This window comes from Mytilus galloprovincialis, chromosome 4 (assembly GCF_965363235.1).
Source record: "Mytilus galloprovincialis chromosome 4, xbMytGall1.hap1.1, whole genome shotgun sequence".
NCBI classification, from domain to species: domain Eukaryota; kingdom Metazoa; phylum Mollusca; class Bivalvia; order Mytilida; family Mytilidae; genus Mytilus; species Mytilus galloprovincialis.
Genome location: NC_134841.1, coordinates 86,120,349 through 86,264,527, shown reverse-complemented (window position 1 = coordinate 86,264,527; position 144,179 = coordinate 86,120,349). Strand labels below are relative to the sequence as shown.

The 144,179-nt window shown below is 31.9% G+C and overlaps 4 protein-coding genes across 8 annotated transcripts; 2 read left to right on the top strand and 2 right to left on the bottom strand.

Moving 5' to 3' along the window:
- The first annotated feature begins 37,190 nt into the window (after positions 1-37,190).
- LOC143073248 (uncharacterized) lies at positions 37,191-62,426 on the top strand. 3 transcript variants are annotated; one of them, XM_076248655.1, is made up of 5 exons: positions 37,191-37,519; positions 49,287-49,447; positions 54,452-54,684; positions 60,271-60,847; positions 62,139-62,426. In XM_076248655.1, exons 2-5 carry the CDS (start codon positions 49,291-49,293, stop codon positions 62,345-62,347), a joined length of 1,176 nt encoding a protein of 391 aa, XP_076104770.1. In that variant the 5' UTR covers positions 37,191-37,519; positions 49,287-49,290; the 3' UTR covers positions 62,348-62,426. The 3 variants fall into 3 exon arrangements, with proteins under 3 accessions (XP_076104770.1, XP_076104769.1, XP_076104768.1); XM_076248654.1 differs by lacking the exon at positions 37,191-37,519 and adding an exon at positions 42,136-42,274; XM_076248653.1 differs by lacking the exon at positions 37,191-37,519 and adding an exon at positions 43,394-43,530.
- Positions 62,427-70,517: 8,091 nt separating this feature from the next.
- Positions 70,518-86,828, bottom strand: LOC143073250 (SKA complex subunit 1-like). Its single transcript, XM_076248658.1, has 6 exons — positions 86,711-86,828; positions 83,962-84,246; positions 83,023-83,126; positions 81,253-81,426; positions 78,533-78,702; positions 70,518-72,805 (listed from the first exon to the last, which is right to left on the bottom strand). Exons 2-6 carry the CDS (start codon positions 84,166-84,168, stop codon positions 72,648-72,650), a joined length of 813 nt encoding a protein of 270 aa, XP_076104773.1. The 5' UTR covers positions 84,169-84,246; positions 86,711-86,828; the 3' UTR covers positions 70,518-72,647.
- Positions 86,829-87,038: 210 nt separating this feature from the next.
- On the top strand, positions 87,039-96,791 carry LOC143073249 (cilia- and flagella-associated protein 53-like). Its single transcript, XM_076248656.1, has 7 exons — positions 87,039-87,209; positions 88,499-88,728; positions 89,721-89,894; positions 90,394-90,616; positions 93,191-93,490; positions 94,795-95,011; positions 95,512-96,791. The coding sequence occupies exons 1-7, from the start codon at positions 87,141-87,143 to the stop codon at positions 95,838-95,840; spliced, it is 1,542 nt and encodes a 513-aa protein (XP_076104771.1). The 5' UTR covers positions 87,039-87,140; the 3' UTR covers positions 95,841-96,791.
- A 5,981-nt stretch (positions 96,792-102,772) lies between these two features.
- LOC143073247 (von Willebrand factor A domain-containing protein 5A-like) lies at positions 102,773-143,867 on the bottom strand. Of its 3 annotated transcripts, none has more exons than XM_076248652.1 (19): positions 143,753-143,867; positions 138,481-138,599; positions 137,730-137,932; positions 135,752-135,971; positions 135,132-135,307; positions 133,902-134,010; positions 133,279-133,389; positions 132,429-132,555; positions 128,795-128,936; positions 126,527-126,606; positions 125,252-125,366; positions 124,596-124,763; positions 121,007-121,163; positions 114,498-114,682; positions 112,815-112,890; positions 111,052-111,131; positions 110,305-110,347; positions 109,065-109,291; positions 102,773-102,986 (listed from the first exon to the last, which is right to left on the bottom strand). In XM_076248652.1, exons 2-19 carry the CDS (start codon positions 138,533-138,535, stop codon positions 102,801-102,803), a joined length of 2,460 nt encoding a protein of 819 aa, XP_076104767.1. In that variant the 5' UTR covers positions 138,536-138,599; positions 143,753-143,867; the 3' UTR covers positions 102,773-102,800. The 3 variants fall into 3 exon arrangements, with proteins under 3 accessions (XP_076104767.1, XP_076104765.1, XP_076104766.1); XM_076248650.1 differs by having other exon boundaries at positions 143,712-143,851; XM_076248651.1 differs by having other exon boundaries at positions 143,716-143,842.
- Between the last annotated feature and the right edge of the window lie 312 nt (positions 143,868-144,179).

The following is a 144,179-nucleotide window of genomic DNA, read 5'->3' as shown; positions in this document are numbered from 1 at the left end:
GGAGCTACATTTGTAACTAAAGGAAAACTCTCAAATTAGAATCTAAAGAAATTTGACATGATATACTAAAACTTTCTTATAATCAATTAAACGACTGCTTTTCTTAGATATGTGATTTTTCATGGTCAAACTTTTTCATTGTTAACGGACATTTTGAGATTTTTTATTGTAAAAAAAATGTTGTTTTTTTTTTAAAGAAATCAACATTCAAAATTTAGAACTTCATGAACATGTACAGGAAGCTGAATTATTGCACATCTATATACTACTTAAAATTGTACTTCGATCTGTTGCGTCCTTAAAATGTTCTGACCGTCCTAAGATTTAATGTTCGGAAATGTTTCGGTAAATTAAATTCAAATCCGAATTGAATGTTTATGACATACAAAAAGAGAATATGAAATCCTCGAAATCCATGATACTTTTTCTGTGCGGTAGTTATATCTACAAAATCCAATCATGTACACGACATATAATACATGTATATTAATACATGTATATTCATACATGTATATTTATATATTGGGAATTTATTTTTGTTTCCAAACAGAATTATAAGGTTATGTATAAGTGCCTCCGTCCACTGCACAATTGTAAAAAAATTAATTGTCTTCCTAAAGACCAGAAAAAATAAATGGCACAAGTTCACGTAGTCATAAAAAAAGTCGTATGATTTACGTTATCGAACAAAAAATCAGAAATACGGAATATTATATGTGAATGGTTAGGAAATCCGTTTCTCCTACATATTTTAAAAGTCAAAGAAAAATGTTTTCCCTGATACAAACGTTTTAAGAACCAGCTTTGTGTAACCTATAGACAAATTCGACTGGATATAAGGAAGTTAATAGAATGAAATTCAAAACAGTGTAGCTGTGGCCATTGATTGACACATTAAAATCATCCATTGACTGGGACAATTTAGGTGAACGTTTGTATGTAACGACCAATGCTCACTATGTACTTTTTAAAGACACTTAAACTATGGGGTCACCAAAGGTTCTCAACACCTAAATAAAGTAATTCGAAAAATTAATCAGAAATAACACGATATTTTGATTTATATCAATTATATAAATCAAAATACAAAGGTTATTCCTGATTAATTTTTCGAATTATTTTATAATTAAAGGCGTTAAGAAACCTTTGGTGACCCCACAGTTTAAATGTCTATCGTAGGTACGCCGTGAACAGTGGTCGTTACAGACAAACGTTCACGTAAATTGTGCCAGTCAATGGATGATTTTAATGTGTCAATCAATGGCCACAGCTACACTGTTTTGAATTTCATTCTATGTTTACTCTGATTTGAAATTATCTTTTAGAACTTTTTTTTAGTAATTGAGAACCTATGTTGTTTATGGGTAATAGGTGAAATGTTTCATGATCCCTCAAAATGACAGCAAGCGCAGTTTTCCGGACGATTTTCATTTGTACACTGCTAAAAACTGTCAGGTCCTGGCCATGGTATATTTTGGAGAAATTTTTTTTTACTGATTTTTACTAAAAAAAATATTCTCTGTGTGTGCCATTGCAAGAAAAAGTTTTGCTCGTTATTTTGTCATATTAAACAAAAATCTCAACAAAATTTTCCCGTTTAAACTGTACTAGAAAAAAGTTTGGCATGTGAAACGGACGAAGACATATTCTAACAGAAGTACAAATACCAGTCCTCCCTTTTGTGTATACATATGAGAAAACATTTCAAAGTTATTGATTGAATTCAAATCCATCACACATATGGTACACATTGTAGTCCGAAAAAATAAAGGACTTCATTTCTATCAAACACCTTTTTAATCGTTTACTAGTATATTTCTTTTAGTTTTGGGTAAAATTGTAAAGGAAACAATACTATCAAGACGTCGTTCCATAAATCTTTTTTTTCTGTTCTGACTTTGAAGAAAAGACAACTTTTCGCCCAATCGAAATGGTACATGGACATATTTTGTTTCATATTATTAGAATTATTTTCAATATTATCGGTATTAAACTTGATTATCGACACATGAAAGTTTGTCAGCATTGTCAATCTTTTTAACGTTAAAGTACCATCAATTCGATCACTTCTCTGTTACGGGCTGTATTTCTGAAGATTATGAGACCCTCATATTCATATCTGTTTATTTACTTTCAAACAAATACATCTATGGCACTTCTCCCATATCTTTGAAACTTCTGAGATAGATTATCATTTGATAAGTACTTTACCATCAACTGGTGGATTTACAATTATCCACAATTTTCTACATAAGGTAATGTCGGTATCAAGTCGGGAATATGACAATTGTTTTCCACTCGTTAGATATGCTTGAGCTGTTGGTTTGAAATTTTTAAAAGGAAGTTGAAATTGTCCTTAGAGTTCCTTATTTTTGTTATTTTACTTTCATCAATCTTGTTTTCAAAATAAAGTCGAAGGTATGGGTCACATGGCTTTTTTCTAGCTGTAAGATATGGAAAACTGTTAGATGTTGCATAGATAATGTGTGTAACCCCTGTTTTGAGTGATAAAAAAAGAAAAAAACATTGAATTTTACGCTAATACCAATAAAAGAAATTCCGTTTTTGGACAATCATTTGGTTGTATATACAGACTGTTCTTTTTCGGTAGTGAAAGTTATTTTTGGAAAATTGAAATGTTTGTCTTGTACTGCAAAGAATGACTGCAAGCACTTGAAATTTGTAGATAAACTCCTCAACAAATATGAACATTGCGATTTGCCTGAAAATTTGGACAAAATATATTAGAGTAATACAATAAAAAAAAGTAAATATGAACTTAAATGTAGTTCATACAACAGAATACCTTATCATTTAATTGGTGAAATGAAACATCAAATTGTATTTATTGAATAATATTTTTGTTAAGACCAACGACTGTGAAAGCCATTCCAAGTGACAAAGACTACCCTTATTGACTACAGTCTTCCATCCGGTTGTTTAGATGAGAAAACAGTTTCTGTCCTAGTTTCAAAGTACAGATGCATTGAGGTTTATGTAAGACATTCATTACATTTTCTTGTATTAAGATCATTAAAACAATACAACAGATCTTTACCATATACTAGTTGTCCTTGGCACATATGGGATTCCAGCTCACACCCTCAGTAATTACAGCCTAGTGATATATCCGTTCTACTCCTTTGACCACTAGACATACAAGGTCAGCTAGGATAAAAGAATCCTGCCTCTTCATGTGTTTCAAAATAAACCTTAAAACCGAGACGAAAATAAAAACCTACTAAAACAAATGAAATGTCAGTCCTGTAGCACAGTCGAGAACGATCTTATGATTTTACCTACCCAGGACTTTTTGAAAATTGAAACCAAGCCTGTTGCAGCTCGTAGATTTTCAGCTCCAATGTCGGATTTGAATTTACAAGAAACAAGTCTTAAAAGTAAAACTTTCCCGAAGAAAACTAAAAATAGCAACAAACGATATTTTGGAGTCCGGGTTGCTTGGACTTCAGAAAGGAATTTGTGTAAAGAGACATTTGCTGACGGTGGTGCTCCAATACCTAGTGATACGAACTGCCTTCAAATTAACTTTAAAATTGGATGGCACACTTTATAAAAGAATGTCGACGCATGGATAGCAGCCCATATTCTCCAAATTAATTGGTTTAGATTGCAGACAATTAAAGGAATAATAGCATTTTATACTTTCAATATTGTTTTTAATATAGATAATGTCCTGCTTGTTATGTTTTTTTTTATGTAATAAATTTACTGTTTTTCAATTAATAAATGAGATACTAGTACGATGTATTTGTAAGTGTGACAGTAACACAAGAAACAAAACACAGGACAATTTTACAGCATAAAGTATCGTCAATGAGTCTAATAAATAAAGTCAACATTAGTATACCGCTGTTCAAAACTCATAATCTATGGACAAAAAACAAAATCGGGGTAACAAACTAAAACTGAGGGAAACGCATTAGATATAAGAGGAGAACAACGACACAACATTAAAATGTAACACACACAGCAACGGACTAAGCATTAGACAAAATCCGATGAGAATAACCAATATAACATCAAAACCAAATACATGAATTTGGGATAGAAAAGTACCGTGACACGTCTTACAGTAATGTGAATTCACACTCAAATATAGGAGAAAACAAACGACACAACGGAAACACAACGTAAAAATGTTACACACACAGAAACGAACTATGATATAACAATGGCCATTTTCCCGACTTGGTACAGGACATTTATTTTTAAAGAAAAAAATGGTGGGTTGAACCTGGTTTTGTGGCATGCCAAACCTCGCACTTTGATGGCATTGTTAAATATAACATTAAAATGACAACATAATAATACAGGACTACAATACAAATAAATAGGAGAACGTATTAGGCAAAGAAACACATGAATAATAGATAACAAAAGGCATCAGGTTTAAAATTCATTACGTCAAAAACGCGCCTCGTCCAAACAAGAATTACCAGTGACGCCCAGATATAAAAGTTGGAAAGTCAAAAAAAGGTGGGGTACAAAGTTGTAAAGCTCTGAGGATCAAAAGTTGAAAAAGGTTGTGCCAAATACGGCTAGGGTTTTCTGCTTGTGATAAGAACATCCTTATTATATAGAACAATTTATGCTATTGCAAACAGTAAATTTTATCAAATGAATATAAAAGATTTACATGATAAAACTGACGTCTTAACTAATTACAGAAAACAAAACCCGAATACATAATACATTGAAGACCAACACAGAAAATAGACACGCCCGACTCCGTGACAAACCAGGCCTGAACGCAAAGTAAACAATGTGACGTCACATACGAACGAAATGGTGAAAAGGCACAATATTACGTCATGCAGACATTTGAATTTCTGAAACAGCACAAATATGACGTCATATTTGAAAAATTATGTCTAAAAAATAAGATAGAAATAGGATTGATATAAGATTATAATAGAACTAAATATTGATATTACATTTAAACACAATGCACATTGCAATACTAATCAATAGCAATTAACTATATTATATATATGTCCGGTTAATTTTATAATCTAACATGTACTCTTCCTGTATACTCTATATACCACTTTGCATCATATTCTTATTAAGAAAAATCCACATCCCTAAAAAAATTGGGCATTTAAAAAGTCAGAATGCCAATACATATGTTCAAACTCTTTTAAGTAATTTTTTAGTAGCTACTCAAAAGAAATTATTTCAATTGGACATGCTTTGATACTATATATGCGCTTGAATTTTTACTTGATAACATTTTTGTTCGCTTTGGAGATACCGTATCCAGGTGTAATGATAAGTCGTTATCCTAAGGCTATTTTTTTCTTATTTTTTCTGTACACTTAGCTTTCATTTTTTATTACCATGCATTGTCAAGCTTGGTAACTCATAATTATTTGTCAGTAACTAAATGTACGATGCTGTCCCATACTGAACCTTCTGACCTTGTTTGTTTACATTTAAATTTCAATGGCGTCAAAATCACGTGATGTCAATTCGTTCTACCCAATCAAATTGCTCTACTTTCAATTAGGGGATTTTCCAGTCTACGGCAATTACGTTATTTCTTTGTGGGATATTGCTTCAAAATAGTTTGCAATAATTTTGGGTTTTATTCAACAGGAAAACTCTTTTTTTGCCATCCCTTTTGACATCAATGGAATTCTGTATGAATATTTATCTACAGTCATGATGGTCAGAATATCGATCTTTTTATAATGAATAAAAAGAAAATTCTATGAAAAATAAATGTAAATTATTTTTCATTAACCTACTCTATATTCCTGTACAAAATTATGGCATGGGCATCATTTTTTCAATTAGTTTTCCTTTCATTTTGGTTGGGCTTTTTTCGCGGGAAAATCGCGAAAGACGTAAGGAGCATGTCATTTTAAAATTCCTAAAAATACGATTTGCTTGACCTGTATTGCCTGCCACAAGATTGATGACGCTGAATGGAATGTACACAAAGCAATGGAGGCCGGAAGTGGGATTTTGTGAAGTTCTAGAATGATTTTAGATATTCGGAAGTCGGGATTGAAACGGGCATTAGAAATTCGGCATTTTTTAGCAATAATTGAGAACAACAATGAAAACTTACCTTCAGAAATGTTTTTTTTTTATTCAAAAGTGCAGAAAAAACGTATTCTACATTGTTTTTCTACGCCGGAAGTAGCGTAGTGATGTCAATGTGGAGTTTCCCTGTGTGTTAAGTTCAAACACAAATACCTAACGAACTGACAAAATGAACGATTTTAGACTACGGTAGGATATATCGTTAAGTTATTGGAATTCCAATGGGGACTAACTGTGCACCACTTATTGCGGACCTGTTTTTTTTTGTATTTTTATGAGTTACAATTTATGACTAAAATCAGCAAAGACCCATCGAAACAACATTTGATACAAAAATTTAACAATACTTTTAGATATTTGGATGATATATTGGCTCTCAATAATGACGACTTCAGTAGGTATACTAAAGAAATTTATCCCGTTGAACTTATTTAAAACAAAGCTTATACTAACAATGACCACGGCCCTTTCCTCGATATTGATATCTATATCATGAACGGGAAGCTTAATACAAAAAATTATGATAAAAGAGATGACTTTTCATTTCCTATCGTTAATTAGCCATTTCTAGATGGTGAAGTTCTCTTGACATCATCTTATGGTGTTTATAGTCTATTCGCTCGTGTATGTAACAACGTATCAGATTTTAGCGAGAGAAATTTATGTATTACTGAAAAGTTATTACACCAGGGTTTTCGATGTCACAAACTAGTCAAAACATTTACTAAATTTTATCATCGGTATAAGGAAATAATTCGTAAATATAACTCAACTAGCAGACATCTTATACGTTCATGAATTTCACATCCAATCGTTTATGGTAATATTCTTTACAAAGCACAAACATGTCAGTATTCACCTGAAAAACTAACAAAACCTTTAAATAGACTTATTAAGAAGGGATATAGTTACGATACTGTTGTCAGGTCATTAAAGATTGCATATTTTGGATTTAATATTGGTTCACTTATATGGTCTTTGCCCCAGAATTAAACACATTTATTCTAAAAACCAGTTGTTGACATGACACGGGTTATGTTCTTCTCATATATTTCATGATCGTATAATACTAAACCCCTAACAGGAGGGATTATGCCTGATATTCATATGATGAAGACATAATCTTTGAATTAGTTTAATTGAGGTCTGGAGCTGGCATGTCGGTTAACTGCTAGTAATCTGTTGTTATTTATGTATGATTGTCATTTTGTTTAATTTCTTTTGTTTCATATTTTGACATCGGACTCGGACTTCTCTTAAACGGTGTTTACTGGGCGTATTGTTGTGCGTCGTTTGTTTTACTACATTGGCTAGAGGTATATGGGGAGGGTTGAGATATCAAAAAACATGTTTAATAAAGGCAACAGTAGTATACCGCTGTTCAAAGCTCATAAATCCATGGACAAAAAACAAAATCGGGGTAACAAACTAAAACTGAGGGAAACGCATTAAATATAAGAGGTGAACAACGACACAACATTAAAATGTAACACACACACACACACACAGAAACGGACTAAGCATTAGACAAAATCCTATGAGAATCAAATATAACATCAAAACCAAATACATGAACTTGGGATAGATAAGTACCGTGACACGTCTTATGGTAGTGTGAATTAACAACGCCGTAGTTTTGCGCCTGTCAGGAGCCTCTGGCTTTGTTAGTCTGATATGATTTTGAATTCTAGTTTCTTTTATATAATTCGGAGTTTAGTATGACGTCCATTATCACTGAACTAGTATACTAATTTTACTGTTGTTTTTTTTTTTTAAATAAATGAGATATAATGTATTATTAAGTATGACAGTAACAAAACAACACAAGAAAAAGGTCGAACAATGCTTACGATGTATTATATAGCTACAACAAGTACAAATCCGCATTTTTTTGTAGGTATTTGAGAAGAGACTGTGACATGAATGACATAAGCCTTTTCAATTTTTTTTTTTTAGATAATGTCTAGATAGTCGAATGAAGGAACTTACAAATAATGGTATTGGCACAGACCCAATATTGATATCGGACGAGGAAACCATATCGGATAGTAGGGTTTCGATTGTGAAACGGCAACTGGCTTTACACACATTGTTTATTTAACTGCAAGCTCTTTGGATTTCGTGCACTCGACAAACACAAAGAACTTGACGCTAGTCTAAGTCAGTATCGTTTTTCCGTTGATATGAATGGTAGTAAGTTACTACATTATACCAAGAGGCTTTTTAATAATGTACTAGGTGGACTTAACAACAGAAATATTGATGAAAGACAAATTACTTAGAAAAGTGGTCCATCAAATCCTAGATGCTCAGTAAAAAAATTAAAAATATTTATCATTACTTTGACATGAGGGTAGGTTTTAACGCAAGCATCTACCCCATAAAGATTCAAAAGGTTCAATCCGATTCAGTGTACAGCCTTTATCTAGTAAAACGGAGGAATTATTCAAAGCTATCGGGATTTCCATTACCGATCGAAATAGTTTCAATCATTCTGGAAAAGTTACATGTTGCACTACTCTTTCATGCAGGTTACAGTGAAATGTAGGAGTGGTCACCGACCGTCGGCCCTTGCTACATACAAGTGCCCATTGGAGGCATTACAAATTTAACAACTACAACAAAGAAGCACTAAAAAGCATTTATCAAATTTAACAACCACAACAAAGAAGCACAAAAAAGCATTTATCAAATTTAACAACCACAACAAAGAAGCACAAAAAAGCATTTATCAAATTTAACAACCACAACAAAGAAGCACAAAAAGGCACAGTTTAAAGCACACTTAACCTCACCTAGTTTGCATGCTGCATCCACACCTATCACTCGGACAAGCTCCACACATAATATACGTGTTCATGCAGGTACACCTACAGTAAGTATTTGTTACAATTACAAAAATATATTCCATGTTTGTATGTTCTGCATCATTGCATACATACAAGTGCCCATAGGAAGCGTTACAATAGAATGTTAGCAAGGCATTACAGCCGACATCCGTCAATGCATATTTAAAGAAGGCAAATGATTTGTCTATTCCCAAGAATGATCAAAATGAAAGCGAAAACCATGACAATACAATGACGATAAATGTGTCGAATTCAATTAACAAAGTTATTATTATCTCAAATTGACAAAGAGATTGTTTTGAAATTTGAACTACATGTACTTGTGTTATGAAAATGTTTTCATCATTGTTACTATTTATACAAATAATTAATGTCTAATGACTATTAATATAGCCATTCAACACTATTTCCTGACCAAATGTCCCAAGGCAGTATTTTGCTGCAGTAAATGGTCCTTTGCATATATCACAGAATAATGAGGTTATTATCTACAAAAACATGTTGTGTGTCATTCTACTACTTTCAGAAGGCGAAAAGTATTGCATTTCATTGGTTGAAAGCATTTACTATTTATCGTCCTTGAATATAAATTCGCGGCATTAGAGCACTCAGGTTAATCTTCAATTGTCTGGACGCCTTACCCACCATAATAGCAATATACAAACTTCATCGCGATATATATTTCCCCTCGTATTCGGTTTTTATGAGCTTACAGCTGCTACTTAGATTTTGTGTTTGTCGTTGCTTGAATATGACCGCTGTTGTTCTGCTGATTTTATGATATGTCGACTATTATATTATTTGTTTGTGTGCATTTCTCTGTTATGAATGTGTGCTTGTGGTGTATTTCTGTCACATAGTATTGTCATTTTAGCAGTCATAAAGCGGGAGTTTTAAATGGCGATTAAACCTTTTTCAAACTACTATATTTTTTTTCTTAACAATATAAAAAAGAAGATGTGGTATGATTGCCAATAAGACAACTATCCACAAAAGACCTGTATGTCACCATACGGCCTTCAACAATGAGTAAAGCCCATACCGCATAGTCCGCTATAAGCCCGACAATGTAAAACAATTCAAAGTATGTCCAGTTCCAATTCCGGAATATGGCTGTTGTTATCAAATAGTTCGTTTCTCTGTGTGTTGGTGTTTGATCTGGTTGCATTTCGTTGTTCCTTTCGTTACCTTATTTTCCTCTAATAGTTGATGTGTTTCCCTCGGTTTTGGTTTCTCGCCCAGATTTGTTTACTTTCAAATATTTCATCACTTTTGAACAGGCTATACAACTATTGCCTTTATTTGTAAAACTTCACCAGTGTCTGAACACAATTCAGGGGTATGTCAAAGATCATCTCATTCTTTTTCTTAAACTAAACTTCATCGGAAGGTACCAAGACCCTGTTGGTAAATATTCCGAATAAACTTCACACATAATACACAAAGTTTTTGAAGTAGATTCTGGGTACTGACGTTGTTTATCATCTTACTAACATGTTATGGTTTCTTCTGAGTGTGTGTTTTAATATTTCCTTTACAGCTTAGTCTATTTCCTATTTTGGCGATATCCATTTGGCGTGGATCGGTACTTGTACATCCCGTCATTGTGTTATTGTACTATAGTTTATTTTTATATTCTTGTCTTTCATTTTATTTGATTAGTCTTGTCTATATCCCTTTTTGTATTTCTTTGTTACTTATTTTGGTTGTTTTATTATTACATCAAAATGTTGACTGATGTATCCCAATTTTGACATTTCGCCTATTCTTTCGGTTTGGGCTTTTTAGACTTCAATGTCAATATGAAGTAATTTTAATGTGAGTGTCATACAAGTGAGAGGAGTAGTTAGCTATAACACCAGGTTTAATCCATCATTTTTACATAAGAAAATCCCTGTACCAAGTCAGGAATGTGACAGTTATCCATTCGTTTTAAAGGATGGCATTGGGTTATAAAAAAAATAGCACAGGGTTAAAACAATATTTCTGAACATTATTTACGATTTAGCAATTATAGCTATTCATTATTTCCGTAAGCAAATTATACTGATTCATTCGAAATCGACATTGTCACACCACTGAGAAAGATTGATTGATTGTTGGTTGTTTAACGTCCAATGGCTAATATGTCATGCATGTTCAGGAAGAGAACAAGTTAACAATGAATATAGTAGGTCTTGTAATAGAGGCTATCTGGGATGATGGTCGGGGAAATTTGGACTGCCAATGGAAAATGAGGTATATTGGACAGGCACAGACATTTTGCCTTGCAACAGGCCACCTAGGACCCTCGAAAAGTTTTTGTAAGGGTACTTAACGTGCAAAGAGCGTGGCGCTCTCTTTACACGAGGCATTGGATTTAGCGTCCCCATACTGACCGGACGTGGTTGCAAACTTGGTACATCCCGCACAGCCAATTGACAATATTTCTTTTCCCCAGTCACCCTTTGGGGTGATGAGAACCATAACCAATTACAGGAGTGGGAAGAGTTGATGGCGACGTAGCACGCCACTTTAAAAAAAAAAATCATAATCTATGCTTATAAATCCTGTCACCTATATTGAACAGCCAGTGGATAACACTCACCTAACGAGTGTTCATAAATTTGATGAGCTGATCATAAGACGAATAAAACATTCAGATTAAATTCAGGAACCAGATAAACCAGAGGAACAATCAGGTGAGAATATATTATCAGAGAGGAGAGAAGACATGGTGGAAGTGACGGGAGAATGATTTGAAGTTATGAGCGAGGATATCAGGCTGGAGGATAAAGTAAAATCACATAAAAACTGAACTCGGAGGAAAATTCAAAACAGAAAAAGACCCTAATCAAATGGCAATGGAGATGGTGAGAATCCTATCCTCAATTATCGGCCATCCAGGATGTACTTTCTAATTAAAAATTCCGACACAATCTCGGATAACAAAAAAAAACATGGGCTAGGGAAAAGATTATCCTACGCATAACATTCTTTGCCCACCATCAACTTACCATTTTTTTAAGGAAGCAATTATTTTGAGAAAACTACAATAACAGGCCAGGAGAACCAAATTGAAACAATATCATTGCCAGATGGCTAGGTTCAGTACAGGACAAAACTCATGCAGACAAAGAAGTGAAATGTCACATTACTGCATTTTGTTTATATTGACCCTATGATGGAAAAAAAAACACAACAGAACTATCTCTTCAGTACTTTTTTAAAGTATTTCCGCAATTATATACCATAATCGGAAAGTCCCAAATCAATGGCAAAATCAAAAGCTCAAACACATCAAACGAATGGATAACAACTGTAATTCAGTGGTTGTCGTTTGTTTTTGTGTTACATATTTGTTTTACGTTCATTTTTATATATAAATAAGGCCTTTAGTTTTCTCGTTTGAATTGTTTTACATTGTCATATCGCCTTTTATAGCTGACTATGCGGTATGGGTTTTGCTCATGGTTGAAGTCCGTACGGTGACCTATAGTTCTTAATGTCTGTGTCATTTTGGTCTCTTGTGGACAGTTGTCTCATTAGCAATTATACCACATCTTTTTATAGTCATATTACTGACTTGGTATAGCCATTTCTTATGTATAAAATAGTGATGTCAACGGTTAACCGGTTATGAACGACCGAAAACCGAATTCCAAAAACGCTAACCGCTTGACCGGACTTTTTTTTCAATCTTAATAGATTTGATATAAATTTGTATTGAAATTATTAAATAGTTGTTTTCTTTAAAATTTGTCGTCTTGGTAATTAATTTGACGGAACAATTGTTTAGTATATTGATTGGTTTAATCAAAAAATATATAATCAATTAGAACTTGTCTCTCCGCTCGGGACAAGATCTTAAGGAAACATAATTAGTTTCCTGTCTTTTTAACGGTAATTTTTAATCAGCAATACGATTAAATTTTACAATTTACTTCATTATATCATTTTTGATCTTATATTGTGTAGACCTACATCTGAATGTGCAATCTCCGTCGTGCAAGTCTTTTTCATACTTTAAAACTAAATGCTTACTCAAAAACTAAAAAACAAACCAACGTGAATGTAAGCAATGCATACTTGTTGGTACGTATATTAGGATTAATCAATTTTAATTGAAACACCTCGCATTATTTTCGGAGACAAGACAAAATGGAAGAATCATCGGTTTCAGACATATTCAATTCTACGAGTTTTTTTTATTTTCCAATTTTAAGGTAGTACAAACGCCATATTTGATACCGTGTATAATAGTATTATTATTGAAAGTCAAACTTCGACAGGAATCTTCACAGACAAGCCTTATAAAACCAAAGGCCAAACTTCAATTTATTGTATGACTTGGATGGAATGTAGTCACATTGACACGCATACCACATCTTCTTATATCGATGTGTAGGGTACTATTGATAAGGCCTTCAAACATTAACTTAAACTATCGGTTAACCAGTAAATTGGTCGAACGATTGTACGAATAACCGGTTAGGCAAAAGTGTACGATTTGACAACACTAGTATAAAATGATGGATTTGATATAAAGCTAGCTAAATCTCTCACTTTTATGACAGTCGCATCCAATTCAATAAAGAACCTTGGAGAGCGCGCTCACATACCCTACGTCCGCACATTGTCATTGGAGAAATAAAAAAAAATGTAAGAAAAAAAAATTGAATCATAGTTTCCTGTCAATATGCATATCTACATAGTATGTCCTGATTATCTACAAAGTTTCATGAAATTCTGTTGCGTGGGGTATAATTATATTGACAACGATGCGTGAACAAAATAAACAGACATAATAGGCAAAAATTTCAATAATACATCACTCAACATTGTGCTATAATCCTAATCACTAAAAAATACCCCATATAAACATGTAACAAAGAAGCAAAAATTGGGATACAGGCCAAGCATATTAGTAAAAATTTAAGACAAGAATACACAAGTTAACCATAGTACAATAACACAATGCAAGATGTACAAGTACAGAGCCACGTCATATATGTAACGAAGAAAAGGCGTATAGACAAAGCATATTCGCAAAATGAAAGACACGAATACGAGAATATCATAAACAACAATGATAAAATGTACAAGTACCACAAATATCTTAATACCAATAAGCACAATAAATATCTAACAAAGATGCACTAAAAAGCTTATATCAAATCAAATGTAACCTCATGCATTGCTTTCTAAGTCTCTCATTATTGTTAGGTACGTTCAGTTTGAGGATAAATTAAATTTATTATGGGGCATTGAAACGGTTCTCCTACTCCGAAATCCATAAGGAGATAAAACTCCAACGATCATAGTTTTATTATCAAAAGAGGGACGAAAAATACCAAAGGGATAGTCAAACTAATAAATCTAAAACAAACTGACAACGCCATGGCTAAAAAGAAAAAGACAAACAAACAACAGCACACACGACACAGCACAGAAAACAAAGAATAAACAACACGAACCCAACCAAAAAACTAGGGGTGATCTCAGGTGCACATATGGTTATCAACTGTGGGGGGAAAAGGGGGGGATTCTCCTTAATAAAGCGCCCTAGGTCCGTCGTATGTAGGCTAATATTCAATAAAATAAAGTGTTGTCGTGGAGGAGACTTTCATTGATTACACAGGAGGTCGGACCCCCTTTAATATATAGGTTTTTTTTTATGCAGACAGAAACGTTGGTACATAGAACAGCCAAGCTTCTTCAAATGAGAAGAACTGTATAGAATAAGAAAATATTGCTGGTCAAGGTTGTCATCTGAATACCGACATTTTGTTTACATCCCCTAATCTATATTTAGATTTTTAGGTAAATTAGAAACAGCTGCATGTGACCCAAATTTGAACAGTAAAGGGAGGTGTCACGGCTCCACCATTTCTACATTTGAAAATGCTTGTACCAAGTTAGGAATTGAACCTGGTAGTATAGCGATATACCTCTCATTTGTATGACATTCGCATTAAATTCCAAATAATGACATCGATGTGTGAACAAAACAGACATAACAAGTAAAATTGTCCAAATATGGGTACAGCAGTCATCACTGTGTCACAATCTCTAAAACAACAATAATTGAACAAAAAAAAACACAAAAAGTATCTATCAAATTTAAAAAAACACGAGCATTGCTTCGCGTGTTTGACGTCATTAAATGTAAACGTCACAGAAATATAAAATAATTTATAAATTCAAAGTTTTGTCAAAAAAGTTATAATTTCACATGGCACCTGGTGGTATACAGGGTCAAAAAATCAAAAGTATGTTAGAACTAATTTCAGAAACAGACCGAGATTAAAATTGTCCAGAAGTTCTTTAAAATTTTTAAGATTTCACATATGGTTAACACCCCTACGCGAGTAAAATAATTTTGTCGTTCAAAGTATTTTCAATAATAAAAGAATAACCCATTGGCGGGATCTTTAAAAGTGCAGAGTTAAATGAACCAAAGAAACACAAACAGTCGCACATACGCGACATATTGACGGGATATATAAGTACCGAGCCACGTCAAATGGATATCACAGAAAACACCCCAAACAGTAAATGTATTATTAATATTAGAACAAAGTCAAATAAAAGAACAATATAACACGTTGTTGAGATGATGAACCACATCAGTACGCAGAATCTATACATCAAGACCATCATGTATTATTTGTGAAGGTGATACGGAGTATTTATCAACAAGGTCTTGGCACCTTCCAATGTAGACGAAACGCGCGTCTGGCGTACTAAATTATAATCCTGGTACCTATGATAACTATTCCAACGACCTTTATTTAAAAAATTGAACGTGGCTGCGTACTTGAACATCCCAAATTAATAGCACCTTTGGATTCAAACCGGTATACTAGATTTTTAGAAGGGATAGCAACAGATAATATAACTCAATTGCTAGGCACTGCGTGAATGAGAACTACTCCTTCTCATTAACCTCATTTGGTCAAAGTGTTTAATTTCCTTATCCCGATTCTCCCCCGAGTGAGTCTTTCGTAACTAAACCAAGCAGTGGTATAGTCTATGATTTAATGGTCAGACGATCGCGATCTGCCTGTTTGTGGCCAGGGGATCTCATATGTCGACTGAGAGGAAGGTTTTGCTTACAGTCATTGTCGCTACGATGGCCGTTCGTATACGTTTATGAAATGGCTTTTCAGACTCGCCAACACATTGTTTACCACTTTTACAATGTAGGCGATACACAGCATTAGTAGTCTTAATTGCAATTGACATTGCTAAATATGGTGTCTTCTTAACCAGTGGAATGACTTAAAACCCTTTGTATTCAGTATTTGATTGCAATTCAGACATCAATCGCTTCCGCATCACTTGCAAGAGCCAGTAGGTAAAAATCTACTCTTTCCAGCAAGTCTTTGAGGCTCTTGTGCCTATGGAAAGCACAAACAGGTTGCTCAGAAAAGATCTTGGATAGCTAAGGATGTTTTTCGATTTCTTTCCAATTTTCACGGATAATGTGTCGTGCCTTCAGAATTAAACTGTTATATATCCTTTTTATTACATTTCGGTAATTCAAGGAACAAGTTTAGAAGTTTCATTTTTCTCACATTTACCATTCAGGAAGATGATTGGAATGCAATGTAATGTGTAATAACTTGGTTAATCAAAAGCATAATGTCCTGTTAATGAATCACCAACAATTAACCCATAACTCCAAAATTTGTACTATGGAGATGGGACATTATAATTCTATAAGTGCCGTATGAAAAAAAATATACTGATACATATAAATTTCTAACTTTTATTAGTTCTTTTCAATATGAATATAGTCAATATACAAGCACAAAACAATTCAATTCAGTTCAGTTCTGTGTTAACCCTTTCCTCCATGAATTTTTTTTTTTTACGTACCTGTTTCGCATAGGATTTTTCAATAAAATGTTGAAAATAAGCTTACTTTAATGAAATATTGACTGTGCCTTTATTACACCAGCTATATATATATAATTTTGGTCAGATATATATCAAAATAAGCACTTTACTTTCTTAAATTTTTTTTTCATATATTTGGTTGCCATGGTAACAAGTATGAAAATATGCGAAAATTAGGAAAGCCACTTGTAACAGCAGTTAAATCTTCTGGAAACCATTAAATGTTTGACTGACTATGAATAATCTGAATGTTAACTTTTTAATGTGCTTTATGTCTCCATTTTTCTCCATAGCAACAGATTTCTTTCCCCAGCAACAACAAAAAATTGTGATGAAAAATAAATCTTATCTTTGTTGACTGTTATAATATATATATATATATAAGATATATTAAGAGATGTTTTATCATGATATGTTTCCCTAGCAACAAGCTTCATCCATAGCAACTAAGAGAAATTTGTTTAAAATATGAAAATTGAACAACAGTCCATAGAAAACAGCTAAAAAAAATCATTTCATTCATATGACTGCCGTGAAATAACACAAAAAAATCAATACAAATTTGTTTTGTTATCTAGTATTTTAATTAAATGGTAATCCATGTTCCTCGTGATACTGTCCAAAGCATGATTCTTTACATAAGTGAATGTTGCAATTAATGCAGCCAAAGACAGTTTCTTTTCGCTTTTTTTCACCCTGCTTGGTGCACCATTTACACCTTCTTTTATTTCTATTTAAACGCACACTGACATGCTCTTTATTCGGTTGCTTATTCACAGTTTTCCTTGTTCTTTTGGTAAAATTTCCAATAAGCTGCTTAGCAACTTCAATTCTAAAATCCAACAAAGAATATCTCTTCTTCCTTGGCTGATATTCATTCATTACAATATAACCATTTGTAATGCATAAATTAATCATATAAAAAAACAAATATTTCCACCATTTTTTAGCTGGTCTACCGACTGGTGTTTTGGCACGCAACTGGTTGTTCCTGTCCACACCTCCCATAACATTGTGGTAACCTTCCACTGGAGGTGGTCTGTCGATCTCGACTCTAGTACCATTCTTTTCTCTCCTGAAGGTGGAGCCCTCACCTGTCGGATTTGAATTTGTTGACAGGAAATGTACCTGAAAAGAAGTTTGTTAATTCAATGATTGTTCAGAATAGAAACAGTTAAGTACAACAACAGACCAAACAACTAGAAAAAATATCCATTGCTGTTTTTCATTCTAAGTGACAAGAAGTTATTGAACTTTGAGCAACAAATCTTGTAAATATATATATATGTCATGTTTAATAACCTTACGTTGCAAAAAAAATTTTTTTTTTAGGTATAGTTTTAGATTTAACAAATTTTTATGTTTGGTTTTTTAGTTAGATTGAAATGAATTCTTATCTTATTTTAAACATGTTAAATATTTACTGATAAATTTTCCTCATATGTCAATAAAACAAGTACATTTGTAAATACTATATTCTTCTAACTAACTTTTTTCTTATCTTGCCACACAGTTGCTACCAAATTTCCATTCTGGCGGGCAATGCTCTCCCCTCGCGCCATCCTCGGGGGGGTCTGTTATGTCATCTGGAAGACCTATTGATGTGCATTTTATTGTAACACATCCATAAATGCCATTTCTTTCCAAACATCTCAACAATGGTACTGATGTAAAGTATCTGAAAATGAACATTAAACCATATATTTTTTGTTTATATGATTTTTTCCCCGAAAAATCAGGTCAATCGTTAATAATTATTTTTTTTATGTTTATGGCTTTGTTTACTTTCAATCTATTTTTTTTCATATTTCATTAAATTGTTTTCAACATATGATGTATACAGCATTACATGGTCAATATTCTGTTGTTTTATTTTGGCATATTACATGTATTACAAGGTAATAATGTACACTTTAGATTTATTTTTGTTTTTCTTATTTTAATGTAATTATGTTATTACCTATCCATATATATATGGTGTCCTTTCCATTTAAGATCCTTGCATAGCAGTTTCACCACTTTTCCCCTAGTTTTGGCCCTTTGTTTGGATCGTCCTTGCCCATGTATACGTTGAATTGATGACAGTATCCAGATGTAGAGTCAGCCCGCATCCAGACTTTCATGCCTCTTTTGATTGGTTTTCCTAATAAGAAAAATCACCTATGTCATTTTACATTCTATTTCTATTTTTCACCCTGTCAAAAAGAAAATATGTTAAATCAAAATGTGGTATAATTACCAATGAGACAATTCTCCACCTTAGCTTGGACTAAGTGACAAAGGTGTTGACAACTATACGTCACCAAACTGCCTTCAACAATAAGGAAAGCTATACCGCATATGAAGTCAAAAGCACAAAAAGGAGATAAATTAATTGTGTGCAAATAATATATTACCTGGCATGTACTGTTTAATTGAGAATCTTCCCTTGTATTTAACCATTGCTTCATCCACTGTTTGGTTCTGTTTTGGTTTGTAATGGTCTTTGAAAGTATGCTCTACCATGTTGATCATTGGTCTTACTTTATGTAGTTTGTCGAAACCTTCACTGTCCCTTGATACTGCTGTTTGATTGTTATTGACATGTATATATTGATATAATTTTGAGAATCTGTTTACGGTCATAACACTTCTTATGCCAGTGTTTCCTAAGAAGGGATCTGAACTCCAGTACAGTCTGTATGATGACAGCTGCATCACTCCCATCAAAATGTTGATTCCAATGAATGCTTTAATTTCAGCAGAAGTAAACCTGTTAAATTAGAATTAATACTCAGATTTATTGTAATAAAGAGTTGTGGTATTTAGATAATGAATGGATTTAATATGTATGTTTTATTTGAAATAACCTTTGTTTGTCCTTGTATTCAGTATTTTAATTCGAAAACTGAAAGTCATGAACAAAAATTTATGAGAAGTATTATACATGTACATGGACTGGATTTAATTGATACAGAGAAGATAAGAACAAAGGAACATGTAGTGAATGTGTAATATGGTGTGCATTTAGAATATATTTGCCATATATAAGTATTTAATACGGAACTCATTCCTGGAAAAGCAGAACCCTTTAATTTTTGGTGTGATGATTAATACATAAGAATTTGTAGTTTGAACCCACCCTCCCCATTTTATAAATGGCTGGATCCACCCCAGGTCTTAGATACGAGTACATTATTTTACCCCTTATAATACCAGCAATTTTTACCCCTTATAATAACAGCAATTTTTACCCCTTATAATAACAGCACTTTCCTAAAAAATTATCAACATAACTCTACTTATAGAAAAGACATCTTCTTGATTCCTCACCATCCCTTTTCCCCCAGGTTCATAGAAGATTTTAAAGAAAAAGATGAGATTGGTGGGGGACAGTTTCATTTATAAGACATGAATTATACACCAATCTCAATATTTAAAATTTTGTTTACCTCTTCCCAATGCTGGTCATTTTCGGAAGTTTGTTGTGCATATAGGTTTGTTTGCTCTGTTAGATGTTGAAAGAATTGCTCTACAAAAAACAACTGGAAAAAGTCAACAGCTTGTGCGTTCAATGGCAACATGTGCACAGGACCTGTCATTTCACTAAAATCTGGTATATCTATATCCTCCAGCTGTTCTGACCAAAAGTCCTCATCAGATGTACTAGTGAGTTGGCTGCTAGGTATTTCACTTAGCTGTGAATCAAACTCGCCATCACTGTCCGGCAATTCATCATTGTCTTCCTCAATATCGGAATCAGGGTTTCTGTCAGAAAGATCTGAAGCTCCATCTGATTCTTCATCAAATGATAAGTCTGATGTTCTCACTGAACTAGGTGGGCTAACAGAACCCGTACTTTCACTTTCGTCCTCCAAATCTGATAATCCGAATCCCGAGAATTGCGAGGATTGGGAAGAAAGGAAAATTTCCATTTCTTTAGTCGGCCATGTTTTATTACCGAAAATGAATCTCCAAGTACACAAAAGTAAAAGCTGTGTATTTTTTTTTTTTTTGGCAAAATGATATATCATGAACATAGAAGTTCACGGAATACTGTATGAATATTTTTATTGAAATAAAGTACGGAAATAAAAGGATTTCGTCTTTTTTTATGCAAAAACAGCGGTGCAAGTGGGGTACTACTTTGTTGATTACGAGTTGTGGGCGGGGTTTTGAAGTCCGAGAAAAAAAAGTTGAAAAACTGGTTATTTACGTTAAATTTTTCAAAATTTTTTTTTTTTTTGACTTAAATAATTCAATTTTCATAAGATTTATCATAAAACTGCAATGAAAGGTTTATTTTTTCTGGTTGTTAGTTATATGTTCCCGCCCACTGTATGACTCGTTGATGCGTAATCGCCGGAAGTCTGAAAAGGGATTCCCCAAAGAATTCACATGTTTACATTTTACACGGTATCAACTTCTTGTTCAAAATGTGTCGGAAAACAGAACGGTATGACATCGACTGCATATGTTTCATTTCTTAAATGAATTCCTGATATTCCAAATGTTATTTTAAGCACAATTACGTTTTATAGAGCATTTGATTGCAATTTTCTTGTTGCTTTAAACTTCCAAGTTGGACTCACATCGACTTGATCTTCATCATTTTTGAAATTCAAAAAATCTTACCAACACTCATTTCACTTCAAACTATATCGTACAAAATGAAGATAGTGCATTTAATTGACAGTTTTATTAATAACTCATGACAGAAATCGTATTTAATTCGATTTCGGCTGCTTTGAAAAGTTGTCAACAAAAAGTGAGACAAAATGGCGACGGCGTTAAAAAAAAAAAGAAAACAACAAGTTTAAAATTATAATTCACGTTGATAAACAATTATTTCATTAACACAATTAACACCATTTATTAACGAATTTATACTACTTATTTTGGATACAACTTTGGTAAAATCTAACACGGATTACTCGAGAAAAATGCGTTTCATCTGAGATAGTAAATGAGGCGTCAAAAGGCGTCATTATGGAGTAAAGGGGGAGGCGTCATTATGGAGGAAAGGGTTAAGGACTGACAAATAGCATTGGAAAGGCTGATATTTTTTTTTTCTAATATTTTGACCTTGTGTTTTAAGAATCAAATTTATTTCAAAGAAAAAAGACAAGACAGTATTATCTTGTTATTTGTCATTAAAAATGTTTTCTATCTTTGGAAATATGGCAGATTTATTCTCAATGAAAATAAAGGATAAGAATACAAGTTAATTAAGAAATAACCTCCCAGAGTCAATTGGTCGTTCTTTATAGTTTAGCATGCATACAATCATCATGGTCAAATAATCATCAAATAAATTGAAAATAATGCATTCATCTCTGTCAATGCTCAAAGACAAAATAATATTAGAAAGAACAATATTAAAGTTTTCTGACAATATCTGAGCGCTCACTACTCACTAAAATAACTGACGACTTGACTCTAAAGTTTCAAACCAAAACTTATAAAAGTTTTGTTCCTCTAAAGGCATAGAGGTTATCATGCAGACAATTTTCACATCAAATGAAAATCAAATAAATTGAAAATATTGCATTTTACTCTGTCAATGTTCTTTATAATTAGCAAAATAATATTGGAATAACTACATAAGTTTTCTGTGCACTCACTACTGACAATTCAAGTCTTAATTTTCAGACGAGACTTATAATAGTCTTGATCCTCTAAAGGCATATATTTAAACATACTTTTAATGTCGGCTACTTTCTCTCTACTGGCTTTTTTGATAATCTTGTTACTTTCAGAAGCTTTTCAATTTTACCTATCTGACCTAATACAGAAATTTCTTGAAATTCCTTCTCGGAAAAAGAATATTAAACATACACATGTGAAGGTTTTTCACGAAGAAGTTTGATGTGCTTTACTTTGGTAAATTGCACATTTGTAAATTTAAATGATTTACTAGCTTTCTGGTAATTATAAAACATTCCAGATTTCAATTCTTACACTTTCATGAAGCTTGGCCGAACTTTTGATAAAGCTCTTATAAATCCTGGGGGGCTAAAAACTTCACACACTTTTAGTGACTTTTCTATATTGCTATGATAAGATAAGATAAGATAAGATATTTTTATTTCCAATTATGGGCCCCAAAGGGCATAAACATTACAACATCAATAATTTTTTTTTATAATACAATACAAACAATGAGATAAAAAAAAAAAAAAAGTTAAACGAGAACTATTTAAGTTCTTAAAGAATACGTAGATAAAGAATCTATAGTATGTTGGTTTTTTTTAATACTAATGCATTTTATTACAAGTGTGGTTGATATAGATAACAAACAAGCAGCCCAAAAAGAAAAAAAAAAGAAAAATAGATATCCACATATGTATAGTACACAAAAAGTTGGATCAATTAAATATATAATAATTAGCCAAAAAGAAAGTAGAAATTAAACATGTCCATGACTCATCCTGTGTCAGCAGCAAATAGGAAAGCATTATGGTTTCCTAAAGGCAGCTGACACCAGGGGACGATACCTTATGGGCCATAGGCATGTAAAATGTGTGTAAATGTCTCTTTCCTACCTGTATCAAAAGCAAACAAGGAAGCATCATAGGTAACTTGAATGCAATTGATACCAGGGGACGATGCCTCAAGGATATAAGAGAACATTTGAATAAATAATATATCTTAACAATTTTTTTTTTTTTAATCGGCTAGTATGTTTGTGATATTCAGATGAATATAATTTTCTATGTCCAATCAAATGTATATACACACATAGATTTCCTTTAACTAATCTTCACTAAGGAAGATGTTTGTATATAAAATTACATATTATTTTAAGTAACTCAACATTTTCTACACTAAATAACCAGATAATTTTGCTTTGACTGTTCATATGATTAAAATAAGAATTATATTGTGCAATACTAGCTAACATACAATTTCTATCATCCTCAAATTTGTTACAATCAAATAGAAAATGAGCCTCATCTTCGACAGTATTGGAAGAACATTTATTACATATTCTGTTAATTCGGGGAATACCCTGATATCTACCTAATTCTATTTGTAATCTATGAGAAGATACACGTAATTTAGTAAAACTTCTTCTAAGTTCAAAATTCTTGATCAATGTTAGATATTTTTCAAAACCAAAATTTGTTTTATATAAAAGGTAGGTTTTCAGTTTACTGTCTGAAAATTTATCTATTTGTTTTTCCCAACAGCTAATAAACAATATTGATAGCTTGGTTTGTATATATTTCTTAAATTTGTATAAGGATTCACAAAATGGAGCATTTATGGCATTTGTATAGTCAATACCAAGTATTTTAAAAACAACATTTATTGAACCATACCATGATGTTATATTCATGTGATGTAGTGTCTTTGATTGTGTATATGCCTCTTTTAATAGAGGAAAATTATTACCTAAATTCTCTAATCTATACCAGTACAATAACATTCCTTTTATAATATTAAAATATATTGGAAATCTTCCAAGTTCAGATAACACTGCAGCATTTGTTGTTTTCTTGTGTACCCCAAGTATAAATTTACAAAATTTTATATGAAGTTTCTCACAGGGTAAACCTGAATATAATTTTTCAAAAGATATATCTTCCTTCTTACATTTAGAGGAAAGAGAATTAAACATCCCCCATATTTCGCTACCATATAATAAAATAGGTTTTACAGTGTGGTCAAAAACATGAATACTTGTTTTTACATCAGGATTAAGTGATAAAAGATCTTTCCTTAATTTGAAATGAGCTTTCAGGGATTTTTTGTATAGTTCATTTTGAGCATAACTGAATGAACCAGATGAGCTTAAATATAAACCTAGGTATTTGTATTTTGAAACACATTCCAGATTTATATTCTGAAATGTGAATATCTGTTTTACATGTCTGCCTGCCTTGTTGAAAATCAGCACCTTTGTCTTATTAGTATTCACATTGAGACACCAATCTTTGCAAAATTTATCAAGCATTCCCAGCTTTTCTCGTAGTCCTTCAGCTGATGTAGATAATAAAACAATATCATCAGCATACATTAAACAATGTAGATCTTTGTCATTGACATTAACTGGGTCTCTAGTATCTGACAAATATCTGGGCAAATCATTTATGAATATCTTGAATAAATTCGGACTGAGGTTGTCACCTTGTTTGACTCCAATATCTAATGGGAAAAAATCACTTACTTGATTTTAAATTTTGACACATGATTTGCTAATTTCATACATACTTTTAATAATGTTATAAAAATAAGACCCAGCCCCAATATCTAGTAGTTTAATCTTGATCCCTGTATGTATAACAGTATCAAAAGCCTTCTGAAAATCAACAAAACAGGCAAACAGTCTACCTTCTTTTGAATTACAGTATTTGTTAATAAGACAGTTTAAAATAAACATATGATCTGCAGTTCTGGCTCTCCTTGTGAATCCAATTTGACTATCATGTATAATATTATGTTCCTGAAGAAATTTGTCCAGTCTTAGACTTAATATTCTATTAAAAAGCTTTCCAATTGCACTTGTTATTGTTATTCCTCTATAATTGTTAGGGTCACTTGTATCGTTGCTTTTAAAAATTGGTGTAATATAACCTTCAGCCCAAGATGTTGGGTATATACCTGAAGACAGACAAGTATTAAACATCTGTTGAAAACTTTTTAAAAGGAAAGTCTGTCCATTCTTTATCATATTATTACTAATGTTATCCAAGCCTGATGATTTATTGCATTTTAAGTGTGAAATGGCTTTGGATATTTCAGACTCAGTGATAAAGGAGTCCAACTCGTTGAAACATTTTGAGTTTTCTAACTGTTTCAGTTTTTCACATAGCTCTGTATATCTACTTTGAAATTCACCTTTCAGTTGTGACAACTTTTGGAAATGTGATATCAAAGTTGATGGTTGTACTCCACATTTTTTTTTAGTTTCATTTTTTTCCTGTAGTTCATTAATTAAGTTCCAATACAGTTTTGGATTCTCTTCGTGCAAGGAGTCCAGCTGACTAATCAATGATTGTTTGTATTGTTTGTATTTATATTTCCTTAGTTTGGAGTATTCACGATTCAGTTTATAAAAGTGATTTTTGATAATTGGATCATATGGAAATCTTGAATAAATTTTTCCATAATTAAGCAAGTTAGTTCGAGCTTGTTGTAAACTTGCGTCAAACCACTTTTTGTTTTTTTGTTTGTTTGTGTGTTTTTTTAAAGGTCGTTTAAGTGATAGATTTGCTGCTGATAAAAAGATGTTTGAAAGTTTTGATGATGCGTCATCTACTGATGTCTGAGTAAATTGAATTGTGCTGTTGTTGAATTCTAGTATGTAGTTTTGTAGTGTATCTGAAGAAAGTGTTTCTTGAAATTTTATTGCTGAACAGTCAGTCCAGATATAATTAGGTGTCATATTTTTCAACTGGATTGGAATATCATTTTCTCCAGGAACACAATATTTTGCAGATAATTCCCACTCAAGTTTACAATGACAATCAGATAATGTGGGAATAAATCTGGATACTTTAAAATACAGTACATTTTCAAGAATTTCTTCCGACACAGCAACATAATCAACCACACTTGCACCATTGGGGGTATAGCAAGTAAAATTACCAAATGTATCACCAAGAACTCTGCCATTTAAAATTCTTATTTGTTTACTAATGCAAAAATCCAAAACTTCTTTCAATATTGCCTCTTTGATCAATTTTTTGGTCTCGACTTTTTCTTGTCATAATGTTTTTGTCAGTAGGGTAGGTATCAAAAATTGGAGTAAATTTTGAATCATCGTTTACTATAAAGTCATTTTCAGAGCCTATTCTGGCATTAAAATCTCCACATAACAAAATTTCACCCATTTTTTTATACTGAAAGATATCTTTTTCTATGCATTCAAAAACATCAGAAGAGAGTTCTTGGGTATATTTAGACGTAACAGGGGGGTTGTACAGTACACAAATAAATAGGTCACTGTTAAATCCAAAAAAGGATTTTTCTAATTTAATCCATTGATAATCTGGATTACTGTTAATCAATATTTTGACATGAGGTTTAACGTGACTTTTCTGTAGAATTGCTATACCCCCAAAATGACGGTTATTATTTGATAATTTTCTACATATTGGATGATAATGAAATTTGCCAATATTGTGTATTTGGGAATTATATCCCACATGAGTTTCGACTAAAAAAACAATGTCGTAATTCTCTATATGTTTCAGAAAAAGGGGATCCTCTGCTTTATTCATGCCCTTTGAAAATAAGCCACCTATATTCCAATAACCAAATTTTACAGATGATTGGTTTGATTTTGGCATTTTGGTTGATACAATTAAATCTGATATAAATAATAGAATAGATTTTCTATCTATAAAAAAAAAAATAATAAAAATTTGTCTCTAAATAAAAGGAAGAGACAACAAGGAAAATATTCAGAAATGTAAATATTTGAAATAAGTAGATTTATTTAGAGGATAGTTTTTACAATGGTTTTCTAAATACAATTAGTCTATGATATAATGACAGATAATTTCTTTTCTATGTATCCTCTTTTAACTGAATAACTATTAAACTGATTTGGGTTGAATAACCTGATATCCTGGGTTAATTCAAGATCAAAAGTATGATTCAAATGTGAAAACTAAAAATAAAAATGAATAAAATAAAATAAAAAAGGCGAACTTTTATACCTAGCAGAGGTTACATATATATGACCATGTAATAGTGTGACTTCTTCACATAATGTCTGTTTCATTTGAAAAATCTATTCAAATGAGAATATGAATTTATCAGCCCAAAAAAAAGAAGAAATATATAAAGTTGTACATGTATATATAAATTATATGTAAATGACTTTAAACATGTTAAAGGAAGTCAACATAATGATATGGTAATATGTATAATATTAAAAAGCAAGTTATTCATGATGACCTCTGCCACGTCCACGATAGAAAGTCGATCTCAGAGTTTGAAGTAGTTAATACCTTTTTCATTTCTGCTCTAGTCTCCTCCAGTATTTGATTGTGACATTTCATTTGATCTTCATGTTGAGCTTTAATTAACATAATATTGCTTTGCTCGTGTTTTAATTTAACTTCCAAAGTCTGTTTTTCTGTTTGTACGGTTTTATATTTTAATTGTAATGTTGATATCTCATTGTCGTCTTTTCTACCTTTTCCCAAGACTAGAACATCATCATTGCATTGTTTAACAGCAGTTAATACTTTGCTGAAGTTTTCATTGTGACTGTGTTCTATTTTAGCCAGCGTGTCAACTAAATTTAATTCAAGCCTTTGAAAATCATCTTTTTGAGGTTGATCTTCTTGTACTAGTACTGATTTTAACCCAGTCTGGGAGTCAGGTAATACACAAGTGACCTTGTCAACAGGGCATAATTCATGTGTATTGTTATTGTCATCATGACATTCGTGTGAAATACATGTATTAGTAGGACTGGTTTGTGATATGTTTGTAAGAACTTTATCAAGAATATCTTTCAGAATTGGAAAATGAATATCCACAAACTCATAATAATGACTGCCTTGTACTCTTATTGTTCCTGTTGTGACAAAAAATGTAATATTAAATTGAAGTTCCCCCTTTTTTAATACTTCAATCATCACAGAATTTCCACTGTTGTTTCGGTTTTCCCATATTTTGGGTTCGTCATACCATTCAATATCATAATCAGGTTCCTTTCCAAGATTGTCATAATAGTAAATATCTAGTGTTTTTATCCATGGTTGGATTCTGTCAAGGTTTGTGTAGAATGTGATGATTTTAGCATGTTCATCATACAAGTTTGGGTCAATTTGCTCGAAAAGGCTCAATTTTGCTTTACCAGTCCTCTTGTTTTGCTTTGATGGGAGAGATGAAAGAGGATAGTCATTAATGGTTTTGTCCATCGATAGGTCAATTTTCAATTTGCCTAAATCTACCATGATGACCGGCTTGTAGTCAACACGTGTTTATATAGTTATATGTGCACACACGTAAATCAGCGTAAATAAATGTTTGTAAATATAATTGATCGATCGGAAGTTATCTTAGTGTTTCTTCCTCTCTGATATAAATATTTGGTGTATTTTAAATGATGGAAACTGTTAAAAAACCCAGGATTCTCAGAATATTTTACCAGTGAATTTTTCCACCAACCGCCATTAATCAGGGGCGATAACTCTTTTTTTTGAATATTGTCAACCTTTTGTTGAGTGACCAGGAGAACAAAATTTATGCTCAATAACTTGAAGTTTTGGAGGCTCAAAGAGGAGGATTTTCAAAGCAGTTACCATGAAAGAGTTTTTATTTTGTGGTACACAAGAATCTGACCAAAGACAAATTTTATCAATATTTGGATGTTCCTCCAATATAGTTCTTAAAATAGAAATTATTGCACTTGCAATTTCATTCCCTCCTCTTCCAGCATCCATTTCATTCCAAACAGCATTATAACCTTTTTTATTTAATGAAAAATGGGCTGTTAAATTGTATGTATTTATTTTTCTTTTATAGAAAAAATTTGACACATCAGCCGAGGACAAGCAACTACATTTTCAAGATCAAAACACAAAACATATGAATTATCCCCCCTGTCTTTGTCCCTTTCAATTTTAGTTTCAAGTTTATCTTTTATGTGATTTTGGTATTTTTCATCAAGACCAGTAACGTCATTTGACTTTGAAGCTTTATGCTCTTCACATATGTCACATTTATCTTTTTTCGGGATATGAAAACCCAAATTAAATTCTGTATTGAAGATATTTCTGTATAAATGATTCTTCTCTGGAATTATTTTAAGACTACTACAGAGTTCCTTGTACAGTTCATATATTTTATTTATTGATAAATTAGGTTCTAAATATTCCCTCTTTGTTTTTGATCTACAATAGTGTGAAGGCATTTTTGGGAAGGATTTAATGTGATCTCTAATTATATTTTTTGCCTCCAATGAAATCTTCTTTTTGGTATGTTTACCCCTTCTGTCATTAAATGATTTATCAGACTGTTCAAAAAACCATTGAACACGCCTACTACTTATATCTAATGTACTTAAGTAAAATTCTTTACACACCCTTATATCTTTTAAAGATGCAGTCAAATGATACTCAAAAGAATATTTTTTTCTTGAACTTTCATTTTTTGTCCTTTTTCTTTGTTTTTCTTTTTTTACTATAGTTTTAGTCCATCATCTTCAGACCAAATATGATCAAAAATTTCCTTTCTCTCTTTTTCAGAAAAATAAGTTTTGCATTTAAATCGGCACTGACCTTTACAATCACCTTTGATTTTTTTACTTTTAACCTTTTTCCCCTTAACATCAATGTACTCTTTCCCAGACTGTCTTCTTTTTTTTTTATATTTTGTTTCCAAATTTCTGTTTTTCTTACCCTTTTTCTACCTCTGGGCTCATTGTTTTCTGTTGTCGAAGGAGCAGAGTCATTAGAATCTGCACTTTCAACAACAGTATCTACCATGCATTTGATAACATGATTAACTTCATTTTTCAAAGTTAGGTTTCCATTTAACATATCAACATTTTTAAAGGGAAGAGAGTTATTAAAATCAAAACTGTTTTGTTCACAGTCATCATGTAATATAACAACAGTTGTGTCAGGTGATGAGTAAATACATGTATGATCTCAACTATAAAAGTCCAGTTTGTAGACTCGTGGTGTTAAATCGATGTACTGAGTGTGTACCATCACAAAAAAGTGATCCTCATTCACATGTGGAGCTAAACTTAAATATATATGATTCAAGGTTCTATAGCAGGGTTCAACAATGCTTTTAAAATCTTCTTCTGTCAGCCCTATTCCATATAGAATCATATTCAAAACAGTGTAGCTGTGGCCATTGATTGACAACCTTAAAGTATCCCATTGACTGGGGCAGATTAGGTGAACGTGTGTCTGCAACGACAACTGCTCACTACTTACTTATTATACAATTTAAACTGTGGGGTCACCAAAGGTTCTTAACGCCTTTAATATTAAAATAGTTCGAAAAATTAATCAGGAATAACTTTATGTTTTGATTTATATTATTGATATAAATCAAAACATCGTGTTATTCCTGATTAGTTTTTCTTATTTCTTTATTTAGGTGTTGAGAACCTTTTGTGACCCCACAGTTTAAGTGCCTTTAACAAGTACATAGTGAGCAGCGGTTGTTACAGACAAACGTTCACATAATCTGCCCCAGTCAATGGGATAATTTAAGGTTGTCAATCAATGGCCACAGCTACACTGTTTTGAATATGATTCTATCTCTAGAGAGACTGTGAGATCAGGTTTATTTTGGACGATCTGTATTAGGCATTCAACAGATATGAAGTTGAAAGACAGGTATATAGATTCTAACTTGGGGAGTGTTGAAATTATACGGAAGTCTGCATCACACAGGTTCTGACATTCTGTAAGGTTGAGGTACTCAAGATTTGGTAAGAATTTTTCCTCTACATAAATTGGACTAAAGAAGTTGAGAATCCTCCACAGACTGGGTGTATTTTTAATGATATGTGAAATTTCAACTTTCCCCACCTTAGTAGTACAATACAATACAATATGCTTTTATTTCAAAAACACTCCGTCACATTAAAATGTGAAACAAGTGGTAAATTACAAAAAATACAAAATACAATCACATACAATTAAAGAAATAAATAAAACAACTTAGAAGAAATGTAATATATAGAATATTACTTTACTTTACATTATAGTATTTTAATATTATAATATTTTAGTTAACTTTGAAATGAATAAAGACACATTTTTAAGTACGTTAATATTAGTCAATGACAGTAGTCCTTTCATTTTTGCTTCACACGGATATTTCACATAGTACTCTGGAATAAGCTGATTTCTGATATTTTTTACTAATATAGAGTTGCATTCAAATAAATAATGGTATTCATTGCCAATTGCCGTTAAACACAAATTACATGTCCTCTCTTCTTTTGGAATGTTATACCATCTTCCCAGCTCTACTGGAATTTTTACACTGCAGCATCTTAATTTTCAAATATATTTACGTTCGAATGGTGTTAATTTTAAAAGATAGTTTTCTAAGCCAAAGATTGTTTTAAAAAGTCCATAAAATTCTCCTCTGGATAAGTTGTCAATTTGGCTATGCCATTGTTGAATGAATGAATCTTTTAGTTTTTCTGTCAGTACGGTTTTTAGTTGATTTATATCTAATGGTGATTGCTGAGTCCAAACATAGCTTAGACCAGCTTTGTCTAGGATCGATTTAATATAATCCATCCATTTGAAAGTGTGATCATCTTTTAAGTTGAACATAATTTGATAAAGTATACTGCTAAGTTTATTTTCATTGGTGAGAAGTTTGTTCCAAAAACACACCATTCTACATTTTATTACGATATCTATTGGTGTACGACCAAGTTCTCCATATGTCATAAAATTTGGTGTCGACGTTCTAATTTTCAACACATTCCGGCAAAACTGTAGATGAATCCTGAATTTCAATAGACTGGTTAAATATTTGAAATTTTGGTAATGTTCTTGATTTCCGTTTGCAGAACACAACAACCTTTGTCTTCGATAAATTAACGTTCAACTTCCATCGGACACAGTATCTTTCAAAAACATTTAAGGCGTGTTGCATTGATTCGGCCGTTTCAGATATAATTATAGTGTCGTCGGCGTACAAAAGAACGAAAAGTTTAATATATATATGCAAATGATTGTGGCAAATATTTTCGATAACTTGCAAGTTCTGAACATCATTCTCAGCAAAGAAAGACTCCAGATCGTTTAGATAAACAGCAAATAAAAAGGGGGATAAGTTTCCTCCCTGTCTCACTCCAATGTTACAGTTAAAAACGGCTGACACTTCGTTCCCATTTCTTACGCAAGATTTAACATCACTATACATACTATATATTACCTTAAAAATTTTCCCAGAAATATTCGCCTTTTGTAATTTAATCCACAAAGATGTATGAGAGATTGTATCAAAGGCTCTCGAAAAATCAACAAAAGTGCAAGAGTTTTTTTCCGAGTGCTTGATAAATTGATATTAATGAATGTAATGCAAATATGTTATCCAATGTACTATAACCTTTTCTGAAACCTGTTTGAGCCTCGGAAATCAGATTGACCTCAGTTGACAGTTCCCCAAGTCTTTCATTTAAGATAGATGTGAAAGTTTTCCCAAGACATGACACTAATTTTATTGGTCTGTACGAGCTTGGATCATATATATTGCCTTTATTCTTGAAGATAGGTTGAATAATATCCATTGTCCATGAATCTGGTACCTTCCCAGTATTTAAAACAATATTGAATAACTTGTGATAGATGGTCAACATTTCCTTAACCGTATGTTTAATATGTTCATTCACAATACCATCATATCCGGAAGCCTTATTGTTTTTAAGTTTTTTTACGACATTCAAAATTTCTTCTTCTGTGATTGGAGAATTTAAAATTCTGTTGATGTTCTCTGGTGGTACCTTTGTTTAATCTATGTCTGAGTTGTCTTCAATGACTTCATCTTGGCTTAGACGTTTAAAATGTTCATATAAGTCTTCAATTTTAACAGCATCAGTTTTATTTGATTTGTTGGTATTTATACTATTATACTAGTAGTAATATACAAACTCCACGTGCATATGTAATATATAATGGCCAGCTTATGTGGTATTCAAGAGATTACAGCTGCTTTTCATACTTTGTAAAACGTTGATGTCTTGAGTAGATAATTGATGAACCAGGGGTATGCAGTCAAAGAACGTCTTGTGCTTTTTCTGCAAAGATTTCATCGGAAGGTACTAAAACCTTGTTTATAAATATTCCGGACCAACGTTGAAATGCATTTTTTTTATTATTGGTAATATTTTTCATTTAAATGCAATATGTTTTTATTCAAATGGTATCATTTTGTCATTCTAATACAATAATTTTTATTCAAATGGTATCATTTTGTCATTCTAATACAATAATTTTTATTCAATTGGTATAACTTGTCATTGTAATGCAATATGTTCTTATTCAATTGGTTTATTAGTTGTTTTAACTTTAATTTGAAATGCTAAGTAGGTGTGTTATTTTCTTTTATTTATCTTTATGAATATTAATTTTACTATTTATAAAAAAGAAGATGTGGTGTGATTGCCAATGAGACAAAGACATCCCATGAGTGAATTAACAATTGACACAGGAAGATGATATTCCATACAAATTGTGTCAAAGACCCAAACGTTCTGATGTGCAACCGATGAAAAATGAAAGAAAATTCAGGGGGTCATACCAGACACAAATTTTAATTCAAGTAGACACAACATGCATTTTTCATATTTCAACTTATATTAACTTATTCAAGGTGTTCAAAGTCTTTTCGATGCAATATAACAATATTGGTAAAAAAAAGTTTAAATATTAAAAAATGTTTTCACAAAATATATAAACACTCAAATAAAAAAGGAGTGGTCCACTCCAATAATGCCTTTGTTTTTGCCTGCATGCTTGATAATTTCTAAATTGCCTTCATAAAAGATTATAAAACAAAACTAGAATGAAATTCAAAACAGTGTAGCTGTGGCCATTGATTGACACATTAAAATCATCCATTGACTGGGACAATTTACGTGAACGTTTGTCTGTAACGACCACTGTTCACGACGTACCTACGATAGACATTTAAACTGTGGGGTCACCAAAGGTTTCTTAACGCCTTTAATTATAAAATAATTCGAAAAATTAATCAGGAATAACCTTTGTGTTTTGATTTATATAATTGATATAAATCAAAATATCGTGTTTTTTCTGATTAATTTTTCGAATTACTTTATTTAAGTGTTGAGAACCTTTGGTGACCCCATAGTTTAAGTGTCTTTAAAAAGTACATAGTGAGCATTGGTCGTTACATACAAACGTTCACCTAAATTGTCCCAGTCAATGGATGATTTTAATGTGTCAATCAATGGCCACAGCTACACTGTTTTGAATTTCATTCTATATATAAATATATATGATGAAGATGATTGCCAATCCAACAACTTTCCACAAGAAACCAAATGACCAAACGGCCTTCGACAATGAGCAAAGCCCATACCGAATAATCAGCTATAAAAGGCCCCGAAATGACAAATGTAAAACAATCCAATCGAGAAAACTAACAGCCTTATAAATGTACAAAAAGTGAATGAAATAAAATATTGTAAAGCAGCAACAAAAGACAACCACTGAATTACAGGCTCTTGACTTGGGATAGGCACATACATATATAATGTGGCGGGGTTAAACATGTTAGCGGGATCCCAACCCTCTTTCTAACCTGGGACAGTGGTATAACAGTGCAACATAAGAACGAACTATAAAAATCAGTTGAAAAAGGCTTAACTCATCAGATGGACAAAAATACAAGTGGACGTGGGCCGGTACTTATACATCCCGACACAAAAAGATTTAGTCTGATTTGTTTTAATATATCCATTTGACATGGCTCTGTACTTATACATCCCGTAATTGTGTCAAGAGTTACGATCCACTCGGTGTTGAAATGAATATCAATAATGTGGTCATTTTAAAAAATTTCCTGTTTACAAAACTTTGAATTTTTCGTAAAAATAAGGATTTTCTTATCCCAGGCATAGATTACATTAGCCGTATTTGGCACAACGTTTTGGAATTTTGGATCCTCAATGCTCTTCGATTTTGTACTTGTTTGGCTTTATAAATATTTTGATATGAGCGTCACTGGTGAGTCTTATGTAGACGAAACGCGTCTGCAGTGTGGCATACTAAATTATAATCCTAGTACTTTTGATAACTATTTACACCACTGGGTCGATGCCAATGCTGGTGGACGTTTCGTCCCCAAGGGTATCACCAGCCCAGTAGTTAACACTTCGGTGTTGACATGAATATCAATAATGTGGTCATTTTTATTAATTTCCTGTTTATAAAACTTTGAATTTTTCGTAAAACTAAGGATTTTCTTATCCCAGGCATAGATTACCTCAGCCGTATAGGCACAACTTTTTGGAATTTTGGATCCTCAATGCTCTTCAACTTTGTACTTGTTTGGCTTTATAAATATTTTGATATGAGCGTTACTGATGAGTCTTATGTAGACAAAACGCGCGTCTGGCGTTCTAAATTATAATCCTGGTACTTTTGATAACTAATTACCTATTGTGTATATTTGTTTAGTTCACACATCGTTGTCAATATAATGGTATTTTACGCAAATATCTTTCAAGTGAGAGGCTTAGCTAGCTATAAAACCAGGTTTAATCCACCATTTTCTACATTGGAAAAATTTTTAATGCTTGTTCCAAGTGGGGAATATGACAGTCGTTGTCCATTCGTTTGATGTGTTTAAGCTTTTGATTTTACCATTAAAATTTTGATTAGTGACTTTCCGTTTTGAATTTTTCCTCGGCACTCGGTATTATTGTGATTTTTATTTTTTATACGACACAAGTAAAACCAAAATCATTATTATCGCATCAATATTCTTTCGCATGATATCTTCTGCTTCTTATAATTTAGAGATCATGTTACTGACTAGTTCTGATAGAATAATTAATGTTTGCTTATAAGTCTTGTTGGCACTCTCTCTTACTATGAGGCATCAGATTTGACATCCCTTTTGACCATATGTGGCTACGTAGTTTACATCCCGAAACAATTATGCATCCTTTCTTATGAGAAAAAAAGCTAGGAACTAACTGTATGTAGCATTACACAGCTAACTGGTACATGCTGATTTATGGAGCTGTTGTAGTTTACCCCTTATCATTTTGCTTTTGTCTTCCTGTATCTTTTAAAATACTTAATATTAAGGAAGCGAACGATATCTCAATCTCTCCTGAAGACGAGAAGATATAAGCCATATAGTATGAAATTCAAAACAGTGTAGCTGTGGCCATTGATTGACCCATCAAAATCATTCATTGACTGGGACAATTTACGTGAACGTTTGTCTGTAACAACCACTGTTCATGACGTACCTACGATAGACATTTAAACTGTGGGGTCACCAAAGGTTTCTTAACGCCTTTAATTATAAAATAATTCGAAAAATTAATCAGGAATAACCTTTGTGTTTTGATTTATATAATTGATATAAATCAAAATATCGTGTTATTTCTGATTAATTTTTCGAATTACTTTATTTAGGTGTTGAGAACCTTTGGTGACCCCATAGTTTAAGTGTCTTTAAAAAGTACATAGTGAGCATTGGTCGTTACATACAAACGTTCACCTAAATTGTCCGAGTCAATGAATGATTTTAATGTGTCAATCAATGGCCACAGCTACACTGTTTTGAATTTCATACTAATACCAATGTAGCTATATCGCTAGACTGACGTAATTAAGAAATAAACAGTATATAAAATACACAGAGCTGCGTTAGGGGAAAATATGTTTCAAATTTCCGGTGAATTATCCTTCCGCAAAATGGATAAAATTACTAATAAGTATCATACGAGCTAATCCGACATATTGAGATGTGTTTCTGTAGACTTAAATTGTTATAGGCATCCCTTTAATGAACAGCTTAATCAATATATATCGAAAATTTAACGAGGAATTCATACAATTCTACAGATTATTTTCCAGCACAGAATCAGAAAGGCTACGTATAAACATCAGTGGCAGAACCTCACGACATCGCTTGGAATTTAATTAAGATAGATTGGAAATTGTAGGAGTTCTACTGGGAATATTTCTTGTTGATCATTAGAAAACGTCTTGGATTGGGATTTATCAAGAGAGCTTCAGGTAATTTTGAGTTTATTCAACTCGTGAATTAATAAGAAATTAAATATACTAGTTATTTCAGAAGGATATGAACGTACAAATGTATCTTTGATGTATAGAAGTTTTGTTAACAATAAGAATACAGTGATAATTTGTCGTTTATCAAATTGCAGATCCAAGGGAGGGGTGGTGTTGGAATTCTCTTTTTGGCGATCAATGCTTTTATTTAGGGACATATGGTTGGAACACCATACATCCCACCACCCCACCCCCATCGTTTAAAAATTGCTGGATCATAACTTTTTTCTTAAAACATTTACGTTTAATTACACAACAGAGTTTTAAAAAACTTGCTGAAAAATAGTACAAGTTAAAACAGAAGTAACGAATTACTTAACAAGTTTTGTAAAGTGTAATGACGTATGCAGTACATACTTTATTACACTATCTTACAATTGAACATAACGGACATGATAATCAAAACCGGATCAACTTACTACATGTTAAATGTATATTTGACATAACTAAATATAGGTCATGTTGAACACTGGTTCAGTGAGAAAAAAAAATGTAAACTATGTATAAGTGTCCGTTTCAACGCTTTCTAAAGGACTAGGACTCCATGGAACTCCAATAAAAACTAGGGTTTTACTCTGATACATATAAATAAAATTGGTACCATTGTCATCTCCAGTTCGGCAGTGAAAATTCAAATCCATGGTGGAGGCGCCTATTCGGTTGTTAGGATGTATAAGTACGCAACCAAGTCCGATGGTTTGTGTCAGTAGAGTGCCACGCTTTCTGCAGGTTTTTTGCTTTGTGTATTTAAGTCTGTATTCATTGATGTCATATAGTGTCTCTTTACCATTGTAATTGCAAAGGTTTAGCTGATTAGATATATAATATATATATATCTAAAAAAATATAATGTTCATAAACCTTTGCATTAACTTTTCAAAAAATTGGGTTTTGTCTCGATGCAGGAAGATTTATTCTCGTCCTGAATATTTAAATGTATATTTGCCACTAGATGTTATGCAAACACAATTTCAGTCATTAGCTTCAATACACACCCATGTTGGGCTGATAAATAATAGCAGAGTACTTTACTTTATCAGATTATATATTGCGACTAAGCAGTGGGCTACGGACTCTAGCTCGACCTACATTTATTTCCAACTCTACGATAACAATGGGAAACACTTACTTCGATATGAGTAATGGAGCGAAACTTCCAAAGTCTTCGTATAGAAGAACTATTTCAACATCTCTTTATTGAACCTATTTCAGTGCTGCATGTTGCGATCAAAATTGAAGGTCTTACCCAACATGGTTTCATTTCCAAAGAGGCAGTCAAATTTGATCATCTATTTTTCAGGTTCATCGACCTCTCAGAATCTAGTTAATTGGTTTACCGGTTTACAGTAGAATTACTTCTCCTTAATATGCATGCAATATTTGCCAATGGTCATTAATCATATATAAACCAATCAATCAATCAATAATTAATCCCTGCTCTGGTCGGTCTAATCCTCAGAAATTCCAGCAAGGTTTGCATTCAGCGATTAAAAGCTTTATGAATCTATTTATACTTGTTTAACTTTTCAATTGAAACCAAATTTATGATTAACTGTATTTTAAAATATAGTTTATAAGTTCAACCGTAAAATTTGTCCTGTTTCAAGTTTCCTCAGACAACAGAAGTCCTTTCCTTAAATTAAATTAGTAAGTTTGTTACCCCTATTTTGTTATTTGTCCATGGATTTATGAGTTTTGAACAGCGGTATACTACTGTTGGCTTTATTTACCACTTTTGTGTTCTGTCTCAATCTTTAAAACTAAAACAATCACACAGTAAACAGGAAACCGTTGGGAGGAGGAGTTATTCTGAATAATTAGGGTTTTTTCTTCATATTTATGTTAATATCTGTATTGAATAAGTTTTCCAAATCGCAATTATAAAGGCTCCTTGGTATGAAAATCGTTTTGTGTCTGAAAAAATAAAGATTGTTAAAGAAAATTCATTGGATTATTAAACCGATCACCAACTTTTTGTAATTGCTCCTTTCCAACAAACACTAACGTTTTACTTTTCCGAAAAGCGAAGTTTGGCTAGCCACAAAGCCAGGTTCAACCCACTATGTTTTTTTTTTCTTAAAATGTCCTGTACCAAGTCAGGAATATGGCAGTTGTTATCTAACAGTTTGTTTCTATGTATGATGCATTGCAGTTTGTTTTTGATGCACTTCGGTGTTTCTGTTGTTTCGTGGTTCAAGTTTCCTCTTATAGTTATAGTTGGTGTGTTTCTCTCTGTTTTAGTTAGTAACCCGAATTTGTTTTCTCTCAATCGTCTTGTGGCTTTTGTATACTATTGTTGCTTTATTTATAAAAAAATCTCGTCATTTTCCATGTGTGCATTTATTATAATTTTAATGTTACTTCTTCGTTACATTGTGTTTTTATTTTAGGTCACTAAAATATGGGTGTCATCATGGTTTGCCAACAGTAAAATATAACTATTTTGTAGTTATATCTTTCTTTTTCCGAAGCTTAGAATCATATTCAAAACAGTGTAGCTGTGGCCATTGATTGACGACCTTAAATTATCCCATTGACTGGGGCAGATTATTTGAACGTTTGTCTGTAACGACCGCTGCTCACTATGTACTTGTTAAAGACACTTAAACTGTGGGGTCACAAAAGGTTCTCAACACCTAAATAAAGAAATAAGAAAAACTAATCAGGAATAACACGATGTTTTGATTTATATCAATAATATAAATCAAAACATAAAGTTATTCCTGATTAATTTTTCGAATTAGTTTAATATTAAAGGCGTTAAGAACCTTTGGTGACCCTGCAGTTTAAATTTTATAATAAGTAAGTAGTGAGTAGTTGTCGTTACAGACACACGTTCACCTAATCTGTCCCAGTCAATGGGATAATTTAAGGTCGTCAATCAATGGTCACAGCTACACTGTTTTGAATATGATTCTATAAAAAAAATTTCACCTTATCACATTTTGTATAATGTGCCCACGATTAACGCTTTAACAACCTTATATAATTACTAAAATAGGCAGTCAGTTCTTATGCCACAAACATACTATTACGAGTTATACCAAATGTTTCGCTGTTTTGTGCATTATTGGTTCGTTGTCACGAGGAGCACGTGCTGTCTTGAAAGTTGCATTTTATTCGAAAATAAATCATCTTTTGGAATGTCTTCAGAGGTACGGATTCTAATGAAATATACTAAATGACAAAAAAAGTATTTTGATTATCATTATTAAGTTTATATTGCAGTCATACAATCTGTTTCATGTATTACACAGACCGAACACGCTTCTTTATTATCGAACCAATAATGCCGTACGATATTGACACCAAAGAAATAATTTTAAATATTTTAACTTTTATTGACTAGTCAAGATTAATAAAACACTGTGGACTTGTTCATTTGATACCTGTTAAGTTCCCATTATTGTCACTTTTTATTGCAGTTCCATCATTATTCTACGTTTCACAGTATTTAACGCCCACTTAGTGTTCGTTTTCAATCAATCTGAATGGGGCAGTAACAACGGTATAAACCATTCACAATGCATGTAATCTTGAATAATTCACTCTATTGATATTAAAATCAATTATTTTCCCTTGTGACAACTTCTAAATAGTCCAACACCAGGGATCTGAACAGATTCGACATTAATAAATAGAAATAAACTATTGAGCTTTTACAAATTTTAATTAAATAATGAAACGCATTTGACACAGTTCGACACTAGACTGACTACCGTTGTTGTACAGTAATGGATTTTTGACTTAAATACATGTACTATTATTGACATGAATCATCATTGATATAAATCAACTGCTTACAAAACTTATAACTGTCGACATATTAGGGATTTTCTGCCCAAGGAATGCATTGAAAACCTTAGCTGTAATTAACGAATTTTTGCTTGCCTGCAACATTTTAATATAAAAATAAGGAGATGTGGTATGGATTGACAATGAGACAACTCTAAAAAAAAAAAAAAAAAAAAAAAAATATTCTATGCATGCACTTAAGTTAAAAAAAAAAGTGGATGTAAACAATTATAGGTAACCGTAGCGCCTTCAACAATAAGAAAACCCCATATCGTATGGTCGGCTTTACAAGGCCTTATTTTTCTTATTTTGCATACTATAGTTTTAATTGTTGCTCAACTTCCAGTGTTCAACATGGCATCTTTATATTGTTATTTCTAGTTGATTCTATTTAGTAAATAAAATGTGTAGAATTTTGTAAAAGAATTTTTTCAAACTGTATAAATTAAATAAAAGGATGAGGATTTTGATTTAACCATTAACACATGCATATCCCAAATATAAAACCTATTAAATGTCCGATACTATATAACGAGAGAGAAACAAAAAGATCCAATACACTATCAAATATTTGTTTTGTCCTTAAATGTTGCCATTAACTTAGGTTCATCGGTAATTTAAACAAACAAACTTCGGTTGACCAGATAAATGAGTACTTTTTATAAGTGTAACGTACTGGTTTATGGTATCAAAAGTCACCTTGGCTTGGCCTCGTTTTACGCATAAGTATATGAATGTGCTTACATATGTTTTGTCGCACTTGTTTTCCATTTTCACAACTCCATCGATCTGCAACATATGAATAGCATATAAATTACTTACCGCTCTCGTTAATCATGGGATGTTTAAATCTGTTAGTAAATCGATGGATGATGTGACACAGTTAGTATAACAGTCTTTTAGGTAAGTTTTCACATTAACATTTTTATATTTATTATCATTTTGACTAATTCGAAGTTAACAGGTGCAAAAGAATTAGATAAGGAAGGTCATACAGCAAACAAATTTAGTGTAAAATTCGTCTGACTCATCTCTGAAAATCATTTTGGGTTGCATTCTTCTAGATGCACCGTATTATTTTTAGTCAAGGAATTAAGCGTGCAACTTTTTGGCTTAATATTACAGCAAGCTATACCATCTGGGTAACATGGTACCAATATTTTGCTCACTTTGATTCATATTTTTTTTTTATTATTGTTTTCGATTGAGACCATTGAAAGAAAGCATACAAAGTACAGATACGAAACGAAAATCTAGCGTAAAAGAAATAAGCCTGTTATCAATGATAAGTGTATTTACAGAAGCGGGAGGAACACGCAGCATGTGTTTCCCCACACATCTGCTCAGCTGACAATAAGTACACGTGTGTTTACTGTGCATGCATAAACTGATAAATCCCATGACACTTTTAAATTGAATTTAAAATTTATAATATTGATTTAGATCATAAAGAACTTGAACAATTCAAGTTTTATTGTGAAAGGGCATGTAAAGTAGAACATTCATAAGATCACATAACGTTGCATAATTACAACAAAGAGATGAATGTACATGGTGGTGTAATAATATGCTTGCCTTAATAGTCAATAGTGTAGTGGATCATTAATTTTTCTTACACAGTATATTAATAAATAGGATAAAAGGTTATATACTTAGTTTAAATATAATCCTTCACGCTATTTTTTAAATCGTAAACATTGTATATTATTCGGATTATACATATGTGTGTGTCAGCTTTTGTTAGATTTATTTGTAGTTCTTTTTTGACTGAAGAATCAAAGGGCAATCGGAAAGATTTTATAATACAAGTACTTACAAATCAAATATGCATCAACTTTGAGGTTTCAACAAAGAGTTCGAGAATCCAGGACAAGTACCTGTGACTAAATCGTCTGCTGGAGATAAGATTTGCCATGAGAATGAAACATTCGACATTAAATTGATTTACCATACTGAAAATGATTTCATTGTTAGGAACTGAAATTAAGTAGTGATTTTCGTGTGGCTGCTAAATTCATTAGCTTTAGGGAAGTTCTGTTTAGAAACGTCAAACTAGCGTAAAGTCTGATGTATGTACACATCAGAAAAGGGAAATTAAATTGAACTTGTTCATTCTTACGGATTTATCGTGGGCAGAATCTGAAATAACCTATATATTTGTAAGTAATGATATTTTTATATGATTGATGGGCTTTGTTAGAAAAATGAAAGAATAACTAATGTTAAAGATGTACAATGTAATGTGTTGTGCTAAAAATACTCAGTACAAATATCTCAGTATAAGTTATACTTCCTTCTTTTATGTAAAGACGATAACTATTTCCGTATATGTCCCATTATTTTCACAACTAAAAACTAATTTGAATAATATCAATGGTGGATCGAGCAACTGTATGATCCTGTATGCCACTGAATCTGGCTTCTGTTGTACATAATACAATTGTTTTTTTTTTTTTTTTTTGGTATAAATGTACTAGATATTATTAAGCACGTATTTGTATACTACAGTATTTAATTTGAATCTTCTTGTTTTAAATGCAAAGTGGTAGCTTTTTTAAAATCATTTGAAGGAGAACACTTTGAGAAATTTGACCTTATTTCAGGTTAATAAGAATAACAATGATCACAATAAATAATACCATGGTGTAAATTAATATTCCAAATTTATTCATCAATATGGCAATGTGAAAACATGTGTCGAACAAGTAAATAAGAGAAAGCGTGCACATATATCTTGTAAACATCTGTTTCCAAGTCTTTTGAAAAATGGACTATTGATATTAGTATACACAGTATATTTTGTTGGGTCAACAAAAGACGATGGCAATCTTCCTTATCTGTCTTGATTATTAATATTAATGTATATCTGATCTGACATAACGAACCTAAGCCTATAAATCTTTTGAGATAAATCCTATCGGTGACTTGTTTAAAAAATAACTCGATGACGATGGATCAAGAGGAGCCCCGCTCTGATACCGAGAGCTATAGATGGTTAATGCAATTTTTAATTGAAAAACGATTATATTTTCACATAACTGATTTTTTTTAAAAATCCCTTTTTCCAAAATCATGGATCCGGTACTGTAAACGATATATCACCGATATTTCAAAACGACGTTCCAATACAAATTAAGCAAAGCATTGAGGGTTTGACCTTAAACTTTAAACCAATGCTTTACATATCATATGAAATCAAATATTTATCATGTCGAACAATGTCCCAAAGGAGCATTTACACTGCGCATTTATAAGCACATTCATAATTGAATAATTGCAGAATATAAGCAACGAGCATGATACATTATTTAGTATGATAAAACCTGAATTAAGAGTCCAGCGATGCAGCTTGGGTTCACCTCGCCTCGTCATCATTATTATAACATGTCTTTTTTCGTTATAAATAACTCAACTTGTTATAGAGGGTTGTTTTTTCATGTTAGAAGTCGGTAGCTCAACTGCAAAATATACCTAGGGACCATAGTTCTCTTGGAGTCTTATACAGATAAGTAAACTTTTCTATTATATAACATCTTCATTATCTGATCTGCATGAAACACCGATGAATGGTGATTCTAGATGCAGTGTTCAATAGTAATCCTCCTTGTATCAGAATCAGATGAACAGAATTGTTTCAGAATTCTATAAAACGTCGTATTATAGAATACTTAGTCTATTATTTTTAAGGTTTTTTTAATTTTATTTATTTTTATTTTTTTTTTATTTTATTTTTTTTTTTGGGGGGGGGGGTCTTTCGTTGTATCAGAGTACTAAACAGTCAAAGTTATGCAAGTGCACGGTTTACAATTGATTGAGTGAAATATGGCACCAATATTGGTAAATTCTTGTACGGATTTATTTATATAAGACCATAGACCTGCTTCGGTATTAATTTTTATTTGCATTTTATAATATTTTAACTGAATTTAACAGTTTGTGAATGCAAATATGACAAAATTACCGTAAAATTGATCACTTCATAATATATCATTCTATGGTCTCCTGCACATTATATGCACCATGATTATGTGCAGAATATTGTCAATATTTAACTTTAATAGTTAAATCAATTTCAAAATTAGAAATGTTTACATTATAATGATGTAAATATGCTAAATTGACGATGCTCATGATTGTGCACGGTGAGTCATTTAAACATTTCATATTGTAGAAATTTCATGTACAAAGATTGACTTTAAATATTTGATTATTCATTCACTGGATCAAGGACTAAAAATTGGGAAGATGTCAATTCATAAGTAAAAGGAATGTGGTTTACGGAAATTTAGACCAAGTATCATCAGGTTTTGACAATGTTCTGTACATGATACAGCAAGAGTTCTCTCACTTGCTTTTCTGTTTATGATTACATTTTTATGTTGAAAGTCTTTAAGAAAAAATTATATATAAAGTTGAATTCTTTGATTCATCGTTTTTACGTGATGACGGCTGACAAATTGGACCTCGTTATTTTAGTATTATAGATGGTACGGTTTTGAAAATTGTATTCATTGTGTTGACTAACTATCCTACACCTCTTGATTCATTCACATGATAGATCACATTTCAAAAGCACACTCTCGGTTTGCGTTCTCAAAAATTCCGGATAAAATGCCAATGAATCCGGAGTCAAAACATTTAATGTAGGCCGTTTGACATTCGAATTCAACTGTTAGATTAAGATATGTGATGATGCAAATGCGTATTCTTTTCCTGAGTATCAGTGAGATGTTTTCTATTTACTATTTCGTGCGCTAAGATACTACTTGCATGCAATACTATTAAATTCACTCGTGAAAGTTTATTTTCGTTTTTTGTTATCTAAATTCAGGACACGGCAGAAAGAGCTTCGCATGTGACTTTCAAGCACGGTCATCATTTCTAACGGTATTCTGACCTCGAGTTGTTTCTCTTTTGTTTCTTTTTTGAGTCACTGTCCTATTATAAACTTTGACCTTTTCGAAAAGCTAAGAATTGTCTACCCAAGGAATAGATTCCTTAACTTTGTAATGTATTTAGCCTTTTAACTTTTTTCATTCGAGCGTCACTGATGCTTTTTTTTGTATCTACTGAACTCGTGTCTGGCGTACATCATTTTAATTCTGGTATCTTTTTATATCTACATACCTTTTTTTATATAAATTGGTTATTTTGAAAGTGTGTACATGTATTCATAAACTTCTGAATTAAGAAATTCTTCGGCAAAACTAAGTTTCCCTGTAGAATGTTTGAATTGATTTAAGTAAAATCAGGAAATCCTTAAAATTTGAGATGTTTTATGAGACCAAAATAAGTCTCTTCATAAGAGGTCCCAATCAATTGCATGCCACAGGTTTCATCGCAAACAATATCTACCATGAGTAAAGACAGCTTCAAATACGAGTTGAGAATATAAAGTATAAAAAAGAAGATGTGGCATGATTGCCAATGAGACAACTATCCACAAAAGACCAAAATAACACAGACATTAACAACTATAGGTCACCGTACGGCCTTCAACAATGAGCAAAGGCATTCATGTAGGAAACAAAACATAAAGATATGATAGATAAAATAAATGCATCCAGAATTCCACATTATAAAGCAAACTGAGTAGGTTTGTGCAATTTGCACAAGTCATCCGGTTAGTAGAAATTAGGATTTGCCAAAGGGCTATAATCGGAAAAATTATGTACATTCCCAAGTAATAAATAGAATAGTCGAGCTTTAAAATAACTATTCAAATAGAAGCTGTAAATATATACTTTCAACTGGCTTCTTATATTCACAGTCAATTATTTCAATTCAAAAGCAAACACAAATTCAGCAACAATCTTTTGGTGACCCGGCAGTCAGCGGTCTTAGGTTCATGTATTGCTTTTCTTTTTTTAAAGAAAGCAACTTGTTTATACTTACAACCAATCAATGCATAATAATGATCTTAGTAGTATATGAAAACCACAAACCTAATCACGAAAACCTAACCTCGAGTAAAAAATCATGAAAAAGAGATCAAGGTCAGGTGAATATGACAAAATCCTAACATGAACTAGACAAAACCCAATGTAAAGAAAACATTTGTATTACTGTTCTTGATTCCTCAAAGTCACAGTGGGGCTTACATAGATATAAGAATACTGTGGTATGCGTGCCAGTGAGACAAATTTCCATCCAAATCACAATTTGTACACCATTATAGGTCACAGTACGGTCTTTAACATAACATGAAAAAACCAACGCACATATATCTGCAAGTTCGAGGATTATCCGAACACCGGTTTGGACGGAAGACTTCGATGGATACAGATAGCTTTCCATCAAAGCACACATGCAGATGAGGGTTATTTTTAATAAATAATGGACCATTACTTGCAAATAAATCCAACAAGTACTATCGTAACTTGCTCAACAATTTCTGTTCAATATAGAAGCATTAAGACAGCCATGGGACATGTGAAGATATTTTTGAGATAATTAAGTTAATAACTTTGGATTATCTGGCTACGAGTGTACTTTTCTAGAAAACAAAAATAAAATGCACATATTAAGAAGAAATTTCTCCGTATTCTTTTTAATTGTGCTATTTGTCACCCTACACTGTCTTTCATGATTACGTGTTTAGCAAAGAAACCCAATACATTTTCAGAATATAGCTGTTAAGCATTCGTGGTGTTATATATTCCAGTCAGATGACAATACCATACTATTTGAGATGACTTCTTACTTTGTTCAAGCAATCTCTATTTTTATATATATTTCTTGCTTAAAGTTCATGGTGCCAATCATTTAATGTGGCTATTGGCAGATTATAGAGCAGACATGTCACTTACAATCAGCCCTTACAATTGTATTTCCCACTCAAGCTAATTATACAAATATAAGGTTACTAGTATTGATCTACATTCTTTTTCTACAACACAATAAACTGCCTATATTATATGTAGGTGCAAATTGCACAATCCAGTTGGTTAATCTGCGATCTCCTTGGATGTTTGGTCTAGTTATTTTCTTACATGTTTCCCCGTGCATTAAGCATGTTACGACTTTAAAAACGCAAAATATATCTTACCTACGATATATCATGAAAAGCTAGACCTGCAACAATTCTTTTCGGATTTCCTTTTTATCTTGCAAATGATCTAATGGCATTTTTTCCACCGTTTAATTCTAATTCCATGTTTGTATATTTTGAATATAAGTAAAACAAAATTTCAACATTTTATAACTACTGTATGGTATAACCGCTACCAGAGCACATTGACTTATTAAACCGCACAGGTGTCAGTGCTTCGTTGAAAAAAGAATCAGCTTATAAATTATGTAACTGTAACGAAAGTAAATTTAAAAGAGGGACAAAAGATACCAAAGTGACATTCAAACTCGTAAGTCGAAAATAAACCGACAACGCCACGGACAAAAAAAAAAGACAAACAGACAGGGAGGCAAACAGTAGTACACAAAACATACCATAGAAAAGTAAAGACTGAGCAACAACTCCGGATGATCAGAGTTGCTCCGGAAGGATAAGCAGATTCCTGCTCCACATGCGACACACGTTGTTTCGCTCATGTTTATACAAACCAAGCAATCTTATTCGGTTACAAGTCACTCTTGCAAGTAAATAAAACGTTCCTAATATATATATATAAAAAAAAGAGATGTGGTATGATTGCCAATGAGACAAGAGACCAAAATGACACAGACATTAACAACTATAGGTCACCGTACGGCCTTCAACAATGAGCAAAGCCCATACCGCATTAGTTTATTTTATAAAATGATTTTATTATGTTTATCCCCAAATGTGTTCATTTAGAGCATACCTCATTAAGGTTATTCCAGACACACGTATAGTACTCACTAAAATCAGGTCTCCTATATAATATGAAGTAATCATGTCAGAAAATAAAATGTTGATTTAATTTTCCTTTTACAGAGATATGTCAGTGCTGTGCTTTGATGGCGAAATCATACAAATACCAGAATATATTGTAAGGATAGTTAAGAGAGCTCAAGAGATTATAGCCAGTGAAAACGAGGGAAAACCCACGATAAATATCCTAGATGGAGAAGTACTATCTAGATCTCAGACAGACGGTAAGAAACTGTATACATGCAGGTTTCCTTAAACATTAATGATTGGAAATAATCAAAATCAAACAACTGTAATCAGTGGCTGTCTGAAACGTAGTGAATGTGGCATCAATCATCGCAGTGGAGTCTCTTTAATGATTTCTGACTCTTCTCATACATGACGGTGGTAATGGGGTTACCTTCATGACGAATAATGGTAAAAATTCTTACCAAATGACGTTAACGGTAATTTTTGGTGCATGACGATAATATGTACACTTTTCTTTAGACGATAAAAAAAAATGACTGATATTTAAGGAATGACTGTAATATTTTTTCTGTCTATGAAGAAATAACATAAAAAATGTAGTGCACACTGAATAACGCGCGTAGCGGGTTATTTAACAGTGTGCACCACATTTTTTATGTTATTTCGAATAGACAGAAAAAATGTTAGTCATTTCTTATGATTTAATTCTAAATTCCATTTTAAACCGTAGTAAACCATAAAAAAACGTTGATGACATCACGGTCACATGACTAAATTATGTCTATGGGCTCATAACAAAATAACGTCAGCCAATCAGAAGACGTGTTACATCCAAAATTAAATTATTGAAAGGTACAGATAATTTATACTTGAGACCTCCGACGAATCACGATAAGGATAATTTGAAGAATCACGGTAAAAATGTTACCATTTGACGCCTGACGGCAAAGGGCATTACTATCCTCATTTATACTGCAATCAGCTATTTTACTATACAGATAAAGCTATACGTATAAACGTTAGCTTTATACGTCAATGACCTCAACTCACCTATAAGCCCCGCCTACTTACAACGTCACGTCACAACCATGACAACGTGTAGTAACAATGGTCAAACTTTTATGAATTTAAACCTGTTATGTCTTCAAATTGGTAATTTATATACCATGTTTATCAAATGTTATTAATTAAATTCATTTTCCCTTTCTAATTCCTGAAATTGTCAATGCTTACCGCCTAGACTACGCTCATAGGGAAATACCCCAAAATGGTACCCCAAGGGGGAAATACCAAACACTTTTTTTTAATAGAATTAATTGCATAACAGTGTGGTCGAATAAAACGTTTGTAGGTTGTAACTTGTTTGTCAACGGCTATGATTTTATGCTCACCCAGTCTGTCAGAGGCCTTTCAGTGGGGATTGAAATATTCACTTGTTACACATTCCGATACATAAAATGAAACTTTCTTTTTACAAAGCTTGAAAGGAATTTGTTTTAAATATAATTTATTATAATCATCACATACAACCGTGTCATTTATAAGAATAATAATGTTCAGAGATGATATTATTTAATAATAATAAAAAAAATAGGTTTATCCATTGTAAAAAAAACTATTAAGTTGATGGGGTTAATTCACAAAATATCTCATTGATTAAGAGCACAACTACTTCTACGGTGTGATCATTTAAGAATGGCCTACTATATTTATTCAATGCGTATACATGTGGGTTTTGTTTGTGAAGAGTTCTGGATAATTAAAAAATCATTTGATTTCTTTGTTTAATACCATAAAACGATTCATTCTTTCAGATATTTGTCACTTTGCCTTATCTTCAAGTCCAACACAATTTCTCACGTTTCTTACAAAACTTATATTCTTGTGATGTATTCTTTTGTTGAAAAAAAATGTATAGATATAGATAGATATAGGAAGATGTGGTATGAGTGCCAATGAGACAACTCTCCTCTCAAGTAATAATTCATAAAAGTAAACCATTATAGGTCAAGGTACGACCTGCAACACGGAGCCTTGGCTCACACCGAACAGCAAGTTATAGAGGGCCCCAAAACTACTAGTGTAAAACCATTCAAACGGGAAAACCAACGAGAAACGAAAAACACATATGAACTACATAAACAAACGACATCATGCATTGTAACTTTTAAAGCCAATTAAGTAAAAAAATAATCTGAAAGAACGTGCGATATCATATTAGGAAAATTGATGGTCAAACCATAACAAAAAATCAAGTAAAGAATTTTAAGTATTCAACCTTTATAGCTTGCTGTTCGATGTGAGCCAAGACTCCGTGTTGAAGGCCATTTTTATTTATTTTCAAATTACAAAGGTTATTCCTGATTAGTATTTTTAATTATTTTATTTAGGCGTTTAGAACCTTTGGTGACCTCACAGTTTAAATTTCTATGATAAGTACGTCGTGAGCAGTGGGCATTACAGACGAACGTTCACCTAATTTCCCCCAGTCAATGAATGGCCATAGCTACACTGTTATGAATTTCATTCTAATATTTGTTTCATATTTTTATTATTTTTTTTTATCGATTTCAGTATAAAAACAATATACGTATAGTGTCTTGAAATATGAAATTTATTTGTATTCGGCACGAAACTGGAAAATGCTCGGTACAACCTCGCATTTTCCCGTTTCTAAGCCTCATACAAATAAATTTCATATTTCAAGACACTATACGTATATTGTCTAAATATCAAACGTCACAGGATAAGGATGTATGTACTTATTCAACTATAATATATTGTCTCAGTACAAGTTTGTTATTTCAGTATGTGATACATCTTGAAATAGTAGTACTCGTTGATGTGCCTGACCTTATGTACTGCTGTTTCACTTTATCCGGGATTTTGTTTTTTCTTTCTTTCATATTTTGCCATGGCGTGTAAATGTTTCTTTGGTATCTTTGGTCTCATTTTTATCTAGATTTTAAGCAACAACAAGAGTCAACTGGGTAATAGAAATATCCATTGACTTCTCCCGTTCTGACAGTAGCCTTAAAAGGCTTACTAAACTTGGTCTTTCGTTTTGTTGTGTTGGATGTATAAATACGCAGCCACGTTTTACCAGAATGGGACGTCAAATCAATAATCTCGATTTTCAGTTATAGCTAAACAAGCCAAAGATGTATATTTTCAAATTATTACCAAATTCGGTGTCATAGTCTATTTACTTGTAACTTGACCTTAAAGGAGTGTCAAGCTCACTACACGATAACCAAAATGCTCTTGGAGGAGTCCGTTATTTGTCTGTTCCAATCCAAAATATTTTGTCTCAATCCATTATATTGTTTTCTCGTGGAAGTCGGTATTTTGGACGAATATAGATTTCTATGGTTACAGTGTTATTAAGGTAATTGCTACTTTTGTATATATAAGCAAGACATGATATAGTCTAAATAATAAAAATCAAACGTTCATGTCTTTTCAATAACCTGACCATTTTGATGCATATAAACCTACGGTTTTCTTACTTTGATAATTTCGCGACGTTATAAAATTGTAATATAAAGAAAAGTCTTTTACAAACTATAATGGGTTCCTTCTTAGTATCATAAAATGCAATCATGAACGAAAGACTAAATTTCCTACATGAACATGTTTTTTCCGTCATGGCTTGGTCAGATATATATTGACTAACATGACTTTACGTGCAAGAAAATCGATTTTGTGGATACTTCCGGGTTATTACTGTCCGGTTTCACGCTTGTGTCAGTTTATAATTCCTTGGATGACAGAATACGTCTTACAAGTAAAAATGTCAAGCAAGTTAACGAGAAGTTATAAAGAAACGTGATTATCATTTAACGTCGATTCATTAATTCCAATGCAATTGTGTTTGGTCCGATATTAACATCCTATTCATGCAAATACGTATAGAATTAAGAGTTTATTTGTCATTTCATTCGAGAAGAGATTTGATTTCCTCCATTTTGCAGTTAAATGCGACTACCAACAATTGTTTACTTATGAAGAGCAACACGACGGTCTATTTCCCAGGCCTATCGTAGCCCATGCGAGCACTGTCGGCTTTTGATGGAATTTATGTATCTTGTACTTGTGTTTTGAGTTTTGTAGTGTGGGTTTCTATGTTGTAATGTTGCACTTTTATTTCTGGTTGTTTTGTGTCTTTTTTATTCATGTTTTTCTCTATTTTTCTTTGACTTATAATGTTTGATTATCTTTTGGGTAAGTTCTGATTTTTTAACCGTTTTTTTTTTCCGAAACTGCACCAATCCTCGTGAGTTCTATAGAAATTGCATGCCAACGGCTTACGTTTGTGTCTAGACGTCTATCATCATAAGGAAGTCTATATATATTTCTGAATAAAAGCTTACATCCTGTTATGATTTTAAAGCATACCTACATTTTTTTTCACCAAATTTGTAGTTTACGGTTAAAACTTCAATATATTATATTGCGCCATATATGAGTTGTCTCGAAAAACTATTGTGTATCATCCTATGAAATGTTTAGCTCTTTATATATTATTTTTGCAAAATTTAGGTACATTTTGATTATTTGATATATTGTGTTTTATAACGTCTTATCTTAGCTTTTTTTTCGGTCATATAGCTCTTCAACAGTGTCGAAACATTGGCTTTTTAATACATGTTCGGCTTTGAGCGTTCCTGATGAAGGTAAATCCATGGGTGAACCAATCCATGATAGGGATAGTTTAATTTTAACACTTTTAATTCTACATTTTTTTGTGGAATTTAAATCGTCTCCTATATCCCACTCATGCCAAAACGTGTAAAAATCTTAATAACAGCGGGTACAAATATAAATAAGAGTGGGTATGAATCTGAATAAAAGTGGATACAAATCTTAATAAGAGCGGGAACAAATATAAATAAGAGTGGGTATAAATGTTAATGGTAATGACAGGTCAATGCACCCGTGTTCATGTACATTTTAAAATCAACTTTATCACCAATATATATCAGGTTAACACCTATACAGTATGTGAGAAAATATCGAAATGTCTTGTCGTAAGACTACATCATTGTTATGACATTTCACGTTTATATGCACAATCGATTGACTGGAAGTTACATATTCATTTTATATCTGTCGCAGCTGCTATAGTTTCTCATTTCGTTACTTTTATATTATTTTAATTCGCATTGAACGGTGAATATACATACATACATATGAGAAATGTGAAAAAATATCGAATATGTTGACTAAATTTTTCAGAAAATTATTTTCTCGTTTAGAATCTGAACCAAAAGTCAGAGGACCTGATGGAAATGTACAAACACTTTCGGAATATATTCTGGGAATCATTCGAGCGGCACAGAAAATAGTCCAGGAGGATTCTCTACAAGAGGAGGATATTAAAGATTATGACAAGTTCATTGATAATACTTTCGAAGCAATGTTGAGTGAGGTCGACTCCTCGGACTCGAATGACGAATCTACTGCTGTTATCCAAGGTGTTGTTGACAAGGTACCAGTATGCATTATTTTACTTCATTCTTAATGCAATAACAAAATATTTTGACTTAATTCTGGCATGTATCTGGTACATGCATATATAACGGTCCTAAACATTTAATTGTGTAAAATATGTTTTTTCAATTAACCCTGCCCTGTCACATCTGTATTGTCATCTATGTACAAATGTAAAAATGTCACAACCGAATGATGATAAGTAATTGACTGGTTTCGAAAAATTAATGGATGGATATATGTATATATATATATATATATGTGATTTTCAGATTCTCCAACTTCGAAAATGCTAGATTCATTGAAGATGCAATTTTTAAGAGGTATCGAATTCCATGATGTTGGATTTCTAATTGTTTAAAAGATATAAATCAGTATGGGAACTCGTGATATGAGTCGTGTTATTATTTATTATTATACAGTATTTTTAACAGCGCATTATGTAATATGAAAATTACACTAAGCGCTCTACAACATAATATCAATTATTCTGAGATGCAAGTATTTACAGTAAAATATGAAATCCCATGAAAAAATATGGCAAAAGATAAATGATCACTAATCACTTTTAAAACATTTTTTTTTAAGATATAACATAAGTTTTTAATTTAATTTTTTATTTTATTTGATTTGTTAAACTATAGAACGTTTTTCCAATATACATATACATTGTAGTTTAATAAAGTTGAATATCTGTTTGAATAATGGATGAACATCGAATTAATTTCATTTGTAATCTAAACGCTTAAATGCAATGCGACAGTTCTTGCCTTCGATGTCAAAACTGTCTGCCACTGATCGTTGGAAATAACATATAGCCAAGGCAAATTCATGTTTTTCTTACTTGAAGATTGAAATACATGCACATACTGGGTTAAGGTTAAGGTTATATCAAGTGTACAGGCATAGGTGTTCCTATTGGGGGAAAAGGAGCACCGTACCTTTTCAGTTATAAATGACCGTTCACTATTTTACTAATTTCCCACTTTTTATTTGACTCAGTTTTAGACTTTGCAAACACATTTCCGCTATTCAGATTTTATTCCAATCCATAATCCTTTTCTGAAACATTACGTGGGAAAGCTGGTGCATTTGTCATCCCAGTTTCGTTAAATAAGAATTTAAATTCAGTACTTTTCACGGTTATGGTTAATATGGCTAAAATATGGAAAGAAACTAAAATGTTCAATTCAGAACTGTCTGCAGTCAAATATAATCTTCAGAATCGATTGAAAATATCTTTGGAGCATCTTAAAATTAAATAAATTGTCTTTTCTAGTAAATATTAAAGTGAATATGAAGATGTTGAGCTTGATTATATTTACATATATTAATCAATATTTCTTACCTATATTATATTTATACAGTTTATGCTAAAAATAATATGGTGATCCCTTATTTTTTCTCTGACCGAAAAACAAATAATTAAGAGAATTTATTTGGCAATTCGGAATGTATAAATCCACAACCACATTCGGTCAGCCTAAACGTTGAATCTGATGACTCATTTGAGGAGATTTCTTCGCTCTGTAAAAAAAAAATCATTTTTGAAGGTTGGGAGAAGAGTATGCAAGTGGAATGCAGAATTTTGAGTAACTGTTGCTTTTGGGAAGATAACTTTCTTGCATGTATAACGTACCATGTAAACAATTTAAACAATATTAAGGGGATAGATACAGTTAATATAGAAAATGGTAGTTAAAAGTACTTAATTGATATCAATTTTATGTTAATTAAGACCATTTTATAAATGATTTATAAGATTCTATGTATTCATTGAACAACATTCTGCGGGAGTGTATAATAAGACCATTTTTTGTCCCTTGAATTCGAAAATTATTAGTCTGTCGTATATCAGTATAAATATTTTCGAATTTTTCCTTCATCATTGTTCAGGAATAATTGTCCGAGACCTTCAACTTCATGTATAGGATAACTGCAAAATTTACTGCCTCGTCCCAAAAAAATAGATACAAGTAACAGTATTTCCCCTCTTTATAAAATGTATTGTTCCATAAGAGATGGCAAAAAAATTAATTATTTGTTTGAATGACGTTATTGTTCACATTAAAGTTTTAAACACACTACGTTCCAATTGACAACTTTTGTTCAGCTATAATAATGTTTACATGTTTATGACCTTTAAAACAGTTTCATCACAAATAACCTTTCTTTTTTTCTCAGTTTCGTTAGACATACAAGTTTGACTGTTATTGTAAAACTAAAAAAATAAAAACAATTAAGTCTTAAATTTACCAAATAAAACATAAAATGTTCATTTACCTAGGTTGGTTTTTTTTTTCTATTTTTGATCGAATGGTGTAAAATATACTAATTTCTTGTTACATTTTATCATGTCTCTTAATTGACGTCTACCCAAATGTCACATTTGTGAGTATGCTCCGTTATTGAATTGTGAAACTATTTAGAACCTTTAAGGTTCCAACTCCATTAGGGTAAGTTTACCTTCGGTTGATATTGCTTTTTCTTTACATCGTTTCGAGTTTTTATACATCCTGGGTTTCAGTAAAGCAAATTGTTTCGTTTAACACCCCGGTAGTCTACAGTGAAGGTAAAACCAGAAAAGTGATTTGGACAAATAAAAAGTTATTTTCAAATTCAAAAATGTTACACTGTACAATACACTAAACAAATCAGAGAAAATAACTGTTTTCTTTCTCTATAGGCAAACTGATGATTCATTTAACTTTCTTTGCTTCAAGTTCGCGTAATTATATATTGTTGTATATATATATAGATCAATATAGCACAAATCAGTAAAAAAGAGATGGCGTGTAGAATTATAAAACATACAAAACTGGAAGTGCATGTATATAAAAATCGATGTGCAATCGGTTTTATTACCATGAGGAAGGTAAAGCAAATGTCAATCAAATTAAGAACAGTATTTAAGACGTCATTATAGTTCTTAAAAACGTACACATAGATATTGAAAGTATATTACGATAAAAACGCATAAGTAATCCGTTTTACGAGTTCTTGATAGAGCAGGGGATTCAGCTTATATTTTCTTAAAGCAAGTGTGGGGATTACATATTCGTAAGAATTCCTCTGGTTTCTTAAGCATGCAAGGGAAATGTAATGATTCAGTAGAGGAATCATTTTTTTATTTCTTTGTTAGGATCATTGTAACTCTCCTGGCACATATAGCCATGCGAACTAATTGCAAACGTCATCCATATAAAGATATACTCCTCTGAAACCGCTAAATGGATTGAAACCAACTTTTGTCTGCGTCGTTTGTTGTAAAGTTGTCTTTCTTGCAGGTTTGTCGAATATCTTCAAACTAAAAGCAACTATAGAGAAAAACTAAAATGGTAGAAATGGTCAGCACGACAAAATCAGAAAAATACGCCAATCTGTTATTGAGTTATTGCCCTTCTTTTAAGTTTAGCTACTAGCGAGATATCTGTAGAAGCTAGGGGGAAAGTATAACATGTCATAAAAATGACCTGCAATAACTGCTTATTCTTCATAAACCAATCTAGCTTGTTTGTGCATAGACATATATTGTAACAATTATGCATCTGTTCTTCTGTTTCTACAAATCCCTTTCCGATTTTTCACACTTTAAAAGTATTTTGTTCATTTCATGATATGAATAAAATTCTTGTTATATTATTGAATGAACAATTTTATATAAAAACCTCGCAGATCGGAATGTGACAATTGCCTTCGACCCCAGTGTCATGATCTTTGGGTGCAAATAAAACCGAAGGTGCTATTGGTGTTTTGTCAAATTTCACATCCACTGTTTTTTCTCGTTTAGTGTGTTCATATATAAACACACCCTTTTACGGGCTATCAGCACAGAAGATAGGATAGAAACTGTTAATTGTTTTCGCAATCGTGTGCTTGCAGTAGATTTGTACTCTGTGTTTCCAATTTCTATTACACTGAATACCGTGTTTTTTGCCATCTTGGACTGCAGGTTTTAATGTGTGTACCTATAACATCTTTCGTACCGGAAGCCGGTAATAAGATCATAAATTAACAGCTTCACGTCGTATATTTGCTATATTTTTTTTTTGTAAGGTTTGGGAAAATTTATACTGTCTCACTTGAAAAGGGGCCGAATTACGGTCATTTGTCGCTGTACCCTGTTTTAATTTTTAAGTTGAAAAAAATGTGATTGTTTTAAATACTCTTTAATATAGACTGTATGCACATTAATGTTTCTGGCTTTAATTCCTTTTTTATATAAGTAAGACCGTTGGTTTTCCTGTATGAATGGTTTTACAATAGTCATTTTGGGGGCCCTTCATAGCTTGCTGTTCTGTGTGAGCCAAGGCTCCGTACTTAACCTATAATTATTTACTTTTTATTCATTGTTACTTGGATGGAGAGTTGTTTCATTTGCACTCATGCATACCATATCATCTTATTTATATGTATGTTCCTTTTAAAATGTATCTGGTGGTTATTGTGAAATGACAGAATACGCCAACAAGGTATTGCATTTAGATGTATGCCCTTAGTGTCATCATTCCGGCGGAAGACTTTCTATCCATGCAGAAAGAGTAGCCAAAAAAATGTTGTTTCTGTGATATACATATGTATCATGTATAAAATCGTGTAAATGTAAACCATCCTCCATTTTTCCAAACACAATAAGATTTTTTGAAGAACACCATGGGATTAAGTGTTAGATAATTTAAAAATATCACATAGTCGTACATGTCAACAAGTACTTAAAGAGTTGGCACATTTCATAGTTAAAACCATGTAATATCCTGAGTAATATTAAAGGAACTAGATGTTACTTTGAACATTTGAACCTCAGGGTGACACATAGAGATTGTCACCTATTATCTATTTAATAATCTGTTTTTCTTGAGTTGTCAGAATTACTTCCCTTCTTAAAAAATGTTAGACATTTAAACAATTAACCACCTCTGGTCATTTCTTATAATTTCTGATGCAACAATCCATTTTCCCTATTATAATTGTGTTCCTCATACTCAACATTATTAATTACTTTCTCTTTAGGGTGTATTTTTCAAAAGAAATATGAAATAATTTGGTGTTGTAGATTATCAATCTTTTGTAAATATTTATATAATATCTAGACATGCATGAAATTTTTAAGTAAAATGAAAAACAACAGATGAAAATGAGATCGTGGACAGATATCAAAAAGGTTTTAATTTAGTCTTAAATATTTTGTCAATCTGTATGGTAAAGTATTTTAACATATCTGAATTATGAAGCTATTTATCACATAATTACATTTATTTTTTTCCTAATGTTATTGAGTTACTTCTGAATTTTGTAACTTATATTAATATCATATAGGACTTTTTGTTTTCTATTTTTTTTGTGTTTTTTATTACTTCTTATATTATATCATAATTTTGTACGAAAAAATGAATACCTAAAACGTTGCATAATTCACCAATGGAGGATAATCTGACTAGTTGTTGATTAGAATAACAATAGACTAATGAAAAAGCTGTTATTAGTGAATAATTTATTAATCTAATTGTTTAAACTCAAAGAGAGTAATTATAGAGAAGAAAGACAAGGGAAACAATGCGACATATGTTCTTATTTTATTTTCCAGTTAATCGACGAAGTTTGTAGCTCACCAAAACTCAAGATGCCTGAGATGGAAAGTTCTAGTGTTTCGACCTTTCATGAAGAACCCCAAAATGTTGCATCTGAAACGATGAATGACGCTGACAATAAAATAGAACAGGCAAAAAATATATTGGAAAATGGAATAACGTCGGCTGAAAATATAGAGATGAAAAACGTAGTTATAGAAGACGATACAAATGATGCCAAAGACATAACAAAAACAGAAATTTCGAATGTAAGCGAAGAATTTCGTGAAATTGAAGAGATTGCAGTAGAGAAAGTGGAAAAAATATCTCCCGACATATCAAATGACGAATTAGAGAAAATTGCAGAAAAGTTTGTCGAAAATATTTGCAACGATGCGAAGAATGAATTCTTTGTTGAAGAAGAAAATAAAGCCAATGAAAAAACAGACTCAATCAAGGACAGTGACGAAGGTATCGACAAAGACATAAAAAATCAAGACAAAGAAGAAACTAATGAAGAAGATAATGGCCAGATTGACAAGGAAGAAGAGGAGGAAGCATCGGAGAACAAAATACAGAACCATTCAGCAAAAGGTTTGTTAAATTAAACTTCAATAAGAATTGTATATAACGTGGTCAAATACCACAAAAGTATACAGCTTCACATGTTATTTCGAATGTAACTTGTAAGATAGAATATTCTAATTCATTTTAGTATTTAAAAGACAGCTATGGAGTGTGTTTCAGAGCTAGCGAGAACATCTCTTGGTTGTTGTCTCTTTGATATATTCCCAATTTCCCTTCTCAATTTTATTATATCAAATCAAATCAATCAAATACTTTATTGCCATATAAATCAAAAACATTATAGGTGACGAACTTAAAAGCGATGGCTAACATGTACAAAAGTCATGTAATTGTAAAGAACAAAAATTGATGTGCCGGCAAAGGCAGCATATCACAACATTGAATTATCATTTGTGACAAAAAACCTGTAAAATTTGCAGTCTTTTGAATACAACTATAGTGAACAAAATTTATACCATAACAGTTTTCGCTCGTGATGTCATATAGTGAACTTCAGTTGTTTGTTCCTTTTCTCTATAAATTCATATTTTTCATTTACATCATAACATATTGTTTTTCATTTAGATTATGCGTTTCAAGACAAAATTCATTTATTAGTATATATATCATAAAAGATCACCCGATTCCCTTAAATCTTGTAAGAACTGCCAACCTTGATATTAGCTTTTTATTGTTTATCGCACACACGTATTTGAAATGAATGAAATGTCAATTGGTCAGGCGATTGTACCAAAAATAACAAACAATTGGTCTCACCTCTTACATCATATAAACTCATTTAAATGATTGTTTGAAATATTAGATTCTATAAAACATGCAAATAATGGGTTTAATGTTTGACAAACAATAATTATCCCGCATATAACTACAACTTACAGGAAAATCAATAGTATAAACAGAGACACTTCAAAAGATCTCATTTTGATAGAGAAAATTAACACGATTTTAAATTTGAAATCAATTATGTCATTTATTTTAACATATAAGTTGTATAAATGGAACTTGTGTATGAAATCTTAACAATCGATCATTTTACACATCCCATGCTCTGTAGGCATGTGGTCTGGTGACATTGCATTGTTCTTACAATAAGATGTCGAGCTAATCTCGATTTTAATAGGTAAAATAATAAAGCGTGCCAATATTTCATTTCTTATTGACTTTTTATGCAAATAAAATAGTAAATCTGCTTAAACAGAGTATATTCGATTTTGAGTACAAGTACAAGTGGATTAACGCCAATAGTTTCAGTAAATTTAGAACAAAATAGTGAAGGTGTTTTTTCTTTTCTTTTCAGTGCATCCAGAAGACAGTAAACCAGCTGTGGCAAATCAAGAGGACATAACCCAAACAGAGAGTCTTCCTACCGAGGGTAAAAGTGGTAAAGACCAGAAATACGATGTGACCAAGGACAAAATAAAACCCAAACGACGATCCCGTGGAATCAGAAACTCTTTTCGTAGAATGTTTTCCTGTTTTTCAACAAAATCCTCCCAGCTGGAATGATTGTTACCTAATGTTACTTTGATTTTGTGCTGTTTTTGGTCATTTTCTGTGTATTTATCATAAATCATCATTTTATTTATTTATTGTTTTGTTTTTAAAATATCAAAGTTCGAAAATAACATTCTGGGTATTATACACGAAAATCTTCTCCTGCCACTACCAATTTATTTTGTTCTTACAAACCATTAGTACTGCCAAAGATGGTTACTTTATCAAAGTCACAAACAATGTAAATGGCAGTTAAAACACTTGTAACTCTGTTAAATATCCGCTTAAAACTATGCGTATACTAGTTTACCATCGGCCGTCCCTCCATCCGTCTGTTTAAAAGCATGTCTGTATCGTTTTGTCTTGGCAAACTATAAGTCATAGTTTCGGGATATAGAGAACTAGGGTTCATCTTATTCTTGCTTTTAAGTTTTTCGATGCTCTTCTTCCTTATAAAATGAGGATGTGTGGTATGATTGCCAATTAAAAAACTATTCACCAAATTTTGAATAAAGTGTATTTTAGCAATTAAAGGCAACTATGCGACCTTCAACAATTCAACAATGAGAAACAACAAAATCGTATATATAGTCAAGGCCCCGATATGAAAAATTTTAATGTTTGCCAAAAACAGATATCTTCAACGAAGGTAGAAATAGAAGGCAATAGCTAAAAAAAAACGTGTTTTCAAGCAGAACTTTGGGTACAATGTATTTATAAACAAATACATTTGTACAGTTGAAAACTGTTTTTAACGAATCTAGGTATTCATATTTATTCAGATATTGGATTGAAGGTGTTTTTTTTTCACGTGTTCAAGAACTAAAGATTTAAAAACATGTGTCTACATCTAGTTTTTCATTTACATACAGTCTCGGATTAAGAAACCAATACATTAGGTTCAACCGTTATGGAACATTTTGAAATGTAGAAATAAGCTTCTTCGAGATCAAGAAATACATTCTGAATTGAAAAGGGCATTCAGTACACTTAACACTAGCAGTAGCAATTGAACTGAGGCGAAACACAAAACCCCAGGCTTTGGCGATTTTTATTTATAAACACAATGTGTATGGGCATAAACAGGTGTAATTGTTGTCATTTCATCAATGATAAATAGAATCGGGAGTTTAGGAAATACGTATATATGCTAGTGGCACTACTGATACCATGTCTGGTTGCATGGATATTTTTAGCGGGTATCAAAAACTTCATAATGTGATCTCCAAAGTGTTTTTTAAGAAATTATATGGAATCACAACCGTTTTGTTTTTTAAGAAATTATATGGAATCACAACCGTTTTTATAGATATATCTATCATGGTCTACAGCGCTGGACACATTGCAGGCGGTGTTATCTCGATATCTCAATAGCATGATCTCGAATCCCGGGGAGGGAAGATCAAAAACTAGCATCCGCAATTGTTTTGCAGATTTAACATTATTTCGCTGATATTTAAAGAAATTCGCCCTACTCCTTTAACATGAATATCCGTAGATAGTATCCAACAACCGTGTAAAGTTTAATCAATATCCGTCTGAGTTTCCCCTACATGACACATGCATTTGAGGATAGAACAACGCGATGATTATATCATGTATATATATCCACAAATTTGTTTTGCACAATGTCCGTGACTGAGAAAGATTTATTCGGTAAACTTAAATAAATAAAAAAAAAAATATATAACATTCAAGAAATGAAAGTATTCATGCATATATAAGCCACACCAAATATTCATCAAAATATATGCGATTAGCAAATAAGTGGTAAAACAGTAATGATGTGTGGAATTATTCGAGAATGAATGATCACAGACTTCTGCAAGCTGTACATTAATGGATTAATGGGTAACTTAGGAAAATATACAGATGTGTTATCCTTTTGGGAATCTAGTGTCGATCTGTTATATACTCTCTGTTTAACTCAGTGTAAACATTTATAGACGAGGTGATTATAGCACAGACACTTGTGTATTGTTTTCAAGTTTGTTGACCTCGAAATGTACGTATCGTTTTTCTCTCTCATAAACATTAACCTGTATCTTCCAAATAAAATTGGAAGAAAATTTTAAAAACATTGTTTTGTGAGAAAACTCAAAACGACTAAGGCAAAGAATACGGATAGAAAAAAAGTAAAACATTTGTTTTAAAAGCTTGGGTGTTTTGGAAGACTACAGAATGTATGTGGTATAGAAGGAAGTCTCAGAGTTCGTGCACTTTTGTTTAAGGGCAGGCACTGAATTAAGATGCTTAAGTGCTGGTTTTTATTGATTTATGGTGTTTAACATCACTTTAAACACTATTAATTTGTGCTTTTCCATGGTGGTCAGTTTTTATTGGTGGAAGAAGACGGAGCGCCTGGAGAGAACAACCTACTTTCGGTAGGAAAACAGACAATCCTACCCAGCTAACACATAATATTTTCATAATATTATTGACTGGTTATATATATGTTTTTCAAAAATATTTACCAAAAAATATTTAAAGACATTTTTTTTACATTAGAAATTATGCATTAATGATATTTTAACAATAATATTTCGTCCCAATGTTTGATTGCTAATATAAACACATTTTTTGTAAATATTTTTTTTATAATGAATAATAAATATTCTTTGCTGATGTTTTTAAAACGTTAAATAGACAGTTTTATAAATGAGAACAATTGTATGTCGAGGAGATATTTCTTTGCAATATTCAATCAATATCTGATGGACATTTTTATATAACATTTAATATATATATTTTTTAGATGTGTAAAAGAAATATTTATAAAACATTTTTGATTTACATCTATGTAAAGCATAGGTTTGATGTATAATAAAATATCTTTTTGATGTAACATCAATATACTTTTCTTGTCCTAATCAAAAATATAAAAATGGTAATATCTAATGAATATTTCAATAACATCATAACAATATATTTTTCGATTTTATTTAGAAAATATTAGTTAAAGACTGTTTCATAATAGTTTTAAGATAATATGTTTAATAGATATTTGTAAGATGTATGCTAGAAATGTTCTCCAAATGTCTGTCAGTGATATTTGAGTGAAGCACATGTTTGATATATTTTATAAACATTTTTACATAATATTTTTAATTGATATTTGTAAGATGTACGACAGATGTTTTTCTTATGTTTGTTAGTGATATTTGTGTGAAGTCCATGATGTTTGATATGAAAAAGAAAATATTTTTTATATAATTTTTTAATCAGATTAACATGAATGTCTCCTCATTTTTGATAGAAAAGTCTTAACAATTCTAATCTAACTTAAATGAAAATTCAAATCAAGTCAAAAGAAAAATTATCTAGCGAATAACGAGTGTGTTCTAAGAGCATTGAGGACCCAGTAAAAAATCAAAATGATAAAGTCATACCAAATAGGACTACGATAATCTGTGCCTAGAACTAGAAAATTCTTTGTATTTTGCCTAATTCAAAGTTTTTTAAACAGTGTTTATAAAAAAATATCATTGATATTTCATGCCAATAAAGAAATATACGCCAACATTGTGCCAACAATATGCCAACGTATTAGGTACTTATCTCCCCCCTTTATACCACATACTTGAAAATTATATTATTCCAATGTTCTAACAAAAAATGTGCTCTTCCTTCTCTTTATCTAACATTTTCAAATCTGTGTAGTCATTTAAATGTATTTACCTAAATGATTGAATAATTTTATGCACAAACAAAAAATATTTAAAACCAGCCCAAAACAACAAATACAATTTGAAAATACTTTCATTTTTTTCATTTTCTAGTATATCAACACATCATTGACACGAGTGAATATTCTCACTTTCCAATTGATAGTTGTTAATTTACTGAATATATATATTATAATATCAACCAGTTGAATTTATGAATTGACTTATAATCATTCAATTCAATGCCTCAACTTTTTATTAAAATGAGAATAAGGTTGACAGACTGTATTTAAAAAAAACATTAGGTAGACATCAATAAAACATATCCTAGACATTAGAAGAATATTTTGTCCAGATGTTGTCTGGATATTTTCAATTGAAACTGAATTATATCAAAATTATGTTATTTCAATATAAAATCAAGATATTTAAAAATAATGCTCTTTAAACATTCAGAACAAATATTTCCAGAAAATATGCTATTCACATGAGTACAGCCAGACATATCACGTCAAAAACATGTTTTTGAATGATATTTTGGTGATATTTTGCAATATATTTTAAAAATATCAATAAAATGTTTTTGTGCTACCTGGGTAGTCAATAACGATAAGGGTTCAACGCACCTGCCCTTTGTGAAACCTCAGTGTTGACTGACTAGAGATGCAGAAGTTCATCTTAGACCAATTGGCCACCGAGGCCCCGCTTGCTTGTAGGCACTGGATACTAATTCAAAATCATTTTCTGTATACACTTAATCTATAGTTTAAAATTAAGGAACAACAATTATAAAAAAAAAGTCCGTTTGCGGAAATACGTACTGATGCAAAAGATTGTACATTATTAGTGTTATAATTTAAATAAAATTGAGAATGGAAATGGGGAATGTGTCAAAGAGACAACAACCCGCCCAAATAAAAAACAACAGCAGAGGGTCACCAACAGGTCTTCAATGTAGCGAGAAATTCCCGCACCCGGAGGCGTCCTTCAGCTGGCCCCTAAACAAATATATACTAGTCCAGTGATAATGAACGCCATACTAATTTCCAAATTGTACACAAGAAACTAAAATTAAAATAATACAAGACTAACAAAGGCCAGAGGCTCCTGACTTGGGACAGGCGCAAAAATGCGGCGGGGTTAAACATGTTTGTGAGATCTCAACCCTCCCCCTATACCTCTAACCAATGTAGTAAAGTAAACGCATAACAATACGCACATTAAAATTCAGTTCAAGAGAAATCCGAGTCTGATGTCAGAAGATGTAACCAAAGAAAATAAACAAAATGACAATAATACATAAATAACAACAGACTACTAGCAGTTAACTGTCATGCCAGCTCCAGACTTCAACTAAACTGACTGAAAGATTATGATTTCATCATATGAACATCAGGCACAATCCTTCCCGTTAGGGGTTTAGTATCATACCATCATAACATATATGAGAAGAACATAACCCGTGTTCACTTTCGAATATTTTCATTACAGTTATGATAATCTGCTGGGTACCGAAATTTAAATACAAGTAAACATAGCTTTTATTACAAATCTGAATTATTAAAACATCAGAAAAAAAAACATTGCTCAAAAGTGTAAATAATAAAAGTTCTGGATGCACTCCACGAAGAATCTCTCATATTTCTTGGGCTTAAATAAAAATAGAAAAACAAGCATAAATCGATGGTGCCATCTGTTGATCTTAATTATCTTCGTCTATTATTACAATAAATTTGTCATCTAGACAAACTTTATGTGAAACGAATACCGTGCATCAAAATAAAAGATAATTGCAAGATCTATAAACGACCATCTTTGCCAAAATGTAAAGAATGTCATTATTTTCATGAAACTCCCATCAATTTCTTCGGTAGAGTTGATTGTATACTTCATCTATAACATTTAACTTTTTTTTCAGAATGTTTTAATGGTTTCCCATTACAAGAATGTTCCTTTTCATTTCTTCATATTGCACATTGAATCTGTATTCTTTCTTCCATTACCATATAATATATGTCCAGTGGCGAAGATTTTGCTACAGCTACTTGCTAAACAGCAAGTTAGACAGAGGAAAGTTAAAATGTATTAAACGAAGTATGAAGTTTGATACCAAATTTCAGTAAGCTTCAATTAGTAGTTCGTGAAAGTATGTTCATTGTGTGTGAGAGTGTAAGTATACTGTAAATATGGAGTTGCTGGCAAACGAATGTGAAAATGCATCACAGGGTAAAATTAACATAAAATTGAGAATGGAAATGGGGAATGTGTCAAAGCGACAACAACCCGACCATAGAGCAGACAACAGCCTAAGGCCACCAATTTTGGGTCTTCAATATAGCGAGAAACTCTCGCATCCTTCAGCATGTTTACCTAATGATATCTATATAGGACTTAATATGAATTACTAGTATGGGAAAGTATTTGCCCAATCTTGTTCTTTTAATGTATATCATTGGCTACAAATGTCGTTTTGTAACAGTATGATAACTAGGGTAGTGCTATGGTCTATAAATGCAGGATTCAATCATAATATAAATTCAAGTGTTTGGCAACACAAAACCTCACATTTTAATCGATTCAGATGTTTTTTTTTTTCTGGGAGAAATGCTTCTAAGTTTGATATTTCAGTTTATTCTATAAAACCGATTGCTAGGCAACCAGCTGTTTACCAAAACACAAAATGTTAAAACTTTTTTTAAATTTCCATTTCCAATGCATAGACTAATGATGAAATGAACATGAAGTAATTTTAAGAGGGGGACAAAAACCCGTTCAAGAAGCTTTGATTTGTAGTTTCTGAGAAAAATGTCACAAACACATCATTAGACAACTTATTGATTAAGATAAACCAGTATACCATCCTTCTGTGTCAAACATGCTATCCTTATAATATAGTTTACAAATACAATAGTTTAAAGAAAAATAATTTCATTAAAGGCCGTACAAAATGATAGTAAAGGGCAGTAAAGTCGAAGGCCGCACTTTGACCTATAATTGTTTACTGTTTATACCTTGGATGGAGAATTGTCTCATTGGCACTTGTACCACATCTTCTTATTTATAATAACTCTTGTAAGTAGTAAAATTATGATATAAAAAATCTCTTTGTTTACTGTAGTTTTCACTAAAAGCTGATAAATAGGCTAAACATTGTCACTGAAGGGCAATCAATTGTAAAAGACATCTACTGAAAAAATCAGCTGAGTTGGCTTTGCAAATCTGATCCTTATGATCATCTTCCCTTAAAAGTTCCTCTCTGTGTAAGTTTTCAGGATTATAGGAAAATGCGAAAGGTGTAAGAACTTTTAAGAGCAATTACTATAAGGGAGTTGTCTGAAAGTTTTGGTAAGATTGGGCAATAGGTATTTCTTGGTATTATTCTAAACGCCTTTTCAGATTTTGTCCACCTTATAAATTTGTTATAAGATACCTTGCAATCTACCCTTTGTTCTAAAGGTTGAGCCATAGCAGTCATATTGGTAGACAGTTGAGATCACCAAGCACAATTTTTAAGGATGATTCTGCCTATAAAGTGTTGTTACAAAGGGTTAAATAGTTTCAGGAGATGATTTTTGTATACAGTTATATGGGAATTGACAGATGCCAAGTGAGGGCAATAGCTTACACTGGCCTGGCTAAAAAATATGATGTCATAATTTTCAATTTCTATAAAAATGTAGCATTAGAATGAAATTCAAAACAGTGTAGCTGTGGCCATTGATTGACACATTAAAATCATCCATTGACTGGGACAATTTAGGTGAACGTTTGTATGTAACGACCAATGCTCACTATGTACTTTTTAAAGACACTTAAACTATGGGGTCACCAAAGGTTCTCAGCACCTAAATAAAGTAATTCGAAAAATTAATCAGAAATAACACGGTATTTTGATTTATATCAATTATATAAATCAAAACACAAAGGTTATTCCTGATTAATTTTTCGAATTATTTTATAATTAAAGGCGTTAAGAAACCTTTGGTGACCCCACAGTTTAAATGTCTATCGTAGGTACGTCGTGAACAGTGGTCGTTACAGACAAACGTTCACGTAAATTGTCCCAGTCAATGGATGATTTTAATGTGTCAATCAATGGCCGCAGCTACACTGTTTTGAATTTCATTCTATTTAACGACTGTCTATTATAGTTTAATCTTACATAAACCTAGTAAACAACACTAAATTCAACTTTAGTCATTATTATTTTTAGTATGAAACTTTCTTACCATCCAAAATACATATGCATTGTACTAACAAAAAGTTTACAATTTGAAACTTTATGCCAAAAAGAAAAGACTAGTGCATGGTAGAAATGTATGTCAAGGTGACTCATCTGATTTACCATCTTCAATGTCGAAAATAAATATATAAAAGAAAAGTGTTTTCTTTTACATGCAGTTGCTTAGATCTGAATCTTTATATGCAAAAATGAAAAACATGAACAAAATATGAAATGCAATGTTTTCTCCAAACTCTGTAACATGTAAACAGGAACAATTAAAGATACACACAAATGACTCATATTGTTTTATTGTTTATAAGATATATACATTTTATACAATTGTATGAACATTTGTCTTACTGCTAGCAGGTCTATAATGCAATGAGTTTCTAGGATTTCAAAATCTGACTTCACTTTATTTTGAACATTTGCTTTTTATTTACAATTTGCCCTATTTCAAGATGTGTCAGATTACCATCACATTAAGAAATAATTCAGCAATATACATGTTTGTCTATGTCCAGTATACATCTTCCAATTGGTAGACATCTTTTTCCCAGAAAAATTTGATGTCATAAAGCAAATATGTATTATATATACCTTATACCACGCTATTTATGAGTTAACATATTTAAACAAAGAATCCGCAGGATGAGTTCGTTTAAATATGTTAATGAGTAAGGCGTGGTGTATATGTTTTGTAACATCATTCAAAAGTGGCCTGATGATTTTTTATCCAATAAAAAACCAGTGGGAGTGTTGTTCTAGCCTGCTGCTTGATCCAGGCAATTTTTGTAAAATCAGTCGGTTCATTCAGTGCTTACATGTTGTTTAGAATGGCCGTGAAATTTGAAGACGTAGATTTTATGGATATTGTTGGAACCTAGCAAGAGGTTCATTGGTGCCACCGAGAACATTGAATTATCTCGACACCAGGTGCTCCGGAATGAACTACAAAACAAGAACATCAGCCATTCCAATAAATCAATCATATACACTAGGTAATATCCTATTTTAGTTGAAAAAAAAATAAAAGATAAGGGGAATACGGCACATCAGACATGACAAAACATTATTTTTCTGAATTGAGCGACTCGGGCTCCTTCTAAAGCACATACTATTTGATGGTCTTGGGGCCTGGGAATTTTAAGAACAAAAATCCTGGCTCTGATTTGTCATAAATTTTTAAAAAAAAATATAGATTTTCACCCCAAAATTTTTTTTTGCAACAAAATTTTATTGCATTTATTAAATGCATTGGCAAAAACAATCTGGCTCTGGTATAAACAGTCCCCCTGCGAAAATTAAATGGTTTGTTCCCAAAACTAAAAGCATGGACCAGATGCCTTCTCTTTTTTTTTTTTTTTATGAAACACTGGCCGAGTCGTTAGATGCGTATTTAAAAATTTCGTTGAAATCAACAAATTCAGTGAGGGGATTCCCAGAAAGTAGAAATCCTATTTGGAAAACAAACTAAATCCTTGTCCTCATGCATTCATTAAACTGTCATATTCACATTGAGGCATAACAAAGAGGCGGAGTTTAAATCGTGGTTTAACATAAAAATATAAGATTATACCATAGTCAAAGCTCCGCCTATCAACATGAAGTTGCAAGCACAAAGTACATCATGATTCTTTTTAATGGAATAACATATCAATCTTTATATTAAACCATGGTTTTTAATGAAACTGAACTATTAAGCATATTACGTAAAAACTTCAAAGGAAAAATGCTGTATTATGTTACAACTTTTTTTGTCATCATGGCCTATGACATGTTTTTCCCCAAATGATTACAGTTTAATAGGGGAAGTTCATTCATAAAATCGAACTTGGAATCTCTTGTATTCAATTTCTGTAAATGGTGGATAAAAAAATAGAAACACTGACTTTTTCTAAACAGATGAGGGTATTTGACCTTTAGGTCATGGTCAATTGTTTAATAATTATAATGATCATTATGAGTGTGGGATAATTTTAAGCTATTCTAAATTCTTAAATCATGTACATAAAACAATTAGTTGCTCAAAAGTCTATAAACACATTTTTTTTCCATTTCATTGATTCAGCTCTCTAAAACAAAGAAGGTATATCTTTAAATAAATCGCCCATCATAAATGAATACTGTACACTTTTTGCAAATGCTCCTTTTGTAGTTTTGTACAAAAACTGCCCATTCAAATAATGTTTGCAGTCAATGACTTTTCAGTCATATAAAAAGATAAGCATATACATAAGGTGTAATCAATTTCTTGTGTCATGCAAAACTATTGCCACAGGAGTCAATATATATTGCAACCTATTTTTGATGGACAATGAACACATTGTTTGATATGATTACATTCAGTACACAGGGAGACATCAATAGTCACAATATATATGTTGTGACCTTTTTTTGATGGACAATGATCTGATTACATTCAGTATACAGGGAGACAAGCATATCTAATGTGACCACTTCCTCTAATCTCCTTCATTCGACCACAATGTCGCAGAATAGTCAATATAGCACGTCCAACATTGTCAATTTTTAAAGTTGAAAATTCTTTAATGTCTTCCTCCACTATGAAATATTCTCCTGAAAAGAAAGTTAAAGATTAAGACAGATCAAAGGTTGCAGGAGTTTGAATTCAGAATTTTTATAAAAAGTTCTAAGTTAAAAAGCAAAAAAATAATTGAAACAAGGATGCGTCCATAGTACACAGATGCCCCACTCGCACTATCATTTTCCATGTTCAGTGGACCGTGTTTAGGGTCAAAACTCTAACTTGACATTAAAATTAGAAAGATTGTATCATAGGAAACATGTGTTTTAAGTTCCAAGTTGATCGGACTTCAACTTCATCAAAAACAACCTTGACCAAAAACTTTACCCTGAAGCAGGAGGGGTGTCAATCGAAACTAATAATGATATAAGAGTCTTCAATTGACTGTGTGTGTTTTCTACAAAATAATATAAGCAGTCAATGTTTTGGATTGGTTTCCCAAAATTTTAATTTAGCAGATATGCCACTTGATATCTTATTGATCTAGAAGAATCTGTACAATTTGGTTGCATAGCTGAGAGGGTGATAGAGCAGATTGTTACACCGAGAAAACATTGTCAACCGCGGAGAAGCCAAGGTTGACAATGCTTTTTGAGTGGTACCAATCTGCTCTATCACCCTCTCAGCTATGCGTTATTTATTTATTATACTGAATGTCCTATCATTATTGTCAATTACATATTTATTTTATTTTAAAAGTATTTTCTATGACGTCATATACATAACAAAGTTACCGGAAAAAAAAAAAAAAAGTCAAGCAAGATGTTTTATTTTTTTATTATTTTGACAGTCAAATAATTAAAACTTAGTAAAAACATAGAACTTTTAAGCATAAATATTGTATTTAATTACTTGATGTGAATTCAATTCATTGTCCTTTAAATTATCGATTTTTGATTGGTCTGGACCAGAGGGTGACATTCAAAAAAATTGTCACCCTCTCAGCCATGTGATAGAGTAAATTAACACCCTTGTATTAGCCAATCAAAATATGGCATTTTAACCTAAAGTATAATAAATGGAATTATCAAATTGAATTTATCAGTGTGGTAATTACGAAATTTCAATGCCAAATGAGCCTTTGACAAATATTTTATGAAGATCAAAAATTTTATAAATTTATTAAAAAAATTGCAGACAATAACAGGAAATATAACTCATTGTATTTTATACATGAACTATCATATACAGTTACACACCATTTTTTATGACAGTGGTTAAAGAAATCAAACACTTTTAACAACAAAAAATAATCTATTACAAATAACTATGTATTTTCTAGGTAATGATTAAAAAAAAAAAGAATATCAAATCCTTTTTAAACATGGTAAAATAGACAAATCCAAAAAATATTGAGCATCTTGATATTTCACATGTCATCTGCTATTGAATTTTATATTAATGTTAGAACAAGAAATCTTTTATTTTCTCAGTCTTGAGTAGAATTTAAAAGAATTAAAATAACATTTTTCAATAAAACTTAATCTGTACCAGATTATATTTGAATTATATCGTTTCCATGGCTCCTGCTTACAGAGATACTGATTGAAAGAATTATTTGAAATGAAAAACAAGTCTCTTGTCTGGAAAATCAATACTTTATATTGAATAAAAATCTGTTCAGATAAATTAGCTTGTTAATAACATCCTGAAATTGGTGTAAAACTCATTGTAAAGACTATACTTCAAATACACAATATAAGTGATTTTCCTTCAGGAGATCTAAATTGGTTTTCTAAACTGAAGATATTCGTTATATTGCAATTCTAGAGTAAAATAACAAGATACTTCAAATTTTTACTTTTCTATCTGAATCAAGTCTTACTGTCAGAACTGAATTATTTGTCTTGTAGAAATGGATGCCTTAGATATATATGCTTAAAGAAACTATTTATCAATGATTCTAAATGCAAAACTACAGATGAGGTTATCCATGTGTAGAATGTAGGTCATCATGGTCACGGTGATTCAAATATATTCTTCAACTAATTAATAAACAATACATTTAAAGTATAAACAGTAAAACTTAAATGCTAGGCTTCTTAAATACAGCAAGAAAAAAAATTATAGCAAACAAAATACAGCTGCTCAGTGCCGTTTATATATCTGCTACCAAATGATGATTGTGGTCAAGTTTAGTAAAATTTGGTTCAGTAGTTGAAGAGAAGATATTTGTAGAAGTTAACGACAGATGACGGACGACAAGTGCAGTGGCGGATCAAGAATTTTTCATAAGGGGGGCCCTCTGACTGCATAAGAGGGGCCCCACTCAGGTCATGCATCAGTGATTTCCTATATAATCAACCAAATTTTTCCCAGAAAAGAGGAAGCCCAGGCCCACTGGGCCTCCCCCCTAAATCCCCCTGTGAAGTGATGAGAAAAACTCACTTGGAGCTAAAAAAAATAAATCAAAATTTTGCTTCAACTTTGGAGGTTTGACAAATTTATTAATGCTAAAAAAAATTGTAACCCCTGATCGTATCAAAATGTCAATGTCCGAAAAAAAAGTCAATTCTCAAGCCACAAAATGTCATAGTCTTGGTAAATCTTCGTTTTATTGGCAATAACTCCTACAATAAATCAATTGACTGTTGTAGTCATATTAGTATTTTTGTAGATGCTTTACTGATTACTTTTTCCAATATACTATATTTGTCTATTTAATATTTATAATTGTTTTTAGGTAAAGGCAAACAAGAGTGCACACGCTGAAATGTCTAGCCTTCTTTACTAATCATTGATATTATGTTGAAAGTCCTCAATATAAAGCTTTATAACAACTGTCACATAAACTTAACATTAACCAAGAAAACTAAACATTGACCAATGAACCATGAAAATGAGGTCAAGGTCAGATGAACCATACCAGGCAGACACGTACAGCTAAAAGTTCTTCCATACAACAAATTTAGTTGACCTTTTACTTATAGTTTAGAAAAATGGACCAAAACACCTAAACTTAACACTGAGCAATGAACTGTGAAAATGAGGTCAGATGAACCATACCAGGCAGACATGTACAACTAACAATTCTTCCATACAACAGATATAGTTGACCTATTGCTTATAGTTTAAGAAAAACAGACCAAAACACCAAAACTTAACAATGAGCAATGAACCGTGAAAATGAGTTCACAGTCAAATAAAACCTGCACGACTGACATATACATGTAGATTATAAAATATTTCTATACATCAAACATAGTTGACCTATTGCATATAATATTAGAAAAAACGACCAAAACTCAAAAACTCAACTTTGACCACTGAACCATGAAAATGTGGTTGAGGTCAGATGACACCTGCCAGCTAGACATGTACACCTTACAATCATTCTATACACCAAATATAGTAGACCTATTGCATACAGTATAAGAAAAACAGACTCGACAAAAAACCATAAACATAGTTTTTGAAAGATAAAAACTCCTAGAATAATATGATGGTTGCAGTAAGATTTTTTAGTTCATGCATAGCTGATGATTTTTGCAGTTAATAAGTACTGCCTTAGCTTTCTCGTATTAATTTCAAGATAAACTGATATCACAGAGATATGTCTTCCCTTTTTGCATGTTTTGTAATTTGATTATGCAAATGTTGAAATTAAAATAGCAATACTTTAACATGTTATATAAGTTATGCAAAAATTCAGTTAAAGAACCATGAAGGAGGTATATGACAAACATTACTAAACAATCTCCATGTAAATGAGATGTGCCAATGCTAATACAACTGCATACCAAATACCATTCCCTTTAAACAAACCTAAACACAAACATTAACTTGTAAACTATATAAAAGTTTCAAAGTCAATGAACAATGAAGAAGGGGTATGCAAATATAATCTCCATGGAAATGATTCTTGTAAATGCCAATAAATTTGCATACCAAATATCATTTACTTAACATTAACAGTTCATCTTAAACTGATCTAATCACTAACTAATACATGTTAACTAAGCAAAATTTCAAAGTCGAGAGACCATGACTGAGGAGGTGGGGTCAAATATTCTCCATGGAAATGAGATGTGCTAATGCTTATACAACAAAACAACAATTAACATAGGCCTACCACTAATGGTTCCCCTTGAACTGAGCTAATCACAAACTAATACATGTTAACTCAGCAAATTTTTAAAGTCAATAGACCATGACTTAGGGGGCAGAGCCAAATAATCACCATGGAAATGAGATATGCCAATGCTAACTGCATACCAAATATCATTGACCTACCACTAGTGGTTTCCCATGAACTGACCTAATCACAAACTAATTAACCCTTTCAACGCTACACAAAAAAATAGAAAAATGGCTGCTGCTGCTGCATTTTTTTTGTGTTCATTCATTAGAACAGTATATATATTCCTTTTCAGACTGCTGTATCTTTTTTAAGAGATACAGAAAAAGTTATTGCATGAAAAATGCTCAGGAGAGTATGAACTGTATTGTTAGGCAGTAATTTCAGCCAAAATTATCAGGTTACCTGCATTTTCAGGTAATTAACAGGTAAAAGGTGTAATTTGTTACATTTGTGTTGAATTTTGAATAAAAACTACTTTTCGTCTTCATCTATTTTGTTTTTTTATCTGCCATATAATAAAGAAAACACCAATTGCTCGATTTCGTAGCGTATTGCACCATACACAACGTATTATGTAATCATGGCACAAATCAGTGGCTCAGTCCTCAAAATTTTCAGTCAACCTCCGTTTTCCCCCCTTTTTCTACATCTCGTAATGATCGATCAAATCATATTTCCCACACGAATTTAATGTAATAAACACATTGAGATAACAAGAAACCTTTTAACTAATCCTCGTCATCAGTTTCGCCATAGAAATGCTGAAATATTTCCATATTTACAGCTTCGTTTCCGATTTCCGCCATTTGCATTTGTCAAAATATTTGTTTTTATTTTCCTTCAATTTTCCTTCTACTGCATGATTTTACAATAAAAATTGCCGGGATTTCAAGCGCAAATGAGACCTTGCATATCCTCGATTCATACAAGGAAAAATTAGAGAGGACCCGAATGAAAACCGAATGGTTTAAGAGTCCTTATGAAAAATCTGTTGTCATCGCGGCATATGCCGCGAATAGCAGTGGCGGACGGCGTATCTCATCACAGCATATGCCGTGTATAGCGTTGAAAGGGTTAATGTAAAATAAGTCAAAGTTTCAAAGTCAATAGACCCATGACTGATGGGGAAGGGCCCAATAATCTCCATTGAAATCAGATGTGCTAATGCTAATGCAACTGCATACCAAATATGATTGACCTACCACTTGTAGTTCACCATAAACTAGATCTAATCACAAACTAATACATTTTTTACCCTGCCCATTGCCGCTGGAAACAACATACCTATGTCTTGCTTTTTTACTCTGTCAAGTCGAGACAAAAACCCCAAAAAGGGTAAAATATATAAATAAAAAAAATCATCATTCAAGTAAAGGCTAATTGTTGGTTACAGTTATATAACAATTTATCATCTTAGTTTTTCTCATATTCTGTCAATCTACAATGTATAAGAGCTTACTGGATAATTTGAAAAAACATGTATAAATAATGTCACTTTCTGATTTCTCATCGTCCTGTATGTGCATGATATATTTTCTACTGGACAAAAAGCAACCAACAATAAAAAAATCTATCTGATTTCAGTCTACATCGCATTATAATTTTGCAATATGGTGAAGGGCCAATATTAGTGTAGTTTGAGCCTTAATTGTTATCAAAGTAGTGTTACTTAACAAACCTGCTGTGTCTTTTGTTTCCTGTAACTTGAATTTTTCATATCTTTTTCTGTTAATATCATTCAAAGTTGTTCTTTTCATTGATAATATTTTGTATTTTTCCTTTAATGGCTTGTTTAATTCATCTATGGCACCATTCACCTGGCTGTAACTTAAACGCCCTTTCATGTACCTTCAAAATGAAATATACATTTATTATTACTTATTATTAAAAATTTATATAATCAAAAGCATGTCAGAAACTGATTTATTATCAGCAATTCTAAAGCATTGTAAAACTATATTTGTAAAGGGAGATAACTCAAAAACTTTTTACAGTTTAATTTACACAAGGTATTTTCATTTATAACTACAAATGTAACTACCTAAAGCTAATAAACTTTCTTTTGATATCTATTTTACTGCTAATAACTATTTTTTTGCTGCTTTTATTTCAAACAGAACTTTATTCAATGATGCAATAATTATCACCATAGTACAGAGCTCCAGATAAGAATTCACAAATTGGGGTTTTTACCCCCCATTTTTTTATGTTATTGGGTGATAAAGTTTTTTAATTGCATTATCAATTCCAATTCACCCCTCAAGCAAATATCAAATTGGGTTTTTCACCACCAAGCTCCTTAATGTATTGGGTTTTTTCATCAACACAATATTGAATATTTTATAGCTGTTTTATTTGGTTGATTCACTGACGAGCAATTGTATGTTTAATTTGTGTCCCATTTTAAACGTTCTGCCAGTTTTGTATTTTCTCACAACTTGTATAAACTGCAGCTGGTGTCACTAGTTGGACAGTAACTAATTACCTTTCTAGATCCCATATGATCACCCTACAGTTTAGTTGGGGTAGGTGTGGCTAAGTGTTTAGATCTTTATGTAATATATATGTGAAATTTAGGTGCTGTAAGAAAGTTTTGCCAGTCCTTTCACCTATTTGCAATTGACAGGTCTTCTTTTTAATAAAAATAATAAGTAGTTTCAAGATTTGAGATATATACTCCAAAACCCTGACCAGGTTTATAGTGTGGTTCAAGGGTCCGGAAACGGTCATATATGCCAGACATAACCGATTTGGAAACTCAAAAGTCCTAAATCATTTATTTAGGACTTTTAAAAAGAAGTTACAATTGTGAATTTGATAAACAAAACTAATCCCGGGAATAAGTCCGGAATTGTTCGTTTAAGTATTGTCGCATTACATACGGTTTGAATTTCGACTTCAGAATCGAAAGAAACGTAAGCGATGACTGAGAAAATTAAGATTTTGAGTCATTAAAATCATTTTATTCTTAAACTGTTGCCTTCTCTTAATTGCTCTTGATCGATTTTTGGGAAAATGGTAGGATAAATCATGAAGTAAACGCGATGCAACAGTTAAACAAGTTCGTTGATGCTACGAGAAGGAGCATACTCATGCAGTAATGAGATTTTGACAATCTGTTTTTGAAAAGGGGCACCAACTTTTAAGTTATATGAAAATGACCGAAATTAGGTGAAAAAATTTCCGGATCCTTGGTGTGGTTTAATTTTCAAACAATTCAAACAATTCTGCAACAATAAATCTCCAGCATCAAATAAATTAATGACAATGTTATGCACAGTTTGCCAATAAAAATGAATAAGACAACTATCTTAAGCCTACAGAACAATTAGACCAAAACGAAGTGTCAAGCTGCATTGACGTAAAAAACGGATATGTGTATTCACTCATCAACTTTATTAGAACTTTTAGTTTCCGATGCTTTCAAACTACATATCATGTCATAATTGATTTGGCCTCTCACTTTTTCCAACTGATTTCGTTCTCGACAAAACCCTGGGTTTATCATTTGTTAAGGTACGCAAACACGCCCGTGCGTTTGATTGACAGTTTCCTAAAAAACACTAGCTGAGTCTTGTTATCATCAAAACTTTCCCTCAGCTATCAAAAAGAAGATGAAAACATGCTTTTATTCAATATTTTTACCAGACATTTACTTTCTTTTTAATTAATTGTATGTTATGATAAATCCTAAGCAATTCGAAAAAAATATGAGAACATGACAAACTCTAATTGGATAAACACAGAGCAGATCGAAATGTTTTCATAAACACATGTATCTCCTGAGCAACGGAAAATTCCAACAGGGACCCATTTCAGCTACTTAATGTGCAACGCTCTATTTTTAGAACGAAAGGACATTTCCAATTATAAATATTATAAAAACAGATTTACGCGACGACTAATATCAGATAAGGGTAAATAACGCAAACGATAGCGATTAAAAGCGTTAAGAACTCATGGTTTTCGCATATAATTGGGTTTTCCTTTGGATGAATTGGGTTTTAGAACCCTGCAATGTGCAATTGCATTGGGTTTTAAATTAGTTGTATTGCGTGATCACGCAAATACGCAGCTTATCTGGAGCTCTGATAGTAAAGACATCCCAGGTTGCCAAGAAGGTCCTATAACACCATTAATTATTGGTGCATTTCTTTAGAACAATAAAAACAAACAAAAAAAATCCCACCTGCAGTGTAGTCTTACCTTAAAACTCATGGCCCAATATTTTTTGGATGCATTTTATAATAATACATTGGTAAAACAATTGAATGCGTAGTCAGGATCTTTATCATTATATTCTTAGTTGTTTTTAAAAAATATGTGTTCATAGCTTATTTTCTAAGTCTCTGTTTGAGTTAAGGTATGCAACATGTGTATATATATAAGTGAACATACTTGGGTACTCCTTCAAACTCTTCAACTGTTACATATTCCACTGTTGGTACATAAACATCACATTTTCCTGACTTTTTACTGTTTTTCTCATTTTTTTCTGCAGATTTCCCTTTATTGCTTCCATTTCCACTTTTAACTGAAGTTTTCTGGTTCTCTTTTTTAGTCTTTGCTTCCCTGTAAAAAGATTAATTCAGAGAATAACCTTACTAATATCCATAATTCTATTTGATTCAATTATAAAGTCTTTCAAACAACTTATTCAATACTAAATGAAAGTCTGATGAAAAAAAAACAGGAATAAAATTTAACATATGAATCTGACCATTCAGACCTGTGTGGAAAGCAGTCATTTTAATTTGATGCAGAGCAAACATTTAAAAACAAGAACCATAACTGATGAATGCTGAAAGTGAAAATCATCAATATCAAATATGACCTCCAATTTGTAGTCAGTATCAACATATTAAAATTTGAAAAGCTTAGATTGAATGGTTCATTAGTAAATGCAACAACGTGAATGGAAACGCCATTTTACGATCTTTCAAGAACCATAACTCCTGAACGGTAAAAGTCAAAATCGTCATTATTGAACTTGACCTCCATTTTGTCATCGGTAACAACATATTAAAATTTGGGAAGCTTTGGTAGAACAGTTCATGCGTAAATGCACGGACACGACTGGAAACTCCATTTTTCAATCTTTCAAGAACCATAACTCCTGAACAGAAAAGTCAAAATCGTCATTATCGTACTTGACCTCCATTTGCTCATCAGTTACAATATATTAAAATTTGGGAAGCTTTGGTAGAACAGTTCATGCGTAAATGCACGAACACGACTGGAAACTCCATTTTTCAATCTTTCAAGAACCATAACTCCTGAACGGTAAAAGTCAAAATCGTCATTATTGAACTTGACCTCCATTTTGTCATCGGTAACAACATATTAAAATTTGGGAAGCTTTGGTAGAACAGTTCATGCGTAAATGCACGGACACGACTGGAAACTCCATTTTTCAATCTTTCAAGAACCATAACTCCTGAACGGTAAAAGTCAAAATCGCCATTATTGAACTTGACCTTCATTTAGTTGTCAGTAACAACATATTAAAATTTTAAAAGCTTTGGTTGAACGGTTCATGAGTTAATGCATGGACAACATTTGATTGCCGCCCGCCCGCCCGCCCGGCCGCCCACCCGCCGTACATAAAATTGAGAATGGAAATGGGGAATGTGTCAAAGAGACAACAACCCGACCAAATAAAAAACAACAGCAGAGGGTCACCAACAGGTCTTCAATGTAGCGAGAAATTCCCGTACCCGGAGGCGTCCTTCAGCTGGCCCCTAAACAAATATATACTAGTCCAGTGTACATCTCCAAATCAATAACCAACATTTTTGTCACAAAAATCCGGTTAAAAATCAGAATTTAATTTTGCACAAATTGAAATTCATAGAAAGCAACTTCAACATACTGTTTCTTTTATATATCCAGTGTCATTGAAAATACAATTGCTGTTGCAGATTCATTTGAAACATCACACATATGTACCCCTGGGCATGTTTTGTTGGAATTAGAACATGGCTTTATCTATTAAACAAAAAGAAAACCATTCCAAAGTGTCAATCTGTTTTGAACTGTCTTAAAATATAGATGGAGATGTCTCATTGGCACTCATAGTATCTTCTTATTTAAATTTATATTAAACAAAACGTGTGTGACAAAAATGCTTTTAATGATTCAAAAGTTTGGACCTAAGTTATTTCTTACTGATGAACAGCCTCCTTCTTTGCTGGTTGTGGTATGTGTACAGGTACATGTTGACAACTATACTGCAAATGGCTAATCATATTTTCAAATGTCAACTTAACCTCCTGAAAAAGGTAAAAAAAAATATGTTTAATTTGTTAAATGACAAAATTTTAACACCATAAAAATGCAATGCTTTTACTGATCATATGGTCAAAAAAAGTAAAGCATATGCAAATTAAGGGCAAATGAAATTCATAATAAGCACCATGATTAAAAGACAAACCAAATGACAGCAGTCAGCAGACCCCAATATACCAATACATGTATATCGATAAGACATGTAAGAAAACCAAAGACTAAGCAACACAAACAAAATCAAAAGTTCAGAGAGTAGGTACATGATGTAGTTTGAACTTAATGTTGAATGCTTTTCAAGTGCAATTAAATGTTTTTAGGATTCTGTATTATATCAAGAGTACAAAAAGAGGGCCTGAGTTTGCACGCTAGTCATCATGGTCATACATGTACATGTAGTTGTAGCCTAAACAGTTAACACCAAGAAAGTCTATTCCATCTTATTCTTCTATCCAAACAATTAGTTAGAACTATTTCATTAAAACAAACAGGGTACACAGGGAAGTTTCTTTGAAAATTGGGCATTCATCTTAAGATGCAATTTTAGAATTTCTGTTACACTTTTATAATACAGAATTAACCACTTTGAATGATTCACCCATAATTGAGATTTCCCTGGGTGTCCTTTATATTTACATTGAACCAGCCTTTACCCTTACAATTACTAAAGAACAGATAATTAGCTAGCTTGTCAAATAAATGGTGATATTGATGAAAACTACATCGTAACATGTACATGCAATTTTTCATAAATTTCATTCATTGGCTGCTAGTTTTTTCTAACACTCTTCAATACTTTTTATATCGAATCTAAATTCACACCTGTATTTGTTTAGATTCTTCCTTCTGTTTTTGAACAACAGATCTCATCACAGACAAGACATTTTCAAGTTTTTCCACTTCATTCAACAAGGTTTCAAAATGTTTGTTACAGTCAATCTCTTCTGCTGCAAACTGAAGATCTACCAGTGTTCGAATACATTCTAAGCGACCGTCAAAACTTTCTGCTAAATCCTCCAGTGTTGCCATCTTTACAATAACATCTATTTATTGAATGTGTAAATCTTGTTCATCTCCTTCTGCAGCAGTGAATGTAATTTCTAAAACCTATAATAAAATTAATTTTCATAAATTTTCTGGAATACTGGTAACGATTTAGAGGAAATAAGATTAAAAACTCAAGATGAATTAAATACAATCATGAATTGGAGCAAAAAATGGAGAATAAATATTAATACAAATAAAACAGAATACTGTATTTTTTCAAGAAATAAAAAGCATCCAGGAACAGAACACCTTGTGTTAGGAAACCAACCAATTAAATACAATCCTAATCCAAAATTATTAGGAGTTACATTAGATGAAAAACTTACCTTCAGTGAACATATCAACATCATAGAAAAAAAAGCTGGAAAATCACTCGGAATATTAAGAGAAATAAAAGGAATAGGTAACATAAAAACAAAATTTCTTATTCAAGTCTACAATAGTATTATAGGTTCAATTTTTCTTTACGCAAGCTGTATTTGGCAAACAGGGAAAGAAGAACACTTAAAAAAATTAAATGCCATCCAGAGAAAGGGTTTATCTATTTGTCTAGGAGTTTCTGCAACAGCCAGTTTAGAAGTATTACAAGTTATGGCAGGAGTTTTGCCATTAGATCTCAGAAGAGAAGAAATGGCTATTAGAGATATTGCAAGACTAAATTCATATTCAACCAAAATCCCTATCAGAAACAAAATAGATGAATGGAAAAACAAAGAAACAGTGGACAAGTTCATATCACTTTTAGGCTTAATGTTACAACAAGCAAAAAACATGAAAGAAGAAACAGATATCAGTGTTGATGACATAGAGCCAGAATATCAATTTCAAGGTCTACAAGCATCAAAATCTCCACCAGAATATTGGCGTACTCTTGGTTCCTCAAAAAACAGAACTAAAGAACAAGAAATCACAGGAAAAAATTTAATATTAAACAAACTTAACACAGTATCTCCATCAACAGTTGTTGCTTTTACAGACGGTTCTTGCCAATCCAACCCAGGACCTTGTGGAGCAGGTGCAATTGTAATCTTCAACAATAAAGAAATAGAACTTAAACAACCAGTTTCAAAAAGGGGTTCAATTCTTTTGGCAGAGCTTGTTGCAATAAAATTAGTATTAGATTATGTAAGCAGAATTGAAAATAAAACATTAATTGAAGAAGTAAAAATATTTTCGGACAGTCAAACAGCAATTGGAATTTTAACATTAAATTGGAAAATTGAAAATAACAGATCCACTTCACATGAAATTATTTCCCTTATTAAATGTATCCAAAAACACCATGGAATAAGAATTAATTTTGATTGGACCCCAGGACATGCAGATGTTAGAGGAAATGAAATAGCTGATAAACTAGCTAAAGAGGCAGCTAAAGAGGCAAATCAAATTCAGAAAGAAGCTCATATTACAGTAACTAAACAAGATATTAAAACAGCAGCAAGAATTTTAGTAAATACAAAGTGGCAACATAGATGGGATAATAGTGATACAGGAAGATTTTATTATAACTTTCATCAGACTGTCAGCAAAAAATCGACATTTGATTATCCAGATCACAAAACAGCAAAAATTATTAGAAATTTAAGATCCGGATACTACCTAAAAAATTATCAAAATATAGACCCCAAGTGTGAATGTGGTCAATTAGAAACTGTGGAACATTATTTATTATTTTGTGAAAATTATGAAGAGGCAAGACAGAAACTTTATACATGAGATATACTTCAACACAGGATCGTTGCATATTGATTTGGAACTTTTATTGTCAATAGAAAAAAACGACAATGTCTCCGTCTCTAATGAAACACTAATGCGATTGTTGGGTGACTTTATTTGCGAGTCGCGCCGGTTCGATTAATGTAATGTTAGATTTTTTAATTTTTTTTCTTTTCCTTTAAATTTTCATGTTAATTAATAAATGTATATATATTTTTTAATTTTTGTAAAAATATATTAAGCACAGTTGCCACCTAATAGTATGTATTTTAAAGTACAAGTGAGTTGTTTACCAGAGTGAAATATATATACACGCGAGACTTGAATAATTACAAGGGAGACAATCCAGTGTCAACAGCGACACCGTAGTACAGAATACAGAATACAAATAAATGAATATATTAAGATATGATAAATTATAATAACATTTTAATCAATTTAACGCTAACAGTAGTCGAAAATGGCCGTTTGACGCCTGACGGTAAAGGGCATTTATACCCTCAAATAACATATTCTGCACTAATTTTGTACGCTGGTAGTAGGGTAGTGATCATCACTGTCAACATAATATAGACTAGTACAGAAGCCGGAAGCATATTCTGTAATTTTGCAGATAATTTTTCTTCATTTTTAAGTTGTGAACAACATGAAATGGTTTGGTCGATTCAACTATGGCCGAAACTACTGTGGCCGAACTGGTATGGGGCTGAAACGTCTCCAAAGCTTTGACTGCATGGTGAAAAAATGTTGAGGAGCCACAGTGGGTGTGTTGACAACTAATTTCCATATATCTATAGAACATGCTCACTTGCATTAACTACTACATATGTTGTAACATGTTAAAGCTGTTTATTTCTGGAAAGTAGTTGAATTCTATTCTTTTAGAAAGTTCAAAAGTTCCGCCAAACCTTTCCGGTCTTATTGGAATAGCTAAATTAGGTGTACCAGCCCTGATCTGTAAATTAATTTTGTATAATTGTTTGTCATGAAATGTTGTGCAGCTAATTTTAATGTGACTAAAACATATTTCCACGATAATAATTAAATGAAATATTTGCACAAAAGCTTCATATATCAGTATTGATAAGTATTTATATTATCGGGATTGGAATATCATTTTTTAATGTTGTTGGGGACGTCACTTCCTGGAAACGTAAATACTGTGGCCATGATTGTAGACAAACCAGCTCTATAACTTCTTAATTTGTGTCAATAACGTTGCAGATAAACCATTCAAAATGATGATTACAAAACATGTTCGAAGGACTCGTGAATTTACGGGTCCTACGCCATCGTCAGTTGCAATTGTGAGTATATATTTACAATAATAAACAGTTGATCTTGCAGTTTTTATTTGTGATTGTTCAAGCAGTTTTAATTTGTCTTTTACGTTTTGTCACCAAACAAAACAATATTTTTGTATTCACTAAGACAACTTGGACAGTCTTTGAAGCCAATTCGGACTGTCAATAGGACAACTTTGGTCGTCAATAAGACAACTCCGACCGACCATCTATAATAACAACTTAATTAGACTAAGTGTAAAACTAGACTTTTGTCTTTCTGGCGAAATAAATGATTGAAGGGAAACATGTATGTGTCTGTTGAATGTTTTGAAGCCAATTTTGAAAGTATATAAATAACGACAGCTCGGATTGTCTATAAAGGATGTCTACATGTACAAAAAAAAAGTGTATGTATATAGACGAATTATAGACAATTTATAATAAAGATAGTTAAAATTTGTATTCACATACATTGTAATACAGTATTTATTTTAATTATGTTGGTAAATTCAGGAACAAGGCAAAATGATGTTGCCATGTAAAATATATCGTTTAATAATTTATAATAATTTAGTTCAAATCCTTTTTGAACATTTGTTTAATACTTTGTGACTGTTGTCCTAATAGACAATCTGAGTTATCTTATAGATCAGATGCCGATTTTTCTTTGAATAGGTGCTGATTTGACTATAATTAGGTGCTGATTTGACCAGGTGCCGATTTAACTTGTACCCTAAAGTGGACTCTGTCCGACATGTCTCCAGGCTGAGTTGTCCTGCATTCTTTTAGAAATGATGTTGCACAAAATGTATTATTTATGAACTCTTATATTTAAAATACATTGTATGTCATTGATAAAGGTATTAAGGTTTGCGATGTAATGTACGAGGACAGAATTAAATTTCTCAATTAGTCCATGGAATTTCTGAAAAGAGTTTTTTTGAGACGTTTCGGCCATTGGCCTTCTTCAGGACTTTATTTTTCCTCACAACTACATGGCTGACATTACATTTGTATTTCCTTTTTCAATCATTTCCTATTGGAATTTCGAAAACAATGAAAAGAGTTCATAATTGTACTCCTGAACAGGAATACACAGAATTCTTCTTTACCTCATGCATTGTTGGTCTATTGAATTACATGAAGGACTTTATGGCATAAATACACTATACATGTACATTTTGTACATGTACATGTAGAACCACACAAGAACACATGTACAGAGAACAATTACTAGATATATCCATTGCAAACTATTTAATTTTTTATTTTTTTTCCATTAAAATTGACATTTTGATTTTTATTTGCAGATGGCAAGACCTCCAAACAAAAGGCCACCAGAGTATTTAATTTTAGAAAGAAGGAAAAAAGAAGACAAATTAGCATCATACTCAAAGAATATGGAAAACATGGAATTCAATGACATAAAAAATGAATGGGAAAGAACAACAGACAGAAAACTAAAACTAAATGCAACTAGAAGAAGAGTGGAAGGTCTTATCCAGGCTAATCATTTCTCTGTTGAAGACAGAAGAGACAAGTATGTTTGAAACTTTACCAATTAAGACATTAGTTTAACTTTACCAATTATAAGACATTAGTTTAACTTTACCAATTAAGACATTAGTTTAACTTTACCAATTAAGACATTAGTTTAACTTTACCAATTATAAGACATTAGTTTAACTTTACCAATTATAAGACATTAGTTTAACTTTACCAATTATAAGACATTAGTTTAAATTTACCAGTCAGACAGCAACACAAAATTGCATTATTATAATTGTCAATATTATTGGCATCCCAGTGATGTCATAAACATCATTTTTGGTACAGTTATATAAAGTAACAGGGTTCTCACTAAGAAGAGTCTGTGAGTCATGTATGGACTCGTGAAAATTTGTTTGGACTTACCATTTTCAAATCTGGTGAGCCATAAGATGCATTAAAATTGTGCAATGTTGCATAGATCAATTAAGCACAAATATCATTATTTTATGACAGAAGTTTAAAAAACTCTAAATTTGATGTTGTATCCTAACACTATTTTGTCATGGGACAGACATAATAAATGAAATAGCAATAAAATTCCATCTTCTCACTGTTGGACTCACTATGGTTATAATGACTCACCTTTATAACTCCTTAGTGAGAACCCTGAAGGATACCAACATTTGTGTGGTTTTTTTGTTTTTGTTTTTTGTTTTTTATCAAAGTTTATAGGATAATGAACTAGCTTCACCACAGATATTAGCTGACTAACATTTTCCATGTTATTCAAATATCTTTTGGAAACTAGTAATATGGTTACCTAATTTTAGAGAAGATGTTAAAATAAAATGAGAAGAAAATTATTTCAAACTGCTTAATATTGTTTAAATTTTTTGCTGTTTCTTCAGAAATGCATTCAGTTGTTGACCTAACTGCTTATGTGTAAAACAACATATAGTCCAATTTATACCTTTTATGAACATTAGAATGCTAGGTATTTAATTGGTCTTTATTTTAAATTACCATCTTCAATTATTTCAGACTGAGAAGTTTGTTAAGACAAGAGGAACAAATGTATCTTAGAGAAATGGATGCAAAGGAAGAAACTGTGCTGGAAAGACAGGCAAAAATGAGAGAAAGAGCCAAGTTCCTTAAAGACAGAAGAGAGGATGAAAGACTTCAATATGTACAGGAGAAATATGACCAACAGTTCAGGTAAATTTAACTACTTTTGTATGTGTGCATATTTCCACTGTCAATCAAGTGAAAACTTTATGGGAACTTAACAACACTGCTGATTTGCATTTTCATCTTACACATGTACACTCAGTCCAAGCTGTATGAAAATTACAACCAAGTTGAATGTTCTGCTAAACATTTACTGAAATCTTAGATTAGACTTTCAGTGTTATATTTTCATGAAGAATGAGAAAGATAAATGTAAAGAATTCAGAAATGAACCATTTAAATTGCTTAACCAGATTTTTTTTTTAATTACATAATAATAGACCATGTAAAAAATAAATTGGAAATAAAATGTCTTATTAACACTACATGTTTTATTAGTATATGATTTAAACCTTCACTACACTTCAGAAGTTGAAACATGAAATGTACATGTGTAGTTTTAATTGACATTATATTAAATGTCTATTTTTTTTAATACATTTCTACAAACTTCAGCTTTTTATTTTTAAATAATTGTTTTTTCCAGAGATCAATGTGAAGAGCTTAGATCCACATTATCTAAACGTCAACAGGATGAAGTGTGCGTGGAAAGATTAGAACAACTAAGAGTGAAGGATGAATTAAACCATGCCAAGAGAGTTGAGGATGATATGTATGCCAAATTATGGGAAGAAGATAGACTTGCTAAAGCTGCCAGAGAGGAGAGGGATGCTAAGGCAACATATGAAAGAAATCAAGAAGTACTTAAGGTAATGATTGACAATTATGAACATCATAAACATGTGATAAGTTTAACCGTGGTGACTTTCAGAGTCAATGTGATTATAATTAAGAAAAATTAGATTGCAGCTAAAAATATCTGTAACCCAAGACACAATGTTACTTTTTAGTTAAAATGTCACTTTTCTCTTAGTGGCTGTACGGCCTAGCCACAATCAGATGTGCATTTTGTGTTTCACATGAAGTCAAAAATGAGTATCACCTCAGGGAAAAACTCTTCTGATATTTTGGTTCAAAAATGGTTTAAATTATGAAAAATTGTCATCGTTAGGCTAACACTGGAAGCATTTATATAATTAGATCCAGTTTTGGAAGAAATATTTAATATTTTTATTAAATAAATGGTGTTTAAAAACTGTATAATTTTCTTTAATGGTTGCCTTCAAGACATGGTCACCAGTGTCAGATTTTTGGTCAATGACAAAGACAACAAAATATGTTTTGAATTATTGAATATCAAACATTTTAATTGAAAAAAAATTGACAAGAACATGTTTAACTCACAGTTATTTCAAACAACAGTAGCTTTCTTTGATCATTAATCTTATCTGATAAAACTGTATCTAAACTTATCTATAAATAACAAAACTTCCAAAAAAAACCTTTCTTTTGGTGTATAGAACTTTAAAATAACTTGATGCATTTTCGTACAATAAACAATCAAAATTAGCAATACAATTTATATGTTTTGTCTACAGACAAGACATTGTATTCATATTTAATGAAATGAATTATTAAAACCTAATTTTGATATTGCTGAAAGTGTTCCCTTGAAGAAAAAAAACATACATTTTATCAGGTTTATCTATCAAATGATGCTTAACTTCGAGGAAAATGGAAACAAATACATTTTGATAATGTCTACGGACAAGACATTTTATTGATATTCAATTAAATGCTTTCAAAGATGATTGTTAAAGTTAAGATTAAAAGTTACTAATTAAATTTAAAGTTGTGTTTTTTAAATTTTGGAAAATATAAAAATGTACCCACAGTTCTTTACATATCTCAATAATTTATTGATTAAGCCAAAATGAAGACACATTCTTTTAACTGAAATCCATATATCTGACTGTTTAAAACAATCAAACTATTATTAAAACTCAATTTTGACATAGCTGAATGTGTTCTCTTGAAAAAATAACATACATTTTACCTATCAAATTATGCTGAACTCAAGGAAATTGGATACAAATATATTGTGGTGATGTCTACGGACAAGACAATTTCAGTTAAAAAAAATCTGTTAGAATTAATTGTGACTATATTTATGTTGAAAATACTGCGTTTTAATTTGAATAGATAACTTTCATCACCTATAAATAAGATTTAAGTTCCATAGCAGATATATAATTGAATTTAATACTTGTTATGTACAAGTGTCTTGTCCGTAGACACTTCCTCATCTGCTGTTAATACTTAAATGCAAAAGATAAAGTTAGAGAGAGAAATACTTTTTCTTCATTTGATTTAGTTAATCTTTTATGGTATGCAGCAACTGGAATAAACAATATTGGAGTAAAATAAGGTATGCTTTTTATGACTGATAATCTGACACTTTTTAAAATCCACTCCTGTAAAGTAATTTTACAAAAATTGAGAACACTTAAATAACCATTTATTTATTAAAAATAAGATATTTCTAAGTTTAAACAACACATAGGACTTGTTAAGACCCATGAAGCCAAGCAATATTGATAAAAAGACATGTCTACGGACAAGACATGTGTCTACGGACAAGACATTCTGACATATTTTTGAATTTATTCCTCTATTAATAGATGGTAGAAAAAAATGTTAGTAGTGTTTTCATATCTACAAAAGAACAGGAACTTAGCAACGTAACATTAAAGTAATTATGCTTCCAGTTTTCTAGGGAATGCATGTCTACGGACAAGACATTTTTTCACTTTATTTGTATATCCAACTTTGATAGCACATATCTCCAGCTAGGGTACTGCAATTTTGATAAATGAGGTATTTTTTTATAATGTATATACTAGAAGAGAAAACAAAACACATAATAGCATAAATTTGATTTATTTTTCTCTTTTATCACTACACTGAGCAAGCTAAAATCAAAAGTACAAAATTGCATAACAAGCGCATAGTATTCCACTTTTTATCATAACTTAATTTGTAACCACTGAAGATTTTTTGTTGCAACAACCAGTAAAAGAAAGATGAATAAATTGTCTATAAGAGTGAACCAATAATGTAGTTCAAATTAAGTTCACTTATTAACTATCAAATGATAAAAACAGCGAAATTTTAAATGAAACAACATAACGTGAAATTTTGCCCATTTTCAGCGTGTATTTTAGTGTTTTTTTTCAAAACGGTAACACCTATACATAATATTTGATATTCATTGTGAAGCCCTACATTCTCTTCTTCAGTTCAAAGATGTATTACTTATGTAAAGTTTATCTTCTTGTCTTTACAAGCCTATAACATAGACCCAATATGAAATGCACATCTGATCTTGGCTAGGCCGTGTAGTTAAATGCCTTTTAACTGAACTAATAATATTCATTATACAGGTGCTTAGATTACAAATGGCAGCTTTGGAAGAAAAGAAAGAAGAAGAAAAACGTCTCAAACAAGAAGAAAGACAACTTCTTCTTGAGCAAGAAATGCTGCGTAAGATTGAGGAACAGAGAGCATGGGAAGATAAGGTCCGTCAACAAAATGAGACAAGAGATATGTTAGATATGTCTCTACAACTCAAGATGAAAAAGAAGGCCAAATTAGAGCAAGAACAATTAGCATTTGATTTGAAGATACTTGAACAGTTATTAGAGGAGTCCAGAAATGAGGCATTGGAACAACTACAGAAAAAGGTATTTCATTTTACAGAATATGCAGGCTGTAAAAAAATTTGTTTCATTTTTTGTCTCGCCTTGTTTCTGGTGGCAGCGTCAACAATGTATTAGTTTGTGATTAGGTCTAGTTTATGGTGAACCACAAGTGGTAGATCAATCATATTTGGTTTGCAGTTATATAAGCATTGGCACATCTCCATTCCATGGAGATTATATGGCCCTGCCCCTTCAGTCATGGTCTATTGACTTCGAAACTTTTGCTTATTTTACATGTACATTTGTACATTGTATTAGTTTTGTGATTTATAGGTTAGTTTATGGGTAACCACAAGTGGTAGATCAATGATATTTGGTATGTAGTTGTGTAAGCATCGGCATATCTCATTTCCATGGAGATAATTTGGCTCTGCCCCCTTAGTCATGGTCTATTGACTTTGAAAATTTTTCTGAGTTATCATGTATAAGTTTGTGATAAGGTCAATTCAAGGGGAACCATTAGTGGTAGGCCAATGTTAATTGGTATTCAGTTGTATAACCATTGGCACATCTCATTTCCATGGAGAATATTTGGCCTCACCCCTCAGTCACAGTCTAATGACTTTGAAACTTATCTTAGTTTACATTTATTAGTTTGTGATTAGATCAGTTTAAGATGAACTGCTAATGTCGAGTCAATGATATTTGGTATGCAAATTTATTGGCATTTGCAAGTATCGTTTGCATGGAAATTATATAGCCCAACCCCCTCTTATTGACTTTGAAACTTTTCTATAGTTACTAGTTAATGTTTGTATTTAGATTTGGGAACAACTTATGATAAGTCAATGGTCATGATGGTATTTGGTATGCAGTTGTATAAGCATTGGCACATCTCATTTACATGGAGATTGTTTAGCCATGTAACTCAGTCATGGTTCATTGGCTTTGAATATTTTCATAACTTGTGAAAGATGTTAAAGTATTGCTATTTTGATTTCAACATCTGCATAATCAAAATTACAAAAAGGCGAGACATATTTCTGTGATAACAGTTTATTTTTTTAATTCAAGATAAAATTATCATATTTAATGAATTATTTTCTCCAGCATTACATTTTTACTTTAAAGTTTTTTGGCCATTAAAAAAAAATTGTTTGCTTTTTATCACATTATTGGAATGGAAATTTAACTGATAAGAAAAAGTGTATTTGTTTAAACTTTGCCGATTATATAACCCATAATATAATCAGCCAATGTTTTTTTTTTTATCAGTAAGTCATAATGCAGGAGGAAAATGGCTATTTCACTAAAACTTACATTATCATTATTTTTAATTAAAACAGAAAGAAATGCGAGAGGAAGATAGAAGATACCGTGAATATCTCCGACAGCTTAAGGAGGAAGAAATGGCAAAGGAGATTGAACTAGAGCGATTGATTCATGAGGAGGTAGAAAAGATGTGGCAGAAACGTTTGAACCAATGGAGACTTGAAAGAGAGGCTCGTAAAAAGTTATTAGCTGATGTACTGCGGGGACGTGCTGTACAGTTACAAGAGAGATGTAAGATAACAATTATATTTGCATGTGTAGTAGCAATACTTGTACATGGTCATGAAGTTATTAAAGTTTCCTAATTGCTCTGTGTAAAAAACACTTAATTTTAATGACTTAAGTAATCCATCGGTAACCTTGTTTTAGACCAAAATGAAATTTAAAGAGAAATTACCCATGACTGTATAGTGAGGTGCATTAAATATGTATCTAAATATAAACACACAAAAGATTAGGAAATCAGTCAAAACAACAGCTAAAATTAGGTTTGATTTGAACATTGTATGATAACAATGATTAAAATGCAATTTTGAGCTTTTTTCTCAAAGTCTGAACATTCTCGACGAAGATTAACTAAAAAAACCTCTTCAAAATACAACATTTTCTGCAGGGGTAATTTTTATGCCAAATGTCAGACAAAGGTTAGATTATTCAGTTTTTTTTGTGATTTTGATGTATCTCTGTAGTTTAAATATGGTTTATTAGTAATTATTTGATTTCAATTTCAGTGATGGAAAATGAGAAAAAACAAGCAGTAGCTGAAAGAGAAAAAGTAGAATTATTAAGGACAATCGAAGAAAACAAAAAATATGAATATGAACAAATGGAGAAAAATTGGCACAAAAATCAACAGTACCAAAATGATTTATCTGGCCAAATAGACTATAATCACAGACTTAAACAACAAGATTTTGAAAGAGATGAAGCAGAATATAGATTGGGAATGCAGGCTGAATTTGAATATCAACAGAGACTTAAAACTTGTCTTGATAATCCTGAAGTTGATCGACCACATCCAATGAGACGGGCAATGATGCAACGTAGTGCTCATCGCTAAATAGAAGAAAAAAAAATGGCTGAATCAAACTTTTTTTACTTTATTTTGAATTAAAACTCAGTATTGAATAAGTCACAAATCTGCAAATGAGTTATATTTAAGAACGGATTTTTTAATGAAATAAATTTGATTTTAGCCATACAGTAGAATTTCTGGTTGAATGAATAATGAAGTCAAAATTATGATGTTTATGCATATAAACAAGTATTATGCTAGAAGTTTTCCCCTCATATAGAAAATTATTAAAAAAAAAACGAAAAAATGTTACTGATAGAGCAAGTTAAAAGAAGCATATACAAAGTTTAAAGTAATTTTATGAAGTGACAAGTGGTTATGGGAGGTAACTCTTCATTTCTGGATAATTGACTATTTATTTTATATGTTTAAATGATGACCTTTTAATGAACATTTAGGTCACAGTTTTTCAGAAAAAATAAATCTACAAGATATAATATGATTTCAATTTTTAAATTTGCATAAATTACTTAGTTATCAGAATAAAAGTTCAGCTGCCAAGACCTTTTTAAATTCTAATAATGTGTATTAAACTTTGTACTATTTCTGTATTGATTAGGATATTGGTGAAATTTTGTAATTCATCTTGTGATGAACCATAGAGCTCAATTTAGATGTGCATTTCATCTTTTAAAAGATCATAATTATGCATGGTCGTTTATTTGTTATTTAATACATGTTATATATATTTTTTATCTGTGATATTTTCTTAGTACTTTAACCAAGAACTACATCAATCCAATGTTCATATGTAAATGATAATACAATTCAGTGAATTTTTGGAAATTTTATTTACATTTGTATGACTTTTGGGATGATGAAGAGAATTGGTTCTTAGCACTATCTAACATTGTAAAAAAACTTATGTACATTATATAAATATGTATTTAAAATGTACAGAAAACTTACTGTAATATAAATAATCACTTTGAAGTATTTTGGCTTATCATTTTGACAAACAATTACTTCTCAGCACATATATTGTTGTGAAGTATTATTCTGTGGGTTCATCTGCATTCAATAAAAAAAACTATTTTCATGAATTGAGAAAACATTTTTTCATCACAGTGTGCTTGATTTAATGGGTTTGACAAATTTGCATACAGTCCATTAGGATAACAATTATACCCCAGAAATAATAGCGAATCCACAGTAAATAAAGGGAGATAAGATATCAATGAGGCATCCAGAAGTCATAAGATTAAGACTAACAGACAATAAAATTGAGAAAGGAAATGGGGAATGTGTCAAAGCGACAACAACCCGACCATAGAGCAGACAACAGCCACTCCATTTGCAAAAGAAAAAAATCAAAAACACTAACAAAACAGTTGACATAATTCTATCACAAAACTAAAGATTGATAAATGTATAATACCAATGTCAATATGCAGAAACACTTTTATATCTGTTCTTAGGTACACTAATGACCAAATAATTGAGAGATCAATCATTAAAACACCAGGGAGGATCAACCAAAGGAGTAACAGAACACCAAAATAAAGCTAGATCAGTTTTATTTTTAGAGTCCTAACCTTAATCAGAGGTCAGATGAACCCTGCCAGACAAACATGTCCACTTCTCAATTATTCCATATACCTAATAATAGTTGTCATTTTATATAAAGTATACGAAAAAGGGACCTAACTACAAAAACTTAACATTGACCAATTAACAATGATAATGACCCTCTAGAAACAGACTAAAATTAAAAAAAACTAAACATAGATCAATGAACCATGAAATGAGGTCAAGGTCAAAAGAAACCTGCCTGTCTGGTTAACATCACAATCATTGCACCAAATATAGTTTGATTTATTACTGCTCACAGTATCTGTGATATGGACTTAAGTTATCCTGCTACCCGCAATACCAAGTAGTCACATTTAAAAAAAAATAGTTTTTTGTCTAGCCTGCCACAAGAAGCAGCATGCAAAACAGATACTGCTATATATCAAGGGACAGCGGTGTGTACTTTTTGTATTGAGCCGTATAATTCAGAAGGTAGAAGACAATGAATGCTTCATACCTTTGAATGCAGATTCCTTATGTTACAAAGATTCTGTCTGTCCTATGATCATTGTTCTTCACTTCATTTTCTTGGTGATAGTTTTTTTGCCATGTAAATTTATTATTTTTATGAGTATATATAGGAATCATATTTGGTACTGTGTATTTATTAATATTTATGGGATACCAATTTTTGTCGTTACATGTGAACCACTAATTCAATGTTCTACGAAGTACAAAACTGTATTTACTGATGTCGGCCAACTTGGCCCATAGTTATAGAAAAGAAGATTTTTGTACAAGTTACAAAAATGATGAAAAGTTGTTCAATATTGACTATAAAGGGCAATAACTCCTTAAGGGGTCCTCTAACAATTTTGATCATGTTGACTTATTTGTAGATCTTACTTTGCTGAACATTATTGCTGTTTACAGTTTATCTCTATCTATAATAGTATTCAAGATAATAACCAAAAACTGCAAAATTTCCTTAAAAAAACAATTCAGGGGCAGTAACCCCACAACAGGTTGTCCGATTCGTCTGAAAATTTCAGGGCAGATAGATCTTGACCTAATCAACAATTTTACCCCATGTCAGATTTGCTCTAAATGCTTTGGTTTCAAAGATATAAGCCAAAATATACATTTTACCCCTGTGTTCTATTTTTAGCCATGGCGGCCATCTTGGTTAGATGGCCGGGTCATCGGACACATTTTTTAAACTAGATACCCCAAGGATGATTGTGGCCAAGTTTGGTTAAATTTTGCCCAGTAGTTTCAGAGGATAAGATTTTTGTAAAAGTTTAGGGACGACGGACGCAGGACGCTGGACGCCAAGTGATGAGAAAAGCTCACTTGACCTTTCAGGTCAGGTGAGCTAAAAACAGACCAAAACACAAATACTTAAAACTGTGCAATGAACCATGAAATGAGGTCAAGGTCAAATAAAACCTTCAAGACTGACATGTACATCATAAAATATTTCCATACACCAAATATAGTTGACCTATTGCATATAGTATTTGAAAAAAAGAACAAAACTCAAAAACTTAACTTTGACCACTGAATCATGATAATGAGATCAAGGTCAGATGACACCTGCCAGTTGGACATGTACACCTTACAGTCCTGCCATACACTGAATATACAAGACACTGATCCATGAAATGAGGTGGAGGTCAAATAAAAACTGTCTGACAGGCATGAGGACCTTGCAAGCTATGCACATACCAAACATAGTTATGGTATCACTCATAATAAGAGAGAAATTAACATTACAAAAAACATTTACTTCATTTTCAAGTAGTCACTAAACCATGAAAATGAAGTGAAGGACAATGAACATATGATAGCTGGAAACTTCGTAACATGAGGCATCTAAAAACAAAGTATGAAGCATCCCTGTCTTCCATCTTCTAAAATATACAGCTTTTAAGAAGTTTGCTGTTGCCACGCCCAGATCAATATCCCTATGTCGAGCTTTTTGCCACAAAAGTTGCAGGCTCCACAAAAACTACCAAGTATCCTATGAAAGCTCATTTTCATGCAAATTGTTTTAACTGATAATTGAACTGTTTCTAATCCTTTCAAAGGTTTTGGAGGATTCACCAGTTGTCATTGTGTTACAATAAAAAAACACATTGTCATATATGTCCAATAACTCTAACATAAATGATAAAATCAGACTGACAGTTTAGAATATATTCGACTACATATGATGATAAACCATCATTCCAAGTATCATAGCTGTCAGTTGAATGGTCCCAGACAACCTGGGTTCACAAGGTATCATCAGTAATATAAATAAAGAGATGTAAAATCCCCGGAACTTCTGCAAGAGTTGTAAAATAAAAATTCAGTAAATAACAGAATTTAAAAAAAAAAAATTTCTTTAAATGCAACTTAATCTTGGTCATAAAGATTCTATTCTGTCCAAGTTTCATAACAGTCCAATTGCAAGACGTTTGAATAAAGTTATTATCTGGAAAATATACTGGTAGTATCTTTTATATTGACAAAGGCTATTACTATGTCCCTCCAGTACATGCAGTATGGACACAGCTTGGCATTCTTGTCAAAATATATGCCATTTTATAGTTTAAAAGTTCAGCAATACATCCCAACTCTGTTTTGTTAGCAAGGCTACACAAACTTTATTTTTTTCAAAAGGACAACAAAAAACAATGTAAACATAACAAATTTTAATAAATCAAAGATATCTTTCCTGTACAAAGATATATAACATTTACAAATCTATATAAAAATTCAAAAAAGATTGTAATAAATCACTAACGAAAACTAGAGAGTATATATTAAAAAAATGTTGTAAATTATTGAAAATTAGTTTCCAGATTTTTAACAAACAAAATAAAAACCAACATCAAAATAAAAAATATGTTGTGTATCTTCAATGCAGAAATACACATGCAACAATTTTGGGAAACTCATCCTCTTATTTTTTGTCTAAATTGTAGCTAATGCCCTTTAAAATATTTCACTTCATAAGTTGAGAAAAGTCTCTTTATTAAGGTGAGGTGAGTGATACTATCCTCAGCATGCATTTCTAAAACTAGAGGCTCTAAAGAGCCTGTGTCGCTCACCTTGGTCTATGTGCATATTAAACAAAGGACACAGATGGATTCATGACAAAATTGTGTCTTGGTATTGGTGATGTGTTTGTAGATTGAACAATCTTGCTGCTTACAACTATTTCTATCTATAATGAAATTGGCCCAGAAGTGACAGTGGAAAATATTTTGTAAAAATCTACAAAATTTGTTAAAAGTTGACTATAAACATGATAAAAGACAATAACTCCTTAAGGGGTCAATTGACCAATTTGGTCATGTTGACTTATTTGTAGCTCTTACTTTGCTGTACATTATTGCTATTAACAGTTTATCTCTATCTATAATAATATTCAAGATACATTTGTAATAACCAAAGGCTGCAAATTTTCTTAAAATTCCCAACTCAGGGGCAGCAGCCCAACAACAAGCTGCCCGATGGGTCTGAAAATTTCAGGGCAGATAGATCTTGACCTAATGAACAATTTTATTCAACATCAGATTTGCTCTAAATGCTTTGGTTTTATAGATATGTGCCAGAAACTGCATTTTACCCTATGTACTATTTTTAGCCATGTCGGCCATCATGGTTCAAGGGCGGGGTCATGGGACACATTTTTTAACTAGATACCCTAATAATGATTGTGGACAAGTTTTGTTAAATTTGTCTAAGTAGCTTCAGAGGAGAAAATTTTTGTAAAAGATAACAAAAATTTACAAAAAATAGTTAAAAATTGGCTATTACTCCGGGGTCAACTGACCATTTTGGCCATCTCAACTTATTTGTAGATCTTACTTTGCTGAACATTATTGCTGTTTACAGTTTATCTCTATCTATAATAATATTCAAGATAATAACCAAAAGTGGCAAAATTTCCTTAAAATTTCCAATTTAGGGGCAGCAACCCAACAGCAGGTTCTCCGATTCATCTGAAAATTTCAGGGCAGATAGATGTTGACCTGATAAACAATTTTACCACTGTCAGGTTTGCTCTAAATGATTGGTGTCAGAGATATAAGCCAAATCTACATTTTACCCCATATATTCTATTTTAGCCATGACGGCCATCTTGGTTGGTTGGTTGGCAGGGTCACCAGACACATTTAATAAACTAGATACTACAATGATGATTGTGGCCAAGTTTGGTGAAATTTGGCCCAGTAGTTTCAGAGGAGAAGTTTTTTTTTTTTAAGTTAATGACGTCGGACGACACTGACAATGGACGACAGATGTAAAGTGATGAGAAAGCTCACTTGGCCCTTCGGGCTAGGTGAGCTAAAAATGAAGATGCATTCATTTAAAGCAGTCTCTCTGGTTCTCGTTGGGATTATGGGTTCTTAGCTTAGTTTTCTTGAGCAGTATTTTAAAGCATGTGTTTTTTACATATTATAACTAATAAAATACAAGTAAGTTCATGTTGACTTATTAACTTATCAACTATTTTTCTTAGGACAAAACAACTGCTTTTAAAATTAACAGTGAAAATTTCTGAATAAGCAGTAAAAACACAGAGATATCTTGACTGATTGAAAAATATTTCTTTAGAAATTTACAAACAAGTCAAATAAGAGTGTAAGGGGAAATAATAGAAAGCACACATTCCCCACCGTGTACACATCAGCAAAAAAATATGTGTTATAAATGTAATAAACCATTAATTGAATCCCAAGAAAGATACATAAATACTTCATATAAAATACAATGCTACAAGATATATATTTTTTACTATTTTATAAATGAAAGACTGAAAGCACTAAATTGCATTTACAAAGCATTAAATGGCACTGAGTCACAAAGGTATATTACACTTTAAACTAATACAATTAAACAATTTCAAAAACTTTAACCACAGAGTGAATATTTGTTGACGCCGCCAACGACAATGCCAACGGAATGTAGGATCGCTATGTCTTGCTTTTTTGACTAAAGTTGAAGGCTCGACAAAAATGGACAAATCAAAATCAAATGACATTTTTGACATATAATGTATATTCAGTGATTCTTCAGGTAAAATTATTTGTAAATCCATAACTAAATGCAATTGAGGAACAACTGATAAAAAAGAAAAGTTCCCAAGTATAGCTAAACTCTGAAAAAGAAATCAAAGCTATGCATGAGGGAGGTAAATACATTATTTCAAATTATTTCTTTACTTTATCACTGCATATGTCTTTTATAAAGAAGAATATCCATACCAAAGATGAGTAGAAAATATTTCAAGAAAAATCCATGAAAAAAGAAAATAAGTGAAAAAGACAAACTATTATCCTATTTTATTTTAACCAAACATTGGTCCAGTTTAGATATAACATCTTCAGTCCCAAAAAAGTTACATTAAGACAGGTTTAACTTTATTGTATTTATATTTTACATTATTTTGACAATGTCAGATTCTTTGACTTCCTGTAAAATGTCCTCAACAGTTTTCCCATCCTTGTCTTGAGATGTAAGCCATTGAGTTGCCTTGTCACAAATCATACCCCATTCTGCTTTACAATGACTGTAATTGGTCTCCAGGTAAATGATCACTATTGCTGTACACCAAACACTTCCCTAAAAGTATATAAATACCTGAGATATATATATAAAATGTTAGCTCAGATAACTTATTAAAAGATAAAGATTTATAAGACATTTTTACTTGTTGGTGTTCAACAAACAGTCAAAGTCAAATTCAAAACATAGGTACCAGTAGTTTTCAATTATTTAAAAAGAAAGTCAAATTGGTTTTGTAATTCTCACATTATAATCAAAAAGTTGTTGAAGTATACATAAAATGCCTATGTCCTAAAATAAACATTCTTTTTGTCAGACAATAATTTAATCCTCTACTTTTTTATTTTCATACACAGGAACTGTGGCCATTTTAAATGGTCAAGTTACACTTTTAATATCCTAAAAGTCACTTTCCTTAAAAAAATTAAAGATTGAACTTTAGTTATTCTGTGAGCATGATGAATATCACAAATACCATTTTTTCACATCAAAAGAAGTTGATAAAACAGAGTTTTCAATTATGTTTGTTTTTCAGGTGTGTTTTAAATTTGTTATTGTTAGCAGTACATATGACACCGCCAACTATGCAAAGGAGAACTAGACATAGTGTACCCTTGCACTCTACTCTGAAGTAAATGTATTATTATAGTCAATTTGAGATTTTCTTTGAGATATTATTGTGTCAGGAAGACACAAATGATTTCCCTGCAGATGCAAAGTGTCTTTTTAAAATACATGAAGTTAAGCATGGGAGCACATAGGTTTATGGTTCACTGTAGGAAAAATTACCCAGAAACACTATGCACCTCTTATGCTAGTTTATACTCCAAAAAGGACAAAGTTCAGCTATCTCCCAAAAGGGCAAATATTAATGATCAAAGCGCTGTAAGCGCTGAAGGCAGTTAACCAAAAACCAAGGCAACCGTCATTATGAAAACTGTGGCAATGTTGCCTCAACATTAAACATTCATATATAGTACATTCATGTTTATCTAATGATTTATTTATTAAGGCAAATAATTTATATGTTATCAAGGTTTCAAAAGCAATCCATGTATCAATGTATATTTTTTATAGTGTGTCTGCAGTGGTACAAGTTCCCAATGATTGCAGTTGTTCTACTTGGTAGTTAACCTTGGTTTTATTTGACTGCTAGAAGTTCAATTTGACTTAGTATGAACATGTAATAGTATGAATAGACTGGTTTCCCTGGAAAGAAAACTGAGTTTGTGTTCTATAGTACAAAAGTTAAGAGACACGAATCAGACAAATGTTCACTACAACAGGGATCAAAGATGAGGTCTGACTGACTTGCCCATAGTAAATGTAAATGATTTGTTATTTTGTCCCATACATATGAATATATATAATTTAGGGGTGGGGATCTCAACGGTTTTTAAGTTCTCAAACAGGTAGGGGTAGGCAGAGGATTTAGGGGGCAGGGGCCTGGCCCCCCCCTTTTAGGGAAAAAATTTGGTTGCTTATATAGGGAATCACTGAAGCGTGACTGGAGCGGGCCCCTCTTAGGTCAGTCAGTGGGCCCCACTTATGAAAATTTCTGGATCCGCCACTTGGGGTAGGGTGACCCTAGGGACTTCCCCTACATTTCATTTTATTTGTTATATTGTCCCATATATATACATGAATATATATGGTTTAGGGGTGGGGATCTCATTGGTTTCCAAGTTCTCAAACAGGAAGGGTAGGGTGACCCAAGGGACTCCCCCTATATTTCATTTAATTAGTTATATTGATCCATACATGAATATATATTGTTTTGGTGTGGGGATCTTGACCGTTTCCAAGTTCTTAAACAGGAGGGTTGGGATGACCACAGGGACTTCCCTTATATTTCATTTGATTTGTCATATTGTCCCATACATGAGTATATATGGTTTAGGGGTAAGGATCTTGACCATTTCCAAGTTCTCAAACAGGAGGGTGAACAGTGACCTCAGGGACTCCCCTATCTTTCATCTGATTTGTTATATTGTCCCATACATTAATATATATGGTTTAGGGATGGGGATCTCGACCATTCTTAAATTCTAAAACAGGAGGGGTGGGGTGACCCCTAGCGACTCTTCCTATATTTCATTTGATTTTTCATATTGTCACAAACATGAATATATATGGTTAAGGGGTGTGGATCTCGACCGTTTCCAAGTTCTCAAACAAGAGGGGGTGGGGTAACTCCAGGGACTCCCCCATATTTCATTTTTTATTTATTATATTGTCCTATACTTGAATATATGCAGGGGCGGATTCAGACGGGGGAGGGTTGCGGGCTTGCACCCCTTAAATTTGCAAAGCATGGGTTGTTCTCAGCTTAATAAAGAATATTCCGATAATTTTACCTCAATTTTTTTTTAGCCTCGCTCTGCTCGGCGAAAATTTAAGTTTGCACCCCTCCTAACCTAAAATCCTGGATCTGCCCCTCATATGGTTTAGGGGTGGGGAGCTCGACCGTTTCCAAGTTATCAAACAGGAGGGGGTAGAGTGGCCCAAAGAATGCCACCTATATATCATATGATTTACTTACATTAAGGTATATATAATATAGTTGCATTATTTGTGAAAATAAAGAATGAAACTTTCAGCTACTTTAATTGACCCTTCAAAATTGAGAAAAAAACAAATAACCCCTCGAAATTGCAGTAATATGTTTACACTTTAAAGCATCTCACATGCATTATCATCATTTATCATTTATAAAGAAAATTTAGACTGTGACCATGAACATGTATATTGTTAGATATACTGTTCCCAGCTGTCACGTTGTATTGGATTTTTAAATTAAAATTTATCAAAAAGTAATTTTTAGTTTCTGAATAAAATATTTTTCTGCTTTTTCTTTCTTTTACATATATCTTTTGGTTTACAATACTAATGTTTATATTCATTTACCATGCATAGATGTATTTTTTCACCTGCTTGGATTTATTTTGTAAATGATCGTCAAACCCGGAATTACCCTTATCCGCTTCCGGAATCGTATCCGATTTTGTAAAATTTTGTCTTCACGGCCGCCATTGTTATGTGTTTACAATGTTGTTTTTGTCAATCAGATACGATTTTACTCGAATTTATACAATATTTGTCGGCGATTTTCTGTATAAAGCTAGCGGTTGAACAAAATGAACATCACCGTCACGAATAATAATGATAAAAATAAGTTTTTAGCTCGTTTAATTGGAGACTTTGGTGAACATGGTGAAAAGGTTTGCAAAGTAATTTCTTATTTTCTTTCAAATGTAAAGCGACTACGTCGGGCGTAGCTAGAAACCAACTATCTTAGTCGAAATTCCGCTTGCAAAAGTGGAAGGTCGCGGACCTTGGACCACCGCTAATTTGCACACCTGCCTCCAAATTGAAAAGCTACGAAAATTTCTTTTTCTAATTTGAAATTGCCGCCAACAGCATGAACAGTTGAACTTATTATATAATAGACTACTGACGTAGTTGTACTACGTATTGATGACAAACAATATTCCTACGACTTTTGTCATTTGGGAAATCTAAACTGCTTGTCTTAAGAGATTTTCGGCGATTAAATATTTCATACAATTGTTCTTTGACATCTTAGCTAAAAGCACAAGTCATAATGAACTACACAAGGATTCTTAATAAGCACTACTTCCTATGTGTAACTTTAAAACTTTTGGATAAATCGACGATCATTTAAGGTTTTTCTGGTCATTTTTTTTGTAATTCATAATAAAAAGTATTAAAAAAGTGTTCAATTAGTTATATATAACATAGTAACAAGCTAGATAATAACAATGGCAAGTATTTCAGGATTTATTGGGTAGAACACAAATCTAGGGTGCTCGCATAATGCAGCTTAACTGCATAAAAATAGAAACCCTGACCACACACACCTTTAATATATGTACAAACAGTCAGCAAAGTGAAAACTTCTCTGGTTGAAACTGTAGGAGTTATTTGGAATAACTATATACCCATAATGGAACAGACAATCAGTCGGACTCACAGGGGTAAAATAATATGCCCTCCAACTTTTAGTTGCGAGGCATAAACTAGAGGCTCTGAAGAGCCTGTGTCGCTCAACTTGGTCTATGTGCATTTTAACAAAGGACACAGATGGATTCATGTCAAAAAAATTTGTTTGGGTGTTGGTGATGTGTTTGTAGATCTTACTTTACTGAACATTCTTGCTGCTTACAATTATCTCTATCTATAATGAACTTGGCCAAGAAGTGACAGTTGAAAATATTTTGTAAAAATTTACAAAAATTTACAAATTTTAGAAAATTGTTAAAAATTGACTATAAAGGACAATTACTCAACTGGTTACCTACTAAACACACACATTATTGGCAGTATGTATTTATGTGATTTGTGATCAAGGACAAAACTGTGAAATTAATCGTTGTTATAACAAAAACGTAAAATATAAAGAATATGCGAGAACTGCAATGACAATTATGACTTAATGTGAAATTTATTACATTTGGGACTTCAGCAAAATTTGAAAAATCAAAAAACATTTGCCTTATTTTCGTTTTGCTCTTTTATACTGTTGCTTTTACATTGGGGGGATACTACACAAACTATCTGTAAAAATCTTCATTTGAACTGATGTCTTAAGTTGAACATAAACTAGAGGCTCTTAAGAGCCTGTGTCGCTCACCTTGGTCTATGTGCATATTAAACAAAGGACACAGATGGATTCATGACAAAATTATGTTTTGGTGATAGCGATGTGTTAGTAGATCTTACTTTACTGAACATTCTTGCTACTTACAATTTTCTATCTATAATAAACTTGTCCCTTTTGTTACAGAGCAAAATATTTTGTAAAAATTTACAAAAATTTACCAAATTAATGAAAATTGTTGAAAATTGACTATAAAGGGCAATAACTCCTTAAGGAGTCAACTGACCATTTTGGTCATGTTGACTTATTTGTAGTTCTTACTTTGGTGAACAATATTGCTGTTTACAGTTTATCTTTATCTATAATAGTATTCCAGATAATAACCAATAGCTGCAAAATTTTCTTAAAATAACCAATTCAGGGGCAGCAACCCACCAACAAGTTGCCTGATTGGTCTGAAAATTTCAGGGCAGACAGATTTTGACTTGATAAAATTTTTTAAACCATGTTAGATTTGCTCTAAATGCTTTAGTTTCAGAGATATAAGCCAAAATCTACATTTTACCCCTATGTTCTATTTTTAGAAATGATGGCCATCTTTGTTGGTTGGCGGGGTCACCAGACACATTTGTGAAGCTAGATGTACTAATGATGATGGTGGACAAGTTTGGTTCAATTTGTACTAGAAGATTCAGAGGAGAAGGTTTTGTAGATCTTACTTTGCTAAACATTAATGCTGTGTACAGTTTATCTCTATCTATAATAATGTTCAAGATAATAACCAAAAACAGCAAAATTTCCTTAAAATTTCCAATTTAGGGGCAGTAACCCAACAGCGGGTTCTCTGATTCATCTGAAAATTTCAGGGCAGATAGATCTTAACCTGATAAACAGTTTTACCACTGTCAGATTTGCTCTAAATGCTTTGGTATCAGAGGTATAAGCCAAAATCTACATTTTACCCCATATATTCTATTTTTAGCCATGACAGCCATCTTGGTTAGTTGGCATGGTCACCGGACACATTTTTTAAACTAAATACCCCAATGATGATTCTTGCCAAGTTTGGTTTAATTTTGCCCAGTAGTTTCAGAGGAGAAGATTTTTTGTAAAAGTTAACAATTACAAACGCCAAGTGATGAGAATAGCTCACTTGACCTTTCAGGTCAGGTGAGCTAACAATAAAAGCCTGATTATGCCAAAACGACAAAAGAAACACAAATATGGCAAACAGCAAGTGAATACAACCACATCCCCACTCATTGTTTGACAGACTTCCTTATATGTAGAAATATTTATATACCACAAAAGGAACACATTTATTCAATATTTACAATGTTAACCCAAATCTCTAAGTCTAACCTTTACACAGCAGAGATAAACAACTAGAATAAAGTGAATACAGTGGATTCTTTATATCTTAAAATACTGTTTTCTTATTGTCTTTCTCAATTGATAGATCTGTTATCTTTTCTTCTGTTAATAACTCTTGTAACAAAACATGAAAATGTTACCTTGTATTTTGCCTTCAAATTTGTTTCTGTAGTGTTTATTATGGTAGCCAATCTTTGAGTTGGAGCCCAGGATCTGTCAAAATTTTGTTGTGATACAAGGTCCATTAATTTATCTCCTGTCAACTGATTTGATGACGAAAAATCTGTACATGAGTCATCCTCATCCTCTGTCTCTTGCCCTTCTTGTTCGTCTTCAATATGTACTGATGCTTGTTCTTCAGTAGCCTCTTCAAGTATAAACAGAACCAATACTAGAATTTCTTAGTACTTTGTACAATGCATCATTCATATCCTTTATCAATCAAAGAACATGTGAGAACTAAAGGGTAATTTTCAAAGTGAACATTTAATACTGCGGATTCATTATTATTCTTTGGAATCCAATTTATCGTGGATTTTGTGGGAACAAGATTACAAGTAATTTTAATGTTCAACGAATTATAAATTTGCTTTTGGTTATATGCAGACTTTTTTTGAAATCCAGGAAATCAAATATCCAGGATAATGCAAGTTTACCTCAATCCACGAACATTGGTACCCATGAAAATAAATGAATCCACAGTAAATTGAAGTTTTCTCCCTTTGCAGTTGAACTTGATTTTTGATTTTTGAAGATCAATGCATAACATATATATATGTTGGTTATCAAGCCGGTGACATTAAGGTTTTTATTGAATTTTTTGTTCTCTATACCCAAAAAAACAATATTTGACTCAAACATTCTATACAAAGTTCTGGTATTTGTCATTGATGAATTTTTCAATATTTGTGAATGGTATGATTTTTCCTATATTTAACAATTGCTTTATCATTTTATCACAATGACAATGCATTATAATTTAAATGTGGATTATGAACACTATAACGTTATCTAAAACTGTCATTCCAGTTATTGTGTTATTCTCTCATATTTGAAATGCACCATATAACTTTTGTAGTTTTGTTCTTACATATTCTTTTGAACCAACAGCAAGGACTACATACAATTTTTATACACGTACTTGACTTCTTCATTTTATAGATATAATTGATTGATTGTTGCTTGCTTAACATCTAGTGGCAAATATTTCATGCATATTAAGGGTGAGATGGTTTTACTGATTGATCCAACCATTCTCAAATCTTTTATTGCATGTGGACAAAAGTATACATAATATGTCCCCCTGATGACAGCATTTAAAATACTGAGTAGCTCCGTCCAATATATGATGAGTTGACACCCATTCATTCTAGTACTTACTCTTTTTTAAGAAGCTCGGCCAAGAAAAACTAGACAAACTTGGCTGAAATACAAACATAAAATATTTATGAAAAGAAATACAGAAACAAATTCTGAAAATATATAACAAATCCTTTGGGTTCAAAGTGGGTCTCATTGGGGTCTAAGCGTGACACGGGATTGCCGATTTTTTTGTACGCGTGACACGTGAAAGTCAAATTATTGTGTCGTGAAAACGGGAAATGAGGTCTTGCGGGACCCGGGAAATGACAAACAAATGAAAATTGCTTACGTACATAGTGTAAGCGGGATACGGGAATCTGACAAAACAGTTAGCGGGATACGGGATCGGAACCCCCCAATGAGATCCCCTTCAAAGACAGCAATTTGTGAAATGTACACAGGATGTTAATTACATGATGTCAAATACAGTCATTGAAGGCACTATCTGCTTTAAGAGTCATATGTCAATTAGATAGGAACTCAAGTATATAAGTGTTTTTGCACAGTAAAATTTTCCCAATCTATAATTGTTATCAAGATATTAGAAAACAACTTGCATTTTTTTAACATTGTGTTCTTTTTTCAGATATGATGTTGATTGATTGGCAGGGACAAAAACATTATACTAAATAACCTATGATCATTCTGACAATTGAGGTAAAATGATAGTTAAATGACAAATGTCACTTTTCAAATAAAAAGGGACGATTATTTCTAAAGAGTAAATGAATATTTAAATAGCAAATGTTAATGTCCATTTCTTACCACAAACCTTTTCCACCATGGCCGACTCTTATACATTGTTGCACGTGCCATAAATGTACTTGCACCAGATTCAAGTTCAGCTGTAAATATATAAAAAATTCTAACATGACGTCCTTCAAACGCTTTGAGTACACACCCGTGGTAAAATATGAATATATTGCCAGTGCTGTTCCGATTGTACTCCCACGTCATATGCTTTTTTATGAATGAGATACACGACGTCATAGAACAATGACGTTAGAATGTAAGCATTTTACGGGAAAATACACGCTTGTGAATCCGAAAATCATCACAAGGAAACATACACAAATGATGCTAAAATGTGGCAAAAGCCCTTTATTGTACATCATATAAGACATATAAATAAATTATCATTCAAATTCATCCAAAACTGTCTAAATACATTATTTTAAATAGTTTAAGCATGTCACTAATGCAGTTTGCTCCGTTCTTTTACGCTAGTTTATTAGTGCGTTTATTTATGGGAACGGCAAATATTTGCCTACACCTAGAGCGCTTCGATCCAAAAGAATTGCCGTATGTGTCCTATCAGAATCGAAATAATTCATGGGGGCTTGAATATATCGTGATTTTACCACGGGTTGTCCCTTTATGCCGATATTTTTCCCCTCGCTATCGCTCAGGGGTAAAATATTTGTCATAAAGGGCCAACCCGTGGTAAAATCACGATATATTCAAGCCCCCATGAATTATTTCTTAAATGTTTTTAGTCTTCAATTCAAAAGTAATAACTTCAAAAAGCAACACATTATACTATATAAACATAATTAAATCCAAATACACATCTCAAACAAACCAAAGTTCTAGTATGTAGCAATACTAATTGTTGCAAATGGAAAGTCAGTTTAAAGTGACAAAATTTAAGTATATTTGGCAAAATCAGATGCTTGTCGACAATATATCAGCCCATAGTTCACACAAAACACAATTTTTTGCCTCCATTTACTGCTTTATAGCCTTTGGTCAAGCATCAAATTTAATCTTAATAAAAACCTGTAAAAACCTAAAGTCCTGTTTATCAGATCAGTAACCACTGGTTAAAGTAAACAGATAGAATGATAATTATTTCTTATAAGATATGAATTATGACTACTTTTGGGAATACATATTGACTGAAACATAAACATGTCATTGCGTGCTGCTTAGACAATCTGATTGTTTTTGTCAATAAAATGTTCCAGGGCAGTCTATATATGCAGCTATTACATGAACCTGTAATTTGAGACCAGAATCTTACCATGTAATAGGGTCTGGATGGGATATACAGAATAGAGAAACGACATAAAAATGGTCTAAATATAAAGAATACCAAATAATGGGGTGCAAAAATATAATGAATAGAAAATAATATCCAAAACATATTAAGAATATAGAATAAATTGCTTCGCCAAGTGCAGCTGGATACAACCGCAATTGTCCAACCCTGAACAGTTTGGGCAAAAATAGACACAATATTCACGCTTGAAGAAATTTTCTTTTAAAGCCCCACCTACGATAGTAGAGGGGCATTATGTTTTTCTAGTCTGTGTCTCTGGTCTTTGGTCCATCCGTCTGTTCGTCTTTCTTTCTCACTTCAGGTTTAAGTTTTTGGTCAAGGTAGTGTTTGTTGAAGTTGAAGTCTAATCAACTTGAATCTTAGTACAAATGTTCTCTTTGATATGATCTTTTTAATTTTAAAGACAAATAACGATAGAACAAATGCATGTAGTATTTATAGTACAGCTGTTACTATACTGCATTACCTGATTTGCATTTTAGAACATCAAGCATTGCACCCCTGTCTAAACAGACGTCTATATCAGCCATACAACATTGCATCTGAAAAAATTATTACATTTCAATGACATGATTTAGCCACAAAATAAAACATGATTTGTGAATATGAATTTCAATGTTGAGATGCTATTGTAATATAGCTGTCCTTATAGAATTGTAATGTGGCTGTCCTTCATAAAATCTCCACAAAAGTTGAGGTGTCCTCTAAAATATCCATCTGTGTTGTTGTGTATTAAAAGACGTACTTCGTTAGTAATGGTTTTGTGCATATTTTGTTTCATAAATTACTGATTCATTTTTTTTAAACTACTCAATAGCAGTAATGTTTACAAATTATACAATAAAAAAATGCATAATTTTGTTTTTAACTTTCTACACACAATACTGTATTCACTTCTTATTTGACTTTGAAATAATAAGTTAGTGTCGAAAGAATACATTTAAAAAAAACTTAAAACACTTTACAAAGGATTCCACAGAACCATGTGTCTCTCCTCTGATTGCTGCTGTCAGCGCAAAAGTTTAATGTTGATTGACAAAAAACTAACTGTATTTGCTAGGTGAAAAAATTTAAAACATTTTTCTTCAAAAGCTTATTTACAACATTAAAAATCATTCCATGAAAGGTATAATATACTTTGTGATGTCTAAAAAAAGATAACCCAAGACTGTATGTAACTATTAATTGAAACACAAACCATGAACACTTATCAGTTAAAGATGGAAAAATAATTAATTATATAAAATTTAGATTCACACAGTATCTCTAAATAATAAAGTAAAATGCTCTGCAGGGCACAGCTTTATACAACACCAGAGGTCGAACCCTGAACAGTTGGAACAAGTATTGACACAACATTTAAGCTTGAAGTAGCTCTGAATGTTGATTGTGATTAAATAATTGACACAGCATAGGTTTCTGACACAGAATAAATGTGGTCTAAGAACTTAAAAATTTAAAATCGGACAATTACCTTTTATGGTGCAATATCCAAAATCTAAATACATGGTTAGAATCAGCACACCAAAGAACCACAAGAATTCAATTTTTGATGAAATCAAATGAAGTTCAATTTTGGACCCTTTAGACTTCAATGTGGACCAATTTGATAACGCGGCCCAAACATCAAAAATCTAAATACATGGTTAGAATCAGAATATCAAAGAATCATACATATTCAATTTGTTGAAATCAAACAAAATTTAATTTTGGACCCCGATTTTGACCAACTTGAAAACTGGGCCCATAATCAAAAATTCGAATTACATGTTCAGATTCAGCATATCAAAGAACCCCAAGAATTCAATGTTTGTTAAAATCAACTAAGTTTAATTTTGGACCCTTTAGACCTTAATGTAGACCAATTTTTTGAAAACAGGACCAAAAATTAAGAATCTAAACACACGGTTAGATTCAGTATTTCAAAGAACCCCAATAATTCAATTTTTGATGAAATCAAACAAAGTTTAATGGACCTTTTTGGCCCCTAACTCCTAAACTGTTCGGACCAATACTACCACAATCAAACCCAACCTTTGGAGAAAAAAAAATTGCGGTCGAATAAAAAGTCCCCCCCCCCCCCCCCCAAGTATTTACCATATAATGTTTCTTAAATCATTAAAATTACTTGCCATGCCACAAAACTCACCATTGGACGCCCCATAGCCATATACGCACTCTGGTGATAGTTAACTTCCTTAATCAATGATACAGGTACTTTAGTATCTTGATCCACACCAACAAATGCTGTGTATTTGGAAATTATGTTTGCTGCTTGACTGAATAAAATAATCTTTTCTTTTTCCTTTCCAGATTGCCCATCATAAGAGTTACCTAAAGTGCATAATTAGTAATAAATATTACTTAAGGCGAAGTGTACGTAATTGCACGCCCCTAGCGGAATACGGGATTAATAACGTTCGACGTTAGTTACGCAAGTTATCTCTCTTACTCCAAGAAAGGACAAACGAAAGAGAAAATACTTCGTGCGGTCTATCATAAATCCAACAAGCACGCCCGTGCTGTCTTAAAAAACCTAATCAAGAGATATTATCTGAATTACTCCATTAAGAAATCAAAACATTCTATTGTTTCGTGCAGCCTGACTTTAATACTAGTTGATTTTTTTTTAAGACGAATTGGACATGAAAGGCATTTCATGTAAAAACTTATGATATCAACAGATTGTAAAAACGCCTCACAACAGAATTATAAAAAAAAATAAACATGTGACGATTCTACTTCTATTGATATCAAATTAATTAAAATTAAACCTGAATTGACCCAACAATATCGTTTTAAAAGCCGTAGTTTTGAACAAAAACACACAGTACTCAACATAAAGTTTTAGGTTACCGAACAATTGATGAATGACATGTGAAATTAATTATTAGATTAAAAAAACGTTGAAATGTTCGTATTTTGTGCAAATGAAAATTCTAGGATATGTTTTACAAATGTATATCAATTTAGAAAATAAGACGATACCAAGAGAATATAAGTTGACCACTAGTCTAGGCAACACTTATACAAGTCGGAAGAACAAAGACGAAAGTTAACAAATTAGGCCCCAAAAATATTCTCATAGTAAACTAAAAAGTGATCACTCTAAACATTTATCTTAGAATAAGTAAAAACTATGTCATTCAACTTCCAGTTTTCAACTTTTTATACATGTGCAGAAAATAAACAGGTGTCTTCTATTCCGTCCGAAATTTATGGGAAAACTGAATCTAAAATTAGAACCAAATTGAAATTGAAAGTACAAATACACATGATTCATGTATGATTAAAATATAACACGTCATTTCTTCTTTTTCAAATTCCAATTTCGAAGAGATAGCAAAATTTGTTTTCTTTTATTGTGTCTGTGAGCATCATTTCAAATTAGAGAAAAAATGTAATTTTGACTGAGTAACGTGTTATTCCTAATAGGTCTCAATTCAAGATTATGAATGAGTAGAAAATATCATTACGGTTAAAGAAAAGAGGCCAGGAAAGTTTTGTGGCACTTGTAACTGTAATTTAATGTTTAGTGGAATGAGAGGTGAAATAAGTTCAGACTTTTAATAATTTCGCTAGCATTTTAAAGATTTTTTTTTAATTTAACGGAAGTCTACTGCAAGTAGTCCGAGAATACTCTGACGTCCGACGGCTGTTTAGCCAGACAAGCTGGGCAGTCCGAGATTACTCTGACGTCCGACGGCTGTTTAGCCAGACAAGCTGGCCCGAGATTACTCTGACGTCCGACGGCTGTTTAGCCAGACAAGCTGCCCCAGCAATTAAAAAAGGGGGACCTCAACCCAGGACAAAGGGGGGTTCCAACTATATGTCCCCATTCAAATGCATTGATCGGCCCAAAAAGGGGGTCCAACTCCGGTAAGGATCTGCCAATTACTTGTCCAATAGTGTAAGAATTTGGAGTTTCATATCATTTACATTCAACGGGGTTTTTTTTTTTTTTATAGGATATTACCTTTGATATTATCAACATTAACACCCCCCCCCCCCCCCCCCACCCCCAATAAAAAAATGTATCCGATAAAAATCGTTGAATATAAATCATTTCAAACTCCAAAGATTTGTATTATTGGACTAATAGTTTACTGGTTGTTATTCACTTTGGTTCAAGTCTTTTACTTCACAACATGGTATTTGTTTTTCGTAACAATTTTTTTCATGAATTAGGCTGTTGATTTTTTCGTTGGAATTTTTTAGCATTTTTCACATCGGTGTTTTTGTGGCCTATACATTATGTTTTTGTCCCTTTAATTGTTGAAAAGAGTTTGGTTGTTAATAGTTATTGCTTACATCGACTTCATTTAACCAGTGGCGGGTAGTTGACTCATTGGATGTCATACCACATCTCCTTATTGTTTTATATGAAATATATATAGGAAAACCGTGCGTTTGCATTATGCAGAGGCTATAGTCGTACGGCACTTTGCTAGGTAAACCCGTGTAGCAATACAGTATGAATAATCTCCGTGCATTACACTGAGTACATTCTTGTAACACTTTATTAGGTAAATTTTTAAAGCATCGAACATGATAATTCTCATAAGGTCGCATTCTTATATAATTAATTTTACACCAGTTAATTTAAAGCATTACTCTATATTCATCGCTATTTAAAGCATTCACCTACACAAATGTTATTTCATAACACTGCATGGGTATGTTACGGTCGTTATTGCACTGACTAGGTACGTCGATCTCAAAAGGATCATATGAGGTGTAAGGTTTTCATTTTGAATATACATGTATGAAATATCTGCGACTGTTAGTTATACCAAATACTCCGATCTTTTCTAAAAAAAAAATGTATATATAAGTGAGTCCTTCTTTTTAACCTCATTGCGGTCTAAAAAAATCTGAAGATAAAATGAAATGAAGCGCTTTTCTGGATTAACCTAGATAAGGGACACTAAAGGCAGAACATTTTAAAGCCACGGATGTATAAGAACTAAAATAGTTGAAGAAACATAGTATGCATTATGCTTATTGTTTAAATCCGTGTTACCCCAAGGGTGACTTGGAAAACGAAATATGGTCGCTTGGTCTTCTCCCGACCGGCTGTAAAACATTTGCCGAAGAGGGGCGTCCGTTTGGCTGTGCAGAATTTATTAAGCTCGCAGTGACGTCCGGTCAGAATGGGAACGCTAACTCCGATGCCTCGTGTAGAGAGAGTGCCACACTCTATGCCCGTTAAAAACCATTGCAACAACTATAATTTAAGGGTTGAATATGTGGAATGTTGCACGCGGCAAAATGTCTTTCCCTATCCAATATAACCTCATTTTCTAGTAGCACTCCAAATTTCCCAGACCATCATCCCGGATGGCCTCTGTTATGAACAAAACTTCCTATTGTATTTATTATTAACTTGTTCTCGTCCTGAACATGCATGACATATTTGCCACTGGACGTTAAGCTACCAACAATCAATCAATCAATTTAAATCCTTAAATGTGGATTTTTAACAAATAATGCAAGGGACAAACAAATATTTTCTTATGTTACTGAAACTTCATTCAGCAAACATTACATCATTCTTTGTCATTTAGTTAGTTAAAGAAAAGGGAAAGTGATCGAGATTGGAAATTTTGTAAAATAAAATGTTTTGGCAGAGATGCGTCTTTAGCATGTTTGTTAGCATGACTAATGAAATAGGTTTATGATGTAGACTATATTGTGTGCAAATCCTCAGACTAACAACATGTAGAAATGACGAATATGAAAATATGCAGAAAATATGTCTACTTTTTTAAATACAAACATGCAGAAGTAAGATTGAAAACGAGGTGTATACCCGTTCTTAGCATTAAAGCCGATCCATTCATTCTGACAGCACTGTGTTAACCGGGACAAATTCAAACTCGACATTTGATTCATAAAAGAATTAAACAATCCATGCCATCATTGGAAAAGGTTCGGAAATCACTCTAATATAGAAAAGATGAAATTAGAGTCTACGGTAAATTTCTTTCATTTGCGGTAAAGTAATTTACAAACTTGCATTTTCTTTTGCGACAGAAATATTCTTTAAAATTAGTTAGTTTATTTCCTTATCAAATTATAGCGTTAGATCATTTGTAATACATAGGAAGATGGGTAATACACACGAACGCCATTGCTACGACATTGTTCGGACGTTTCGACGTAGAAGTTGTGGCGACGTTACTACAGACAATGACGTCGCCAGATAATTTCAATGTTCCGGCCAAAAAACTAAAATTCAACAGAGAGTAGCGTAAAAACTAATACGGTTGCTAAGGACTTTATTTGCACCGATGGATTCGTCTTTCATTTTTAAATCGTATATCAATTTTAGAAAAAAATCCATTGTCCAACAAAATAGAAAATCTTGATAACGTAAAAATATCTGCTAATTTTGATGATTTTCCCTATATATCCTTTGTAATTTTGGTGTATCGTGTAGTTAATTTCAACGGCTCGTATCTCAAAAACGAAAACGGTTAGCCCCTTTTTTTATTTCATTTTCTTGTGTAATTTTACAAGCAGAATTCGTATGTGAAATTTAAAAAAAAATCCATTGTGAAGTTTAATTACGTACACTTCGCCTTAAATAAATTCAGTCAATATATATGAATACATAAATCAGATTTTCAAACTTAGTAAAATACAGCCTTACAATATACATGTAGTATTAAATGGTTATGACTTAAGGTACACAAAATATATAGAAATGTAATCATTTTTAATGTATAATTATCTCACTGAATATTAATTTGTAATAATGAAAGATTTGTAATAATTGATAACTTCGTTTCTCTAATCTCCACCACAAGATAAAATATGCTGTAGTTGGGTAGGGCGAAACAAAACTTTATATTGGAAAATGTAGTAGGGCAAACCTAGGTGGATACGTAAGTATTTAACAGATAATTAATAATAACTTAATGACAGGAACTTCCAGATTATAAGTACTCCATATTATTGCAAATTAAAACAAAATTGTGACAGAAATAAAAATAATAAGTTAATTTTGTGTGCAGTATTTCCTGAAATTTCTAAATTAGCTCTACTAATAGGTCTGTATGGGCACGATCAAGCAGAGTTTAAAGACATACAAAACAGAAAAATTGTTACAAAATAATAAAAATATTGAAACTTTAAACAATTAATCTGAACAAAATTAAAAGAACAAGAATGTGTCCCAAGTAAACGGATGCCCCATCTGCAGTATCATTTTCTATATTCATTGGACCGTGAAAATGGGATAAAATCTCTAATTTGGCATTAAAATTAGAAAGATCATATCATAGGGAACATGTTTACTAAGTTTCAAGTTGATTGGACTTCAACTTCATCAAAAACTACCTGGACCAACAACTTTAACCTGAAGCAGGACAGACGAACAGACGAAAGGACGCACAGACCAGAAAACATAATGCCCATAAATGGGGCATAAAAACAGTAGTTAAACAAAGTTGATATCTACAGTAAAGAAAAAAGTCTAGACAACTTAAGTTGGATTTCAGAATGCTGGCATAATGTATGAAGGGCAGATAGAGGTACATGGATGACACTTTATGTTGAGTCTGTTGATTGGAGGGAGCATAAAAATAATAGACTATATAGAACATTATGGCATAAAAAGACTCTACCATAGGCATTTCAATGCCTTGTACAATGGCTTTTTAGTAAACTACTGAACCTGTAATTAAGAGATAAGACTCGCCAGGTGCACTGATATTTGTGCCAGTAAATCTACTAATGAACCTCTGCAAAGCTTAACATACATTTACAGTTATCGATCTATATCATAATACAAAATAATCAAAGCATTGAATTTTAGTCATTATTTCAATGTATAAAATTTTCATTTAATGAAAATTCTGTGAAGTGATAAAATCTTCTTTGTGTCTATACTATGAGTAAATAAGTAAGCTTCGATCTGGCATCAAACGTAACCACCATGTGTTTTTACGGCTTCTTGTCCGCTTAAGAATGAAATAAAATTTGAAAATAAATGGGCAAATGTATTTGTTTAGTGTATGTTCACTTGTATTAATATGTCTTTTCATTTCATTGAGTTAAGCCATTTCAATTGATATCTTATAGTGTGTCTTTCTTTCATGTGATGCTACACTATTGTTTCAGATAAGGGTGAAGGTTGGTAAAAAATGTTTAAAACCTGCTGCATTTGTTTGCACCTGTCCTAAGTCAGAAATCTGATGTTCTGTCGTTTGTTGATGTGGTTCATAAGTGTTTCTCTTTTCTCGTTTTTTATATAGATTAGACTGTTGGTTTTTCCGTTTGAATGATTTTACAATAATCATTTTGGGGCCCTTTATAGCTTACTGTTCAGCGTGATCCAAGGCTGTGTGTTGAAGATGGTACTTTGATCTATAATTAGATTCTTTTACAAATTGTGATTGGATGGAGAGCTGTCCATGGCATTATCAGTTTAATTTCGATTTATGAGTTTGACTGTCCCTCTGGTATCTTTCATCCCTCTTTTGTCTCATTGGCACTCAGACCACATCTTCTTATATCTATATATGTATCAGATATCAGAGTGTGAGTTTTTTACATTGGGATAATTAGAGAGTTGCACATTGATATTGTATACCTTGCAATAATTTCTGAATATACACTACACTATTGTTTTTTATTATTGTGTTTACATACTTTCCTCAATTTCAAGTTCTTTAATCTGGTATTTTGCAGCCACACGATGTAATGGTAGATCTATGTGTGGAGATCTTGTACTTTCAATCTTCATCTTATAAGATACACTGTTTCCTCCTAATGTCCCTGTCAAGGTCAAAGAGCCTGAAACATCTACCTAAAATTAAAGAAAAATTCATTGAAAGCAGCCATTGTGGATTTTGGATTTACATAAAACCATTGATATTTATTCTATTGAGGTATTCTAAACCACTCTGTTTAACTGATTGTTTCAGTTCAAAATAAATAGAGAATGTATACCTGGGACACAGATGATACCTCCACTTGCATATAATGTTATAAAGGGACAAAGCTCAAGAATGGTAATAAATATGCTACCCAAATTTGTACCAGAACTGAGTTTTTGTCGTAAAAAATGTAATAAGCATTGTAAATAAGTTTTATAATATCTGGTTAAGACAAATTCAAGTTAGAGAACAGAAACAAACAATTTAGCAATGTTTCCATTTGTAAAAGGGGCATAACTCTAGACAGGTATAAGTGATGCCACCCAAATTCAAACTTGATCTGTGTTTTGTTGTAATAAGCATTGTGTAAAAGTTCCATAACATTTGATTGCGGCAAACTAACTTTCACAAGGACATACCAACATACAGACAAGAGTACTTAATGCCCCTCCACTATAACATAAGAAGCTGTACAAGCAAAGACTAATCATTGTTTTAACTAAATGTTGACTACTGGATTTAAGCTCTGAACAGTAATTTCACCTGAACCAACTTATTCAATCAATTATGTAAAAACTTTTTTTATTCACACAATAATGTCATTTGCAACAACTGTTTGATGGGTCTGTAGGTTGACTGTTGCAAGACTTGATTTGCATTTTCATATTAACATTCACTCAATATTTGAGTCAAATGAAATGAACAATAAATCATAAAGTATATGTGGTCAGCTTACAACTGTTCAATGATTATTTTTATACACTGATACATATTATGTTTGATAAAGATTCTGTCCTAAGCTGATAGACAAATAAGATTCACAAAATATTAATAGAGAACAATGAAAGGAAGTCAAATCATTTTTAAATCTACAGAATGCTTACAAGCAAAATGGATGTTAGAACAAATATACTGTGGATTCATTTTAAGCTCACCTGGCCCGAAGGGCCAAGTGAGCTTTTCTCATCACTTGGCGTCCAGCATCAGTGTTGGACGGCGTCGTCTTCGTCCTTCATCGTTAACTTTTACAAAAATCTTCTCTTCTGAAACTACTATGACAAATTATGCCAAACTTAGCCACAATCATCATTGGAGTTTCTAGTTTGAAACAAGAGTGCACACGCTGAAATGTCTCGCCTTCTTTACTAATCATTGATATTATGTTGATAGCCCTAAGTATAAAGCTTTATTACAACTGTCTCATAAACTTAACATTAACCAAGATAACTAAACAAAGACCAATGAACCATGAAAATGAGGTCAAGGTCAGATGAACCATGCCAGGCAGACATGTACAGCTAACAATGCTTCTATACAATATATATAGTTGACCTATTACTTATAGTTTAAGAAAAATATAACAAAACACAAAAAATTAACACTGTGCAATGAACCGTGAAAATGAGGTCATGGTCAAAAGAAACCTGCGCTACTGACATAAAGATCATAAAATATTTCCATACACCAAATATAGTTGACCTATGGCATATAGTATTAGATAAATAGACCAAAACTCAAAAACTTAACTTTGACCACTGAACCATGAAAATGAGGTCAAGGTCACATGACATCTGCCCGCTAGACATGTACACCTTACAATCATTCCATACAACAAATATAGTAGACCTATTGCATATAGTATGAAAAAAAACAGACCAAAACAAAAAAATTTAACTATAACCACTGAACCATGAAAATGAGGTCAAGGTCACATGACATCTGCCCGCTAGACATGTACACCTTACAATCATTCCATACAACAAATACAGTAGACCTATTGCATATAGTATGAAAAAAACAGACCAAAACACAAAAATTTAACTATAACCACTGAACCATGAAAATGAGGTCAAGGTCAGATGACACCTGCCAGTTGGACATGTACACCTTACAGTCCTTCCATACACAGAATATACAAGCCCTATTGCTTATAGTATCTGAGATACGGACTTGACCACCAAAACTTAACCTTGTTCACTGATCCATGAAATGAGGTCGAGGTCAAGTGAAAACTGTCTGACAGACATGAGGACCTTGCAAGGTACGCACATATCAAATATAGTTATCCTATTACTTATAATAAGAGAGAATTCAACATTACAAAAAATCTGAACTTTTTTTTCAAGTGGTCACTGAACCATGAAAATGAGGTCAAGGACATTGGACATGTGACTGACGGAAACTTCGTAACATGAGGCATCTATACACAAAGTATGAAGCATCCAGGTCTTCCACCTTCTAAAATATAAAGCTTTTAAGAAGTTAGCTAACACCGCCGCCGCCGCCGCCGCCGCCGCCGCCGCCGCCGGATCACTATCCCTATGTCGAGCTTTCTGCAACAAAAGTTGCAGGCTCGACAAAAATGTGTCCGGTGACCCGGCCAACCAACCAAGATGGCCACCATGGCTAAAAATAGAACATAGCAGATAAATGCAGTTTTTGGCATATATCTCAAAAACCAAAGCATTTAAAGCAAATCTGACAGGATTAAAATTGTTTATCAGGTCAAGATCTAGCTGCCCTGAAATTTTAAGATGAATTGGACAACCTGTTGTTAGGTTGCTGCCCCTGAATTGGTAATTTTAAGGAAATTTTGCCGTTTTTGTTTATTATCTTGAATATTATTATAGATAGAGATAAACTGTAAACAGCAATAATGTTCAGCAAAGTAAGACCTAAAAATAAGTCAACATGACCAAAATGGTCAATTGACCCCCTAAGGAGTCAATTTTTAACAATTTTCACAAAATTTGTAAATTTTTACTAACATTTTCCACTGTAACTACTGGGCCAAGTTCACTATAGATAGAGATAATTGTAAGCAGCAGGAATGTTCAGTAAAGTAAGATCTACAAACACATCACCATCATCAAAACACAATTTTGTCATGAATTCATCTGTGGCCTTTGTTTAATATGCACATAGACCAAGGTGAGCGACACAGGCTCTTTAGAGCCTCTAGTTTATTCTTGAATACCATTTTCCCTGGATTTCGTGGGTATAGGTGAAACATGAATTTAAATGTTCAACAAATGACAAATTTCCTATAGACTTGCATATAAACTGCTACAAGACCATGAAATTAAATATCCACCAAAATGTAAGTTTTCCTTAATCCATGAAAATTTGCACCCACGAAAATAAGTGAATCCACAGTATGCAAGCCTGAAGGATATCTCCACTCACTATAAATAAAATTGAGAATGGTAATTGGGAATGTGTCAAAGCGACAACAACTCAAACATAGAGCAGACAACAGCCAAAGGCCACCAATGGGTCTTCAATGTAGCAAGAAACTCCTGCACTATATCTGCTTCTAGCTGAGTAGCAGAATGTCAAATCTTAAATACTTGTTAACCTACTTCACTATCTGATGATTTTAACACTGCAAACAATACAACATTGTCTCCACTGAATATAACAGGTGGTTCCACTGGAATGGTAGTAGCTGTAAAACATTCAGGCAGTTCCCAATTCAGGTTTACATCATGTAAACAGTCAGTTAGGGATGACTTCATTGCAGATATAACCTGAAACAAATCAAAAAAGAAATACAGTTAGAATTGTTTTATATAAAATCTTATCTAAAAGAGGAAAGCGTAAAAAAGAAACTTACAATGATCAATGGTAAAACAATAGACCACTTTGGAATTATATCATTCACTTGTTACCGGCACATATATACATAATGTGGTGGGGTTACAAAATTAATGAACCCCCCACCCCCAACCTTCCTTTTGTGGTATTGAACCCGCCAGTAAATTTCCTAGAGATCCATTCACTTAACTGAAGTTATTGTCCTGAAACCAAATGTGTCATTGGACGACAACAACAATGATGATGACGATCATCATACCAATATATGCCCAAAAAAATTTTGCAGCCTTATAAAAACCATAAATGACAATAAAAAGGGAGGCATTCCTTTTACTGAGCAAGTCAACCCCTAAACTGCTTAAGTGAAAACAAATTGTGATACATTGTCAAGGTGAGATAAAAACTAGCTAGACAATGTTACCTTTGCTTTCATGTTATCATTATCCTTGATAAAAACTGCTTTTCCTCTGCTAGCTTTGGCTACATTCTTAATCAAACTAGTGGAAACTCCATCTCCAATACCAAATGTAAAAACTCTGTACAAAGGAAATATCTTATATCTCACTAAATATAAAATTGATAACTTCACTTTGGGTACATATTATCTCTAAACATTACCCGAAGTCAGTGTTGAAATAAAAAATAATTTTGATTTTTAACATGTATTATGTATGCTCTTTACCTCAATGCTTCTATTAAATGCAAAAAACAATGATTCTTTAGTTCATTCTGAGCGTATTGTGTTAGAAAGCATTTTTCTAACAGAGGCCATTGTCCATCTTCATTGAACAATGTCTCCAATCATCTGTTTTATAACTTTAATACGAAGCCAGAGATGCCCCTTCTAGAAATTCAAAGAGGTTTATAATTATCAATGTTGCCATAGTGATAATTTTCACCTAATTGGCTACTCAGATAATCTTTTGACCAAGTAACCAGTTAACCAGTATGGGAGTAATTGTTCAAAGAAAATGTACCCTATGGGTGACTGGGGTGAAGAAATATGGTCACTATTTGGTCTTCTCCAACCTGTAGTAAAACACTTGACAGAGTGTGTGTTCTTTTGGCTGTGGGGGAAGTATGAATTCTCAGCCATATCTTGTCAAAATAGACACAATAACTTGTGTAGAGAAAAAGTTTCGCTCTTCACACAATAATGGCATTTGCAGCAACTGTTTGATGGTCCGTAGGTTGACTGTTGCAAGGCTTGATTTGCATTTTCATATTTACACATGTACAGGATAATTGATCTCATTAATTTAGCACTATGGTGATCATGTTAAAAAAATAGTGTTTTTTTTGTTTTATGATTCCAATATTCTTATACATTCATATCAGTACTACTGTAAATTCAGAAATCATTGTATACATTTATTATTGCAATATAGTCATTTTAGACTAAAATGCGATTTTAATTTTGCAATATTGAGAAAAATCATGTTCATTCATATAAAAAAAAAAAATGCAAGTTTTATTTATTGATTATAAACCTGTCGAATTTTTCGCAATAATAAAAACATAGCATTAATTTCTGAATTTACAGTATCAAAATTTGTAAAACGATCTGAGTAACCAGTTATTGATTTTGGAATTTGATATTCAGTCCATTTATTGAAAACACTAATTATTATTATGTATATCAGAGCTTAATTCTAAGAATGGACAATTCTTTCATATTTTTTTTAACTAAATGTACCTTGTATTTTTCTTATGCCTGCGGACCAATGAAATTACTTCAGATGTGTTACCCACTTCACCGTCCGTCAACAAAAATATCTGAAATACAAACATGCATGTGTTGTAGTGATCTCATACAGGGGCAGATCCAGCCATTTTAAAAGGGGGGGTCCCAACCCAGAGTAAAGGGGGGGTTCCAAGTGTATGCTCCCATTCAAATGCATTGATCGTCCAAAAAAAAGGGGGGTTCCAACCCCCGGAACCCCTCCCCCCCCTGGATCCGCCACTGTCATAGATATTGATGAATGCAAAATTTACATTACTAAACTTTGGCTCGGATTTAGATATGTCCAAATTTATACTAAATAGTTTGAATTATGGATTGTTTGTATGCGTTATGATGAGGCTTGCAGAATTGAATAATAAAAAAAAAAATCATATTTTCAAGACATTCAATTTTTGGTCCCATAATAACACATCTCTCAATTATAAATCATTAAATAGAGAACTACCAATATTTCCAAAGCATCTCTTTCATAAGCAATGAGTAAAGCAAACAAGAGGCTCTTCAGAGCCTGTGTCGCTCACTTTGGTCTATGTGCATACATGTATTAAACAAAGGACACAGATGGATGGATTCATGACAAAATTGTGTTTTGATGATGGTGATGTGTTTGTAGATCTTACTTTACTGAACATTCTTGCTACGTTACAATTTTCTCTATCTATAATGAACTTAGCCCTTTAGTTACAGAGGAAAATATTTTGTAAAAATTTACCAAAATTTACCAAATTAATGAAAATTGTTAAAAGTTGACTATAAAGGACAATAACTCCTTAAGGGGTCAACTGTCCATTTTGGTCATGTTTGACTTATTTGTAGATCTTACTTTGCTGAACATTATTGCTGTTACAGTTTATCTCTATCTATAATAGTATTCAAGATAATAACCAAAAACGGCAAAATTTCTTTAAAAACAAGAAGTAATTGTAACAGGATGCTGTTATAAAGTCTCCCAAACAAAGCTCCCATATTTTATTAGATTAGTTTTATTATCCCATACAAGAATATATGAGGTTTAGAGGTGGGGATCTCTACTGTTTACAAGTATTCTAACAAAAGGGTGTAGGGTAACCCCATAGACTCCCCCTATATTTGGTTTGATTTGTTAAATTGTCCCGTTCAAGAATATATATGGTTTGGGGTAGGGATCTGGACCATTTACAAGTTCTCAAAAAAAAGGGGGTGGGGTGAACCAAGGGACTTCCCTTTTATTTCATTTGATTTGTTTAATTGTCCCTTGCAAGAATATATATGGTTTAGGGGTGGGGATCTGGACCGTTTACAAGTTTTCAAACAAGAGGGGGTGGGGGTGACCCCTAGGGAATTCCCATTTCTTTCATTTCATTTGTTTTATTGTCCCATGCAAGAATATATATGGTTTAGGGGTGGGGATCTAGATTGTTTACAAGTTCCCAAACATTAGGGGGTGGGGTGAGCCCCAGGGACTTCCCTTTTATTTTATTTGATAAGATTTTTGTTACAAAAATACAAAAATTTACGAAAAATTGGTAAAAAATGACTATAAAGGGCAATAACTCCTTAAGGGGTCAATTGACCATTTTGGTCATGATGACTTATTTGTAGATCTTACTCTGCTGAACATTATTGCTGTTAACAGTTTATCTCTATCTATGATAGTATTCAAGATAATAACCAAAACGGCAAAATTTCCTTAAAATTACTGATTCAGGGGCAGCAAACCAACAACCGGTTGTCCAATTCATCTGAAAATTTCAGGGCAGACAGATCTTCACTTGATAAACAAATTGACCCCATGTCAGATTTGCTCTAAATGCTTTGGTTTCAGAGTTATAAGCCAAAATCTACACTTTACCCCTATGTCTTATTTTTAGCCATGGTGGCCATCTTGGTTGGTTGGCCAGAACACCGGACACATTTTTTAAACTAGATACTCCAATGATAATTATGGCCAAGTTAAATTAAATTTGGCCCAGGAGTTTCAGTGGAGAAGATTTTTGTAAAAGTTAACCGACGACAACGGACGACGGACGAGAAAAGCTCACTTGGCCCTGTGGGCCAGGTGAACTAAAAAAGCAAGGTAATCTATTTCCCAAAATACATAAAGAATGTGTCCATGGGCCACTGCTGATACTATCTTGTAAATATATGACAAATTATCATATTTTTCAATTTACAAAGGGAAAAAATTACACTTAACACACACATTTTTGCACATCCTAAAATATTCTTTGTTTCAATTACCTGTCGTGGGTAGCCATGCTTACAGGTTTCACTATAAATCTTTTTAAGAGGCTCTAATATTTCTGTTCCTCCCATATCAGCATCCATTTTGGACTGAACACTAAGAGCTTTCTGTAATGTTTTTTCACTGTATATCTCACTTCTACAATAGAAGAAAATTAAAACTAATTTTTGTGGATAAACATTTTGGAATATCATCAGACCATAACTAAGGAGGTGAGCCAAATGATCGCCTTGAAACCCATTTTGTTTTTGTCTATTCAAGGAGCCTCAAAGGTGTTTAATATGTAAAAAGAATAGGTTTTTGCAATTGTTGGACTGTTATATAAGAATTCAGTAATTAATCTTAGTTAGTTAATGATTATAAAACATACGGTAAGAAACCTTCTCGAAGCATCTGTGATGTGCAGGAAAAGGTATGTGGTATTTTTTTGAAGAAGCCTAAGGGCTTTTAAGGTTTATAAGTACCCTTAATTAGTAGTCTACACCAAAATCTTTTCCAAATACTTGTCCTAAAACCCATTTATTAAAGAAAATAATATTGGTACCTTTGGATACAGAGCTCCAGATAAGCTGCGTATTTGCGTGATCACGCAATACAAATAATAAAAAACCCAATGCAATTGCCCATTGCAGGGTTCAATAACCCAATTAATTCAAAGGAAAACCCAATTATATTCCAAAACCATGAGTTCTCAACCCTTTTATTGGCTACCATTTGCGTTATTTACCCTTATCTGTTTACAGTGGTCGCGGTAAACTATTTTTATAATATTTATAATTGGAAATTTCCTTTCGTTCTAAAAATAGATCCCTGCATCAAGTAGCTGAAATGGGTCCCTGAGTTTTCCGTTGCTCAATAGGTACACATGTTTTTGAAAACATTTCGATCTTCTCGGCGTTTATCCAATTAGCGTGTGTCATGAAGTCATATTTTTTTTCGCATTGCTTGGGATTTATCATTACATACATTGAATTAAAACAAAAGTGAATGTCCGGTAAAAATATTGAATAGAAGCATGTTTTCTGCTTCTTTTGAAAAGCTTAGGGAAAGTTATGATGATAACAAGACTCAGCCAGTGTTTTTAGGAAGCGTCCATCGAACACATGGGCGTGTGTATGTACCTTAACGAGAACATTGCTAATAAAAACAGGGTTTCCTCAAAAACGAAATCAGTTGGAAAAAGTGAAAGGCCAAATTAATTTTGACATGATAAAGCACCAGAAACCAAAAGTTCTAATAAAAGACAACTAAACCCAGATTTATGAAAATTGGAATAAAACAAAAACATTCAAGTATAATTAGAGTTTATATACTATTTTTTTTCATTTATGGTTAATTAATGAATACACACACAGGCACTGGTCTCAGAATTTATTATATAAAGGTATAAGACGAGTGCCTGTGAATACACATATCCGTTTTTTTACAGTTTATATGAGAAAATACAAAACTGGCAGAAGGTTTGAAACGGAACACAAATTAAACCTACAATTGCTTCTCAGTCAATAAACCAAATAAAACAGCTAGCAAATAACCCTAACCCTAACCCAAATAAAACAGCTAAACAAAGAAAGAAACATATTTAAGATGGAAAAAAAATCTGGGGTTGATATTGCCTAAATATTCAATATTGTGTTGATGAAAAAACCCAATACATTAAGGAGCTTGGTGGTGAAAAACCCAATTTGATATTAACATGAGGGGTGAATTGGAATTGATAATGCAATCAAAAAACTTTATCACACAATTATATAAGAATATGGTGGGTAAAAAACCCAATTTGTGAATTCTTATCTGGAGCTCTGGGATAGGATTGAAAACATACATCTATTTTGAAAGCTAGAATAAAGATAGTGTCAGTTTGCACCTTAACCACATGGTCCAATGCCACAGACTAGACAATTTTATTTGAATAGTAAGGATATATATGCAAAACTTAGTTCGAACACATAAAAAAACTAGATGTGTCAAAAATCAGCTAAAAATGGGGAGGTGTATAGAAAAAAAGTCTGTATAACTGTGATTTTCAAAGTTGTAAACCCTTAGTTTTGTCAAAAATTAACGGAGTGGAACAAAACTTAAACTGGATCTGCAACTTATCATGAGTATCTCACATACCAAAAATCAGCTGAATATCTGAAAGCGTATAGAAAAAAAAAAATCGGCAAAAATTAGCCGAGCAGAACAAAACTTAAACTTTATCTGTAACTCATCTTGGTTAACTCGCATGCCAAAAATCATCCCAATATCTGAAAGAGTTAAGAAAAAAAGTTTGTATAACTGTGATTTTCAATAATTTATCAAAATGCAAAGCCCGTAATTTCAGCAAAAATTAGCAGAGCAGAACGAAACTTAAACTTGATCTGTAACTCATCATGGATAACTTACATCCCAAAAATCAGCCTAATGTCTGAAGGCGTTTAGAAGAAAACTCTGTATAATGGTTTGTTGCGGAATGACGGAATGAAGGAATTTCGGACAAGGGTAAAACTATATGGCACAGACAAAGTCATTGCGGGGCCATAAAAAGTAGAATATAAGGCAGGTATTATAAACTTTAAAAAGAACTACATGTCTTGTGAGTTCTCCTTTTACTGTGGATTCATTTTTATTCATGGTATACCAATTTTCGTGGGTTTTGTGGGTCACAGCGAACCACGAATTTAAGAACTCAAAGAAGAATAATCCCGAGAAATGTGTATGGAGTTGGATGTTTATTTCCGGTTATGTTATGCAGTTCTAGTATAGTGTTGACTAGCGATAAACATTGTAACATAACACGTGATTTTGATTGAAAGAAGATACAAGTATTTTGATTAAATCTATAATAAATATATCGAATATCAGTTATAATTTACTTTTTAAAATTGATTAAAACTGTTCATGGAAAATAACTGCAAGTTGTTAATTACCGTGTCATAGTTTGGTTTACCTGTGATTAAAAATCAATAGGATTAAGTACCGGGATATTGCCCGTAGGTAATATTGTGTATGACAGGAATATTTATTTTCACACCTTATACTTATATCACTGTTTATTATATCGTGATTAGGGAAATTAGCTTTCAATCATAAAGTTTTGAATGCCTTATAGAATTCAGACAAGAATTTATAAATTGTAAAACAAACAAATAATTAGTTGTCTCTGCCCATTATTGTAATCGAAGTTATCAATGAACACTTTAACCTAGAATGACCAATTAAGCGAGGATTTTGACAATTCAAAACTTTTTCAATGAATTCCTTCTTTTTTGTTTTGTTTTATTATTGATAGAACCAAGGATGTTATATGATCTAAATCAAAAAGAAATCCACGAATTACGTATCTAATTTTTTGTTGTTGTAATCAGCGATCCACGAATTTACATATACCACGAAACGTCTTTTTTTCTCTATCCACGAAAATTGATACCCACGAAAATAAATGAATCCACAGTATTTCTATATTATTCAAAAAAAATAATCAACTGTGAAAAAAGGTATGCAACTTAAAACATAAGACTTGCCTTCTTAATCTTTAAAAACCTAATATTTGTTCATATGATTATATTTATTCTGTACAGAGGTTTGAATAAGGTTCCCTTTAAAATTTAATATTTCTATATATAAATAAATATTATCCTAACTCACTTTTTGAACAAAAAGGTGTGATCACTACCAAACGAAACCACATTAAACATACAACCCACAGGTAAACTCTTCAACAACAATAACAAAGTCTCTTTGGCCTTTTCTATTCTATTTCCTTGCATACTGCCTGAAAAAATTCAATAGAACCTGTTATGTGAATTTTTATTGAGTCCAGTTACACTGTTATTTGTTTGTTTTTGATGCAATCTTGGCTATTTCACAATGTATCAGGTCTGTTAATCTTTTTTTCAGGTTTCTTTAATCCGTATTCAAATGAGACAATAAGTTTCAAGCTCCATTGTTTTAGTAGAATAAGTAAACATATATTTCAAGTATATTTCTTGTCAGGAAAAAAAAATAAGTCACCAGTAACTTAAAAAATGGATATTTAGTTTCAAATCAAATTCTTAAAAATACACAATATAAAGAGATGTGTATGCTTTAATAAGACAAAAAAGCAGCAACAACATGTTTAAAGAAACAAATCAACAAAATGGTAAACTCTTTTTTGAAAACCTGATTGTAACATTTGACTTTTTCTGTACTTGTGCCCAATAGATGATATTAAAATCATGCATACTGCAAAATCTAAAACTTGGACATGGCTTCTTTCAAACTAAACATTATTCCATTACAAATGTATCTAGCTTCTGTGATGTAGATTTCCATGTCCTAAATACATGTACAACTGTATAGTATTTATCACTCATATTTTTAATTTTTATATATGAATTGAACTGAATTTTTCTCAATACCGCAAAAATTAAATCGCATTTTAGTCTAAAATGACAAAATCACAATAATAAATGCACGCAATAATTTCTGGATTTACAGTAACAAATAAACCCACCAGATCTATCAATGACAAATATGAACTCTCTCTGGCTATTTTCTGTGTGTGTTCCTTGCTTAATATCAGGAAAGAAGTTGACCATTAAAATATCTTCTTTCAAGAAACCATCTACAAGCAGAAAAACAAATTTGAATCGTTTTCAGTTATCAATTATTATGTTGTGACTTTGTGTATTTCAGTATTAAGCCTACACCAGTGCTGTAGCATAATATCATATACGTGAGAGAGGATGAAGTCATTATTTACAAAACATTGGTACCACAGTACAAATGATTCTACCTTGATAGATCGACAGATATACCCTCTATATGCAAAGGATGTGCTAATCAAATAAGATTTACCTTTTGAAGATTTTCACTTTCCTGTAAATTTTCATGCATTTTAAAGGGATTTTAACAAACCTAAAATCAAAGAAAATCTTTTTTTTTTTAATAATGAAACTGTCACAGTATGTGGTATCATCATGATAGTGCTTTGTTGTGTATAAGAAATTGTCTAATGTTGAGTGATTCTTTTCCGAAAGAAACTTGCAACTAAAATTGTACATTTAATAAGTCGAAATTTTTAACTTTTTGTGCAATAAGTCTCTGCCTTTTATCTTCCTGTATCTATATCTATACCTTTTTCTAGATTTCCTGGCTCTAAAATGACTTGTGGTTTGTTGATGTTTCCATACTTAATATCCATTGTTAAATCATGATCAAACTGGAACAATTCTGACAGATCCACCTATGGATAAATAAGTAAAATATAAGTCTAACCTGGGAACAGTTTATATGTTCTTGGTCTAAAATGAGAAACGTTGTTATTTCACATGCTGAAATTTATCACAGAAACTTTAATTTTATATGTTTTTTCTAATATATTTTTTAATCTATGTGAACTTTTTTGTAAATTGCTGTTATAAAATAGGCTCTCGATCAGTATTCCTCAAATGAATAGTTTCATATTTTTCATGTCAGGGCCTTTTAAAGCTACTCTAAATTGTGTGTGTTTTTCTCATTTTTGAAGGACTTACTTACAGTTGCCTATAATTGTTTAAATCCACTTCATTTGAAATTTAAGGGATAGTTGTCTCATCAGCAATCATACCACATCTCTTATGTCTATATCAAAGGTGGGAATGAATATGTCAATGCTCTATTTAATCTGTGTGAACTTGAAATGATGTAATCATTAAATTTAATATTTATATTAATAAATTTGAACAAGGTGAACCAATACCTGAAGTGGTTATCGTGGGGTTGGGTAATAGTGGGTGGATACCGAAAGGTATTCACAGTTGTCTTTCACTAGATATGTAAAATAATTTATGGTACAAAATGTACACATGGTCAGTAATTAAATTGTTTACTCAAAATCATTGCTCATAAAGTCATAATATTTTACTTATGATTATATAAAATCTTGCATTTGTCTAATATTTCTGACATATTTTATATATTTTTTTTGATTTTTTTTTGCACTCTTATCTTAGGAGCCAAAACTACTAAAATACATGTACAACTAAAGAAAAACATGAAAGATATCCCAATTAAGGGTACTTTATTTTCTGAAAGGGTACAGGTGTGGTCACAATAGTGTTCTCCAAAATTTGTTTTTTTTTATACGCAATTTTGATTTGTCCCCTTATTATGTATATACAAAAAAAATAGATGGAAATTAAATCTAGAGCCCATACATTTTGCCATATGTACATGTTTTATCCTTCTTTTACAAAAAAAAATATGTTATAGTATTTTATAGAAATTTTGGACCCTTTAGATTTCTACCGTAAACTATAGGAAAATGCCATTTCAATAATTTCTCAAAAGTTTAAACTTCATATAAACACTCAGTCATTAACTCACAGAAGCTGATAATTTATCATCACCGATTTTGACATTTAGTTTGTCTATAGGACTGGTAATGGATTCCACATTGTAGCAACCAGAGATGGAAGCACTAAAAGTCAGTTCACATGGAGTTTTTATGTCCACCTGGCTAGGAGTAGGTTCACTGCCTGATTCAATTGCATGTCCAACTTCTGAAATGAGAATGTTAACACTTATATCACAAATATTGTCTTGCATAAGGAAAGTGTACATAAAATCTTTAAAAATGACACATCACATGAAATCTAACTGCACATTGCTTTTCCACTCTGTGTGCTTGTGCTACTTTAAAATAAAAAGAGTATGTGAATGGCAAGAAATTTACTTTGTAAATTATTATTAAGATTAGGGAGAATGAGAAAAGATAACCTTCACATACGATACCTACCGATACATTATAACAAATATAAGGGAGAATAATAAGTAACCTTCATGTACAATACCTACTGATACTTTATAACAAATATAAGAGAGAATAAGAATAAGTAACCTTCATGTACAAAACCTTCCTATATGTTATAACAATTATAAGAATAAAAGAATAAGTAACCTTCATGATCATGTACAATAAATACTGATAAGAGTCAATTACCTACCTGGTGAATACCTTGGATTTAGCACGGTTGGTAAAATAAATCTCAATTTCCCATCAGGTTGTACAGACAATTCTACAACATAGGACAAGGTTAAGACTGCACTCTCCCCAGCAGGCAAGTTGCCAAGTTTACATTCAAATGTATCACCAGCTGTATCTGCCTCGGAAATAAACAAGGCAGTGTGGCCACTGGATATTGCTTCTTTATATGTTTTCTTAGCCTAAAAAATAGGGATGAATCCTAATTTTAATAACAATATGGTTTTCATAAAAAGTATCTTACCAATGAAGTTATCATTTAAAAGTGTAATCATATTTAGCTAGGACATCACAATATATATATAATCTAGTGCAAAAACTTAATACTTTTTTATCTGGTTTATCGAAATTGATGGGTAGGAAAATTCCTATTTAGATGTACCTTTAAAAATGTTACTGAACAGTGGGCAAAAGGCATAATTTTGATATCATCAAATTAAAGACGTTTATCAGTTAAGGTGACAGTAGATTACCCATGTCCATGTAAATCAATTGCTGAAGGCTGAATGATAATAAATATCTGTTGACAGATTAACAATTCACAATATACAAGAGTATAAAAACTATTATTTCTTATGCAGCAAAAATACTGCAATCTGATTAGTTGACTACCCCGGTGTAAATAACAACCCACCCTTGTTCACCCGGGGATAAAGGCAAAATTTTGCCAAAAATATAAAAAAATAAAAATTTCCCAAAATAAAGAAAAAAAAAAAAAAAAAAATTTAGAAAAAAAATTATATTAAAGAAGAAAATGCTAAAAAAAAAATTTAAAATATATATTTTTTTTTGTTTTTGTTTTTTTGTAAACTCAAAAGAACACAAGAATGTTCTGAATTTTTCCAAAAGTAAAGTAAAAAAGTATTTGACAAATGTGCAGCAACATGGACATTGAAATAATATTACGCTGGAAATTTTTCGTTACCATTTTTACAATTTTACGTCCTGGTTTTAAAATGAGTAAGGGAATTGTTCATAAGAAATAAATTTGTTATCTTGGTGTAATCAGGGGTGTATGGAATTTTACACCGTTGTTGAAAATTCTGTACACCCCTGATTACACCAAGATAACTAATAATAAGCCTGGCAGTAGTAGTGCTCAATAAGTACACATTGGCATACCGACTGTCTGCTGAAACATCAATCCACCAAAGTCAACAAATATGTCTTCGATTTAAAGGTCCAGCATTTTGATGATTTCAATCTCTCTGTATTGAACTATTTATTGTGGGATTTTTTTGATTTTTTTATGCTCAATTAAAAACATCAACTTTCTATTAGCATTCTGCTTTGTATCAACAGTTGTTTATCACTGTTTATTAGCATTTTGCATTCTATTAACAGATATTTATTAGCATTCAGTCTTCTTTAAGGAGGCTCGAGGGTATAAAAATTTCAGAAAAAAATCAAACATTTGTTTTTCATTATAAATTTTATTTATTTCCTTTTGTAGTTGCTACTTTATCATCTGGTACAAAAATCATTCAAAACAATCACTTCGTGTTGGCCCCAGATGACTTTCAAAATGTATACATCATTGAAAAAGTTCCAAATTATCTCCCTTTGGTGGAAAAATGCCATTTTTTGGCTCTAAAATTGAAATATCTTTTTCAACTCATCGGTTACCCATCTTTTTTAATATAATTTCCATATAAGCTGTACTTAAACTAAATTATTGTAAAATTTTAGCGATTTCTGTAATAAATTTCCCTTTTTCTATTTCGATATTACCTTTATTTCTCCTATTACTTCAACAGAAAAAAAATACCTTTACAAAAATGTATGCTTCTTTCGAAGGCAGATTGTGAGCGCAAATGAACGGTGACCCCACTTTTTTATTTTATTTTTCTATTAACTATAAGATAAAGTTCATTTATAGAAAAATATAGAGAAATCCTATATAAATGATTTAGACCCGCGAACCCCCTTAAGTGTGTTACCTCTTCTTTATCTTTACATTCTGCTATAATGTGCTTTTTGTTGACATATGCCTCAAACTTGTAAACAGCTGACATGTCATCCAAAGGAAAGATAAAACGTGTCTGTAATGCTTCAGTGGTCTCATTGATGTAGGTCAGCTGACTTTCTACATTGGCTATAAATCCCTGGACAGTGGCATTGACTTTTGACTCCTTCAAAGGTACTGTATATTCAAAGAAAGAAAAGTCGCCTCATTAAAATTGTATTTGAACCTTTAATATATTTCTCAAACTGATTGTCAGCTGTGTTATTCATCATTTACATAAACATGGAAGACATTCAAGTAGTAATTAAAATATATGTTTCTGGAGAGTTGTGTAAATGTGGAAATTAAAAAAGTCTGTGACATTTTTATATGTATATGCCGTATTTAATTAAATGTTTTAGGAACTGTGATGTTTACTAAGATTTTAACTTTAAAAAGTCGTCAATGCTGTTCAAGTTTAACCCTCACTTTGGCCTATTAATTAGTGGCCTTGAGCATAAGTTGAGCTGTTTTCTTCTCTTTAATCGATTGTTGTACCTTTGACAAATTCTCCATTTATCAAATATAAAATTTCTCAGATTATTTATAGCACTGTATATATGTAGATTGTTTATGTAATTATGCAATGCTTTTGTGTAAAATGATATCAGACTAATAAAAGGGACTATCTCGGAACAAAAGTATTTGTCTACTAGTATATTAATTGTAACTACATGTACATGTACCTGTTAAATCTTTGCCTTCTATAATGAGTCCACACAAACATTGTATATTAGACATGTTGATGACACAACTGTTATCTGACTGTTAAAAGGTTATTATAATTTAGACACTCTCATTTGATCTGCAATAGAAATATATGAATAAAATCATAGGATTCCTTAGTGTTGTTCCGATGATCGGAATAAGTCGGAAATCAGTTGGTTGGGCCTGGCGATGTCGATAATCGATTGGGATTTTGTTCAATCGATTGTCGTTAAAGTTTCCGGACTTTTAGCTTGTCAACTTCCGGTCCGTTTACGGTTTGCATTTTACATGCGCAGTCAAACAAATAATAACAGAAATACCAGTCGATGACAATAACAATGTCAAACATCCTATAATTATCAATAACCAATTTCCTTCTCTATAAACGTGACAAAAGCATTGACTATACATATTTGCAGATTGAAGGAATGTTATTTAAGATTAATAACTTTGAATGAAATACTTTCTTTCAATACTGCCGGTTCTTGTTACTTGAGAGCGTACAAATCATTCTGATTTTAGACAAAATAATTTCTTTGCTTCATTAAAACGTATTGCAAATTGCCTTTTATTAATGTTTTATCCATTTGTAGCATAAAAAACGTCATATTCCTTTCCAAATTGCTTGCCAAACATCGTTTATTTTTGTAAATTTTCCGAAATTTGTCCGCCATTAATAAATATAAGAATCACGAATCGGATACGGTTTAACTATGTTTTAATTCCGCATTCTTGCAATTATAAGTTCAGACGCACAAATGACACAATTGACAGAAAATAATGATCACAAAAATGAAAAAAAAAGCATTCTACACGAATTAACAGACTTTGGCTTAATCCCTTTTGTTTACTGTAAATATTATAATGCAAATGCATTGTTTTATTTTTTTCTGTTAATTTTAAATTTTTTAAAGTTAAAAACTTAATATATCTTTTCCTAATTAGAAGCATTCAAATGTTTATACAGCTATGTTATTGAAATTTTATTGACACCATTGAAATTTAGAAATGTTAGTGTCACTGTTGGTAATTAATGTTGTAATTATGAGATAAAATATCTTTAATATGAATCTTGATTCTTATTAATTCATTGTTTTAACTGCTAAATAAATAATTATCAAAGGTACCAGGATTATAATTCAGTACGCCAGAATATGAAAGGGAAATAAAAGATCATAAATATGAATATATAAACTCTGCAATGATATGGAATATACACATTAGACATGTACAATGAGACTAAATGCATGATTTCATTTAAAAAACAAAAGGGCAAGGTATTATGAAGCGATTATAACCGATAGTCGGTTGGTTGCTGTCATCCGATTGTAATAGATAATCGGTTGGTATTTTCAACCGATTATCCAACACTAGGATTCCTACATTGTAAGTGTCACAGGTTTAAGAGTTAAGACAATGATAAATATTATATTACAAATACATTTTTTTGTATATGGTAATATATAGATGAATGATTTTTTTTAATAACAGAATAATATATATATTAAATAAAAAATACTTTAGAAAAAGTATGACATTATTTCTCTAGCACTTCCATGATTATGCGAACGTTACAAATTTTTTTTAACCAGAGATGGGGTCAATTACTTTTGAAATTTACTTTGCTTTTAACATGTTTAATCAATTACATTACAAATTAACAATTATACCTTTAATATTTCAATGTTATTGATTACATTTCTTTGAAGTAATCATGATTACTTTAGGTTTTGATTGCTTATGATTCAAATTGATATACATGTACCTACATTGGATATGTTACAGAATTAATTTTTCAATATTTTATCCTCACATACAAATTAAAGTGCTTGTTAGCACTGAAGCCCAAAAATCAGTTAATTATAAGGATAATAACTCATACAAGGATGATTACCACTATTTGACTTGCTTGTATATGGTTGAAACTATCAAGAGTTGGTATACATTTTTTGTAACAGGCAAATTACTGTCTGTTTTAAAATCAATGTATTCTACAATAAAAGTATGTGTGAAAGTTGATGGTTTTTATTCTGAGCAGTTTACAAGTTCAGTTGGTTTGATGCAAGGGGAGGTTCTTTCTCCTATCCTTTTTTCGTTATATGTAAATGACTTTCAAATGGAATTTCTTCGTAATAGTAATATACCGGTACCATATGAAGTGCAAGACTTGTCATTATTTTTACTTATGTATGCTGATGATATGATTTTATTTTCTGATTCAGTTATTGGCTTGCAAGATATGTTAGACACATTATTAGTATATACTTGTAAACAGTCAGGGGACTTACTTAAATGAGTGATTATTAAATCACTGATTCAAGTAACATTATGTTCATAAAGGTTGTAAGTTAGAGTTATCTTTCTTTAATAATCACCTATTTAAGTAGTACAAATTTATCACTAGACTAAGTGATTTAATTTTATTGTAGTTTTAAATATAGAATACTAATGATCCAGGGACTAATTATGTTTCTAAACTTATCAGAACCAACATCTGTGTTGTCTAGGATGACCAGGTCATGTCAGGTGATGACCTTGTACTGAATCTAGGATAATGACATAAAAATCACTTGTTTAAGTATCATACCTCAATTTCCTTCAAAAAAATCACTTCTTTAAGTATCATTATTCTAATAACCCCCACTAATTTCAACACCCCGAACAGTGAAGTTTTTATCGCGAACAGTAGAATTTTATTACATAATCTGAAAGATGAAACCTTGAACTTTACAGGAAAAATACTCCCACTGCTGGGAAAAATCTGTTAAGAAAGTATAAGTTCATTAAGTTAGGCCATTATTATAGCATTTTATCCACTAAAATAGAATTTGCAGCTAAATTATTGCACCAAAGGCATAAACCTTTCTACTTAAAAGAAGCAAAAAACTATTTTTTTTCAATTTTACTAATGAAAAGATCTTATCTAAACCTATGTGTTTAAAATTTTAGTATAACTACAAAATCACAATTTATAACAAAATTTCTAATTTGCTACTTAAATAAGTGATTTAAAAATCACTCATTTAAGTAAGTCCACTGACTGGTAAATGGGGTTTGACTGTAAATATTGCCAAAACAAAAATTATGGTATTTAGAAACGGTTTGTAAAAAGACGAAGAAATTTGGTATTATGATGGCAATGCTATTGACATAGTGGATGAATTTTGTTACCTTGGTGTACTGTTAAATTTTAACGGTAAATTTGTTAAAGCTCAAAAACATTTAGCTGAGCAAAGTAGAAAAGCTGTTTTTGGTTTAAAGTCAATGGTTTTGTCATTGTATTTGAATGTTTTTACATATTTGAATTTATTTGATACTTACATTAGCAGTATTTTATGTATATGGTTGTGAAATATGGGGCTTCCAGAAAGCTCCAAATATTGAAAAAATACAAATTTTTACAAAAACATATTAGGTGTCAAACAATGTACAACAAATGTTATGGTTTATTTTGAATTGGGTAAATATCCTTTGATATATTTTAGAATGTACAAAATAGTGAAGTACTGGTTAAAATTGTTATCCACAAGCAACTGTATTCTTAAAAACTGCTACAAACAGGCTATTATTTGAACTTGGAATTATTTTTAATTATGGAATTTGCATAATTTCTTGTGTTTAAAGTTTTTAATAAATTCCATGTTTATTAGATATAATAATCTTTTCAGCAGTTAATAACACTTTCCATACAATGTATTTTGGTTAGATAGTGTTGTGCGCGGCACAGTACATTCTATTGAAAATATACTATTTTCTTTGTAATAGAAAGTGTTGTGCGCAGCACAGAACATTTCAGTACAGAATAAACATGGAATTTATTAAAAAATTCAATAACAAGAAATCAAGCAAATTCCATAATTAAAAATAATTCCAAGTTCAAATAATACCCTGTTTACAGGGAACAACTGTATAATTTCTGTAATACAGTACCCGTTTGGACTTATAAATACAGAAGTCGGAAAGGTAAAATCGGACATTTTTATGGCAGGTATTCTATTTACAATATACAGATCCAGATGTGACCGGTGATTAATGTGTCCTATGATCTTAATCTGTGCAACATGACCTTAACGCTTAGAATTAGAAGCAGTTGGATTTATCAACTACAACAATTATTATTTAACTTAGGTTTAAATGAGATCTGGTATTACCAAGACAATTTGATCATTGATACAAATTTATTATTATTTGTAAAAACAAGGATATATGATCAAGCAAAACAGACTTTGAATGATCAAACGAACATTTCATCTAAGTGTTATTTATATAAATATATTGTCAATAATGTATGTTTACAGAATTATCTAACTAAACATATGAATTTTACAGTGTATTTAACTCCCCTTAGATCATGTAGATTGTCTTCTCATAATTTGTTTGTTGAAGTAGGCCGTTATCGTGGAGTAAATAGGTTAGATAGAAAGTGTACTCTTTGTACTTTGAATATCACTGAAGATGAATTCCATTTTGTTTTACAATGTAAATGCTATAGAGACTTAAGGAGACAGTTTATTAAACCTTATTATTATATAGACGTCCATCGTCGTTCAAATTAGTGCAACTTCTCAGCACTGAGAATGTAAAAGATTTGCGTAATTTGTGTAAATTCTTGTTTAATGCACTTAATCATAGGACCGAACTGTTATTGGTCAATACTTGATATTTATTTGCTTCTCTGATGTTTTATGTCATGTTGTGTTACGAAATGTATTTGTATTTATTGCACTGATAAGCATAATGTGCTTAAAGTAATAAAGAATTGAATTGAATTGTATATGTAGTTCTTGTAGCTCTACATCATGTACATGTCGGACTGATCATCTTTTCTTATTAAATTTCTCTCTTTCTGTATTTTTTCTGTATGGTTACTCTACAGGGGCTTGTTTAGTGGGTCAGACGAGGTTTTACTGTCAATGGCGATCGCTATCCTATATAAAATACCGATAGCGATCGCTATCCTATATAAAATACCGATAGCGATCGCCATTGACAGTAAAACCTCGTCTGACCCACTAAACAAGCCCCTGTGGTTACTCGTAGCTAAAAATTCTGGCTTTTATAAAACGGTATGTATACATATTAATCAAGAAAATAGGCAAAAACAAAAAATGGTCTACCACACCGTCCATTTCTATAATTTTACTTAGGGTCAAATTGAAATTATCATGTTGTTACAAAAGTTTTTTTTTTAGCATCAAATTATATTTACCTACGAATAGTTATAGTGTCCCCCTATTAACGCCGACGTACCACATTCAGGTTCAGATACAAACTATATATTTGTGCGCATATTGAAATATCTTTTCCTTTCATGGTGTTGTGGTTTTCCTAATAAAAAATAAATCACGCGAAGAAAAACAAGTTGTTTACAATTTTCGGCTGGAGTAATAGTAAAGTCAATAACCGAAAAGATTTTCTCCGGATTTGTATCAGAAAATTTTCAGCACGTTACTCATCAAATATTGAAATTTTTTATTTTTTGGCAAAAATAGCAATTTTGCCGGTTCTATTTAAAATATCTTAATTAAAGCTGGCAAAATAGCATATTCCTTCAGAAATGACTATTATTAGTCAGTCTAATGCTACATGTATGCATACATGTTCGACTCATTGTAAAAATAAAAGTTCTCAGGGTTTTTAGCTGCAATATGCATGTCATTTGCAAATATGCAATAGT

Excerpts from the sequence above, each read along its gene's own strand:
- LOC143073250 (XM_076248658.1), bottom strand. The coding sequence starts at position 84,168 with ATGGCAACACTGGAGGATTTAGCAGAAAGTTTTGACGGTCGCTTAGAA. Across the intron at positions 83,127-83,961 it reads AAGAATCTAAACAAATACAG|GAGGTTAAGTTGACATTTGA; the intron begins GTGTGAATTTAG and ends TACCTTTTTCAG. Across the intron at positions 78,703-81,252 it reads GAGTTTGAAGGAGTACCCAA|GTACATGAAAGGGCGTTTAA; the intron begins GTATGTTCACTT and ends TTCATTTTGAAG.
- LOC143073247 (XM_076248652.1), bottom strand. The coding sequence starts at position 138,535 with ATGTCTAATATACAATGTTTGTGTGGACTCATTATAGAAGGCAAAGAT. Across the intron at positions 133,390-133,901 it reads GCCAGGAAATCTAGAAAAAG|ATGGTTTCTTGAAAGAAGAT; the intron begins GTATAGATATAG and ends TTCTGCTTGTAG. Across the intron at positions 112,891-114,497 it reads TGGCTATGGGGCGTCCAATG|ATGCAATGTTGTATGGCTGA; the intron begins GTGAGTTTTGTG and ends TAATTTTTTCAG.
- LOC143073249 (XM_076248656.1), top strand. The coding sequence starts at position 87,141 with ATGATGATTACAAAACATGTTCGAAGGACTCGTGAATTTACGGGTCCT. Across the intron at positions 88,729-89,720 it reads GTTGAAGACAGAAGAGACAA|ACTGAGAAGTTTGTTAAGAC; the intron begins GTATGTTTGAAA and ends CAATTATTTCAG. Across the intron at positions 90,617-93,190 it reads GAAATCAAGAAGTACTTAAG|GTGCTTAGATTACAAATGGC; the intron begins GTAATGATTGAC and ends TTCATTATACAG.
- LOC143073248 (XM_076248655.1), top strand. The coding sequence starts at position 49,291 with ATGTCAGTGCTGTGCTTTGATGGCGAAATCATACAAATACCAGAATAT. Across the intron at positions 54,685-60,270 it reads TCCAAGGTGTTGTTGACAAG|TTAATCGACGAAGTTTGTAG; the intron begins GTACCAGTATGC and ends TTTATTTTCCAG. Across the intron at positions 60,848-62,138 it reads ACAGAACCATTCAGCAAAAG|TGCATCCAGAAGACAGTAAA; the intron begins GTTTGTTAAATT and ends TTTTCTTTTCAG.